This window comes from Trachypithecus francoisi, unplaced genomic scaffold (genome assembly GCF_009764315.1).
Source record: "Trachypithecus francoisi isolate TF-2019V2 unplaced genomic scaffold, Tfra_2.0 Lachesis_group2, whole genome shotgun sequence".
Classification (NCBI taxonomy): Eukaryota; Metazoa; Chordata; class Mammalia; order Primates; family Cercopithecidae; genus Trachypithecus; species Trachypithecus francoisi.
The window spans coordinates 67,801,242-67,911,339 of NW_022681465.1; the positions used below are offsets into that span (position 1 = coordinate 67,801,242).

The 110,098-nt window shown below is 41.5% G+C and overlaps 3 protein-coding genes and 2 pseudogenes across 6 annotated transcripts; 2 read left to right on the plus strand and 3 right to left on the minus strand.

The window, feature by feature from the left end:
* The first annotated feature begins 10,641 nt into the window (after positions 1-10,641).
* AMACR (alpha-methylacyl-CoA racemase) lies at positions 10,642-37,339 on the plus strand. 3 transcript variants are annotated; one of them, XM_033179301.1, is made up of 6 exons: positions 10,642-11,001; positions 15,970-16,113; positions 17,120-17,280; positions 23,226-23,412; positions 32,584-32,975; positions 35,953-37,339. In XM_033179301.1, the coding sequence occupies exons 1-6, from the start codon at positions 10,755-10,757 to the stop codon at positions 36,055-36,057; spliced, it is 1,236 nt and encodes a 411-aa protein (XP_033035192.1). In that variant the 5' UTR covers positions 10,642-10,754; the 3' UTR covers positions 36,058-37,339. The 3 variants fall into 3 exon arrangements, with proteins under 3 accessions (XP_033035192.1, XP_033035193.1, XP_033035194.1); XM_033179302.1 differs by lacking the exon at positions 35,953-37,339 and having other exon boundaries at positions 23,271-23,412; positions 32,584-33,335; XM_033179303.1 differs by lacking the exons at positions 17,120-17,280; positions 35,953-37,339 and having other exon boundaries at positions 10,643-11,001; positions 32,584-33,335.
* A 1,918-nt stretch (positions 37,340-39,257) lies between these two features.
* On the plus strand, positions 39,258-88,962 carry SLC45A2 (solute carrier family 45 member 2). The gene is made up of 7 exons (XM_033179310.1): positions 39,258-39,743; positions 41,532-41,708; positions 70,563-70,888; positions 80,886-81,029; positions 81,913-82,036; positions 86,216-86,427; positions 88,706-88,962. Exons 1-7 carry the CDS (start codon positions 39,359-39,361, stop codon positions 88,928-88,930), a joined length of 1,593 nt encoding a protein of 530 aa, XP_033035201.1. The 5' UTR covers positions 39,258-39,358; the 3' UTR covers positions 88,931-88,962.
* On the minus strand, positions 44,414-47,641 carry LOC117064999 (annotated as a pseudogene).
* On the minus strand, positions 61,336-63,433 carry LOC117065001 (annotated as a pseudogene).
* Positions 88,963-94,176: 5,214 nt separating the features above from the next.
* On the minus strand, positions 94,177-97,661 carry RXFP3 (relaxin family peptide receptor 3). 2 transcript variants are annotated; one of them, XM_033178593.1, is made up of 2 exons: positions 95,062-97,661; positions 94,177-94,399 (listed from the first exon to the last, which is right to left on the minus strand). In XM_033178593.1, the coding sequence occupies exon 1, from the start codon at positions 97,328-97,330 to the stop codon at positions 95,921-95,923; it is 1,410 nt and encodes a 469-aa protein (XP_033034484.1). In that variant the 5' UTR covers positions 97,331-97,661; the 3' UTR covers positions 94,177-94,399; positions 95,062-95,920. The 2 variants fall into 2 exon arrangements, with proteins under 2 accessions (XP_033034484.1, XP_033034483.1); XM_033178592.1 differs by having other exon boundaries at positions 94,177-94,326; positions 94,923-97,661.
* Positions 97,662-110,098: the final 12,437 nt, after the last annotated feature.

The following is a 110,098-nucleotide window of genomic DNA, read 5'->3' on the forward strand; positions in this document are numbered from 1 at the left end:
TCAAATGCTACTAGGGACAATTTGAAAACATATTTTTAATGGCTACATAATTTATTTAACTTTCCTGTTTGGAAAATATTTTTGCTTTTCTAGTATTTTTTTCTGTTACAAATAATATGTCATGAGCATTCGCTTTAAAAAAAAAATAAACTATGTGTGCTTTATCATTATTTCCTTTAATTTTCTACAAGTGGGATTATTTGATCAAAAAGCCTAGATATTTTTAAAAGCTGTTAGTAATGTCAAATTAAAAAAAAAAAAAACAGCTTAAACTTATGTAAGGAGGGACTTTATTCAATAGGATTATTGCCATAAGGGGAAGGTGACTACGACAATAGGGAGAAGGCTTTGAGATCTATGAGATCTGTAGCTCAGAGGTCAGACACAAATAGGCTTTCTTTTATGGAGAGAAGTAAACAAGAACTGGGTGCAGGAGATGGGACGAGTGACAGGTATGATGGGACATTGACCAGGGAACACTTTTTCCTGAGTTCAGCCAGTTCCCTGGAGGAGGGGCAGTTGACTTTAACATGGTTCCATGTTCCATTGCCCAAAGTGGGCCAAAGTTTAGGTGCCTGGGCAAAGGGGAAAATCCTTACTAAACTTTGGTCAAGTTAAGTTAGTTTGCATTTTGCCCAGATTGAACAGTTCAACAAACACTTTAGCTAATATTTATAAGACAAAAAAGTGGGAATTTAGAGGGTCTGTGCCTGGTCATGTCCTACGTAAACAAGAAAGTTTTAAGTCATAAGAGCAAGCATGATTCCTTGCAGCAAGCCATTTCCCAGAACAAAAGGGAAGGAGGATTTTTAAAGTGCCTTTCCAAGAACACAGGGCTCAGGTAAGGTTCAACATTGCCAATAAATATTGTCAAATTGTCCTCCAAGAAATCTGCACTCCTACTGGCAATATTTGAGAATGCCAGAAATGCTGCAGATAGGTAAGGTTGTGATTCATGAGGATGGGCGACAAAGTGTTCTATGCAATGAAAAATAGTTTGGTAAAAAAGAGGCAAGGAAACTGCAAGCTCTTTGTATGCAACAGCATAGTGTGCAGTCAGCCTGGAATGAATTGCTGATGCAGCGTACATCAGCAATACATTAAAGCAGGTACAGCTAGAAAGGGAGATAGAAGAAATGCCATAGGCTTTCAATGCCAAGGTGTGATCTGTACTTAAATTAGCAGCTAAAGAATCACTGTTAAACTGTGATCAATGTTTTGAGGTAACCAGGGCAAAGTTTTAGGAAAATCAATCTACTGAAAATGGGAGGCTTTGAGGTGCTCACATTTTTTTTTCTTTTAAAAACAAGCATTGATTATGTCAACCTTACAAAAAAAGACACTAGAAAAAAATTAAATATGTTGGGTTTACTTGGTAATAGAAATAAGTATTATAATCTGAATGCATGGAATGGCAAACCACGAGTACCTTTGGTAAGGGAAGGGCAAGGGGAACTTTTGTTAGCAAAAAAAGGTTTACATAAGGTGCTTAGAAACAGAGTTCGTTGGTTCTAGAAGCTGAAAGCCAGAGTTGTTAGCAGTTTATTGATGGAGATGCTGTTAGTGGGCAAGTGTTCTTGAGAACATCTTATCTGAATTATTGCAGTCCAGGAGAATGTCTAGTCATAAACCAAAGGGTTTTTAGAAAGTTCTTGGAAACAGTTCTTATGCCAGACATATAAGCATTAGCATCCTCTTTTTTGGGCTTTACCAGCTCTATTTTGCTGAGTCTGATGAAAGTGATTTCATCCTGGTGTCTGCAACTTTCACGGCTAGCTAATGCTAACCATACATCCCACCCTCTCCCCACCACCCCCGCACCATGTCTTCTCCAAATGTTTATTGGACAGTGCAAGGTAAGGAGGCACAACCCTTGTTTGGATGGTAAGTGCTAATCCAGTGGAATGGACATAGCAACACCATGCTTTGCAGAATGCCTTAAAACTACTCTCTACCCTTATCTCCCCTGCAGCAACCCCACAAAACACACCCACTGTCACTCATCTTGACTCTTTAGTCTCACAGCAATATGGTGGAATAAGAAAGAAGTTTTTCCCCTCTTGGCATAAATGAGTTACTTTGGGCAAGTTACTCAATGTCTGTGCCTGAGTTTCCCCATTTGTAAAATTGGGTTGTCTACTAGCATGTACCTCAAAGAATTGTTAAAAGATAATTAGTTACTGCATGTTTTAATTATTTACTGATACATAATGACCACAAACTAACAGCTTAAAATAGCACACATTCATTATTTTATGGTTTGTGTGGGTCAAGAGTCCAGCCATGGCTCAGCCAGACTCTTAGCTTCAGAAGCTCTCACAGGGCTACCGTCACAGACCAGGGCTGGGTCATCTGAAAGCTCCGTTAGAGAAGGCTCTGCTTCCATGTTCACTAAGATTGCTGGCAAAACTCCATTTGTTGAGGGTGTTGGGCTGAGGGCCTCAGTTCTTTGCTAGCTGTTGTCTGGAAGCCACTCTCAGCTCATTACGATATGGGCTTGTCCAATGAACTGCTAACTTCATCAAAGCTGGAAACTGAGAATACAATGCAGAAAGTCTGCTAGCAAGATAAAAGCCACAACAGCTTAGAACTTAATCATGGAAGTGACATTCCATCACCTTGTGGTATTCTATTGGCTGGAAGCAAGTCACCAGGCCAGCCCAAAGTCAAAGGGAGGGAGTTTCACAAGGGCATGAATTCCAGGAGGAGGGGATCAACTGGGCCATCTTAGAGTCAACCTTAGATTGACCTCCAGCCCTTAACGACCCAAATACTTCCCATGTGCAAAATACAGTCATTTTCTTGCAAGGTCCTCAGAGATCTCATATCATCATCATAGCATCATCTCAAAGTCTAGAATTTCATCCTCTGCATCATGTCCAGATATGGATGAGGCTTTTTGGAAGTAATTCTTCAGTCCAGCTCCTTGAGTACAGTTCGTTTTGATCTGCTAACCTGTGAAACCAAAAAGAAAAGTTATTGGCCCCCCACATCTAATAAAATAGTAGGACAGGAAAATACATATAACAGGTATAAAAGTTTCTATTCACAAAAGAAGGGAATGAGAGTGACAAAGACCAAAGATTCATAGCAATTCTTAAACCCAGTTAGTCAGAAATTATAAGTTCCTTCATTAGCTCTCAAGGCCTATAACACTTCAGCATGTATCTCAGAGAGATTAGTTTAAAAAAACAACCATAAAAAGAAAACATGGGCAGGGCGAGGTGACTCATGCCTGTCATCCCAGCACTTTGGGAGGCTAAGGCAGGTGGATCGCTTGAGTCTAGGAATTTGAAACTGGCTGACTCTATTTAAAAAAAAAAAAAGGAAAAATATGATAACCACAAAAAGAAAAATGATAATCTCAAAAGGAAAAAAAAATCTTAATGTTATGAAGTATCCAGTCAGTGTTTAACAATATCCCAATTGTCTTACAAATATCTTCCTACTGTATGTTTGGTTAAAACAGGATTTCAAACAATATTTGTATATTATATTCGATTGATGTATCTAAGTCTTTTTAAATGTGCAATAATTTCTTGCTTTTTTGTCACTTTTTTATCACTTTTTTATTGACTTTCTAACATTGTGAATTTTGCCAATTATATTCTTTGGTTTATCCTCTATCCTCTATATTTCCTATAAGTAGATAAATAAGATGCTTGTTTAAATTTAGGCCTCAGATTTTTGCAGAAAAACTTCATAGGTGGCTCTGTCCATTGCATCATACAGTGAGGTACACAGTACCTCCTGTAAAGTTGATCAGTGGATTCAGGATGTCAAAGCCAGATTTATACATTATAAAGTTCCCTGATATGGACTGAATCTTTGTATTGCCCCAAAATTCACATATTGAAATCCTAATCCCCAGTGTGATGGTATTTGGTGATGGGAGCTTTGGGAGGTGATGTGGTTTGGCTGTGTCCCCACCCAAATCTCATCTTGAATCGTAGTTCCTGTAATCTGCGTGTGTTGTGAGAGGGACCCAGTGGGAAGTAATTGGATCACAGGGGCAGTTTTTCCCATGCTGTTCTCATGATAGTGAGTGAGTTCTGACAAGATCTGCTAGCTTTTTTCCTTCCTGCTGCCTTGTGAAGAAGATGCCTTGATTCCCTTTCACCTTGGGCCATGATAGTTTCTTGAGGCCTCCCCAGCCATGCTGAACTGTGAGTCAAACCTCTTTCCTTTATAAATTACCCAGTCTCAGGTATTTCTTCATAGCAGTGTGAGAATAGACTAATACAGGAGGTGATGGGTCAGGAGGGTGGGGTTCTCATGAGGGGATTAGTGTCCTCATGGGACATGAGAGAGGGCTTGCCTCTCTCTTTCTCTCCCTCCACTCTCCACCCTGTGAGAACATAATGAGAAGCCACAAAGAGTGCCCTCACCAAGAACTGACACTGCCAGCACTTCGATTTTGGAATTCCCAGGCTCCAGAACTGTTAGAAATCAGTGTCTGTTTAAGTCACCCAGTCTATGGGGATTTGTTACAGTAGCTGAAGAGACTAAGACATTTCCCCCTTTAGCTTTTTGCCTAAGGTTTTCAGTAGCCACTTAGGATTATAGCTTAAATCTGCTATTTCATTTGGGGTTGCAAAATAGTGAAAGTTTTAAAGACAGATAGTCTTTTCATTAGCTATTTGGTTATCCTGAAATACCATTCATATGGAGGGCAAGACAAATATTCAACTTTTACAGTAAAAAGTTGGTGCCCTAACAACCTCCAACAGGGATTAATGAAGGCTTTAAAAACCATTATTGTGAACTCATGAAAGTTCATAATATTTGATGTGTTTTAATCCATCACAGTCATTATTCCAGCTTAACGGCTCCATCTTAATTGTCAGCGGGAGGCCCTTCAAGTTAGTCCCTCTGCCCTTTTGGGTCAGATTTAGGCTGGTGTCGATCCAGCACAGCAGGCAGGAGTTCAGCAGGGCAGGGATGAGTGGAGTCTCCGTGCAGACTATCTATCCTAACCAGACATTCATGCTGCAACCTTGAATGTGACTCTAGCAGCCCAGACTATTCTGTGCCCTGCCAATTGCCTGAATTCTAGCTTTCCCAGCAATTATATAAGCTACTTGGTATCCTTCCAGTGAACTTTTTTTTGTATTTATGCCAAGAATCCTGATAGATCTAAGAGGAAGTAGTAGAAAGGGGAAGCCAGTTAACATAAAATTGAGTGGTAAGGTAGTTCAGAAAAATAAATGCAATATACTATACTTTATCAAACAAAAAACAAAATAATATTTTGACAAAAATACAGTATATAAATAGTACAGTTATGTCTGCAGATAGATATAATGGACTGTAGGACATCAAAATCATGGGAGTGTTTGTCTCTTTTTTTTTTTTTTTTGAAAACTGAGTCTCACTCTGTCACCCAGGCTGGAGTACAGTGGCATGATCTCAGCTCACTGCAACTTCCACCTCCTGGTTTCAAGCAATTCTCCTGCCTCAGCCTCTGGAGTAGATTACAGGGGCCACCATGCCCAGCTAACTTTTGTATTTTTAGTAGAGATGGGGTTCCACCGTGTTGGCCAGGCTGGTCTCAAACTCCTGACATTAAGTGATCCACTCACCTTGGCCATCCACATTACTGGGATTTCAGGCATGAGCCACCGCACCTGGCCGTGTTTATCTCTTGAATGCGATGGTGGGAAGGCAAAGAAATCTAGCTACAGGTGGAAGTTAAAGACTTTAGCTATGGAAGGAGTTAAAAGCAGCTTGCATTATGATGCATTTACCCCTTTACTACAGGGATGCCCTGTAGGAGAAAGAAAAATGCAAGTGAATATCCATATTAACTGGATTTTGTGTAAATAGATGCATGATACTGTCTAGGAGGAAGAGAATTGAAAGACTGAATGCACTTACAAGAGATCCCTGGCCAAAGGATTATTTATGGTAAATAAACCCATAATCTAGGAAGCATGGTTCCATAGCTACAGCAATTATCTGAGTTATAAAATGAAGTCTATTGGGTGACCTGAGACCCTGGCTAGAGACTTCATCTGTAATTGTGGGGCAGAGGGTGTATTTGTTTACTAAGGCTGCCATGACGAAATACCGCAGACTGGTTGGCTTAAACAATAGTTTAATTTATCACAGTTCTGGAGGATAGAAGTGCAAGATCAAGATGTTGGCAGGTTTAGTTTCTTCTGAAGCCTCTCTCCTTGGCTTGAAGACAGCAAGTGTCCTCACTTGATCTCACTGTGTCCTCACATGGTTCCCCTAGATCTGTGTTTTTTTGGTCCTAATCTCCTCTTCTACGGATACCAGGATTGAATATTAGTCATATTGGATAAGGGCTTGCCCATATGATTTCATTTTGGCCCTGTCTCCAAATACAGTCACATTCTGAGGTACTGACAGTTAGGGCTTCAACATATAAATTTTTATTGATTTATTATTAATATATAATATTCGTACATATTTATGGAGTACACGTGATATTTTGATACATGCATACAATGTGTAATGATCAAATCGGGGTTTTTAGGATATTCATCACCCAGAATATTTATGATTGTTTTGTGTTGGAAACATTTCAAATCTTCTCTTCTAGCTTTCTGTTTGTTTGTTTCTGTTTTTTTGTTTTGTTTTGTTTTTTGTTTTTTGTTTTGGAATAGGATCTCACTCTGTCTCCCAAGCTAGAATGCAGTGGTGTGATTATAGCTCGCTGAAGCCTCAAACTCATGGGCCTAAGTGATCCTCAGACCTCAACCTCATGGGTATGTAGATTTACAGGTGTACACCACATCCAGATAATTTTTCAAGTTTTTTTTTTTTTTTTTTTTTTTTTTCCAAGACAGAGTCTTGCTCTGTCTCCCAGGCTGGAGTGCAGTGGTGCGATCTCAGCTCACTGCAACCCCCGCCTTCTCAGTTCAAGTGATTCTCCTGTCTCAGCCTCCCTGGTAGTTGGGATTACAGATGCAAGCCACCATGCTCGGCCAATTTTTGTATTTTCAGTAGAGACGGGGTTTCACCAATTTTTCAAGTTTTTTGTAGAGATGGGGTCTCACTATGTTGCCCAGGATGGTTTTGAACTTCTGGCGTCAAGTGATCCTGCTGCATCAACCCCACAAAGTGCTGGGATCACAAGTGTGAGCCACTGCATCTGGCCACTATTTTGAAATATACGATATACTGTTGTTAACTATAGTCACTCAACTGTGCTATCAAATATTATTATTTAGCTATTATTTATTCCTTCTATCTAACTACATGTTCATACCCAATCTCTCTTCATTTCTGCCCCCTATCATTCTACTCTTTATGAGACCAAATTTTTAGCTCCCACATCTGAGTGAGAACATGTGATACTTTTCTTTCTGTGTCTAATTTATTTCACTTGACATAATGACCTCGAGTTCCATCCATGTTGCTGCAGATGACAGGATTTCATCCTTTTTTTATGACCAAACAGTATTTTATTGTGTATATGTACACATTTTCTTTGTCACTTCATCCAGTAATGGACACTCAAGTTGATTCCATATTTTGGTTATTGTGAACAGTGCTGCAATAAACATGTGGGTACAGGTGTTCCTTTGACATACTAATTTCATTTCTTTTGTGTTGCGGGAAGTCAGGGACCCTGAATGGAGGGACTGGCTGGAGCCGCAGCAGAGGAACATAAATTGTGAAGATTTCGTGGACATTTATTTGTTCCCAAAATTAATACTTTTATAATTTCTTACATCTGTCTTTACTGCAGTCTCTGAATGTAAATTGTGAAGATTTCATGGACATTTATCAGTTCCCAAATAATACTCATAATTTCTTATGCTGTCTTTACTTTAATCTCTTAATCCTGTTATCTTCGTAAGCTGAGAATGTATGTCACCTCAGGACCACTATTGTACAAATTGATTGTAAAACGTCTGTTTGAACAATATGAAATCAGTGCACCTTGAAAAAGAACAGAATAACAGTGATTTTCAGGGAACAAGGGAAGACAACCATAAGGTCTAACTGCCCACGGGGTTGAGCAGAAGAGAGCCATATTTTTCTTCTTGCAGACAGCCTATAAACGGACATACAAGTAGGGAAGATATCGCTGAATTCTTTTCCTAGCAAGGAATATTAATAATTAAGACCCTGGGAAAGGAATGCATTCCTCGGGGGAGGTCTATAAATGGCCATTCTGGGAGTGTTCGTCTTATGCAGTTAAGGACTAATAGGCCCTAGTCTCCTGCAGTACCCTCAGGCTTACTAGGATTAGGAAATTCCAGCCTGGTAAATTTTTATCAGACTGGTTCTCTGCTCTCGAATCCTGTTTTCTGTTAAGATGTTTATCAAGACAATACATGCACAGCCGAACATAGACCCTTATCAGGAGTTTTTGATTTTGCGTTTTGCCTTGTGATCTTTGCTTTGCCCTTTGCCTTGTGATCTTTATTGGCCTCAGAAACACGTGATCTTTGTTCTTCTTTTTTGCCCTTTGAAGCATGTGATCTTTGTGACCTACTCCCTGTTCTTACACCCCCCACCCCTTTTGAAATCCTTAATAAAAACGTGCAGGTTTTGTGGCTCAGGTGGACATCACGGACCTACCGATATGTGATGTCACCTCCGGTAGCCCAGTTGTAAAATTCCTCTCTTTGTACTCTTTCCCTTTATTTTTCAGACTGGCCGACACTTAGGGAAAATAGAAAGAACCTATGCTGAAATATTGGGGGCAGGTTCCCTGATACTTTTGGATATATATCCAGTAGTGGGATGGCTGGATCAGATAGTAGTTCTATGTTTAGTTTCCTCACAAACCTCCATATTGTTTTCCATAATAGCTAAACTAATTTACATTCCCACCAACAGTGTATGTAAGTTCTTCTTCTCTGCATCTTTGCCAGCATTTGTTATTTTTTGTCTTTTCGATAATAGCCGGTCTAACTGAAGTAAGATGATATCTCATTGTGGTTTTGATGTGCATTTCTCTGATGATTAGTGATGTTGAGCATTTTTTCATACACCTGTTGGCCATTTGTATGTCTTTTGAGAAATGTCTGTTCAGATCCTTTGCCCACTTTTTAATGAGATTATTTGATTTTTTGCTGTTGAGTTGCTCGAGTTTCTTGTATATCCTGCATATTAGTCACTTGTTGGATGAATAATTTGCAAAATATTTTCTCCTATTCAGTAAGTTGCTTCTTTATTCTGTTGTTTCCTCTGTTGTGCAGAAACTTTTTGGTTTAACATAGTCCCATTTGTCTATTTTTTGTTTTTGTTGCCTATGCTTTTGAAATCTTAGTCATGAAATCTGTGCCTAGGTCAATGTCCTGAAGTGTTTTATCTGTTTTCTTATAGTAGTTTTACAGTTCTGGGTTGTGTATCTAAGTCTTTTAATCCATTCTGAGTTGATTTTTGTATGTGGTGTGGGATAGGGGTCTGGTTTCATTCTTCTGCATACGGATTTCCAGTTTTTCCAGCACTACTTATTGAATAGAATGTCCTTTCCTTAATGTATGTTCTTGGTGTTTTTGCTGATAATCAGCTGGCTGTAAATACATGTTGGGGTTCTTTATTCTGTTCCATTGGTCTTTGCATCTGTTTTATGCCAATAGTATGCTGTTTTGGTTACTACACCTTGGTAGCATAATATGAATTCCGGTAGTGTGTTGCTTCCTGCTCTGTTCTTTTTGTTCAGTGTTGCTTTGGCTATTGAGGATCTTTTGTGGTTTTATAAAAATTTCAGGGTTTTTTTTCTATTTCTATGAAGAGAAAGCCACAGAGTCCTAAAATAATTCTGAAACTCATCATGACTTTCTTGCCTAAAAGATCTTGATTACAATCGTGCCAAGTTTTGCTTTTGATTTAATCATTTGGTTGAGAAATACATAAACCCACACTCAAGATTAGTGCAGGCATGTCTCTGGCACCTATTTCTGGTTCTATTCAAATTCCTAGAGATGTCAAAAATTATGTTAGGACACCTGACGGGCTGTATCTAGAAGAGAGAAAATGATTTGTAAAAGCAGTGGGGCTATTTGCAATTGCTTTTTTTTTTCCTTAAATATCACGTATTAGGTTGAAAACCTGCAATTGCAGCTTTCTGTAGAAATGGCAGAAGACAAACTAACATTTTAAAAGCGTTCTCATTTAGCTCTGATGAGCACCACACCCCTGATGTTCTTCTGATACTAGAATAATTTTCCTAGTGTAGTCTAAACTTTTAAAAAAAGACACGTAATCCAGAGTTTGTAACTCAAAATGAGTGTATCTACGAGGGATCACAAGCCGTTTCTGGATTAAATTGCCAGCTAGCTAGCTAGCTAAGCAGGGGCGGTGAAAAAGACAATCTGCAGCCTAGGGAAGAAACGCTTTTGCCTCGTTCTTATGTGTTTCTGTTATTTTATTTCCCTAGAGCACGGCAGGACTTGGGGCTCAAATGGTACAACTGCTGGGTATCGCCATGGTGGCAATAAAAGCGTCCAGAGAGGACGGTAACAGGCAGGAGCTCCATAGGTCAGTCCCTGCAATTTAGCACTCAGCAATTTAGGTTGCAGAAAAAGGAAAGCAACCTAACCAATTTGCCACTGGCAGTACCGGGAGACGGGGCGGGAAGCGCGCCAGTGCGCAGACTCCGCGGGCTCACACAGGCGCACAAAAGAGAGGCAGCGGTGGCGCATTTGGGGCGCGGCGCCGGCGCCGGGGCTGGGGGCGGGGCGCCCGGCCTGGGGACAGCTTCCTGTAGGCTGCTGGCCTGGGGCAAAGGGCTGCTCAGTCTCATTCAGGGCGCACTGGGGAGCGCCATGGCACTGCGGGGCATCTCGGTCGTGGAGTTGGCCGGCCTGGCCCCGGGCCCGTTCTGTGCTATGGTCCTGGCGGACTTCGGGGCGCGGGTGGTGCGCGTCGAGCGGCCGGGCTCCCACTACGACATGAGCCGCTTGGGCCGAGGCAAGCGCTCGCTGGTGCTGGACCTGAAGCAGCCGCGGGGAGCAGCCGTGCTGCGGCGTCTGTGCGCGCGGTCGGACGTGCTTCTGGAGCCCTTCCGCAGCGGTGAGCCCGGGCCCCGCGGGCTGCTCTCTGGAAGTTCCCGCGGAGGGGAGAGGGTCTGGCCATTCGATCCAGGCTGCACCCGCCACACCTTTGCCCTGTTGCCGCAAGATCCCTTGTCCGCCTCAGCCTTCTAGATATTTTTGCCTCCTAGGGTATTGTTAGTGATCATTCATCCTAAACTTGATTGTCCAAAACTTGGGTTCTGAGATAGTGCTGTTGCCCGATTTCTCCTTTGGCTATTCTGACTCCTTCTCAAGTTCCTCTTTTTTTTTTTTTTTTTTTCTAAGAAACGTTCTGTATTTGCCTTTCTTAATTAATTGAGGGTCTTGAACCCTGGAAGAATCTAATGAAAGCCATAGGATTCCCCTCCTGGAAAACTGCATATAGGCGGTTATTCGACTACAGTTTTGGAGTACTGTACCCTCAAGCCTTCCACGGACCCAGGCTTGCGCTCCCTGCCTGAAACGCGGGTGTGGTAAGTCGCAGCATCTGCTTCCTGGAGCCCCGTTACCCATTCCCATCATTTTCACCTTTTTGTAGACTTCCCCTTTCAGAACCGCAGACGCTGGCATACACAGGTCCTGGGCATCGCCGTCAAGACTGTCCGCCAGACAGCTTCTACAGATCACAAACTGAGCCTTTCCTTCCTTCTAAAACAGCATCTCTACCTTCTGTATTATTTATTTTAGTGAATGCCTGAATCCAAAACTTGTACTTCATCATGGACTCCAGTCTTCCTTTCACCACATCCAATTTCAATGATTATCGATACAGTCATTTTGTTCTTTAGCCCACTCGGACTATTTCTCTCCATCCCTGCCGCAACTGCCTTGACATACGGGACACCAGGCTTATTTTTTTTTTTTTAATTTATTTTTATTATACTTCAAGTTCTAGGGTACATGTGCATAACGTGCAGGTTTGTTACATATGTATACTTGTGCCATGTTGGTGTGCTGCACCCATCAACTCGTCAGCACCCATCAATTCATCATTTATATCATGTATAACTCCCCAATGCAATCCCTCCCCCCTCCCCATAATAGGCCCCAGTGTGTGATGTTCCCCTTCCCGAGTCCAAGTGATCTCATTGTTCAGTTCCCACCTATGAGTGAGAACATGCGGTGTTTGGTTTTCTGTTCTTGTGATAGTTTACTAAGAATGATGGTTTCCAACTGCATCCATGTCCCTACAAAGGACACAAACTCATCCTTTTTGATGGCTGCATAGTATTCCATGGTGTATATGTGCCACATTTTCTTAATCCAGTCTGTCACAGATGGACATTTGGGTTGATTCCAAGTCTTTGCTATTGTGAATAGTGCCGCAATAAACAGATGTGTGCATGTGTCTTTGTAGTAGAATAATTTATAATCCTTTGGGTATATACCCAGTAGTGGGATGGCTGGGTCATATGGTACATCTAGTTCTAGATCCTTGAGGAATTGCCATACTGTTTTCCATAATGGTTGAACTAGTTTACAATCCCACCAACAGTGTAAAAGTGTTCCTGTTTCTCCACATCCTCTCCAACACCTATTGTTTCCTGATTTTTTAATGATTGCCGTTCTAACTGGTGTGAGATGGTATCTCATTGTGGTTTTGATTTGCATTTCTCTGATGGCCAGTGATGATGAGCATTTTTTCATGTGTCTGTTGGCTGTATGAATGTCTTCTTTTGAGAAATGTCTGTTCATATCCTTTGCCCACTTTTTGATGGGGTTGTTTGTTTTTTTCTTGTATATTTGTTTGAGTTCTTTGTAGATTCTGGATATTAGCCCTTTGTCGGATGAGTAGATTGCAAAAATTTTCTCCCATTCTATAGGTTGCCTGTTCACTCTGATGGTAGTTTCTTTTGCTGTGCAGAAGCTCTTTAGTTTAATTAGATCCCATTTGTCAATTTTTGCTTTTGTTGCCGTTGCTTTTGGTGTTTCAGACGTGAAGTCCTTGCCCATGCCTATGTCCTGAATGGTACTACCTAGATTTTCTTCTAGGGTTTTTATGGTATTAGGTCTCACTTTTTATGGTATTAGGACTCACATTTAAGTCTCTAATCCATCTTGAATTAATCTTCGTATAAGGAGTAAGGAAAGGATCCAGTTTCAGCTTTCTACTTATGGCTAGCCAATTTTCTCAGCACCATTTATTAAATAGGGAATCCTTTCCCCATTTCTTGTTTCTCTCAGGTTTGTCAAAGATCAGATGGCTGTAGATGTGTGGTATTATTTCTGAGGACTCTGTTCTGTTCCATTGGTCTATATCTCTGTTTTGGTACCAGTACCATGCTGTTTTGGTTACTGTAGCCTTGTAGTATAGTTTGAAGTCAGGTAGCGTGACGCCTCCAGCTTTGTCCTTTTGACTTAGGATTGTCTTGGCAATGTGGGGTCTTTTTTGGTTCCATATGAACTTTAAAGCAGTTTTTTCCAATTCTGTGAAGAAACTCATTGGTAGCTTGATGGGGATGGCATTGAATCTATAAATAACCTTGGGCAGTATGGCCATTTTCACGATATTGATTCTTCCTATCCATGAACATGGTATGTTCTTCCATTTGTTTGTGTCCTCTTTTATTTCACTGAGCAGTGGTTTGTAGTTCTCCTTGAAGAGGTCCTTGACATCCCTTGTAAGTTGGATTCCTAGATATTTTATTCTCTTTGAAGCAATTGTGAATGGAAGTTGATTCATGATTTGGCTCTCTGTTTGTCTGTTACTGGTGTATAAGAATGCTTGTGATTTTTGCACATTAATTTTGTATCCTGAGACTTTGTTGAAGTTGCTTATCAGCTTAAGGAGATTCTGGGCTGAGACAATGGGGTTTTCTAAATATACAATCATGTCATCTGCAAACAGGGACAATTTGAGTTCTTCTTTTCCTAACTGAATACCCTTGATTTCTTTCTCTTGCCTGATTGCCCTAGCCAGAACTTCCAACACTATGTTGAATAGGAGTGGTGAGAGAGGGCATCCCTGTCTTGTGCCAGTTTTCAAAGGGAATTTTTCCAGTTTTTGCCCATTCAGTATGATATTGGCTGTGGGTTTGTCATAAATAGCTCTTATTATTTTGAGGTACGTTCCATCAATACCGAATTTATTGAGCGTTTTTAGCATGAAGGGCTGTTGAATTTTGTCAAAAGCCTTTTCTGCATCTATTGAGATAATCATGTGGTTCTTGTCTTTGGTTCCGTTTATATGCTGGATTACGTTTATTGATTTGCGAATGTTGAACCAGCCTTGCATCCCAGGGATGAAGCCCACTTGATCATGGTGGATAAGCTTTTTGATGTGCTGCTGAATCCGGTTTGCCAGTATTTTATTGAGGCTTTTTGCATCGATGTTCATCAGGGATATTGGTCTAAAATTCTCTTTTTTTGTTGTGTCTCTGCCAGGCTTTGGTATCAGGATGATGTTGGCCTCATAAAATGAGTTAGGGAGGATTCCCTCTTTTTCTCTTGATTGGAATAGTTTCAGAAGGAATGGTACCAGCTCCTCCTTGTACCTCTGGTAGAATTCAGCTGTGAATCCATCTGGTCCTGGACTTTTTTTGGTGGGTAGGCTATTGATTGTTGCCTCAATTTCAGAGCCTGCTATTGGTCTATTCAGGGATTCAACTTCTTCCTGGTTTAGTCTTGGGAGAGTGTAAGTGTCCAGGAAATTATCCATTTCTTCTAGATTTTCTAGTTGATTTGCGTAGAGGTGTTTATAGTATTCTCTGATGGTAGTTTGTATTTCTGTGGGGTCGGTGGTGATATCCCCTTTATCATTTTTTATTGCGTCTATTTGATTCCTCTCTCTTTTCTTCTTTATTAGTCTTGCTAGCGGTCTGTCTATTTTGTTGATCTTTTCAAAAAACCAATTCCTGGATTCTTTGATTTTTTGGAGGGTTTTTTGTGTCTCTATCTCCTTCAGTTCTGCTCTGATCTTGTCATTTCTTGCCTTCTGCTAGCTTTTGAATGTGTTTGCTTTTGCCTCCCTAGTTCTTTTAATTGTGATGTTAGAGTGTCAATTTTAGATCTTTCCTGCTTTCTCTTGTGGGCATTTAGTGCTATAAATTTCCCTCTACACACTGCTTTAAATGGGGACACCAGGCTTATTTAAATGCGTTAACTCATTTAACCCTCAGGGTCATATTTGAGGCTTGTAACAATAATGATTTAATAATTACGATTATGTAATAATTTAAGAATGCTCCATTTTAGATGAAGGAGGCTTGTCCAAGGTCTTGTTATTAGGAGGAAGGTTGGCTGGGAATATGGATATAGCCTCTGGGTGAGGAATTGTGACTGGTGTTTATCTAGGTAGATGACTAAAGGTTTTCTGTGATTTATTTTAGCCTTAGGAGAGTAAAGACAGTGAGTTTATTACGTAATTTTGATTACTTTTAATTCCAGGAAACTTCAGGTGCAGGTTACCTGGGATTTGTGCTATAAATATTATACTTGGTAGCTTAAAAACTCTCAGGTCCTGTTGTCACTAACCTCTCTTTCTACAGGTGGGTGCTAAACTTTTTCGTGAAGGTACTAATGCTAGGAAGCTTAGTGCCTGTGGAAACAGATGAGGTGTGAATTCTGCAGGAGGAGCTCGTGAGCTGATAGGGAAGATAAGTGTATGGATGTACAAGCAAGTGCAGCTGAGGTGGGATGTGGTAAACACTGATGCGGTATAGAAAGAGAGAAAAGGGATTTACTAAAGGCATGAGATCCTGCTCTGGGGATTGAATAAATAGGCTTGGATAAACCTAGAGGGAAACAGGGATGTACCAGGAGAAATTACATCCTGGAAAGAAGCCACACATTCCAGAAATGGTGGCTTCACTCTTTGGGGCCTTAACTGCTGTAAAGATGCCATTAGCCCAGAGCAAATGTTATTAATATGACTTGCAATAGTGCTATTTTATGTTTGTCTCAGAGAAGGGATTATCTCCATCCTCAATTCATACTCTCTTAAGAAGATTGTTACTTTTCTCTTAAGGTGTCATGGAGAAACTCCAACTCGGCCCAGAGATTCTGCAGCGGGATAATCCAAAGCTTATTTATGCCAGGCTGACTGGATTTGGCCAGTCAGGAAGCTTCTCCCGGTTAGCTGGCCATGATATCAACTATTTGGCTTTGTCAGGTATGTTGAAAAAAAATTTAGTCTATACTTTTATTCCATCAAGATCTACAGGTATGTTGATTAACAATAATTCTTAAAGATGAAGATTTAAATATTTATCAGAATCAGCAGAGCATGGGTGTTTAAAATGGATTGGTTTGGGGCTTGAAACAATCATTCTCAACCTTCCCTCACTCCACCCCTTAACACGTTCGAAGGATAATACATGCCCGCTACCATCATTTATTTACTACATTTGTTGAGTCAAATCTCAGACAAGCCCCGGCTAGGAATTAAGAGGCTTACTGGGTACTAGGGATGGTTGCTCTGTAGTTTGAAAATGTTGACATAGTTCGATTCTGACAGCTACTTCGCCCCACCCCAAAATCTCTACCCACCATTTTGAGAATCATTGCCTGAGTCATTGTTTCAGACTTCTATGAGAGCTAGAAAAAGCCCACGGTTTTCAGGTCCTAATATCACTTTATTAGCGTTTTTGCCTATGAAAACATGTGAGATAGGCCTGATTCCAGAATTCTAAGAACTGTGTGTTGTTGACTACAGGACGTTTCAGACTTTCTGTGAGTACACATTTAAAAGTTGAGGAAAGAAATGGGTAATAGAATTGGCTTTTCACATCTATTTAAAAATTAAATTCCTTTCTTTTCTTGTGTACAAGTATTTTCTTGCATTTCTTTCTAATAAGAATGAAAGTGCATTTACTGGTTTAAAACCACAAAATAAATAATCATTTTCTTTTCCAAAAGTGAATGAGTAAAAACTTAGCAATATTTGAAAATTTTGGTTGGAAGAGGTTTTAGAAAGGAAAACAGCAAAACAAGGATCCCGTCTTGAGGGAAAGCCTGTTTATAAGTTTACTGACTAAGCTCTTGGAAAAGTGATGTATACTAGCTTTCACTTAGATTGTCTACTGAAGAGATTGATTATTCCTCTAAGATGCTCACATATTTATTTTAAGAAGAGATTAAATTTAAAAGAGACATTAAATTTGTTTTTAATGATGTAGGTGTTCTCTCAAAAATTGGCAGACATGGTGAGAATCCGTATGCCCCACTGAATCTCCTGGCTGATTTTGCTGGTGGTGGTCTTATGTGCGTGTTTGGCATCATGATGGCTCTTTTTGAACGCACACGCTCTGGCAAGGGTCAGGTCATTGATGCAAATATGGTAAGTATTAATTGGGGTAGATGCCTGCCACTTGTCCCTAAGTTTAAGATATGGCTGCTTAAAATCTTTTTTTTTTTTTTTTTTAAGAAGACAAGAGATAAATGACATTTGAAGTTTCAATCCAAGTTACCAAGATATCCTTTTCTTTTTAAAATAGCCTCATGTCCTTTATATATCTGTTAGAATGTCATATTTTGATCATCTATTCTTGGAGTCAGTTCTGTAAACTTTCTGTGACTCATCTGATTCCTATGTTGTTTTAGGTTGGTGCAAAAGTACTTGCAGGTTTTGCCAAATATTTGCCAGCCTAAATATTTCAGCAATTTTCCCCAAGTATCTCTTGTGCTTAGTATATCATTTTCAAGCAGTCATCATTCAAACAAAGTTCAAGAAGTCTCCCTCGGCAGAGAGAGAAAATTCTTAGGGATACTGAGGTGAAATGGACCTCCCTATCTAAACCTTCCTGCTGTGTTTTATAGGGGATGCTCTGATATCATAACGCTTCTGTTTGTTCACTGTCATCCACTGAGTGCTTGCCTCATGTTCTGCTGAGCACATTCCCTGTGTGATTTCTTCTTATTCTCAAAACTGCATTTGTAATACATTGTTATTTTAAAGAGAAGGGAACGGAAGCGTAGCCATTTGCTCAAGATCTCACAGCTAGTGGGTAAGAGAGCGCACTCCAGCACCACCACTGCATGTTTGCATTTTCACAGACATTTGGAGGTAGGATGGAGAATAGATTTGAGGAGACAAGACTGGAGGTAGAGAGACCAATTACTGGGTTGTTGCTGAAGAGATCAGGGCAAGTACTAAAGCAGTTAATAGTAGAGTTGGTTTGCATTGAAGGGACATTTGAGATGTAAAATTGCTGGGAATTGATAGTGGACTGACAGGGAGTGAAAAGGGAGAAGTTAAGGCTGGCTCCCAGGTTTCTGGCTTGGATGACCTGCTAGTGTCCTGAAGGAGGACTGCTGGACACTGTGGTCAGAGCATAGAGTGGCAGCTGACTACCTCCATCCTGGCTCTGCCATTTACTAGCTCTGTGATCTTGGGCAAGTTATTTAACCTCTCTGTGCTGTAGTTTCCTTTGTAAAATGAAGATAATAATGACATCCTCCTCATAGCATTGTTAGATGCTATGAGAATTCAATGAGTTCATCCATTGTTCAGTGTGGGAACAGTGCTTGGCGTACAGTGGGCCCTCTGTTAAAGTTTGTCATTGTGATTATTTTTACTAGAAGAAAAGGAACTCAGTTTTGGTCATTTCAAGTTTGAAGTGCCTTTGAGATATCCAGGTGGGATACTTGAGGTTAGGGACTGGAAACAGATTTCAGAGTCATTTGGGAGCCATATGAGACTATGTGATCCACTAGGAAAGGGGACAGAACACTGGCATTTAAGGAATGCATAGGCAGAGAAGAGAAGCAAGGGCTGAGGACAGCTAAGGAGAAAAGCAGAATGGAGTGTTGTCATGGAAACCAAAGAAAGGAATGGTCAGAGGGCCAAATGTTGGTGGATACATCAAGAGTTTAGAGACTGAGAGTGTCAACTGGATTGGGTACTTGATGATCTTCACAAAATCCGTTTTCTACCAGAAACCCCTCATCTCCAGAGCTTCAGCCTGTGCTTCCTTCCCTTCATGGTGAATCATGACCCGCCCTGTACTGAATGTGTACCTCTGGGACACTGTCATCAGGGCACATCTCACACTTTCCGGTGTGCCCTCTCTGAAGTGTGTACCAGTGGCAGGGGAGTGTGGTTTATCTTTTGTGGGCCAGCTCTTGGCATGGTCATGGCATAGTTGCTGCATGAGATAGCAGCACCGGCTTTATACCAGTACCCACCAAACTCAAGACTGGTACTTTCCACAGGGCTTCTGTGATCCACACAACTTCCTGAGGGAGACGTGCTACTGTCATTGGCATTGAAGACTTGAAGGCTTGGAGAGGTTAACTGCCTTTCTCTAAAGCAGATGACGGGAAAGGGTCCAAAGCACTGCCTGAGGCAGTTGGACCCTAAAGCCACTGCTTTCAACAACTCCCCCTGCTGCCCCATGGGCGTGGTCCCTGGGGTCCAAAAGGAATGAACTAAGAGCAAAAATGGGACCTGGGGAGTGTTAAGGAGAATTTGAGGCTAGATACTTCTCTAGTAATAATTTGAATAATTTACTGAAGAGGTGTAATTGATTATCATCAAATATAAATAAAAAGTTATTGCTGCTTTCAGCAGAATGTAGCTAATCAGAATTATATAATGATTAGAAGATAGTAAGTTTGGCTGGGCATGGTGGCTCACGCCTGTAATCCCAGCACTTTGGGAGGCCGAGGTGGGTGGATCACCTGAGGTCAGGAGTTCGAGACCAGCCTGGCCAACATGGTGAAACCCCATCTCTATTAAAACACAAAAAATTAACTGGGCTTGGTGGTACGTGTCTGTAGTCCCACTATGTAGAGGACTGCGTGCTCGCAAACGAGACGTTCCCGATAAGCCCTGCTCTTGCAGACAAAGCAGGACGGTCCTTCTCTGCAAACAGAAAGGACAAAGGAGCCAGCTGTAAACAGTGAGCTCTGGGAACTGGTCAGTGTTTACTGATCTTGGGAGTCAAGGAAAGGTGAGAGAAGCAACACATGCCCCATGACTTGGTCACATTCCACAAACGGCTGGATACAATAAAGCAGAGTGTGCCGTTCGGCGCGGCCGCCATGTATGTCTTGTCCTGTGTTGTCTTGTGTGTTCATTCCTTTGTTTAGGAAACACGCGGACCCCAACACACTACCTGGAAGGCTGAGGCATGAGAATTGCTTGAACCTGGGAGGCAGAGGTTGCAGTGAGCTGAGATTACATCACTGCACTCCAGCCTGGGTAACAGAGCAAGACCCTGTCTCAAAATAAATAAATAATATAAAGAAGTTAGTAAGGTTTTAGGGTATGTGAAAACGTTGTCATCTTTCTTCTGGGCTCATATTTCCATTAGGGAATAGTAAGTATTTGCTAATTACTTAAGGCTAAAAGAATCAGTAAATCATAGTCACTACTTCATCACTAGGAACCCTTGTAGTACAGGCAATTGTAGAAGCTGATTAGGGGGAGGCAGATGCCTTCTAATGGGCCGAAAGTTTTCACATTGTTTAGCAGCACAATTCCAGACCTGGGCCTGCCTGTGAAGAGCTGCAGTCTGCCTTATTGTAGTGCTGCTTCCTTGGAAACCGTGGTTAAGATAACTCTGGAATATGGAGTGTGTTTTGCTGTATTTACACTCAATCTGGGCTCACATGAGCACACTGTTGTTAAATTAACTGTAGCATAAAGCTGCCCCCTTACATATTTTAAGTTCCACCTAAAGGTTTCTCTTACATAGTGAGCTGTGACCTAACTGGATGTGTAAACAGACGGTAACCTACTTTTGTAATAAGCAGCAAGTCTCAGCCAATCACAGCTGCCGTACTTCAACCAATCCCAGGCAGCCAGCTGTTCAAACCGTGTTCAAACAAGGCAAAGGCCCAGTTGTAACCAGTCTGGCTGTTTCTGTACCTCTCTTCTGTTTTCTGTACATCGCTTTCCGTTTTCTGTCCATAAGTCCTCTCTGGCCACAGGACTGCACTAGTCACTCTGAACCTAGTCTGCTTCCACAGACTGCCCAATTTGTGAGTCATTCTTTGCTCAAACTCTTAAATTAATTTGTCTAAAGTTTTTCTTTTAACAGTATCAAAGGTTGGTGGCAAATTGAGGCTGCGGTTTCCCCGTGTCAGGGGGCTCTCGACTGTGACATGCATGGTGTATGAGTAATGGGGCAAGAGAAGCCGTGTGCCAGGGTAGCCACTGCCAGGCCTTAGGATGAGACGAGGAGGGTTCCTGCTGTATTTCTTGGCCTGTACCCCACTCCGATGCTAAGGATTGGACCAGAGCTTGTTTTTGTCCTGAGTGGGCCCAACTGGACCTGTAACTGTTAACACGTCTATTTTTCAGCAATCTCATTAGGACATTCAACATATAAAAGAGATTAAAGGGGTATTTTATTAGCATAAAACATTTTATGTTTACATACTCAATATTTATATATTATTTTGTCAGACCAGTGAAGCTGTTCTGAACACAAACACTAGAAGTTAGAGTTTATGGGTGATTGTCTCATCACTTTCAGTATTCAGTTTATTACTATATTTCGTTTTGACCGGGAGTCTGAGGCAGGAGAATCACTTGAACCCTGGAGGCAGAGATTGCAGTGAGCTGAGATTGTGCCACTGCACTTCAACCTGGGCAAAAGAGCGACACTCCATTTAAAAAAACAAAACAAAACATATTTTTAAAAACTTGCTTAAAATTTCAGATAGCATTTCATTTATGATGAAGCAGAGCAAAAATGTTTTCTTTCAAGGTCAACTCACTACAGTGTCTAAAAACTTCTCACATTCTTTGGCCTGAACATGAAAGTCAGATAAACAATATGCAGAACTCTCTGTGAAAACTCTCTCTTGCACTGTATGACAAGCTAGCTGGCTCCCAGTTCATCTGTTATTGCCCAACTGATTTGGCATTAGGCTCTGAGAGAAACAAAGCTTGAGCGGAAAGCAGGCACTTGCTTATTGAAGGTGCTAACTTGTTGGTTTTGTATGAGTAAGCACAAATTAAGAGGGGAGGAGAACCATGCAGAACAAAAGTTTTCCTTAATAGTGTTTCAAATACAAGGTAACATTTATGCAAAATTGGAAGGAAAAGCTGTATTTTAAAGTCTAGCAACAAATGTTAATGAGTTGAGGCTCTGATGAGTCAGAATTTGGTATAGGATACATTTAAATATGTGCTTAAATAACATAAACATAAAATATATTTAAAATAGTGCACATATATATGCATATGTGCATATATATGTGTGTGTGTGTGTATAAATGTGGAACTCTAACATCTCTGTAATCCAGCCTCAAAAAAAGGCACTGCCATAGGCCACTTACATGAACTCAGCTATTTGGTGATAATAAGTGTCATAGCCATAAATTCAGTTGTATATGAAGTTTCAAGTTAAAAGGGAAAATGGGATATATCCAAAGATACATTTTGTGGTTGTTTCACAGCCAGTAACTGAGAAATTGCTAGCAGCCGGAACGAGGTCTCCTCTATTGGTAACTTTTGAGACAAGGATGTTTTGAGGGCCTTCTCCCTTGGATGCTGGAGACATTAGACTTATAAAAGACATAAAGATCAGAACATGATCCTCTTCAAATAAATCGGTGCCTCCAGCCTTTGAGTTTGAGCCTTGTGGTAATTGTACTTTATTGTGTAATTGCTTCAGAACTCAGTGGGAAGGTGGCATTCCCAAACCAGTTTGCCTGACTCAGAAAATGCACATACCTGCCATCCGTATTGTTAGTTTATTTTATAACTTTCTAGTGATTACGAAATATAACATATATTAAATACTCAAATACAGTTTTCTTGGGATTGGAATCGAGCTAGAACAAGTCAAGTTTTACTATTATGAGATTTACCTTTAAAATGTGCTATGGTTCTTACATCTGTGTGTGTTTATAGGTGTGGAGATCAGGAGATGCATTTTTGAAAGCTCTTTTAATTTTTAATTTTTTATCTTGGCAGTTTTTAACATTATAAAAAGTAGAGAGAATAGTACAGTGATCTTCCATGGACCCTCACCTAGCTAAAAATCACCAGCATTTTGCCAATCTTATTAGAAATGGAGAACAAAAGTCATTCCTTCTAGGTCTTACAGTATTTTCAGAACTGAATAGTGCAGCCAATTGCTATTCTAATACAAACTGCTCTAACTCACTTTCTGGAAATACCAGAGAAGTTGTATAATTAGGTAGAATCTTCGTATACTCTAAGATAAGAATTTTTATGCAAATATTTTTTTAACTTGAATAGGAGAAATTATTCGTGCTTTGACACTTGAGTTATCTGGATTTGTTTTGTATTCTGTGTTCTCAAAGGTGGAAGGAACAGCTTATTTAAGTTCTTTTCTGTGGAAAACTCAGAAATCAAGTCTGTGGGAAGCACCTCGAGGACAGAACATGTTGGATGGTGGCGCGCCTTTCTATACGACTTACAGGACAGCAGATGGGGAGTTCATGGCTGTTGGAGCAATAGAACCCCAGTTCTACGAGCTGCTGATCAAAGGTAAATAAACTTCATGTGTCTCCCTCAGCTCCCCTTTTGCTGTGGATGTTCTTTGGTTCTATTTTAAAGGCTTTTGGAATCTATGATGTCTTTTATTATATAGCCACTTTCTAATTAACCTAATTCTAGCCGTCAATATCATGTGGGGCATTTTCCATGGCTTTTAAATGGACCAGCAGTCTTACTAGTCTATAAAATAGCTGAGGGCTTTAAAAATAATAACCCCTTTTGTAGGATGTTCGGTGCTTTAATTTCACTCCTTGTGTTGGATCATCTTGCCCCTGTGTGCCCAGATCTTACTCTTCCCTAGAAATGATCTGCTCACATTGGTCGCCTTCCATTCAGGGTTCTACCAGCTGCTATTCCTTGGTAGATGTGCCTTACGGCACTTCAGTGTCAGAAGTCACCAGAGCATGGAAAGATTTTGGCAAATGAGATTCTGTTAGAATATGTTACTATATCACTATGCCTTTGCAGATTACCTGTCTTGCAGATTCTTGCCTTCCTGGCAAGTTGCCATAAATTAGCAAGAAAATTTGGGATCTCTTCTTCTCTAATTAAATAATTGGATGGGGGTCATTTTGTTCCTGAGAAATGTTTGAATTTAAAATTCACTCTGTAAATAATGTAGAATCTAAGAAGTTTCAGAATATACTCTGAAGTGATGTGAAAGCTGATCACAGTGCATTTACCTTTCTACTACAAGTTTCAGGTTTCATTGTTATGTTTGGTAGCTTTTCAGATGCATATATTAAAAGTTATTTGCATATAGCTGGAATGATTTTTTTTAATTTTTCAAATTTTTGATGTGTTCTCATCTGATGGAATAATTGTGTTTGCAAGCAACTGAAAGCATTTTATGATCAAACATACTAACTTCACCTATTCGAATATAGTTGGAAAAACTATAGAAGAACAGAATGGTTTATCTAGATCAAAAAGGGTACCTCTCTGTCCAGAAATTAAAAAGCTTGCCTTTCGTCACTGCTCCAAATAAATTGGAAGCTCTGGCTGTTCATGATGCTCTGGCGGAGCTCTATGGAGCCATGAACACTACCACTTGCAGTCTGACGAAGATAGCAAATGATACTCATTTTCTGAGTTCTGGTCCTTGGCCAGGTCTGGGAGAACTGACCTTGCTGAAAATGCAACAGGAAGCAGTATCGTGCCAGGCAAGGTAAACCCTACTCAGTGTGAAGCGATGACCATCCTTGCAGCCCAGGTCATGGGGTATTGTGTGGCTGTAACCGTTGGAGGTAGCAATGGCCATATTGAGTTGGATATTTTCAAGCCAATGATGATTAAAAACTTAGTGTTACACTCAGGCTGCTGGGGGATGCTTCAGTTTCCTTCACAGAAAATTGCATAGAGGGAATCCAGACCAATACAGAAAGGATCAAGAAGCTAATGAAGAAGTCGCTAATGTTGGTGACAGCTCTCAACCCTCATATAGAGTATGACAAAGCAACAGAGATTGCTAAGACAACACCCCGAAATGGATCGACCTTAAAGGAAACTGCCGTTGAACTTGGCTGTCTCACAGCAGAGCAGTTGAATGAATGGGTAAAACCTAAGGACATGCTGGGTCCAAAGTGACTTAAATAAGTTTTAATGAAAATAAATGTGTAAAATTTTAAAACAGTACTGGACATTTTAAATAATTCAATATGACAACCTCCCAGGACTCCTCAGGACCTTAGTCCTGGACTTGTTATTGTTGCTGTTTGTTTAATGATTTTCTTAAATTAAATATGTATTCTTTGGCATGTGTAGCCACTGAAGTCAACTGAGTTAGCTTCAGCTAATGATTGGACAGAAATGTCCTTAAATGCCTTTTTTGTTTGCTTGTTTGTTTTAATCTAGGGGACAGGATCTCGCTTTGTTGCCCAGGCTGGAGTGCAGTGGTGTGATCATAGCCAACTGCAGCCTTGAACTCCGGGGTGCAAGCGATTCTCCTGCTTCAGTCTCCCAAGTAGCTGGGACTACAGGCACACACGACCACACCTGGCTAATTTTTTATTATTTGTAGAAACAGAATCTTGCTATTTTGCTCAGGCTGATCTTGAACTCCTGATCTCAAGCAATCCTCCTGCCTCAGCCTCCCAAAGTACTGGGATTTCAGGCATGAGCCACTGTGGCCCTTAAATGCCTTGAACCAATAAATCTCCCATCTTTTTATGAAGCGCTACATGCCTTAACTTCTTGCTTGTGAAGAGCCTCAAGGTCAGCCAGCGGTGAGAGAGGAGGGCTTTTTCAGATCTCTCGCGGGCATTCGCACTGTCCTGCACGTGTGCGTGTGTGTGGCCTTCTCGGGAGGTGTAAAAAAATTCTCAGGAACATGTTGGAGCTTTTCAAAGCCCCCTATGGATATACCATTCCCCTATTTTTTTCTTTTAAGTTTTTTGGTCAGCATCTCATTAGCTGCAGTAAGTAACGCCACCTAAGACAGCTGCGATAAAATATTGCCTTTTTTTTTTTTTTAATCAGCATTTTAGGGCTAGAGCAAAGTGAGCTCTGAGTTAGATCACAGAAAGACAAGCCCTGAAAATGGAGCCTTTCAGGGACCTGCCCGACAGACTAAATAATGACAGTTCTCTGGGGATGGGATTTTTGGGGGAAGCTCCAAACTTATTTTCCTCCTCTCGGGTCTATTCTCCTGCTGGTTTTCAGAACTGACCAGAGTTGAGGGGAAGTTGCTTTTCAAGGCTACCACAGGGAGAGGGATGACATTGGCACAAGTTCTAACACCACAAAGCTCACTGGTCTTACTGAGATTCAGCTGTTTTTCTTGAATAAATGTGCCTTGGATTGCTGCAGCTTTTAATTTCCAGAATTATGAAAAAGTTAATTCTGACAGTTGTTGTTAGTGTTCTCATTGCTTTAACACAGGTTTTTGAAGGCTCTTATTCTGCCACTCTGGAAGTTAACTCCCTTCCTTGATGTATCCTGTTATTTTAAAACATACGGTAGTCCTCTCTTTGGGGGATGCATTGCAAGACCCCCAGTGGATGCCTGAAACTGCAGTAGTACTGAATCTCATTGCTGTCAATTGGAAGTTGCTTCTATTTATGTCTTCCACCCACAAAGTGAATGCATTTTCCATCTTTATTAAGCACTTACCATGTACTATAGCTGTAACTTTTCAGTTTGAGTTGTGACAGCAAAACTAGCATGAATTTATTTTTCCTTCTCCCCTTCTTCATAATCTCATGAATATAAGATTCATTTTTAGCCATCGATTTTAGCAACCTCAGCTTACGAGTTTTATTCTTCCCTTAAGCTGAGAGCTTTCACCTTTTCACCTAAGGGAAGCACTTGAGGCTTCTCTTTGGCATATCCACATTGCCAGCATCACCTTCACCTACAACCTTTGCGGCCCTTAGGAAGTAAAATAAGGGTTACTTGAACATAAGCACCGCAATACTGCAGTAGTCAACCTGATACCCTAGTTGGCTACTAAGTGACTAATGGGTTGGTAGCCCCACAGTGTGGATAGGATGGACACGATTCATGTCCAGGGCAAGATGGAGCAGGACGTTGCAAGGTTTCATCATGCATCATGCTACTCAGAACAGCATGCAATTTAAATTTATGAATTATTTCTGGAATTTTTCATTCAATATTTTCAGACCACGGTTGACTGTGGGTAACTGAAACCACAGAAAGCCAAACCTCGGATGAAGAAGGACTGCTGTATGTGTGGAGCAGGCTCATGTTTCACATCCACACTTCACCTCAATGAATAAGCCTTTCTGGAAACACTGAAAATGAAACAAGACAACATTTTTCTAGCAGGGTCATTGTACCAATCCCTTAACTCCTGATCACCTTCTCCTGGGTATTCTTCTGCTGAGTTTAAACTTTGTAACTCCCCTGATTTTTTACAGCCCCCTCTTTTTGCATCCATAGCCTTTTATGGTATCCGTAACCCTCATCTCCCTTCAAAGTTTACCTGGGATCCTCAGCTGACAGATGGCTTGTGCTCTAGGAGATAGCATGTTAAATCGCCTTGGACTTTATCTCCGTAGTCCGTGCCAAAATGCCTCAGCATTATCTTTCTTTTATAAGATTTATTTACAAAAATGCTACTTTTACTAATCACATATACATTTCTTCTCTCTCAAGTCCTACTGGACAAACCCCCACATCTGTAATAATTTTTTGAGGACCGAGTGCGATGGCTATGCCTGTAATTCCAGCACTTTCGGAGGCCGAGGCAGGTGGATCGCTTGAGGTCAGGAGTTCAAGATCAGCCTGGGCAACACGGTGAAACCCCGTCTCTACTACAAATACAAAAATTAGCCAGGTATGGTGGCACATGTCTGTAATCCCAGCTGCTCGGGAGGCTGAGGCACAAGAATCACTTGAACCTGGGAGGCGGAGGTTGCAGTGCACTGAGGTCGCATCACTGCCCTCCAGCCTGGGTGACAGAGCAAGACTATGTATCAGAACAACAACAACAACAATAATAATAATTTTTGAGGTAGTACTAATTACATACCTAATTTACTCCCCTTTGTGTTTTAGATCTTTGAGACCATACTTTAGTTTATATCTTCAGTTTCTGAACATAAGTATGCAAAGTCTTTTTAAAGCACATACTCTGCTGCATCCCTGCTATTTTCTAGGGCAAAAAAATCTGAAAACACTGAGAATTTTATGACATTTTTGAGATAGCAAGGTTCTTATAGTACAATCAGGTAAGCAATAGATAATTTTCAAAAGCTGTTTTATCAGGAGATAATTTTCAAAAGCTGGGTAATCTCTGTCACCCAGACTGGAGTGCAGTGGCGTGATCTCGGCTCACTACAACCTCTGCCTCTTGGGTTCAAGTGATTCTCCTGCCTCAGCCTCCTGCGTAGCTGGAATTACAGGTGCCCATCACCATGCCTGGCTAATTTTTGTATTTTTAGTAGAAATGGAGTTTCACCATGTTGACCAGGCTGGTCTCGAACTCCTGACCTCAAGTGATCTGCTCCCCCTTAGCTTCCCATAGTACTGGGATTAGAGGTGTGAGCCACCACTCCTGGCCTTCAAATTATTATTTCTGAAAAATACAAAATAGCAATTGTTGGCAAGGGTGTGAGGAAACGAAACACTTGTGTACTACCAATGAGAATGTAAAGTGGTGTAGCCACTGTCAAAAATAGCATGGCATTTCCTCAGAAAATTTTACATAGAATTGTATGATCTAGCAATTCCACTTCTAAGTATATAACCAAAAGAATTGGAGGCAGTGACTCAAACAGATATTTGTATATCTGTGTTCATAGTGACATTATTCACAATAGCCAAGAGGTAGAAGCAACTCAAGTGTCCATCAACAGATGAATGGGTGAATAAAATGTAATGTTTTTCAGCCTGAAAAAAAAAAACAAGAAAATTCCAACACGTTACAACAGAGATGAATCTTGAAGACATTATGCTGAGTGAAATAAGTCAGTCACCAAAGGGCAAATACTATATGATTCCACTATGTGAAATATCTAAAGTGGTCAAGTTCATAGAGACAGAAAGTAGAATGAATGGTGGTTGCCAGGGGCTGTGGGGAGGTAGGAGCGGGAGTTAATGTTTAATAGGTTCAAAGTTTCTGTTTGAAAAGATGAAGAAATTCAGGAGTTGTGTGGTGCAGATGGACGGTGGTGATGGCTGTAAAGCAGTGTGAGGGTACTTAATGCCCTAGTACTGTGCACCAAAAAATGGCTGAAATGGTAAACTTTATGTATATTTTACCACAATTTTCAAAAATGAAATAAAAATTTAAAATTATATGTTTGCTAGGAAAAAAGCAATACAGATTTTAAAAAGTAAGAAGGGAAAATTTTCCTTTGTTCTTCCACTTTGGGAAAATTTGGGATATGGCCTTCAAGAATTTTTATTGTACATATACAAATGCACAATTATTCTATTCTATTTTATTTTTTGAGACAGGGTCTTACACTGTTGCCTAGGCTTGAGTGCAGTGGCACAAACATGGCTCACTGTAGTCTTGACCTCCTGGGCTTAAGCAGTCCTCCTGCTTCAGCCTCCCGTGTAGCTACACCACAGGCCTGTGCCGCCATGCCTGGCTAACTTTTTGATTTTTTTCTAGAGACAGGGTCTTACTATGTTGCCCAGGTTGGTCTTGAACTCCTGGGCTCAAGTGATCTTCCTGCCTCAGCCTTCCAAAGTGCTGGGATTACAGGCATGAGCCACAATACCCAGCAATTATTTTGTTTCACAATTTATAATTTATATATATATAATTATATAAATTTATAATTTATAGCTTTTATACAACAATATAGTAAAGACGTTCAGTACATGTCAGTACAAAAGATCTTTACCCTTACCTATTTTATATAGCAGCCATATCATATTTTTTATCTGCCTATACTAAAATTTATATAACCAATTCCCTATGCAAGTTCATTTACATTTTTTCCAATTTTTCATTATAAAAATAATGTTTATGGCTGGATTACAGTGGCTCACGCCTGTAATCCCAACACTCTAGGAGGCCGAGGCAGGCGGATCACGAGGTCAGGAGTTTGAGACCAGCCCGGCCAACATAGTGAAACCCCATCTCTACTAAAAAATACAAAAAAATTAGCCAGGCATAGTGACAGGCACCTGTAATCCCAGCTACTTGGGAGGCTGAGGCAGGAGAATCACTTGAACCCGGGAGGCAGAGGTTGCAGTGAGCCGAGATCGTGCCATTGCACTCCAGCCCGGGCAATAGTGTGAGACTCTGTCTTAAATAAATAAATAATAGGGAGGCTGAGGTGGGAGAATGACATGAACATGGGAGGCGGAGCTTCGAGTAAGCTGAGATCGCACCACTGCACTCCAGCCTGGGTGACAGAGTGAGACTCCGTCTCAAAAATAATAATAATAATAAAATAATGTTTACAATTGCCATCCTGGACATATATCATTGAATACTTACAACATGAATTTTGACTGCTTACTATATACTTAATATTATAAAGCAGTAAAGTTTATGGCATGTACTTAAAAGAATAAGCATTTTTTGTAATCGTGTGTGTGTGGGGCGGGGGGGGCGCAGTTTTTTTGAAATCAAAACATGCTTCCCCAAGTTTTAAATGGTATCTGAATCCCTGGGCTAGTTCCTGAAAATCTGTTTGACTTAAAATACCAGAAATTTCATAGTGATTTTACCATAACAACTAGTCACAATCTATAACTGTATTTATACAATTATGGATTCTGAGACTTGGGACTGGATTCCAAGTTCCGTATTGGAGTGTCAGGAGCACAGCAAACAGCTCACCTTAAACCACTGGTGTTCAATCCTGTGACCTTGGTCAGGGTCATGGGCAGGATGGGAGATTGTGGGCTGCGAAGCCATGGTAGACAGTGGGAGATTTGGGGTGTTAGAGGTAGGGTAGGATCTGGGGACTTTTGATTTCTAGTATTTTTCTAGCATACAAACTATGACCTGTGTAATCTCAACTATAAAGTTAAAGAGAGAACATATTGGCTCCAGCTTTACTTAGTGTTATGATTCTGATCACAGTCTGATAAAAAGAGACTGTTTTAAAAGCATGTGAAGATCACTACTTTTTGCTCGCTGCTCATTTTATGTGCCTTTCACTCACAGAGTTCAGGGCAATCAAGAAAGAACATCAAGTGAAAGATATCCTGTAGATTATAGTGATAACCTGAAACTATGGCCTCTTATCCATCCTGGTATTTGAATGGAACTGTTGGTTACAGAAGAAAATGTACTTATATATGCCACAGGAGACCACTTACAAAAATCTGGAACTGTGTTAGTTCTTTTTATTTCCTCATAGTCCTCAAAACCTTAAGAAGAGGCTTCAGTATTTATGTCTTCTTACCTCTATAGGGACTTTACCATCTTCAGAGCAACTTAAAATTGGCCTTGATTGTCAACATGCTGGAGAAGGAAGGGATTCTATAAGTGAAGATTATTCAATTAACTTGGCTAAACTTATACACAGTGTTATGCCTAAAGAAAAGGCCTTTCGTTATCATTTGGCACTTAGCCATGCACTTTTAAAAACCCGCTTATATGAGGGAAGAAAAGGGACATTTGCACCAACTATTGTAAAGTGGCCCTGCTCTTTGGGTATAATTTAATCAGCACTGGAGTTTGGGCATGTCTGCAGGGGTAGGCCCACATAGTCAGTAAAGGAAACACAGATGAGGTCAAGAGCTAGAGAGGCCACCTTTCCTGTTAAGTCCCCAGGTAGCTGCTGTCATGATCTCTGCACTGTGGTCTTGATGGGCACTTCAAGTTCCTTTCATGCCGGAGAGGAAAGTCTGCGTGCCCCACTGTTGACTGGCTGGCTGATAAGTTTCTGTTTTGTTTGTTACAGGAACAATTTGCATGAGTCTTTGGTTACCTTACAAGGTAAGGTAACCTAGTACAAAAACCTAGTAACTTTATCCTAGTACAAAGCCCTTTGGGGCTCTTTTATTTAAAAAATGTATGTATGTATGTATGTATGGATGGATGGATGGATGGATGGACGGATGGATGGATGGATGGATTGGTGGATGGATGATGGATGATGGGGGTCTTGCTGTGTTGCCCAGGCTGGGCCCTGAACTCCTGGGCTCAAGCAATCCTCCAGCCTCAGCCTCTTGAGTAGCTTGCACTATACTCATGCCATCACTCCTGGCCATTCTAGCTCTTTTATTTTAACAAAATAAAGATAAATGAATGTATTTATAAAATTGCAATCCTGAATTAAATAATTTGTCTTCAGGCTTCTTCCTTGGAAACTGAGATGGTCATGTATAAAATTGTTCATATTTTTTATAAAGTTTGAATACATTATAGAGATTAGGAAGTTATTTTAACTCAGTATGACTGGCTAATAACATCCTGGGGAAATTTGTTTTCAAAATCTACTCAGAGGTAGGAAATCAATTTCTGGAAACCAGACCATTGAGAACAGACTACTTGGAGGATGAAATATGAATAATAAAATCTTGGTGGTGACAAGTCTGACTACCTCTGCCCTCTCCAGCCTTTGGCTCCAACCTTAAACTGACTTTACATTTTTTTCTCTTGACTGATTTAGAAGCTCTTATAGAACATTTTATTTTGCATAGTACAGGGGGCTCAGCATTAATTTTTATTGATTATAATAGCTCTGTTCAAAGCATGATAATTTAAGAAATTGTATTTTTCCTCAGGACTTGGACTAAAGTCTGATGAACTTCCCAATCAGATGAGCATGGATGATTGGCCAGAAATGAAGAAGAAGTTTGCAGCTGTATTTGCAAAGAAGACAAAGGCAGAGTGGTGTCAAATCTTTGACGGCACAGATGCCTGTGTGACTCCGGTTCTGACTTTAGAGGAGGTTGTTCATCATGATCACAGCAAGGAACGGGGCTCGTTTATCACCAATGAGGAGCAGAACATGAGCCCCCGCCCTGCACCTCTGCTGTCAAACACCCCAGCCATCCCTTCTTTCAAAAGGGATCCTTTTGTAGGAGAACACACTGAGGAGATACTTGACGAATTTGGATTCAGCCGCGAAGAGATTGATCAGCTTAAGTCAGATAAAATCATTGAAAGTCATAAGGTAAAAGCTAATCTCTAACTTCCAGGCCCACAGCTCAAGTGAATTTGAATACTGCATTTACAGTGTAGAGTAACACATAACATTGTATGCGTGGAAATATGGAGGAACAGTATTGCAGTGTCCTACCACTCTAATCAAGAAAAGAATTACAGACTCTGATTCTACAGTGATGATTGAATTCTAAAAATGGTTATCATTAGGGCTTTTGATTTATAAATACTTTGGGTACTTATACTAAATTGTAGTTATTCTGCCTACCAGTTTGCTTGATATAATCTATTGATATTAAGATTTTTGACTTATATTTTGAATGAGTTAATATAACGTAATTTATGAAATAAAGCTTTCTTTTTCCCTAAAGTGGACTTGTCCTTTTAAGTTTGTACAACGCTTCTAAGAAAACCCTTTAAATACCATTTAAATAGCATTTTGTGAATCTTTGAAATATTTTTGGCTCTACTGTTTACCAAAATGAATGTCCTTAAATAGAGAAGTCTGGCCATTTTAATTTGACAGGAAATCATTCAGTCAGTGTCTTTAAATGGGAATGTTGGCAGATGATCTCCGGGTTTCTGGCAGATAACTCCCACTCCTCTGTCTAACCCTCTCTGCTGGGAGCCAGCCTTCTCTGTGCAGCTGCCTGTTAGCCTCACTGACATGCCTCTTTTTCTCAGATTGTGCCATCATCTGTGTCCTGCCAGGCAAGTCCTTCTCTCTCACCAGTCTCCTGCTTCCATTCCCACCATGCCTATCTCTGCCCTCATAGGTCCTCAGCTTATCCTGACTTCATTGAGGCCACTGCCCAATTGTCCCCCTGCAGAGAGTCCTTTCCTAGCCTCTGTCTAAAATAGCAGCCACCTAATCACTTGCTATCCCCTCTCCCTATGTTGTTTTTCTTTGTACCATATACCACTACTGACATATATGCTTATTAACCCCAGTCTCCCCTCCCACCCCCGCCAGCCCACCAACACGCACTAGAATGGGAGCTTTATGAGGGATTTTGTATGTTTCGTTCACTGTAAAATCCCTAGTTCCTAGAATAGTGCCAAGTGCATAGCAGAAACTTAGTAAATATGTATTAAATGAATACATCTCAAGAGTGAAGTGCTGTCAATTATACTTTAACGGCACTTGAATCCATTCCCTCTGCCTGTCCCCCATTGCACTTTTCATTCAGGCCCCTCTTATCTCTTCCCAAGACTCCAGTTCAGTTGCCCTATCAGCCTTGACCTCTAGCATCATTGCCTTATTATTATTATCATGTTACTCCACTGGATATGTTTTTGATACCACACTGAATTTTCAGTCCTGCAAAAATCTTGTGGTGGTCTTTTTTCCTGCAGAGTAGAATATAAACTCATTTACGTAGCATATCAAACCTTTACTTACAGTAAGACTTCTATCTAGCTGTCCAGGCCCATCCCTGTCCTCCTGTTCCCCAGGACTTACATTGAACTACCTGAAATTCCTAACTATGCTATGGTCTCTCTTGTTTCCATTCCTTTCTATATACTGCACCATTATTTTCCAGGACTATCAAGACCGCTTTGCTCCAGTCTGTTGATCTAGCAAACTCAGACTGGGCTGGAACACAGCCTTCTTTGTGAAACTTCCTGTGCTGCTCAGCCCTAGGGTAGTTTTGTACAGTAATTATGAGTTGTGGAGTCAGAAGGGCCTTGGGTTCAAATCTCACTGTATCATTGTGATGTCTAAGACAATGCCTGTGAAGTGCCTAAACATCCTAGGTGCTCAGCGTTAGCTTGTATTGTTAAGGCCCTGTCTATGTTTCCAGCTCACTTCGTACACATCTGCAAGGATAGTAATTGCCTTTACTATACTTTACAAAATTATTCACTAGGCCATATGTTCCCAGATTAATGGCTCTAGCAGGCAAAATAATTACTTGGAGATACTGTTAAAACAGATTCCTGAGCCCCACCTCCAGAGATTCTACAGCAATGGGTCTAGGATAAGAACCATGAATGTGCATTTCCACCAAGCGTCCAGGTGATTATGATTCTGGTTCGATGACTGCACTTTGAGTAGCACTATCCTAATGGATATGGACCAAATCTTTTTACCTTGGTTGCTTTTATAATAGGTGCTCAAAAAAATAGCTGTTGAATCAACCAGTGAGGGAAAGGATAAAAGCAAGTTGGCAAAAAATCTGTAAATAAACAGGCTAGCTTAGAGCATTGATTTCTGTAATTAGTTGACTTTACACAAAATGTTCAAATGAAGAATTGGTTTTTGTAGGTTGTGAACTTTTAAAGGGTGAATATATAAAAGCAAGGTTAGTAGCTTTTGTTAGTGACCCATACTTTCCTTTTTCTGAAGAGTCTAAGACCCTGTGCAAAAAAAGTTACACCTCTATTTTTCAGTTAACTTTTGACAAGCTGTAGATTTAGAAATAAGTAAAGGGGACAGGTAAGGAGAAAAATAGGAAGTTTTAAGGAGAGTGGAAGAGAAGCAGGCAATTGAAGGTGGCAAATTCTAGTGAAAGAAGAATGATACATTCTTGAAGACATTGATATACATTTATTTACATTCTTGATTCTACAATGTAGGAAATGGTGAAATGCCACAAACTGTAAATGCCACCCTGTTTATCTTATGGGGCTACATTTGGTGATAAATATGGTGATAAATAAAAGTCACATGAAACAGGGTGATAGGCTGCATCCAGGCCTTTAGTCTTGGTGTTCATGATCTCCCTCTAAGCACATTCCGAACTTTAGCAACAATTGCATCACACTATGTAATTTGCAAAATAGTTTCACCTATATTGAATCAGAATGCCTTCAACTGCAAAAAAACAATATCCAAAATAATGAGGAAATGTGTTGGCTCACTACCTAGAGTCCAGAGGGACGGTCAGTTTTAGGGTTCCCTGTGTCCAGTCACTTGGCCCTGTTTCCCTGCGGTTCTCTGGGCTGTCAGCTTTCCATTGTCCATGTGTTTGATTTCTCCTCAGGCTGGTAGCAAGTTCTGGATCTTATACCCACGCACAGCAATATCCAGAAATAAAGATCTCAGGAGTCCCCAGCAAGTCGTCTTGTGTCTCCTTGGACTGACTTAAGTTACAAGCCTTTCTTATACCAATCTTTGAAAAAGAAGACAAGCTAACAATGAGCACCTAGTTTTATGTCTTTACATAAAACCAACCTGCTCCCGGAGCTTCCCTGGATTCAACTTCCTAAAGGCATGTGATGAAGGGGAAGATTCCACAATCTAATCCAGGTGCCATCAGAGTAGAGGAAGTAGAGAATGGATGTTGCGTAGGCCATCAATAAGGTCCATTATGCACAGTATCTCAACTGTCCTTCAGCAATCAATTGTAAGGGGAAGGTGGGGCAAGTTTCTTCATTTTACAGATGAGAAAACAGAGACTCAGAAGGGTTTCTTAGTTCATGTTTCCCTTAGCGCCTCAGTAATTTTTTCATGGTGACTTAGGCCAAATTAAATATCTAACCATTCAATTTATAAATAATTAGGTCCCAACAAATTAAATATTTATGTCCTACCAACTTATTTGCTGCTTAAAAATATAATACACATAAAATATATTTTTCATTTCTGTTTCATTGTTAATCACAACTACTTACTAAGGAGATGTATGCACCTATTGGACAGTGTGCAACTTCTCACCTGGAATGAGATCGGACACTGCTGCCCTCACTTTCTGCTCCACGTTAATGTCCATATAGTACTTGCTTTTCTATCAGACTGACTGGGAAACCCAGTCTCACAAAAATATGAAATTATCAGAAGGATTGTAGTGCAATCTTATGTTGAAGGCATGAACTACCTCATTAGTAGTTCATGTGATGTCTGACAGATGTTGAGTTTCATTGTGTTTATGTGTTCAAATTTTTAAATATTATGAGATACTCTTGTGAGGTCACTCTAATGCCCTGGGTGCCTTGGCCCAGTTTTAGAAATACCAGTTGAAATTATTTGCTCAGGAATATGCAACTAGGAAGAGGCAGAATCAGAGTTTAAGCTTTCATATTCTGGCCTTCAGTCTTGTTCATCAACCATTTTTAGGAACTTTCCCATAAGGCTATGTTTTCCAGCCCAGGCATGGAGGATCACTTGAGGCCAAGAGTTCAAGACCAGCCTGGGGAATATAGCTGGACCTCCATTTCTACAAAATAGAAATTAAAAAATTATCCAGGTATGGAGCTGTGTGCCTGTAGTCCTAGCTGCTTAAGGGTGGGGCAGGAGGATCACTTGAGCCCAGAGTTTGAGGCCACAGTGAATTAGGATTGCGCCACTGCACTCTAGCCCAGGCAACAGAACAAGACCCTGTCTCTAAATAAATAAATAAATAAATAATAAAAAGATTGCTTTCCCTACAACTCAGACTTTTCATTTGAACTCACGGTCCAGCAAGGAAAATATAACCCACTCGAAGTTTTTAAAACAGAGGAAATTTAATATAAAGAATTCCACTGGTGATCAAAGAGCAGAGAAGCCCAGGAGATAGCGAGGCAACCTTGATATGAACAAAACTAGGAAGCCAGGACCACTCCTATGAATGCAGGGGTGATGGGAAAAAGCTGGTGTTACCTGTGTTACCTGGACCCAGAAGCCAAAGTTGCTGCACCCACCTTGGAGACACAGACACTGCCAGTAATACCTCAGGGAGAAGAAAGAAATCTAGGGAAATATCCTGGCTTCTTTCCTTCTCTCTCTCCCCTAGTCTTCCTACCAGTGCCTCCTATTAGCCAAATCTACCTAGAAGCCAGAAAACAAGGGAACCCTGGAAATGTAGCCCCATAAGATAAAGAATACCAAAGGAAATAGATCTGAGCAGATAGGCAGCACAAAATGTAGTGTGTATGTTTTATTCACTCAGTAATTCCTTTAGAAAATATTTATTGAGGATCTACTAGGTGCCACGTATCATGATACTTGCTGGGGATAACATAATGAGCAAAACAGACCTGTTCTCTGCTCTTGAGGAAATCAAACACAAACACAGGATATGCAATAAACTCAGAATTATCTCATTGTAGAATGTATTAAGTACAATGAGGAGAAATATCAGGGCGATCTGACACAGCTAATGATCTGAAGAAGGGTGTGACCTGCCACCATTTTAAATCTAGTTACTTCACTCCTGAGCTATGTGTGTAGAAAACTTGAAGTCAGGAAAAAATAGAATGTCTGTATTTATAAAAAGTTTATAAAAAGATATCAATTTATTTACATTTTGACATAACCTCTACGTAATAAGGCTTTATTACCTCACAGCCATGTGTGTGATCATGTGTAATAGCATGTGTGAGAGAAGCCATGTGTAATCATGTAAAATAACATGTGTGTGAGAGAAGCCATGTGTGATGTGTAATTGTGTGTTCATGAGAAAAACCATGTGTGTGATCATGTAAAAAAAGTGTATGTGAGAAGCCTTGTGTGATGTGTAATAACACGGATGTGAGAGAGAGAAGCTATGTGTTTGATCATGTGTAATAGCATGAGTGTGAGAGAGAAGCCATGTGTGATAATGTGTAATAGCATGTGTGTGTGACAGAAGCCATGTGTCTGATCATGTGTAATAATGTGTGAGAGAAGTCCCATGTGTGATCATGTGCAATAGTGTGTGTGAGAGAGAAGCTGTGTGTGATCGTGTATAATAACGTGTGTACAAGAGCGAGAAGCCATTTGATCATGTGTAATGACGTGTGTGTGAGAAGTCATGTGTGTGATCATGTGTAATAGCATGTGTTTGTGAGAGAAGCCGTACGGATCATGTATAATAGCATGTGTGTGAGAGAGAAGCCGTGTGTGATCATGTGTAATAGCATGTGTGTAAGAGAAAAGCCATGTGTGTGATCGTAATAGCATGTGTGTGTGAGAGAGGCCATGTGTGTGATCATGTGTAATAGCTTCTGAAAGAACTCATGTGTATGACCGTGTGCAATAACATGTGTGAGAGAAACCGTGTTTGTGATTATGTGTAATACCGTCTGAGATAACCATGTGTGTCATCACGTATAATAACGTGTGTGTGAGAGAGAGGGAGAGAAGCCGTGTGTGATCACGTGTAATTGTGTATATGTGTGTGTGTGAGACAGAGAGAGAGAAAGAGAGGGAACAGTACAAAGGAGGATCCCTTTAGAAAAATATTCCAACGTCTTAAGGAGCCAGAGGGCTCATTCACAGCTGCTAATCTCTGTCATGCTTTCCTGCACCACCCCCTCCCTCTCATCATAACTTGTGATCTTAGAGGCAGGAAAGAATTTGAGCCCCTCCCCCAGCCTGACCATCTCTGTTGGTTGCTCGGCCAGGCTCTGCAAACCCAGTTTGAAGCACAGACCCTGGCACCACACAGGAGGTGGTGGGCTCACAGGAAAGTTCCTCTCCCAGTGGCCATGGGTGGCAACAGTGGGCAGGCTGGTGGCCACATCTATAAATCCCTAGCTGATCATGGCCCCTTTGACTCTGTGGAGCCACCTAAAAGACCCACCAGCAGACTCATTATGCACAGCATGGCCATGTTCGGACGAGAGTTCTGCTACGCGGTGGAGGCAGCGTATGTGACCCCAGTCCTGCTCAGCGTGGGTCTGCCCAATAGTCTGTACAGCATTGTGTGGTTCCTCAGCCCCATCCTGGGATTCCTGCTGCAGCCCGTGGTCGGATCGGCCAGCGACCACTGCCGGTCCAGGTGGGGCCGCCGGAGACCCTACATCCTCACCCTGGGAGTCATGATGCTCGTGGGCATGGCTCTGTACCTCAATGGGGACACTGTTGTAGCAGGTAAGTCGGCTGCACAAGGTGCGCAGGCAGGGATATGTGTCCTGGCGTGTACCTCTGCAGGAGGAGAATATTAATTTGTTTGACCTTTCCTAGAAATTTGTTACAATTGATCTCTCCTAGGTTACAATGAACTTCCCCTTTCACAAATTTGGCCCAGAGTCTGTGGCTGGGGAGCCTCTACTTCTAGAAATATCTAAATAAATATCTTTCATTGTTGTGAAGATTTAAAAATAGGATTAAATTTGTATCTATTTTATTAAATCTGTATCTATTTTATCAAATTGAATATTTTTACATATTTATCAATTGAGTTACTTTTTGAGCCCATTATGCTCTATTTAATACTCATCAAATTGACCAGCTGCCAAATAGCTCCATAAATATTTACAATAATTCACCTGTGTATCCAAGTGAGTTAATTCTGTTCATAGTTTTATGTAGAGCATTTTAATAGGCAGAAGGCATAAGCCCATCAGCTCAAGAGGACCTTTCTGGCATTGCGAATTCCAGACAAAATCAAACCTGAGAGTAGGCATTTTTTCTAGCCATTAATCAGCTACCAATTAATCAGTAGTTGATGGTAGTACAATAAAGTAGCATTGCAAAGAGGATCGCTAAAAATAGCACACATTTTTAGACCATTAACTCTCAAGCTAGCAGAATAGATGATTATGAGGCAGGATAATCAATTATCATTTGTACATACTTCAAAGAAAGCATAAATGTACAAATGTAGGCTATTTCCGGGAGAATGAACAAAAAGCTGGCAAGCATTGTTGACTGTAAGGAGGATTACTAAAGGACCGGAGGTGAGAAGCGGCGGGTAGGCTTATTGTTCATTTAATTTTATACTGTAATTTTTAAAACGTGTAGATAATCTATGCTATTCTTAAGTTTAAAAAACAACCTGAAACAAGAGAACAACAATGTATCTTTTATAGGAGATTGGGTAAATGAATTACAGGGTATCCATAGAATGAAAATCCAGCTATTAAAAATTGTGAGGAGCTGAAATTATATGAAGAAAGTTGGTTACTGCGTCAGTGCTGTTCAAAGATGTGGCCTCTGACCCGCCCCTCAGCATCAGCAGGGGCTGTTAGAGATGCAGTTTCTCAGTCCCACTTCAGGCCCACCAATTGAATCAGAGTCTTGGGGATGGGGCCAGAAATTTGTATTTTAACAAGACGTACAAGTGATAGTTCAACATGCCAAACTTTGAGAAGCACTGCATTTGACTACCATTGTACACCTGTGTCTGTGTGTGCAGAAGTGAGTAAAAGGAGGCCTCAAAGCCTGATCTTCAGTGGGGCTGGGATTGGAAGCATCTCCCTCAACTTTTTTTATATAATTGGAATTGTTTGCAATAAGCATGCATGCTTTTTTATTTAAAGAGATATTTTATACACCACAAATTTCACTAATTAAAAGTGTACAATGCAGTGCCTTTTAGTATATTCACAAGATTGTGCAACCATTACCACTCTCTAATTCTAGAACATTTTCATCACCCCAAAAAGAAACCCATTGCCATCAACAGTCACGTCAGCTTTTCTCCTATGCACCAGACCTAGGCAAGTACTAATTTACTTTCTGTCTCCATATATTTGTGTTTTCTGGACTTTCGTTGCATAATTTTTAAACCCTTAAAAAAAAAGGTATTTTTATTTGGGAAAAAAGCAAAATAAAAGCAAGGAAGATGATTTTATGCCAAGAAGTTTAGGTGGAAATTACAAAACACGGATGGTTCTAAAACAGGATTTAGGAAACCAATGTTTATTTTTCTTTTAGCTTTGATTGCTAACCCAAGGAAGAAGCTGGTTTGGGCCATAAGTGTCACCATGATAGGTGTGGTTCTCTTTGATTTTGCTGCTGACTTCATTGATGGGCCCATCAAAGCCTACTTATTTGATGTCTGCTCCCATCAGGACAAGGAGAAGGGTCTCCACTACCATGCCCTCTTCACAGGTAGGGAATATTCCAGAAAGTCTCTCTCCTTCAGCTTCCCAGACAATGAGGCGCTTCCACTAAAGCCATCCAGTGTCTCTACACGTGGAGTTTTTCGAATGAATGGGTCAGTTGATGGGCTGCTCCAATCACGCGGGCCCTGTCTCCCCATGCATTTCTCTGAACAGTCAGCTTGTGACTGGTGCTGCAGTTTCTGCAAAGGAAGTTTACAGAAGAGCTTTCTTAAGAATGCTTTGTGGAGACAATTACAACTGAAATGAAAAGAAGCCTTGTGGATTGCGCGTTTGCATTAGAGCAGTGGATCTCAAGCATCAGCAATGTAGCATCCACATTCCTTAGGAGGTCATTGAAAATACAGTTGCCTGGGCTCCTTCTCCAGTTATTCTGATTCAGTGGGTCTGATGCAGGGCCCAGATATTTGTATTTTATTTAATAAAAATCCCAGATGATTTTGTGGCAGGTGTCCTAAGAACCACATTTAAAAAAACAAAAAGAGAAACAAACCAAGCAAACAAAAAGCTCCATGTCTTAGAGATTTCTTAGTTATATAAAGGGTTGGCATTTCCTCAACCTTGTGGTTTGAAAAAGTTCATGCCAGGAGGAAAATGGGGGCTCTCTTGATCTCTTGGGGCTGTTGCCAGCCTACTTTGGTTACTGTTCGTCAATTGTTTAGAGCAATGCTACTCAGAGCACCAGTTAGTACTGTGCTAGAACTAGGCATTGAAATATAAGGCGACAGGAGGATCCTGGCCCAAGATGATTTTTATATCTAAGAGGGGGACTCTGTCAGCCCACCTTGTTTGATTGTCTTCGTAGCCAATGCATTTATTTATGTTTTGATGTATTCTGTCTTCTTCTATGGCCAGGTAGGTCCATGAAAAGCAAGAGCTCAAGTTTTGCTCACAGTTTCTGTCTCTAGAGCTAAGACTGCTGCCTGCCCATGGAAGCCACTGGAGTCAATATTTGTCTTGAGTAGTTGAAAACATAAAGGAGTGAGGCCATTGGAGCACAGTTGGTAGATCCTCCTCTGTGTAGGGAAGGCAGAGGGACAGGAGTGCAGCCCTGTCTGTCACTGGCCCCTGCCCACTATGTCTCCAGATGTTTAAAGGCACCTAAGACATGGCTAGGGCTTGAGACTTCCCCCACCTCACCTTCGCTCTTTTCTTCCCTTCCCATTGCACTTTCCACCTGTGTCTCCTCACTCAGGTTCTCCCACCCCACTGGCCTCCTTCTGTCTCTGGAGTTGGCCCAGCCCATCATACCTGCCCCAGGGTTTGGCATGAGCTCTTGCCCTGCCTGGGACATCCTTCCCCATATAATCCCATAGTCATGCCTTTATTCCACTCAGATTTCTCATCAGATGTCTCTCACCAGTGAGGTCTTTCTTGGCTACCATACCTGACATACCCTACCTACCATACCACTGCTTTTTCTCCTCATCCTTATTGGGTTTGATTTTTCTTTCTAGTGCTTATCACTGCCAGAGTAACTGACTGGCTATTTTTTTCTCTATCATCTGTCTCTCTCTCTCCTTCTCTTTTTGCTTTCTGGTTGTCTCTCCCATTTAGAACATCAATCCTAGCTGAGCAGACCTCTTGTTTTGTTCTCTGATGAATCTTCCGTTCCTGGAAGTGTCTGCTACATAGTAGGTGCTCAGTAAATACTAAACAAACATTTCTCAAATGCCCCATGTATGCTAACAACCCTGTATTAGGTATTTTCACTTACATTATCTCAGTCGTGAAAACGGCCACGTGGAGGTGGCGTGATTCCCATTTTTCAGATGTGGAAGCTGAGCCTTGGAAGCAGTGGTGTGCTAGAGCTGGCTCATGCTGGCTTGTTGAGAATCAATTGTTAAATTTTAGGAATTCAGTGAACTTGTTGACATCACATTGCTGGCTTGAAACTGGCCGTGATGGGAGTATTAAAACTCTAGAAATTGGCAAAGCTATAAATCATGGCTTTTTTTTCTTGGAGAGCCAGTTGTTAAAGATTTACCCGAAGTCCACCACTTGGAGTAGGGGAGGAGGTTCAGTGATTAAGTCACTTGCCCATGGTCCATAGCCAGAATGTCTCAGAATAGACTCCAACTTCATTTCCCTAACCTGAATCTGACAATTCCTTCTGTTTTATTATAATTTGCTGAAATTGATTACAAAGTCATGGGAGCCTTTCTGGCTTCTGAACTGGATATTAAGAGTTTATTGATCTATAGGACATTGGACAATGTGGCCACCACTTCCCAGATTACAACTGTATTAGATGTGGCTAAAAGACCTATGCTTTGTTGCCTTGATATTAGAAAACAAAACTCTGTGTTAGGGAAACTTTTCCAAGGCCAATACATGATAGTATTGTAAACCAGAATTAAAATTCTAACCCCCAGCTAACTGAAAGATCCTTCCTCTCGGCCAAGGGCATCCTAAAGTAAATCTGAAATCCTAGTTTAGGCCATGATGGGAATGGGTGGTTGGACATGCCTCATTATACTTCTGTCCCATTGGAGTTCAAGCACAGTTGATCAGCATTAACATTAAAGCAGAAACTTTAAAACTGACAAAACGGACTGTTTGTAGCAATTAGGTATCAACATGACAACAACGTGCGCCCTGAAAGAAATAGAAGTATTTTACCCAATGAAGGGGTGGCCTGCCCCTCCACACCTGTGGGCAGAACAAAATGGAGTCTCTTATGGCTACTTCTTTCTATATAGACACAGTAACAGGCTGATCTCTCTTTCTTTTCCCCACATTTCCCCCTTTTCAACAAAACCACCATTGTCATCATGGCTCGTTCTCGATGGTCGCTGTCTCTTTGAAACTCTTGGGTATACCTGCCGACTAACAGCAGACAGAACAGGCACACAAGGATTAATATGAAATTTACAATAGTAGTACTTTAGATGGTCTTAACCGAAGTGACAGGGTTAAGATTTGCGAGGCCATCAGCAACTCCTGCAATTGCCTCAGTTTCTGGTACCAACACAGAGATCACACACTTCACAAAGTAATGAAATATCACAAAGCAAGTGGAGGCAGGATGAGATCACAGGATGGCGTTAAAATTAAAATTAAAATTGCTAATGAAATTTCGGGCATGCATTGTCATTGATAACATCTTATCAGGAAACAGAGTTTGAGAGCAGACAACCTGTCTGACCAAAACTTATTAGGTGGGAATTTCTTCGTCCTAATAAGCCTGGGAGTGCTACAGGAGACCGGGGCTTATTTCGTCCCTTCGGCTTCAACCATAAAAGGCGGCAAGCTTCCAAAGGGGTCGTTTATAGGCCTACCCTCAGAGCACATTCTCTTTCTCAGGGATATTCCTTGCTGAGAAAAAGAATTCAGTGATATTTATCCTATTTGCATGTAAAAAGAGAAGAAATATGGCTCTGTTCCGTCCGGCTCACCGGCGACCAGTTCAAGGTTACCTCCCTTGTTCCCTGAACATCGCTGTTATCCTGTTCTTCTTTCAGGATGCCCAGATTTCATATTGTTCAAACACACATGCTCTACAAACAATTTGTGCAGTTAACGCAATCATCACAGGGTCCTGAGGTGACATATATCCTCCTCAGCTTACAAAGAAGATGATGGGATTAAGAGATTAAAGACAGACATAGGAAATTATAAAAGTATTAATTTGGGAGAACTAATAAATGTCCATGAAATCTTCACATTTTATGTTTTTCTGCCGTAGCTTTAGCCGGTCCCTCCGTTTAAGGTCCCTGACTTCCCGCAACATCCTTTTTCCCTTTCCTTTTATATAAATGTGCCATGGCGATGAAGGCTTGTTCCTTCTCTCGATTTTGAAGCGGGATTCTTTGACTGGTCCAGCACACTAAAAACAAGCCGATTAAACAGAGACACATAATTGCAAAATTTACTGCAGTAGAGTTTCTAATAGACTCAATCCAAGTTGTGGGGTTTAATCCATAAAGATTTTTTGCCACTTGATCTAATGCCTCAGCTCCAGGCATAATATTTAAGTGACTTTGAGAGGCTTCAAAAATTTGTTCTTTTAATTTAGAAATGTCTAAAGTGAGATTATCTTATCTTCCCTGTAGATGGCGTCTAACCATGTCCCAGTGATGTTCAGACTCATTACAAACTTGGGGTGTAATACAAAAATCTGATGTATTCCAGTCACACTGTAACTGGAAACGATGTTCCAAGCTCATGAGTCTATCTCCCATCCAAATGACAGTTTTTCTAAGATCATTAATTTGATTTGCCAATTTCTGATCGATACCAGATTGTGAATTCCACAACCTTGTGGAATTCTTTTGCCAATTGTCAACAAAGTTTACTGTCTGAACAGAAGAGTGCAATGCAACTCCTGCCGCAGAAGCTGTAGCTGTGATTGCAATTAATCCCATAATCACTGCAATTAAAGTAAAAATGAATCTTTTGGATCTATTTAAAACATGTTTTAATACTTCAGTCAAAATATGGATGGGTGGCGAGGCCTCCTATGGCCGGTCCACGTACACAGGAATCCACACGCCTTCTCTTGCTCTCACTAGCAGAATACGGTGCTGCCAATCAAAAGTCAAATCAATGCAAGTAAACAATCTGCAATTTTCACAAGTTATAGTTTGCGAGTCTGGTTTAATAACTATATTTCCTATGACTAACATATAAGGGGGCTTTACACAACTTTGTAAAGGAACTGTTAGACTGGAATTTAGATTGATAGAATAAAATGGCTTACAATCTCTTGTTTCTATAGTTTGATTTCCAGACCAAATTCTAAGGCAGTATGAAGCCACAGTAAGCCTCCATAATTCTGGATGTTCAGGACCAAAAACAGGACTTATTATTTTTGGTCTTGGAGTAGAGATTCCCTTTTCTCCCCATATCCAAGGGTAGAAAGACTGTAATTTTTTGTGCTTATGTTCATCCAATCTTTCTGTTAAGTCACTATCAACAGTTGGACTCACTTGTGCACTGGGACAGAATTGAGTTTGTCCTGTGCAATTGTGGTAGAATTGACCTTGAGGTGCCCAATCTATAACAGTTCCGAATGTATTGTTTCGTAACATCACCGCACTATTGGCCACACATTCTTCCCAAACTAAATCTTTTGATTCTTTGGGAATCTCCTTGGGGCAAGGTTTCCCTTTTGGCCTAAATTTTAATGATCTTTGAAAAGAAAAGTCTTGTAAATAGTTTACCTGTGGTTTGAGTGACATTCCGCTTACCATGTGGTAAGTAAATCTACTGGTGGGACTGACAGTAGGTACTTCTACCAACCAATTTTGGACAGCAGGCATTAAACATCCTGGTGCTCTCCCTAGGCAAATAGGAGGATAACGATACCCAGTGGAAATATTTATCATCATTCCTTCTTCCTCCGGTTTGGCAGGGCAACAATCATCTGTGGGACCAGGTACCCACACGCTATTATTAATATATACTTCAATAGGATTATCCATCCATGTGACTGCCCAAATTAAGGGTGGGAAGGGCACATAAGCCCAGTAGGTATAACTAGCTGCAACTGCTCCTGCAGCCATGGGGAGACTTCCCACCATTGATACAATCATTAAAGCTGCAAGCTGCATTTTTTCTGGGGTTTGTGTCACCTTTGTGCTAGCTAGGCTTTTTCCAGCTAATGGTGTCAGCTTCTTTAACTGTGGCCAGGTTGGCAGCTCCACCTTCTTGGTGCTTGGTGACTTCATCTGTTCTTCTGATATCACCACTTAGTTCATCTTGTGAGTCAATGGTGCTCAATTGCAGTGTTTCCTTCTCCGTGGAGGTGCTTTTCTTTGCATCTCCAATGAGTTCATTGTAGAACTTCAAATGTCTAGTGGGTATCCAAACAGGAAGCTGATTTTCTCCTGGTGAAACACAAGCAAAACCTCTTCCCCAGGTTTTCACCTTCCCTATTTCCCACGTCCTATTTTTGTTGTCTTTCCACCAAATCAGTTTTCCTTCATGTGAACTGTTCTTTTTACCAATAAGATGTTGTTCTGCAGAAGTAGTAGTCTGATTTCTATAAATGCTTAAAAAATTTAAAGTATAGAGTGCTAGATTAAGCTGCATCTGAGGAGTGGTACACTCCTTACTGTCTCCCCCTTCTTTTTGTTTAACTAACTGAGTTTTGAGTATTCTATTAGTTCTTTCAACTATGGCCTGTCCTTGGGAATTATAAGGAATTCCTGTTGTATGTGTAATTTTCTACTGATTTAAGAATTTTTGGAAAGCTTTACTACAGTAACCTGGTCCATTGTCTGTTTTAATTTTTTCTGGATCTCCCATTACAGCAAAACAAGATAATAAATGTTTTTTAACACGGGAAGTACTTTCTCCTGTCTGGCAGGTTGCCTATATGAAACGTGAATAAGTATCAACTGTTACATGAACATATGATAATTTTCCAAATGAAGGTACATGTGTAACATCCATTTGCCATAATGCATTAGGACACAGACCTCTGGGATTAACTCCTGCCTCTTGAGTGGGCAGGTGTGGTACTTGACACTGGCTGCAATGTTGTACAATATCTTTTGCCTGTTTCCATGTGACATTATATTTGTTTTTTAACCCTGCTGCATTTACATGAGTCAAAGCATGAAGTTCTTGTGCTTTTATGAATGCAGAGGATACCAGTAAGTCAGCTTGTTCATTTGCTTTATTTAAAGGTCCTGGTAAATTAGTGTGTGCTCGAATATGAGTAACATAAAATGGGAAATTCCTTTTTCTTACAGTTTGTTGTAATAAATTGAACAGCTGGTTTAACTGGTCATCCATGCTATATTTAATTAGAGCTGTCTCAACATCCCCTGTAGCCTGTACTACATATGCAGAATCTGATACAATATTAGCAGGTTGATTAAAATCTTGTAACACTGTAATGACTGCAACCAGCTCTGCCCTTTGAGCCGATTGATACTGAGTTTTGATTACTCACTCTTTTGGCCCTGTGTAAGCCGCTTTTCCATTGCTGGAACCATCAGTAAATACTGTCAGAGCATTTTCTAAAGGTTCATGTCTGGTAATTTTAGGTAAAATCCAAGTAGTCAATTTTAAAAACTGGAAGATTTTTGGTTTTGGGTAATGATTATCAATAATTCCCACAAAATCAGCAAGACCAATCTGCCATGCACCAGAATTGATAAAGGCTTGTCTAACTTGTTCCTTGGTTAAAGGAACAACTATTTTGTCTGGGTCATTACCACACAATTTTATTATTCGTAATCTTGCCTGACCAATTAATGTAGCTATTTGATCCAAGTACAATGTAAAAGTCTTAATTGTACTGTGAGGAAGGAATGACCACTCCCCAAGATCAGTATTTTGAACAATGATGCCTGTTGGAGAACGTGCAGTAGCAAAAATCAAAAGTTGGAATGCGGCTAAGGGATCTATTCTACTTATTTGCACTGACTGAAATTTTTCTTCCACTAATTTAATTTCTTTTGTTGCTTCTGGGGTTAATATTCTTCTACTATTTAAGTCTGGGTCTCCTCTTAAGATAGAGAACAAATTTGACATGGCTTAAGTAGGAATGCCTAGAGTTGGCCGAATCCAATTAATATCACCTAACAATTTCTGAAAGTCATTTGTTTTTAACATGTCTTTTCTTATTTCTATTTTTTGTGGCTTAATTTTTCTATTTTCTATCTGCATCCCTAAATAATGAAAAGGAGGAGAGGTTTGGATCTTATCAGATGCTATTGTTAGTCCTGCATTGGCAACCTCTGCTTGCAGAAATGTGTAACAGTCAATTAATTTGTCTCTTGTTTCTGCAGCACCTAAAATATCATCAATATAGTGAATGATATAACAATCTGAAAATTTGTCTCTAACTGGTTGAAGGACTTGACCTATGAAAGTTTGACAAATAGTTGGACTATTAAGCATTCCCTGAGGTAGTACTTTCCACTGAAACCTGGTGGCTGGTTCTTTATTATTTATGGCTGGTATAGTAAAGGCAAATTTTTCACAATCTTGCTCTGCCAGAGGAATGGTAAAAAAGCAATCCTTTAGATCAATTATAATTAAAGGCCAGTCTTTTGGGATCATGGCCGGAGAGGGCAATCAGGGTTGGAGAGGCCCCATGGGTTGAATTACGGCATTTATGGCTCTTAAGTCCATTAACATACGCCATTTGCCTGATTTTTTCTGAATTACAAATACAGGAGAATTCCAGGGTGAGAATGAAGGCTCAGTGTGCCCCTTTTCTAATTGTTTCTTTGCTAATAAATGTAAAGCCTCCAGTTTTTGTTTCGGTAGCGGCCACTGACTTACCCATACCGGTTTTTCTGTTTTCCAAGTCAATGGAATGGGTGTAGGAGGCTCTACAGTGGCCGCCCCTAAAAAGGATACCCCATTCCTTTTCTTTCTTGATTTTTCTCAGTGTTAATTGGGACTTTAATGCTATTTTCATTTTTTCCTAATCCCTTTCCTGGTATATATCCCATCTTAGTCATGATTTTTTGACTCGTGGGGCTGTATAATGGAGTAGGCATAATGATTTCCGCACCCCATTGTTGTAACAAATCTCGACCCCATAGATGAACAGGAATTGAAGTAATCATTGGCTGAACAGTACTATCTTGATTATCTGGCCCTAAACAATGTAAAATCATTGTACTTTGATACACTTCTGAAGCTGTGCCTATGCCAACAAGTCTTGTAACAGCCTTTTGTTTAGGCCAATTTTTTGGCCACTGATTTAAAGAAATGACAGAGACATCTGCTCCAGTATCTACCAACCCTTCAAACTATTTTCCTTGAATAATGGCCTTACACACAGGTCTGCTCTCAGAGATCTGACTTGCCCAATATGCAGCCTTTCCTGCCTGATCAGTGTTTCCAAACTCTCCTGTTCTTTTTATCTCTGTTTCCAACTTTAATATAAGGTAGGAGTAATAATTGAGCAATCCTGTCTCCTGGACTGGCACTCCAAGGAATTGAGGAAGTAATAACCAACTGAATTTCGCCTTTATAGTCTGAATCAACCACACCGTATGAATTTGAACTCCCTTTAGATTTAAGCTTCATCTTCCTAAGATTAGTCCTACAGACCCTTCAGGCAATGGGCCGTATATCCCTGTGGGAATTTTTCATGGAGGCTGCCCTGGAAACAGAGAGACTGCTTGTATAGTACATAAATCTACTGCTGCACTGTCACTTGTGGCGGGGGATAATTGCTGTATTGTGATAACTGGCTTATTCCCTGAGACACTTGTGACAGTGGGGGTTGTTGTTCCTGAAAACCCTGAGGAACAAAAGGCTGAATTGGGAATGCCCCAGTTTGTTGCAGGGCCTGAGGCTGGCCCCTCCTCTCATTTCCCTACAGTGGTTGCCCATTTTTATCAAATTTAGAATGGCATTGATTACCCCAATGTTTTCCCTTTTTACATCTTGGACATAGGCCAGGTGGCTCTTTATCTGTTGTGGTAGTAGGTTGAGTAGTTACATTTTGTTTATTTGAGACTAGCCAATTCTTTTTTAGATGACCAATTTGACCACAATTATAACATTTTCCCCCAGATGTTCTAACTTGTCCTCCTAAAGCAACTCCTGTGATTGCTTGAGCCATAAGCATAGCTTTATGCGTAGCTCCTCCAATTCCATCGCAGGCTTTAACGTACTCTGAGATTACATCTGATCCTGCCGGAACCCTTCCTTTTAATGGCTTAATGGCTGGTTGACAATCAGGATTGGCATTTTCATATGCCATCAACTCCACTATGACCTTACGGGTATTCTCATCGGTAATTGACTTTTGAGCAGCATCTTGAAGTCTTGCTACAAAATCAGGGTAGGGCTCTTTAGAGTCTTGTCTTATTGTATTAAAGGAGGGGCAGGTGGTTCCTGGGTCTTGGATTTTCTCCCAGGCCCTAAGGCAGATAGCCCTAATTTGCTCAATGGCTTCATTTGGCGTTATTACTTGTTGGCTAGCAGTGCTCCAATTTTGACCTATTCCTAATAGTTGATCTGCATCTATGTTAATTGGAGGATTGGCAGTCCTATTTCTTCGGACCTGCACTTGTGCCCCATCAATCCACCAAGTCTTAAATTGTAAAAATTGAGAGGGTGAGAGTGATGATTTTGCCAGAATCTCCCAATCATAAGGAATGAGTCTATGTCCATGAGCAATGGAATCTAATAATGTTCTCATGTAAGGAGAGTTGGGTCCATACTGTTTTACTCCCTCTTTCATTTCTTTTAGCATTTTTATAGAAAAGGATTCATATCTGGCTTCAGCTACAGGAGGCTTTCCCTCTTGGGCCCCTTCTCCAGGTGGTCTTGATGCTAATATTACTGGGAATTGCCACGCCTCAATATCTCCTTGTTTTCTTGCCTCATCAACAATTTTATGTAATGCACTACCCTGTGTACTAGGCGGTGCTGTAGGATTAAGTCTCATGGTGGGCGGCTGAGGATATGGCACCCTGCCCTATGGCGTTGGAAATCTTCCTGTCTGTCCATACGGATTTTCTGGGGGCAGTCGATACTGAAGTTCGGCTGGCGGCCAGTATTGATAGGCTACTGGCGTCTGGGTCTTACTTTCTACTGGCTGATATTGTGGATACTGTATTTGGATTGGCGTTGCCATGACAGAGACTCTATCTTTTTCTATTTGATCTTCTTTTGGAGTTTGTACTTGTTTAACCTGCATTTGAGGTTGTAAAGTTACAGGCATCTGAGCTGCTGTAAGAGGAATTGGCCATTGTGGTTTAGACTCTGATGGCTCTGCTAATTCTGGACCTTTTTCTTCTAATTTTAACGTTTCAGGATATATCACCTCCTGTAATTGATTATCGCCAACATTTTGCTTTGACCAAGCCATTACCGGCTCCGCTACACATTTACAGTGTGAACTTTCCCTTCTTTTCCGGGATTCTATCCCTGCCTCTTTTTCACAATCTACTGCACAGCTTTTAGGGACATCAGAAACTGGAACGCTATCTTCTTCTGTTTAAAATGGTTCTAAAGCTACTTTAATAATTACCCAATCATTCCATACTGTAAGTGGGATGATTTTACCTTCCCTACTTGCTTGTTTTAATTCTTTGCCAGTTTTTTCCCAGTCTTTTATCTAAAGTTCCCTGTTCTGGAAACCATGGGCAAAACTGTTCTATTGTTTGAAATAGCGTAATTAGACTTTTGGTAGAGACTTTAACTCCCCCTCTTTTTAAGAGAATTTTAATAAAGCTGCGATAAGAGGCATATTTACTTTTAGTTTGCCCCATTGTTACCCTAGGTTCTTCCGAGCGCACAAGTTTACCACACGGCTGACTGTAGACATACTCGGGAGTCTCTCGTCGACTTGTCCTCAATGACCATGCTCCAGCGTACCTTCACCTTAAAGAAAAGATCCCACTTTGGGCACCAGATGAAGGGGTGGCCTGCCCCTCCACACCTGTGGGCATTTCTCGTTAGGTGGAACGAGAGACTTGAGAAAAGAAATGAGACACAGAGATAAAGTATAGCGAAAGAAAAAGTGGGCCCAGGGGACCGGCGCTCAGCATACAGAGGACCCACGCCGGCACCGGTCTCTGAGTTTCCTTAGTATTTATTGGTAATTATCTTTACCATCTTAAAGAAAAGGAAGTGGCAGGATAATAGGATCATTATAGGGAGAAAGTCAGCAGTAAGACATAAGAATAAAGTTCTCTGTGACATGAATAAGTTTAAGGAAAAGTGCTGTGCCTTGATATGTATATGTAAACATCTTCAAAAACCTTTTTAGTGCATAAAGAGCAACATTGTGCAACCAGCAAGCTGCCTTCAGGCACTTGTTTAACAAAGCACACCCTGCAGAGCCCAAAATCCTTTAAACTTTGAGTCACCACAGCACGTGTCTCTTGCAAGGACAAGGTTGGGGTTAGGGTCACAGATTAACAGCATCTCAAATACAGAACAAAATGGAGTCTCTTATGTCTACTTCTTTCTATATAGACACAGTAACAGGCTGATCTCTCTTTCTTTTCCCCACACCCCAAAGTACATTTCTTTGATATATTTTTTTTTTTTTTTTTTTTTTTTTTTTTTTTTTTTTGAGACGGAGTCTTGCTCTGCCACCCAGACTGGAGTGCAGTGGCCGATCTCAGCTCACTGCAAGCTCCGCCTCCCGGTTTACGCCATTCTCCTGCCTCAGCCTCCCGAGTAGCTGGGACTACAGGCGCCCGCCTCGTCGCCCGGCTAGTTTTTTGTATTTTTAAGTAGAGACGGGGTTTCACCGTATTAGCCAGGATGGTCTCGATCTCCTGACCTCGTGATTCGCCCGTCTCGGCCTCCCAAAGTGCTGGGATTACAGGCTTGAGCCACCGCGCCCGGCCTCTTTGATATATTTTGAAATGGCCCTGAAAAGCTGTCTCTTGTGGGGAAAATCTATCTTCTGTATTCCTCATTCTTCCCTTTCCAGTTATTTTCCTGATTTAGGATAGAATTAACTAAAGTGTCTGGCACCTTTTTAAGTCTGATGAGAAACATTTACAATCTATTCTCTCTGAAGCCTGCAACATGGAGGCTTCATCAGTGTAATAAGAACCTTGGTTTCCACAACCCCTTATTTTAACTCAGACACTCTCTTCTATTGCTTCCAAGTCTATAGCTAAACTCTTTCAAAATTGCCAATCAGGAAATCTTTGACTCTTCCTATGACCTGGGAGTCCCTACTTCGATTTGTCCTACCTTTCCAGACCAAACCAATGTACATCTTACATGTATTGATTGATGTCTGATGTCTCCATAAAATGTATAAAACCAAGCAAGCTGTAGCCCTACTGCCTTGGGCACATGTTTCAGGATCTCCTAGAGCTGCGTCACAGGCCATGGTCTTCATATTTGGCTCAGAATATATCTCTTCAAATATTTTACAGAGTTTGACTCTTTTCATCAACAGTATTTTTATGAGTTTAAGACAATAAACATTTGAGATTTTCTGTTGATATTAGTATACGGTATGGTGCCAGCAAATATCAATAATTTTAATGTTACCTTCATTCAGGCTCTTACTACATCTCATCTGAGCTTTAGTACTGTTGATGGAAAAAAATTAAAATATTTGAAGAAGTTTATTCTGAGCCAAATATGAATGACTATGGCTTGGAACACAACCTCAAGAGGTCCTCAGAACAGTTGCCCAAGCTGGTAGAGTTATAGCTTGGTTTTATATATTGTAGGGAGCTAGAAGTTACAGGCAAAAATATAAATCAATAAACGTAAGGAATACATTGGTTCAGCCCAGAAAGGTGGGGCATCTTGAGGAGAGGGGCTCACAGGTTATAGGTGGAGTCAAAACGTTTTCAATTGGCAATTGATTCAAAGAGTTAAGCTTTGCCTAAAGAGTTGAAGTCAACAGAAAAAAATTCTTGAGTTAAGGAGGATTGTGGAAGCCAAGGTTCTTGTTATGTAGATGAAGCCTCCAGATAGCAAGTTTCAGAGAGAATAGATGGTAAATGTCTCTTTCTGAGTCTTAGACGGTGTCAGGCTCTCAAAAAAAAAAAAAAAAAAAAAAAAACTATTAAGGGAAGGAGGTTCTCTATAGGAAAAAATTTCCCCCACAAAAGATGGCTTTACAGCAGCATTCAAAAATATATCAAATAAATATATTTTGGGTAAAACACATTAATTTTCTTTAGGATTTGTTATCTGTCATGTGATGGTATACCAGAGTCAGGTTGGAATTTGGCATCCTATTACTACAAAGAGTCTGTTTTGTATGGCAGTCTTATGATCTCTGTTTTAATGTTAATGCTGGTTAGTTGTGTCTAAACTCCAAAGGAAGGAGTTATAACAGGGTATGTCCAACACCTCCCTTCCCATCATGGCCTGAACCAGGTTTTCAGGTTTCTTTGGGATCCCTTTGGCCAAGAAGGGGTGTCCACTCAGTCAGTTGGAGGCCTTAGAATTTTATTATTGGTTTGCAGTACTCATCCTTTAACTGTTCTCTAGTCTCCAGTTTCTTCCCACTCCAATTGAGGCAGCTGATAGCTTCCAGATTCATATTTTTAAAAGCCAGCCATGACCAGGACACTTTCCTGCTTGATGAGCTGCAATGGCTCCTTATGTGCCTCCTGGGTAAATAATATTTTCCTAGACAGAGGTTCAAAGCTGCCACAATCTGTTCCCATCCTACTCTCCAAGCTTTACTTCCCATTACTCTTTCCACATTCTCTGTGCTCTGAATACTTTTTCATCATGTTCCAAGGAGCAGCAGGCAGGTCGGTTTTATTCCCTGCATCCCTCACTCCTCTACCACTGCCTGGCATATTGTAGGTGTTCAAAATAAATACCAATGGGACAAATGAAGGAGCCAGCCCTTCCTTCTTCAGGTTCTGGGTCTTTGCTCACACTGAAGGTTTCTTTCCCCTTTTCTACCTGTGGAGATCTGCTTGGAAATGCTCACTCATTTTCTAGGAACAAAGGCCCTCATTCTCTTCTAAATTGCAGGTATACTTAATTTTCAACTTGGTCAGGGACTAGATCCACAAAATAATCAAAGCACAAAAGTTTATTGATCAGATGAACATAAAGGTGCCAGTGAGGTAGATAACTCCATCAGGAAGAGACCATTGAGGCTGCAGTTGATCACACATACATCATGAATTTTCATCTCCTCCTGGGGCCTTTATGATCTCTTTGGGCTGCCATGCCAGAATATCACTGACTGGGTGGCTTAAACAACAGAAATTCATTTTCTCACAGTTCTGGAGTATGGAAATCCAAGATCAAGAGGCTGTCAGGCTTGGTTTCTGGTGAGGCCTCTCTTCCTGGCTGGCAGACAGCCTCCTTCTTGCTTTGTCCTCACATGGCCTTTCTTCTGTGCACCTGCACCCTCACTGTTTCTTCCTATTCTTTTTTTTTCTTTTTTTGTGAGGGAGTCTCGCTCTGTCGCCCAGGCGGGAGTGCAGTGGCCGGATCTCAGCTCACTGCAAGCTCCGCCCCCCGGGGTTACGCCATTCTCCTGCCTCAGCCTCCCGAGTAGCTGGGACTGCAGGCGTCCGCCAGCTCACCCGGCTAGTTTTTTGTAATTTTTTTTTTTTAGTAGAGACGGGGTTTCACCGTATTAGCCAGGATGGTCTCCATCTCCTGACCTCGTGATCCGCCCGTCTCGGCCTCCCAAAGTGCTGGAATTACAGGCTTGAGCCACCGCGCCCGGCCGTTTCTTCCTATTCTTATGTGAACACCAGTCCTATTGGATTTGAATTAGGGCTCCACCCTTACAGTCTCATTTAACCTTAATTACCTCTTTAAAGGCCTTGTCTACAAATACAGTCCCATTGAGGGTTAGGGCATCAACACAGGAATTTGGGGAGTAGAGGGACACAATTGAGCCCATAATTGAGCCCTTTCACTTTTATCCTTGTTGCCACTGAGTCCAGCTCCTGAAGCTTGGATGGGATGTGGAGGGAGCACACGTGCTTTTCTCTCTCTTTCTTCCTCCCCAATCCCTTTTCTTTTCCTTCTTTGCATAATGAAGATATTCTAGAATTTTCAAATAAACAAGAAAAACACAAAAGGTCTTTTTGTGTTCATAAGAGCAGTTATGGAACTGGAGTATTGTGTTCCAATCTAGCTGTTCTCAGGTTCTCATGCAGAATGCTCCTTTTAAGATCTTCCTGCAGGGAGGAGAAGAAAATCTCTCCCACCCCCGTCACCCCTCCAACCTCCACCCCATCCTTGGAGGGAGGGGCAGTTGGTGGCAAAGGGAAATTTGGCTCACACCCTGAGGAAAACATTTTACCACCTCCCACCTTAAATAAACAGCTCAGCTCTAAAGCGCTACTTTCTTATAGTCTCTTTCTTGGCCTTTGCCATTTTCCACCTTCCGTGTTAGTTATTTGAATACATTTCTAATCACACTCATTACACCATAAACTTCTTGAGGGAAGGGGACTATCCAGAGGTAACATACATGTGAATGAGTTAAAGGATAAGGGATGTGTGAATGAGAGACAATGTTATGTGCACTTTAACGATCTTTTGGGGGGACTAGTACTGCCACCCGAAAATCCAGGCTGATTTCCTTCAGCCCTTCCCCGTGTTCTTGCCCCCTTCCCTAGCAGCACTTGGTATATGCTTAAGGAATAGAATGATTAGGAAGGGGTTGGTTGCAAGTCACTAAAGCCAACAAAACAGTGGCTTAAAGACAGAGGCTTATTTTTCTTATGTAACACAAAGTCTGGAAGTAGGTGTCTGCTGGCTTTCAGTCAGCTGTTAGATGTCAGAGCCAACAATTTCATGTTTCCTTGGCAGCTTTATGGATATGTTGCCTCCTGGATGCAAGACAGTTGATGCGAGTCCATAGTTCTTGTTCGTTTAAAGACAGGAGGAGGGGAGAGGAGGGTCAGGGAGAAGGAATGGGGAAGGGGAAAGAGCCTACATTAGCTCTTTAAATGAAGAAAGCAAATCTGCCCTAGAAGCCTTCCCTCCCCCACAGTTCTGCTTGTTTCTCATTAGGCAGAATTGGGTTATGTGAGCATTCAGTGGCCTAAAGAGGTTGAAAAGTGAGGGTTTTGCGGGGAGTTGGTCATATATCTCCCTAAAACACATTGAGGTTCTATTAGCAAGAAGAAAGGAGTAATTACTATTGAATAGTCAAAGCTGGTACCTATCACATAAAATACAAACACAGTTGAATGTTAGCTTAATAAGAATAATTAAAGACCAAGACTATTATAAGAAAATGAATCAGAGCTTTTAAAGTCCCATATATAAGTAAATAATGAAAGGATAATTATATTTTGAAGTGATATACTTCACTTCTCACAGTTTTACCTGATTTGCACATTTGTTCACTCTCTCCCCTGTATTGTAATTTACAATGTATTTATCTACCCCTCCTACAAGATTCATAAACTCCGCGATGAGGGTTTACCTGCAAATTCCCCATGGCTTCTAATTCATTGCCTTGCTGTTAGCAGGCACTTAAATATGTTAATTGTGTAAAAGGAGACCCCAAGGTCACATAACCCTGTTTATAATTCATGGTTTTACATGACACGACAAATTGCACCAATTAGACAAATATGCTCATTTAATTACGTTCCTTCGTCTCAAAACCAGCACTGAAGCCCAAACCTCAGCCAACTGTCTCCAGTGCATGTCTTTGGTCATATGGGAACAGCTGAGGTTGTGTGGATGGCTCAAAGCACCTTCTCTCCGCGACTAGAAAAACAACTTAAAACATCTTCCTCTTGTAGGACAGTGCATGGAGTCTCTCACTTTGTTTAAGGCTGATTCTAAAGTCCCCAACTCAGTGACAGTGACAGTCGACATTATTCGTAATGTCGTAATTTTAGGAGTATCTCTCAGATTACTCCTAAAATACAATATGCTTTGTTTTGTGTGTACAAACCTGCATATATATATATACACATATATATGTATATATATATGCAGATTTATCTCTCCTTTAATGTTTACTCCTGAAATTAGTAGAATTATTCATACTATTTAAAATGTTACTCTTGTCTTTCTTGTAATCTCTCTCTTCCTCCCTGTGTTCAAAGTGTGAATAGTTGAATTCTGGTGAGTTAAACCTGGACTATGTGACCCCACTGTGGTATCCTCACTCTGAATGAAAAACTGCATTAAAAGATGAGTGAAAATAACAAGCAGGGCCTTGTCACTCTGCCCTGTCTTTGCATACACGCCAAACTTTCTGAATTTACATGCCCTTGGCAAATAGATAACTACAGCATTCCGCTTGAAACAAACATTTTCTGGCAAAGGCATGTTCAGTGTCAGGGCCCATTTTGATTTTTCATCAACAGCAAAATATTATTCACCCAAGGAATCCAATCATCCCAGTAAATTGAAATTCTTTTTGTTTGTTTCAGGACTGTAGTTCTGGCCCAGTATTTCCAAATGCTTCATAAATAAGCGTCCAAGGGTTCACTACCAAAATATTTCCCAGCATATTTCTGACATTTTTTGGGATTTTCTAGAGAAAAGATTGTACTGGCTCCTAGGGAGACATTTAATTCCTTTAGCTTCTGTCTTTCATATTTAAAGGCAACTGTACCCTCCTCCATCCCCAGCATATGTGGTAGCCATGGTAGGTCTGTTGGGTCCACCCACATCTTCTTACCACACAGATCCTTCACTGCTGGGTGCCCCTGAGGCTGTGGAATCCAGTGAGCTAACAGAGTGGTTCTCACCAGGGAAGGCTGGAAATTCTTTTGTACCCAGGGAGTCTAACCAAGCATATTTTTGCTGCTCGAACCCAAGACTTTGCTGTTCTTAGCAGTGGGCTTTCTTGCTTGGCGGGAGGCTGGGATCAGGCATGACAGGAAAGGCCAGCCCTGTTCAGCTCCTGTTTCCTCCTATTCACTGCAGAGTAGCCTCAGCATTTCTGAACTTTCGTTCATTCACAGGCTTGCAAATCTCTACACCATGTTAGTTACTAACCGCCTTGCAAGGGTCACAGGCACAGCACAAGGAACCCTCTAAAGGGTTTAATCTAACCTAAAGAGATGAAACACCAAACGTTTATATTCACTTGATTTCCACTATCCCAACTACGGCTGCAAACATTTTATTTGTAATGACTCAGTGAGAAACTTGCCCCACTACATCTTTGGAAAAAGAATGGGTAACTTGTCAGGTATCAACTTCTTTTAACTTTTGTTTTTTAATACTTCAAAGTATGCAGAAAAAATGTGAACATGCAGCAAATGCTCTAAATAGCAAATGATTAAGGGCTAAGAAAAGAGTCTTAAAAATGAAATTGAAACATGGGACTCTTTGACTAAACCTTTTACACAGTGAAAAGGAGCCATTTCATGTGTGAGACTGTTTTGACCTTTTCTCATTTATGAATCATCTCTAGATGAGTGATTTTGTTTCATCAAACAAAACCTTTGAAGTTCCACCCATGGTAGACTTTCACATCTCCTCATTCAGGCAACTTGGAAAGGATGTGGCCAGGGCAGAAACCAAGGATACAGGGATTTCAGCTTGTGGATAATAAGGGTGATTTACGCAATTTAGCGTGATTGAGTCTGCAAATTGCCATCTCTTTTCCATTCAAATGTGATCAACACAACTCTCAAAGTATCTCAAAGTCAGATTAGACAAGCGGGAATCTGGAGGACCTTGTCCTCCCTCTTTCCTCTGCTCGAAAGTGCTTTCCCAGGTACCAATCGGCAACTGACTTTTGGTCTCCTTGCTTTGTTACTCTCAGTACAAACACACACCACCAGCCCTGACTCCCGTCACAGAGGTACCCATCATTACCTGACATTGTATTATCTTTTCATTTATTTATTTTTGTAGATCTGAATCAAACAGATCTTACTCAACTTTTTAGAATGAGGAAAACAAATGATATAAAATAAGTCATAAAAATGCTTTCTTATCCTACTACCGCAAACCATTTTCAATTTCTTATAAAATGCTCACCTAGCAAATATGAAAAGCGTCAACACATTCTTCTTTTGTAACTTCTGCTGCAATAAATGAGATATTAGCAAACATACAAACTTCTTCCATATCAACCGTAAAAGTTGGATTACTGAATTATTATATTAACTTGTATGATGTTACTCATATTTTTATTCATACACTTTTAATGAGATCATTGGCAATACATATATTATTTTCTTTAACTTCATTTTCACAATACGCCAACGTCTGTTATATAGCCATCAAAAAGTAAATTACACAGGTTTATAGTCCAATTTAAGCTCTAGCGTCTTAGAATCAGCCACTTTCTAACCTTTCATGAAGCCTTCCTGTTTTGCAAAACCGTGATCAGCATGAATTGCAAACATACCTGCTTCAGTACAAACATTTCTCAGGTCTCCTCCACTAAAGTCATCTGAAAACTTCACAATTGCTCATAATCAATTTCACCATGCTTTGTAATGGGACTTGCATGGATTTTCAATATTTTCAAACCTTGCTTGTTCGTTTGGCAAATCAATATGTATTTTTTTTTCTATCTAATCTTCCTGGATGCAGCAAAGCAAGATCCAGTGTATTTGGTCTGTTGGTAGCCATGAATATTTTAACTCTATGCAGAGTATCAAATCCATCCATTTGATTCAGTAACTCCATTAAAGTTATCTGAATCTCTTTGTCAGCTGAAGTACCCTTGGAAAACTGACAACCATCAATAGCATCTATTGCATCCATAAAAATGATGCACGGTGGATGGTCCCTGGCATAATTAAACATTTCTCTGATCCAATGAGCACTTTCACCAGTGTACTTGTCTACAATAGGACTAGATACAACCTTTAAGAAATTGCAGTCCTGGCCAGGCATGGTGGCTTACACCTGTAATCCCAACACTGTGGGAGGCCAAGGCAGGTGGACCTGGATACCATGGTGAAACCCCATCTCTACAGAAGATACAAAAATTAGCTGGGAAACTGGGTGTGGTGGCTCACACCTGTAATTCCAGCACTTTGGGAGGCCAAGGTGGGTGGATTACCTGAGGTCAGGAGTTCAAGACCAGCCTGGCCAACGTGGTGAAATTCTGTCTGTACTAAAAATACGAAAATTAGCCAGGCATGGGGGTGCATGCCTGTAATCCCAGCTACTCAGGAGGCTGAGGCAGGAGAATCGCTTGAACGCAGAAGGTGTAGGTTACAGTGAACCAAGATCATGCCACTGCACTCCAGCCTGGGCAACAGATGAGACTCCGTCTCAAAATAAATAAATAGGCCGGGCGCGGTGGCTCAAGCCTGTAATCCCAGCACTTTGGGAGGCCGAGACGGGCGGATCACGAGGTCAGGAGTTCGAGACCATCCTGGCTAACACGGTGAAACCCCGTCTCTACTAAAAAATACAAAAAGCTAGCCGGGCGAGGTGGCAGGCGCCTGTAGTCCCAGCTACTCGGGAGGCAGAGGCAGGAGAATGGCGTAAACCTGGGAGGCGGAGCTTGCAGTGAGCTGAGATCCGGCCACTGCACTCCAGCCTGGGCGACAGAGCGAGACTCCGTCTCAAAATAAATACATAAATAAATACATAAATAAAAATTAATTAATTAATTAAAAATTAGCTGGGTGTGATGGTGCACACCTGTGGTCTGAGCCACTCTGGAGGCTGAGGTGGGAGGATCACTTGAGCCGGGGAGGTGGAGGTTGCAGTGAGCCAAGATTGCAGTAGCGCACTCCAGCCTGGACAATAGAGTGAGACCCTGTCTCCAAAAAAAAAAAGAAAAAAGAAAAGAAAAAAATCGCAGTCCAGTTGGCTAACAATAGCTTGTGTGCCAAGAGTGTTTTTCCTGTTTATGGTGGTCCACATAACAAACAGCCTTTTGAAGGCATTATTCCTACATGCTGGAATAACTGGGTTTGTAAGTGGTAACCCCTCAATTCCCCCATCTATTCTGATAGCCCTCCAATCTCAGAATAAGAAACATCCCAGGATCCTCATGAGACATGTTATAAATCAGTGGCTCCACCTCTCTTGGTAAATATCTCATGATAGTTAGTGTAGTCCTATCCAAAGCAACTCTTGTTCCTGGCTTCAGCTACTTTTGTGAAGCTGTCGACAACAACTCTCAACATGTCTTGGTCCCTCTACAGCTTTAACAATGAATTGTTCTTCGGTTAATTGTTTAAGCACATTGCTCACAATCTGCCCAACACTTTTTAGGGCCTGCAGATCATTTTCAGACTTTTCATAGGGCTTGGTAAATTCTTTGAATTGTTCTCTTAGCTCCTTAAGATGGCCGTCCATCTCCATGCACTCCGGCAGCTTCTTGCAGTAGTCCTGAAACATCTTATCTCTAGGGTCTGCCATGATGAGAAGCGCCATTTCTTTATTGTTTGTTGTCTGTCTCTCTAACCATCATATAAACTCCTCAAGTACAAGAACATTGTGTTTCCTGTTCATTGACCACTATCTTGAATAGTGCTTGAAATATAGAAGGTGCTCAAAAACTATCGGTGGGATGGATATTCAATTTTAACATTCTCATTTTATCAATGATTAAGCTGTGTTGTTGAGAGGTAAAGTGTCTAACCCAAGGTCACACAGCTGGTTAGTGGTAGACTAGGGACAAAATCAACCAACCAACCAACGAACCAACAAGCCAGCCAACCAACCAGCTAACCAAAGATGTGGTTCATGAGTTAGTCTGGATTCCTCTAAAAGTTGAACCCCAGAGGTCTGTATACAGATGGTTTATTTGGGAAGGGATTTTAGAGAGCAAGAGCAAGGAAATGGTGGAGAGGAACAAGACAAACAATAAGCATTACAGAGCTGGCTCTGAGGAGGCTTAGGAAGGGCACCAAAGAACTCTCTATGTAGGGGATGAATGAGGGAAGATTAATCCAGTCTATACTGACTGACTAAGGGTAGTACCATGGGTTTTGTAAGCCCTGAACCCCAGCTGTTTCTGTCTTCCCTCAGGTTAGGCACCGTCTAGATGCATTTGTCCAGTGCAAACCTGGCCAAAGCTGGCTTAGATTTGGTCACTGCAGCAGCTGCTGGAGCAAGGGAGTCAGGTGAGGACCGAGAAGATTTGCAGTGGCTCACAGGGGCTGTCTGACTCAACTGATGACTTCTAGTCCTGAGCTTTTTCATTTTAGCATTTGTGCTCCGTGCTCCCTGGTCACCACTAGGAGGAGTTAAAGCATTTTGCAAAATACTTCACAGTGTGCTGAGCCATTATAACTCAGAACTGGAAATATTAGTTCTGTAGACTTTAAGAAAGCTCAAGACAGCCATAAATGGCTCCAGAACGAGACCAATTAATGCCTGACCTCCTGCACAGCCTTTTCTTCCTGGAGTTCTTACTGCCTCCATGGGGTCTGACCAGGAAATGAGGCACCTATCTTCTCTGCTCTTGGATCCCCCAAGCCTTCCAGGGGAAGGCTCCAACTCTAGCTAGGCCCATCAAGCAGGCAGCAAGACCAACACTGCCTAAGGGATTTACCAATATGTGTGCACCCATCATGAATGATCTGTCTAGCCTGGGAAGCCTGATGCTTAAAGCACATTTTCTAATGAATCTACTCTCTATGCCTTTGCAGCCTAAGGGCTTTTGGAACTCAGAAGCAAGACAAACCATTCTTATTTCTCTGCTCTGCACCGTTACGTCCTGTCCTCAAAGCAATGAGGCATCCTGGCCCAGTTTAAATGTGAAGGAAGGGCCCAGTGAGGGAAAGGGAACCAGGTTTAGAGGTAGGTGGATGGAAACAGTGAACAATATTTTAAACATATTATCTTAGCATCTTTGAAGAGAAAAGTTGCTTTGTAAGCCTAAAGAAATATCAGATCAACTTGTCTGGTCAAGCTCTTGTCTTTGACCAGAGCATATGTATCATTTTTTTTAAATTTTAATTTTAAAACTTTTAATTTTTTTAATTTTAATTGGAAACACAACACATGTATCATTTTGACTGCTTTTCCTGTACTCAGCCTCCAAGAGGGCAGAGGTCATGTCTGTCTTGCTCATTGATGTATCTCAAGTGTCTAGCACAGTTCCTGGTGAAGGTAGGTGCTCCAACAATTTCTATTGATAAACAAATGGGTCAAGGACAACACGCACACATACACACACACACACACATAGAGAGAGAGAGAGAGAGAAGAGAGAGAGAGAGAGAGAGAGAGAGAGAGAAGAGAGAGAGAGAGAGAGAGAGTAGCTGGTACTTATGTTAACTGTCCAGGATTTAGTATGTACCTGCTGGGAATAGGTAGGAAGCATGAACCTAATCTGATACTTTCATTGCTATTTTTTTCAACATGTAGAAAAGAATCAGAATGACTTTCTCATGAACCCCATGGGAAGATGGGAGTTCTTTAGTCTGTCCTCCTTCAGAGGAAAGTAGCAAACAGCACACAACTAGCTCTCATGACTTGAGCTGTGTCAGCCCTGGTGCTGAGCTTGCTAAGCCACACACTGATGCCTGCAGGCAGTTACAGGCAGATGGTAGGTGCAGAGTTTGATTTAGATGGACTCTCTTGGGCCGGTCGCGGTGGCTCAAGCCTGTAATCCCAGCACTTTGGGAGGCCGAGGTGGGTGGATCACGAGGTCAGGAGATCGAGACCATCCTGGCTAACACGGTGAAACCCCGTCTCTACTAAAAAAAAAAAAATACAAAAAACTAGCCGGGCGAGGTGGCGGGCGCCTGTAGTCCCAGCTGCTCTGGAGGCTGAGGCAGGAGCATGGCGTGAACCCGGGAGGCGGAGCTTGCAGTGAGCCGAGATCCGGCCACTGCACTCCAGCCTGGGCGACAGAGCGAGACTCCGTCTCAAAAAATAAAATAAAATAAAATAGATGGACTCTCTTGAGTTTCCTTTCGTCCTTTAGATCCCTCAGTACTGACAGTTTGCCAGTTTCCCATTTTACCTATCATAGTTGTGGACTAAAGAAAATTTTTTTACATATTTCTATATATTTGGACTTCTTCCATGATGTGCCATTGTTCAAGTTGCATCATTAGTTATGAAATATGACATCTGTCTTCTAAAGCCATTTATTCTCCTGAGTTTGACAATACAGCCTGGCTTTGTGAGGAAGGAGCCAGCTGGACGACTTCTGGCCCTTCTTTGTAAAAGCTCATTAGCTAATGTGGCAGCAGATGTCCTCCAAACGCTCTGGCTTATGGCTTGCCCAATAGCCTGGTGATTGATTCCAGGGGCCTCAAAGAGGCTGATTTTGGCAGCAGAGGTAAATACAGTCTGGATGTAGGTGTGGGAGGTGGTAAAATGGTAAAACTATCAGCCTTTATCATAGCGCAGACAATTAGGTTTTGTTGGGGAGATTGTCTTTGAAGATAAAACCCTTGGCTTAAGCAGAAGCAGCAAAAGAAAGGCCTTTAATGAATTCCTACAGCCCTCTACTGGCCCTCATCATATCTGAGGCAGCAGATAGATAAAGTTTAAATATTTTTTTCCATTGTCTTAATATTCTGTTAGGATAATTCCCCAGTGGCCCACTTTGCTTTCCTGGCATGTCCTCTTGTACTATTGTAACTTGCAGCTACAAGTACTTCAAAACAGTAGCTTTGGGACAAATAAGACAGATTTTCCCATATTTTTTTTTTACCCCCTTCCCTAAGATAAGAGAGTGCTAATAATTCTCTAAGTTATAGCATATGTCAAGGTTTTAAATTAACACATTAATAAAGGAACCAATGGGGAAGATATAAGACGAGTTCCCCCAGGTTCTTGCAGGAAATGTGTGTGTGTGTGTGTGTGTGTGTGTGTGTTTGTGCATGTGTGTGACTAGCAAAATAAAAAATGTTAAACTAAATATGAACCTGGTTAACCTTCTACAAGACAATAAGAGTATAACACCTCTGTAATACTTTTGGAATAATTTCCCTATCAGGCTACAAAAACCCTATTCATATCTGCAAACTACCTTAATTTTACAGGCTGCAAATCACTGTGCTTTATCAGTTATGAACTGTGGGTCAAATATCCTGTGACAACAAAGTATCATTTCTCAAGAAAGGAAAGTAGCTGGAAACTGTTGTCACCTGGCCACTCAGAGTGATGCATTAAAGTTTAAGAAGGCTGCTCTAGAGGAATATTTTAAAAATCAAGCAGTTGCAATTTTTACACTTTCCATGTTTGAGATATATTTTACTTTCTTGATACTTGCCACATGCCACAATAGGGTCAGGGGTAAGCCCAGGTCTCAGCCCTCAGAATGATCCACTAGTTCTAATCACTGGGCCTAAAATGACTAAATCTTTTCAGCGAGCTCCAGGCAGGCTGTCTTCAGCCAGTTCAGTGCAGTAGGTATCTTCTCCTCCTTCTAGGGGAGGTTCTGGAATTAGGGTTACTGTAGGAAGTCAGCAGGGAGCTCAGTTTGGGACCTGGTTCTGCCATGGTATGTGCTGGAGCTTGACATGGATTATTTGCATTAATCCTCAATAAATTCAGATGAGGAGAGGCAGCACCACCCTCGTTTCTCAGAGAAGTGCCCAAGAGCATGTGACTAGAAAGCACAAAGATGGGAATGGAAATCAGGCATGATTCCAAATCCCTTCTTCCCTCTGTGTGGTCTTCCATCACAGAACCACTAAAGCTCATAGCTTTCTGATCTAATTCTTCCAATCTCCTTTTACTTCCAAAATTTTTTAATTCATTGATATATTGAACTCTTATAACCTTCATTGCTAATGAAGAGAAATCCTGTCAGATTTACTAATAATCGACATTACCTTGATACCATTAACTAGCACCAATAATTGACTCTTCGAAACTCCTTTGTACTCTGAGTACGCAGCTCTGAGTTCTAGCTTATCATTTATTACCGTTTTGAAAGTAGCTTCTTCCATTATCTGCTTCTCCCACTTGAAACCACCTTCTGGGGAAAAAATGAGAAACTGTCCATCCTGGCTAATACGGTGAAACCCCGTCTCTACTAAAAATACAAAAACTAGCCGGGCGAGGTGGCGGGCGCCTGTAGTCCCAGCTACTCGGGAGGCTGAGGCAGGAGAATGGCGGAAACCCGGGAGGCGGAGCTTGCAGTGAGCTGAGATCCGGCCACTGCACTCCAGTCCGGGCGACAGAGCGAGACTCCGCCTCAAAAAAAAAAAAAAAAAAAAAAAAAAAAAATGAGAAACTGTGTCTTGTTTATGTTTCTATCCCCAGAAGTTAGTAGAGTCATTTACATATATTTAGAGCTCGATACATGTTTATTGAACTAAACTAAACCAGTAGACATGCAACTGCATCAGGAAACTCCCCAATTGTAGGACCCAATTGTCCAAATTAACCTCTAATATAAATCCATCATTATATGCATATCCTTATTTTTTTCCATAAAATAAAACTACCATTCCATTGCACAGTGGAGGATTTATTTCACATATCAATTCTTTCAAATGAGCAGGGGTCTTCTGCTCTACATTCTTCCAACTGAGGCAACCAGTAATGCTCAGCTGAACAAAAATTTGAAAGATAGAGGCATAAGTGATAAGAGAATTGAATGGCAGTATGAAACCCTTGATCTGTTTACAAATGATAGTTTCAAAAAAGGAATGTGTCTGTCATAGGGTTGACTTAAGTCAGGGGTTCTAAACTAAGGGCCACTTTTCAATCTCCTTCCCTCAGAGATATTTGGCAATATCTAGAGACATTTTTGTTGTCATAATGGGTTGAGGAGCAGACTTAATACATTCTTATTGGTTGATTGCCTGGCTTGACGCATGACTTCTGATACCTTCTGCATCTCCACAATTGAATAGTCATTGTCTAATAATAACCAGAGGCACCGCAAATCCCAGAACATTCTTCTGAATCAGTCATAGAGTATGGCTGTTTCAGGACCTTCTTTTTCTCTCAAATTCTGGGCACTTCACCATCATCTGTCAATTTTCTGTTTATGTATATGCTCATCACACATAACTAGATCATAAATTTCTTGCTTCCAGAGACTATATGTCTTACTTCACTGTGCCCCATGGGCCACAATTTCTTATAATTCTGCCTTAAAACACTTCAGCATTCAGGACATGCAAAGGATGCTTTATTTTTGGAATGCAATGATTAGATTGTTGATCCTCCATAAATAGTCTCTATGTTAAATTGAAACTAACCAGAATATGAAGTGACCAAAATCATCTATTCTCTCACTAACTTGAATAAACTAGGTTTCATGGTACTTGGCATTCAGGTTTGTGTTCTTGAGGTCAGGGTAACTCAAGATGTAACTTTAGATGTTTAGGATTAGAGAGGAACTCCTTTAGTTCTATTTTCTTCCTTGATTCCCTAGCTTGTGAAGATATTGTACTTATCTGAGAAATAAAATAGAGACTTCATTCATATACACACAAAAAAAGTCAAAAACAAAAATGAAAGCTGATCTGTTCAGCTAGATAAATCGTGGTTGTTAGGCATGATAGGAGTTTGATGTTTAAAGAATTTTGACAGGAGGATCAGCCCTACATAAGTTTGTGACATATGTAGAGGATATATCCGGCACTCAACTCTTTAATTCCCTTGACATCCTATAGTATGTCCACCGTCCCCTCCCCCACCATGCTATCTTCCCACCTTTATCAGAAGTCACTAACGTCTGCACCAGAAGGAACATCTGAGGAACAGTTACTACTTTGGTGCTGAGTAATTTCTTGACCATACCAGGAACACGTGTATTTTAAAACAGAAACTCAAAAAAGGAATAACTAATAATTGGATTTTAAATATTGGATAATTAGGGTGGGATAGATTCTGAGGAGCCTTTCCTCAGTATCCCTCAAGTGACACTATGTTTAAGCCTGAGAAGATAAAACAAGCACTAAAAAGACCTCAGGTTGGAGTCCTGTGAAATGAGAATAGGAGTTTTAAAAATTCATGTGTAAGCTTTTGTTCTCATTATTTCCTGTTCCCAGCTATCAACTGGGAACAAGTACCTTGAGCTCTAATAGAGGAAGAAAGACAGCTTTTGAGGGTGTTTGGCCTTTGCAAGCTTAAGTCATCCTGGGAAGCTTAATAATAGAGAAACTACAAGTCATTTAATTTTATTGCTGCCATAAATTGGTTTTCTTTGGGGCTTTTTCTGGTGAGAAATTTAAGTTCAAAAGCAGTCTAGAGAATGCACTTTGGAAAGGTCACAGTATCTCTGATGGTAGCAATACTTAGTAAGCCCTTGCTATGTGTGTGGCCCTATCCTGAACACTTTCTATTTTCAAACCATGACCCTACGAGTAGGTTACTCTTCTACTATTACCTCCATGCTCTGGGTGAGGAAGCCCAAGGTCTCAGCAAGTAAATGCTAGAGCCAAAACTTGAATCCACATTCCCTGGCTGCGTGTTTTTCAGCCTCTTGCTGTATTGCTTTTCCAATCATCTCCAGGCTGCCTCTGCTGTCTTCAGGGAATTTTCCCACCGAAGGGGAGTGTCTATGCATGAGGAAAATGAACAATAATTTGCTAAATATGCTAACACAGCTTTTCTTGCTTTCCAGGTTTCGGAGGTGCCCTGGGTTACCTTTCGGGTGCTATAGACTGGGCCCATCTGGAACTGGGAAGACTGCTGGGTACAGAATTCCAGGTCATGTTCTTCTTCTCTGCGTTGGTGCTCACTTTGTGTCTTATTGTTCATCTGTGCAGTATCTCTGAAGCCCCACTTACAGATGTTGCAAAGGGCATTCCCCCACAGCAAACCCCTCAAGACCCTCCATTGTCATCAGATGGAATGTACGAGTATGGTTCTATCGAGAAAGTTAAAAATGGTTATGTAAATCCAGAGCTGGCAATGCAGGGAGCAAAAAACAAAAATCATGCCGAACAGGTAAAGATGCAACATTTTTTTCTTTACATGGGAAAAATATTCTTGCTCTTTGTTCTCTTCTTTTTTAAAAACATTCTTTGTTTTGTGTGTTTGTTTGATGTGAAGAGTTTCATGGAGTCTAACTGAATTCCCAAATCCCCAGTAGCTATCATCTCTTGGAATTAAAATTTTATATGTCAAAGAAAAATGTCTGCATTTTCCTCTGGTCATTCTGTCTCTTACTCCTCTCAGAGCATCCAACCAAGGAAGATGAAGCCAGTTGAGAAAGGTTAGGCCTCAAGGGAAGGCTAAAATTATCCTTAGGCCAGAAGAAATATCCTCTTAGATTAGGATCATAAATTAGAAATTTTTTCCTCTAAATGGTAGCATCCTTGGGTTGGTGTCTGAGTTGGGCATATTGAATTTACCTGTCATGAGTTGACTGGATATTTTAGTTCATTTTCAGTGAACTGCACAGTGAATTCATCAGCTTAAAATCTGACATAAAACTCAACTAACTGCCAGAGAAATGAGACCACGTTCAGATGAAATGATCAGAGAAGAGACTAGAATGAAGCTGAGCAATATAATAGCTAATAATCCCATGGGATTATTTAAATTAAAATAAAAATAAAATTAGAACTTCATTTCTTCAGTTGCTTTAGCTACGTTTCAAATGTTCAAAGGCCCCATAGGCTTATAGCTAAAATATAGGACAGTGCAGATGTAAGACATTCTCATCATTGTAGAAAGTTCTATTGGACAACACAGAGGAAGTAATTGCATTTTCCCTCAAGCTAAAATTGAATGCTAAAACCTCAGGGATATAGAACAAAGGATTCCTTGATTGACAAAAGGTTGTAGAAGACTTAAGTTCAATTCTTGGTTCCTCTAGCTGCTGACCTGTGTTATTCATTCAATGAATCACAAATAACTACTTGCTATAGGGTAACCTAAAGATTAAGAGCGCAGTGCTTAAATTCTGGCTATACCATCTCTGGATTGCATGACTTTGGGCACTTACATTTCTGTTAAATGAGAAAATGATTTAATCTACCTACAAGGGTTTTGTGCAGGTTGCAGGGGCTAATCCATGTAAAGTTACTTATAGTGTTTGCTACCACATAGTAAGCTGTTGGGTTTAGGTCTTGTTATTATGACCCTGACAGAACACTGAGTGCTTTAAACACAAACAGGGAACACAAATCTGGACTCCAACAACTTTCAGATAAGCTCAGTAAATCTCACCTTCCTGTGAGGTCAGCTTCTCTTGTTGGCTTGGCCAGTCTATTTTCTAGGATTGTTAGGATGTTCAACTAAGATAAAGCATGCAAAGACACTTTTTCAAACTTCACATAAGTATATCAACACATTATAATCATTATTCATTTAACAAACAGCTTGGGGTACTGAGTATGTGCAAAGCACTGTACTAGATATTTGGGGACCATAAAACTGACAAATGTCCAGTCTATATGCCCAGGAATTTACAGCCTAACAGGTGGCATAAGTCGTTTGTATCATGACTCATAATCCATGATAGAACATGGTAAATGCTATAGAAACAATGTATCAGTTCAGATCTTTTAAAAAGGCACCAAGATAGGATTTGACATGTAAGAGATTCATTGGAGAAAACAGCATGAAAGATAAAGTGGAGAAAGTAGAAATAGGAAGGGAAAGTCTTCTTATCTTGATGCAAGTCAAATACCTGTGAAAGGAGAAAGGAAAGGAAAGAGGATAGGGTAGGAAGCCTCTCAGATGCAGTGAAGTTCCAAGAAAGCTTCACCCAGGCCAAATGGGAGTCCTCCAGCCAAAGTTGCTCCTTAGAGGAGTCCCAACTCTTGTAGGAACAGGCTAACACTAATACCCCCCGTCTTGCTTAGTCACTATCTGGGAACAGCCAGGAAAAGGGTGACCTTGGCAGGAACAGGTACAGGAACAGAGTTCCTTGGCAGGAACAGGAGCAATGGATCCAGAGAGGCAGCATTTGGAGCTGTCGATCAACTGTGTTTTCTCCAGTAGGTGACCCAAATGGCACATTTCCAAGGTGGCCACAAATGGCATAATAACAACTGCTTTTAGTTTTAAAGAGGGAAGGATTGTGCCTAAATAAATGGAGAAAGGCGTCATGGAGGTGATCACCCCTGAGTTCTACCTTGAATGTTAGTTAGGATTTGAATAGAGATTTTGGGGGAAAAATAATTCTGACAGAAGAGCATCAGCAAAGCCACAGATATAAAAAAAAAAAAAAATTTTAAGAGTGAAGCATATTTGCAGAAAGTATAAGTGGTACTGTAGATCATAGAGTTTGTAACTTTGGAACTAAAGTTAGGAAAGCAAATTGGAGACAGATTTTGGATGCTTTTGAATGCCAGCATAAGAACTAAAATTTTATTAGGTAGATGATGGAGGTCCATCAAAACTAGTGGGGCAGAGGACTCACTGATGTTAGCTTTTTTTTTTTTTTTTGGTTAGTTTTTTGTTTTTGATATTAATCTGGCTGCTGACTACAGGGAATAAAGAGGAGGGTGTATTTGGGTGAACAATAAGATTTCTTGGAATGAGTTGCACTGTGTGCATGGTTCATTCACTTGTACATTATTTTATTTATTCAATAGTTATTAGTTACCCCTGCCAGACCCAATGCTGAGCATCAGAAGACTGTAGTGAACACCAGAGCCCTTGTTCTACCCCATGGAGTTGTCACCTAGCAAAGCGTGCCTATGTGTTATTTTGCTTTCTTAATCAAAGTTTAATTTTTGAGTAATCTTAGATTTACAAAAAAGTTGCAGATAGTAGAGAGAGTTCCTATCTATGCTTTACCAGCTTCTCTCTTATGTTAACGTCATGTACATTTGTTACATTTGTTAAAACTAAGAAGTTAACACTGCTTCAGTACTGTTAGGTAAACAGCAGATTTATTTGAATTTCACCGTTTTTCTACTAATGTCCTTTTTTTAAAAAAAAAAATTTCATAGGTTATTGGGGAACAGGTGGTGGTTGATTACATGAGTAAGTTCTTTAGTGGTGATTTGTGAGATTTTGGTGCACCCATCACCTGAGCAGTACACACTGCACCCAATTTGTAGTCTTTTATCCCTCATCCCCTTTCCACCCTTACTCCCTGAGTCCCCAACATCCATTGTGTCACTCTTATGCCTTTGCATCCTCATAGCTTAGCTCCCACTTATGACTAAGAACATACAATGTTTGGTTTTCCATTCCTGAGTTACTTCACTTAGAATAATATTCTTCAATCTCATCTAGGTCACTGTGAATGCCATTAATTCATTCCTTTTATGGCTGAGTACGATTCCATCATATATATAAAAAATACTTGCGCACTCATGTTTACAGCAGCACAGTTCGCAATTGCAAAAACGTGGAACCAACCTAAATGCCCATCAGTCAAAAAGTGAATAAAAAACTGTGAGAGATATATATGTGTATATATGTGTGTGTGTGTGTGTGGATATATACACATATATATGTATGTCACAAGAATGGCAATAATAAAAAAAAAAGATGTTGACGTGGATGCAGTGAACAGGGGACACTTCTACACTGCTGGTGGGGATGTAAACTTGTACAACCACTATGGAAAACAGTGTGGCGATTCCTTAAAGAACTGAAAGGTATCTTATTGTGGTTTTGATTTGCATTTCTCTGATGGCCATCTCACATCAGTTAGAATGGCAATCATTAAAAAGTCAGGAAACAACAGGTGCTGGAGAGGATATGGAGAAATAGAAACACTTGTACACTGTTGGTGGGACTGTAAACTAGTTCAGCCATTGTGGAGGACAGTGTGGCATTTCCTCAAGGATCTAGAACTAGAAATACCATTTGACACTGCCATCCCATCCCATTACTGGTTATATACCCAAAGGATTACAAATCATGCTCTATAAAAACACATGCACACGTATGTTTATTGCGGCACTATCCACAATAGCAAAGACTTGGAACAACCCAAATGCCCATCAGTGATAGCCTGGATAAAGAAAATGTGGCACATATACACCATGAATACTATGCAGTCATAAAAAAGGATGAGTTCATGTACTTCGCAGGGACATGGATGAAGCTGGAAACCATCATTCTCAGCAAACTATCGCAAGAACAGAAAACCAAACACCGCATGTTCTCACCTGGGAATTGAACAATGAGAACACTTGGACACAGGAAGGGGAACATCACACACCAGGGCCTGTTGTGGGGTGGGGGGAGGGGGGAGGGATAGCATTAGGAGATATACCTAATGTAAATGTCGAGTTAATGGGTGCAGCACACCAGCATGGCACACATATACATATGTAACAAACCTGCACGTTGTGAACATGTACCCTAGAACTTAAAGTACAATAAAAAAAGAAAAAATAAAAGAACTGAAAGTAGAACTACCATTTGATCCAGCTATCCCATTCCTGGGTAATATCCTTTTTCTGATCCAATCTAGGATACCACATTACATTTAGCTAAGTGGTTTACAAAACTAAAAACTGTACTTTATTTTAATGGTATTTTAAGGATTTTTTTTTTTTTTTGCTACTTATAGTCAGTAGAAAATCTCATTTTTTTGTATTCAGTTATGTATATGAATAAAAGCAATACATCTTAGCTCTTAATTATAAAATTCTGTAAGTAGTTCTTCCTTGAGATCAAGTGCTTCCTCCAGTATTGTTTACTCTGTTCATTTGCTTAACATTTTTCCAAAATAAATGCAAAAGTAAACTTCAACACTGCTTATGTTTGAATTGGCAACATGGTTGAGTATGATCTGCTGAAAGAAGGCCTCATTCTATCAATGTGACTGCCTTGGAGTTGAGTTGCCACAGCACATCAACCTGCCTCTCCCCATGCCACTTGATAGGAGAATGCAGTTGAAGAGAGTAATCTATTCATCTGACTCCAACAGTAGCTCCTATTTTAGGATGAGTGCAGTGTTTTCCATAACTATAAGAGTGCAAGGAGGAACTATGAGGTCATTGGAATAAAGCCTTCATTTTGCCTCGATCACACAAGTAGATAAAATATGAGATTTTAGGTCTCCTAATGCCTGGATGCAACCCTCTTTCCCGACACCAGGCTGCCTGGTGGATAATACCTATACTCGTTGCCCTTCCTTCACCAACAAACCAGAACTCTAAGATTCCTAGTTGGATTGGAGCCCTTTGTGCATTTATGCAGGACAGCCAAAGAATCATGGAATATCTATATGATAAAATTCATGCAGTCATTAAAAATGTATGTTTCTGAAGATTTAATAAAAATATATCAGGTAAAATATACATTACATACACAAAACAATCTTTATTTTGGGAGAAAACAAAGCTGCAGACATAGAGGAAAAATGGAAAGGAAATATACCAAAAATGGAAAGTCTGGATGATAGGCTCACAGGAAGCTTTAATTTTCTATTTTTAAATTCTGCAATACATCCAAAATTTCTATAATAGATAAAAAATAAGGAAAAAAGTAATCAAATAATGTGAAAGCAAAAATTTTAAAATAATGTGGTGGTTTGGGGAACAAGATGGGGTTTTACTAAAGGTAAGTATATACTTGATAACAGATAACACCTTGATAGATTATCTGCCTCTTTGATGTCCCCTTAGATAGACTGGGACTCCCCCTCCAAGAGTTGCATAGGCAAGAGTTGTCTCATCCACTCAGAGGCTGCTGTGAGGATCAAATGAAATCAACTGAGTGGAAGCCTTTTGAAAGGCATGGAACTCCCACACGAATACAAAAATAAATACAACAGATACAATGAACTTTCTAGTAGGGGCCACATAAAAAATTTTGTAGGCTCTGAATGATTTCGTTATTTGGTTTAAAAAACAAATTGAGACCAGTGCAGTGGCTCATTCCTATAGTCCCAGCAACTCATGAGGCCAAAGTGGGAGGATCCATTGAGCCCAAGTGTTTGATGCTGCAGTGAGCTGTGATCATGCTGCTGCACACTTGTTGGAGCAACAGAGTGAGACCCCACCTCTAAAAATATAAATAAGCAAATAAAATAAGACAAAAAGATAAAGTAAGAACATAGCACAGAGTAATACATCTTACTCTCAAAGCCATGGATTTGCACTTCTCTTCCACATGTGTGCCCTGGGAGGTCTCCAGTTAAGCAAAAGAAGTCTGCACGTTTCCAGGGTCAGGGCCAAGGCTGCAGGGCTGTTATTGTTGCCAAAGACATTGCTTTCCAAAATAAGGGTGGCTGTGTAATTTAAGAACAAATTTTTCTTTTTTAATGGCAAGAGGGCTGAATTATTTCATGAGTTTAAACCAGATCTCATAAAATCTATCTCCAATTCCTCCATGCCATCAGTTGCTCCCTTTAACATTTAAATAGTCTCCTTTTGAGGGCACGTTTGTGAAGTTTTCTTTCTCCCTGATAGACTCTGTACCTTTTTCGCTTGTAAATTCATCACCACCCAGTCTACAGCTGACAGTGGTGCAAAATAAATGCAGTAAAACAACTCCCAAGGTTTCAGAACAATTAAAAGGGTTTACAAGGGAATTGATGAGTCAGGAATAATATGCCAGCTGAGTTTTTATTCTGAGTTACAATATACAAAGGGGCTTTGAATATTTACACTCCCAGCTTTTACAGAAATACTAGGCACATTTTGAAAGCTCATGTTTGTTTTTAGAAGAAAGGACAAATTAGGCTAACAATGAAAGCAGGCTGAAAATTATGTATAAGTCAGAAGCATATATTAATATTTAGAATGAGGCTGAATACTTGGCCAGATTCACTTTCTCAGTTTTGCATTTTTGGAAAGAGAGGAAGGAAAGTGAAGACAAACCATTTAGTTGGAGGCATGAAAACTAGGCTGTTGTTTCTTGGGCTATGTTGTCAGCTGCTTCTTTCTGTGGTTGAGGAAAAAGTAGTAATTCTGAACTTCATTTCTGTTATAATCATTTATTTTTACAGGTACCATATTCTACTTGCAGAAAAACAGTTATTTTCCTTCAATCCAGGGAAATGCCTCTAGTGTTTAACACTTATTATCAGAAAATGACTATAGTTATGGTCAGTGGGCTAGATACTGCAAGATTGATGAATTTGAAAAAATCAACTTACACAACAAAACTAAAATGGGTGAATATAATTTTCCACAATAAAGAAGTAAAATGCATGATTGTATAAGGTTAAGTATAAAAAATATGCTGTTACAGTTAAAATAGAAAATCTCAGTAGACTGTCTTATAAACTAGCCAGTACTCAATGTTATGATTCAGAATAAATAAAAATATGACAAGAAAGACCCATTACCAAATCTCGTCTGATGTTTATGGTCTCAGGGTCTTCAGGGAAGCTAATCACTTAATATTCCCAAGGTTTCTTTCTTCTCTTTTATGACAAGATGCTAAAGGCTATTATCATTCTTGGTATTTCAAAACAATTGCATCAATAGTTTAAAGTTTCTCATTCTCTTAATGTTTCTGAAACCAAAAAAACTATAGCTTCTGGTTTCAACCTAATTTAAATCTAAATTAAATAATCACAGGCCTATATATTCAGTTTTTTACATATATGTGTGTGGGATGGGCCTTCCTAAAGTCAATGGAAAAATCGAATGAAAAGACAAAACTTAAAAAGAATAAACTTTATTTCTTAATATAAGCTCCATTGAGTTCATTGCTTTCTTTTGTAAGCAATGATACCGGGCATTTAGCCCATCCCTAAAGAACTGGGGATCCTGGAGATTTAGCCATGTCAATGCAGTCTTTTTTACATTATTAACTGAAAAACCATGGGTGCACTTCATAGATTTTTTAAGATTATGAAACAGAAGTCAGAAGGAGCTAAATCAGGACTGTAGGGTTGATGCCTAAAGACATTCCATTAAAACTATCACAATATTGCCCTTGTTTGATGAGAGGAATGAGCAGGAGCATTGTTATGGTGGACAAAGACTTTCTGGTGAAGCTTTTATGGATGTTTTTCTGCTAAAACTTTGGCTAACTTTCTCAAGACACTCTCATAGTAAGTAGATATTATCAATCTTTGGCCTTCCAGAAAGTCAACATGCAAAATGCCCAAGCATCCCCAAAAAACTGTTGTCATAGTCTTTTCTCTTGACCTATCTGCTTTTGCTTTGACTGGACCATTTCTACCTCTCAGTAGCCATTGCTTTGATTGTGCTTTATTTTCAGGATCATACTGGTAAAGCCATGTTTCATCTCCTGTTACAACTTTTTGAAGAAATGTTTCAGGATCTTGATCCTACATGTTTAAAATTTTTCTTGAAAGCTCTGCTCTTGTCTGAAGTTGATCTGGGCACAATACTTTTGGTACCCATTGAGTAGAAAGTTTGCTGAACCTTAACTTTTCAGTCACAATTATGTAAACTGAACCAACTGAGATGTCTATGGTGTTGACTTTTTTTTCTGCCACTAATTGTCAGTCCTTTTCAATTAGGGCATAAACAATATTAACTTTTTTATTTGCAAATTGATGTGGATGGTCTGCCCCTGAGGACTTCATCTTTAACACCACCTGGTTCCTTCCTAAAATGAGTTATCCATTTGTAAACTGCTGATTTCTTTGGGACATTGTCTTCATAAACTTTAAAAAAGAAATCTGTGATTTCACCATTCTTCCACCAAAGCTTCGCCATAAGTGATGTTTATTCTAGCTTCAATTCTAGTAGAATTCACGTGGCTCTGTTAGGGGCCCTTTTCAAACTGATGTCTTACCCTTCTTGGTGCCTCAAACTAAATCTTCTTCAGACATACTATAGCAAGTTAGTATGAGTTTATTTTGCTTCAAAAATTTTTTTGAAATCCGCACATAATTTTTTCATAGTATGCATTTTCCATTAACATATTGAAGACCCCTCATATGTGTGCGTGTGTGTGTGTATAAATATATATATTTGAGTTCTACATTGTTCTTACTTCTAACTCAATTTGGGCTCATTAACATGTTTCTGCTATCATTAGAATCCAGAGAAATAACCTGGGAGGAGACAGCTGGCTAAGAACAGGGAGCTGACTGGCTCTCTGCATTAATGCTCCAATAAATAAAAAATTTTCACAAACTTAGCTGCTTAAAACAACATCAGTTTATTATCTCACAGTTCCATAGATCAGAAGCCTGGGTGAGCTGCACTAGGTTTTCTGCACAGGGTCTTACAAGTGTGAAGTCAAAGTGTTAACAGAGCTGTATTCTCATCTGGAAGCTCAGTGGGAAAAGACTGCCCCTAAGCACATTCAGGATGTTGGCAGAATGCAGTTCCCTGTGATTTTAGGACTGAGGTCCCCGCTTTCTTGTGGACTGTTGGCCTGGAGTTGTTCTCAGACCCTAAATGTCACTCTCAGGTCTTTTTCATGTGGCTTCCTTCACCTTCAAAGTATGCATTTCTTGTGCTTTGAGTTACTCTGACTTTCCCTTCTACTACCAACTGGAGAAAATTCTGTACTTTTCAAGGCTCATGGGATTTGGTTAGGATCACCCAGGTAATCTCCCTTTCAATTAACTTAAGGTCAGCTGACTAGTTACCTTAATTATTAATATATCTGCAAAATCCCTTTGCCATGTAACAGCACATAATCACAGAGATGACATTAGGGGAACATGATCATGACAGACATCTTGGATATGCCTACTGTGCTCTCATAGTTAAGAGACCCAAGAATTATAATCATCTAAGAGCTGGCTTATGACTGTGAGCTTTGTCCTTGTGCAACAGTTCTGTCATTCAGAGATAGGATGCTCAATGTCTCCTACACCTTGGCCTGAAGTTAGCATCATTCCCATTCCCTTTGCCCTTGGGTCCAAAGCCTCATTCTGGGCCTGAAACTGCTAAGCCATCACTCATGGTTAACAGAATACCTCCTGTGAGTCTGCTCCAGGGAAACCTAGTTCCATGTCCAGGAAAAGTGACACTTCATGTGATGGCTGACTGACAAATCCATAATATGGCTGTGTGCTCTGGCTCCCTTAGCTGGCTGAGTTTCTGCAGCGAAGGTCACACCTCTGTTTCATGTTTTATTTCAGACTTGCAGGGAAATGACATTAAAGTCACTGCTGAGAGCACTGGTGAGCATGCCTCCTCACTACCGCTACCTTTGCATCAGCCACCTCATTGGATGGACGGCCTTCCTGTCCAACATGCTCTTCTTCACAGATTTCATGGGCCAGGTAATGAACGTGTCTGTACACACACTCACTGTTACACATCATTTACTCTATTAATACCTGTTGAGGTTCTTCTGGGCTATCCTCTAAGATTGACACAGTGAGAATGTAGGAAAGAGTACCATCAAGAAGCTGGCTTACAGACAGGTCTAGAAACATGCCATTACACCCTGGACAACTAGAGGACACTACAGAGCCTGCTAGTATCTAATCAAATGCAACCAATAGGGCAAACTGATGTGAGCCGTACCAATCATGGCAGGGCTCAGGCTGGGCATGGTGGATCATGCCTGTAATCTCAGTACTTTCGGAGGCCAAGGTGGAAGAATCATTTGAGGCCAGGAGTTCAAGCATGCAGTGACCTACGATTGTGCCACTGTACTCCATTGTGAGTGACAGAGCAAGACCCTGTCTCTTAAAAAATACAATATAATAATAAATACAAATAAAAAAGTGCAGTATGGTCTGGGCCTTGAAGGGTTAGTAGGAGTTAGAGGAGTATGAGAGAGGGAGAAAACATTCCAAGCAGGAACAGGAATGGCCCATGTGGAGTTGAGTCAGAAGCCGATTGACTGTAGCAGAAGATGAGTGGTGGGATTGCCTAAGTAAGGTGGGACCAGCTGTGAGATGGAAGGAGGAATGTTAAGGATGCGAGAGAGTGTTGTTGAGACCTGATGCAGCAAGCATTAGATTTCTGATAGGTCCTTGAATGAAGATGTGATAGGATGGAAGGGGCGACTTGGTCATGACAGCATCAGCTCTGTACTCTAGAAAGGGTCCTTCAGGCAGGGACCTTTGCTCCCCAGGGGTGGAGAAGCAAAGTGCATGAGAATGGGTTCTTACTACATTGCATTTGTACCTCAACAGCCTCCAACCTCTCTTTCAGATTGTGTACAGTGGGGATCCCTATAGTGCACACAACTCCACAGAGTTTCTCATCTACGAAAGAGGAGTCGAAGTTGGATGTTGGGGCTTGTGCATCAACTCTGTGTCTTCCTCACTTTATTCTTGTAAGTCTCTCTCTCTCCTAAGGATGTCTTCTAAAAGTTTCTGGTCTAGCACAACTTGGATTTGATATGTTTATGTGTATTCTCTGCTGTTTAAAATACCAGATTCTTAATAAATCTATGGACATTAGGAGAAACTATTACCTTAGAAAGGACCATAGGAAGCATCCTTTTATCATCATGAATTCTAGGTGTCATTTTCCTCACTGATTACTTTGCACTTGGAATCAGTGGGTTCCTGATCAAGTTTCTCTGGAAAATAAAAGGGAATCTTTACAAGATGAAGTGTTGGATGGATGAGTCCCAGCAAGTTCATGTTCTACTGGAGCAAGATCGTTGGTGGCATTTCATAGACAGGCGTATCAGATTTGTAGATGACACAGAAGAGAAGCGGTGTTAACATAACAGGTGACAAAGTCAGCATGCAAAATGACCTTAGCTTAGATGTGTAGCTGGGTAGGTTATAGGAGCACCACACCAGGATTGGGGACATCTGGCTTTCCTTCCCAGGTGCCAGCTTTTCTGAGCCTCTTAACCTCCACTCACCTAAGTTGCAGCTATAAAGACACTGGACAAAGGGATTTCTGCTACTGTCTTTACATAAGTCCAAGTGGCTGGGCTACAACTCCAGGGCATCTCACAGGCTGCATTGTACTTGTTACTGTGTGTGGATATCTCCAAGTTGTGTATATATTGAATTAAGTGAAAAGTCTGGCCTGAAAAACGTATGCAGTTCTCCTAATTATAAAGAGCTCTTCTTCTGCAAGATTGTAAGAATAACTGACCCCCAACTCAGGGCTTTGGGCCTTGGACAGGTCCTGGGGACAGCAGGGATATGGCCTGGGTGAAGGAAGTGAGAAAAGATGGGGAGAATCCCTGTTACCATTGTCAGGGGGACTCACTCTGTCACCGTCAGCCTGCTGCTTGTGGGGAGAAAGGGTGGATGTATGTGAGGGCCCCTTCCCCTTCCCTTTACTCAGCCATAGCACAGCAGGAAACCTGCCTCAAGATCTCTTAAACAGTGAGCACAATTGGGAAAAGGGGACCTCATATAAACATGCAAGAAGTTGATGAGCCCAATAATCACATAACCACAACATTCATTATGTTAAAATTTATGATACCCAAATAGTAGTGCTTAAAGCTTACATTTATTTAGCAAACTCTTTTCTTCCTCTTGGAGTATGCAAACTAAGAAAAATTCTAGGAGGAAGATTTCAAGCACTTAAAATAGAATAAGAGAATGCTAGACTAAAAGGGTTTGGTAAATTATCCATCTTAAGTCCTTCATGATTTCAAGGGCTGAGGGGACTATTTACTACTACCCTCATTCTTTTTTTTTTTTTTTTTTTTTGTCTGTTTTTCTTCTTTTTTAAAGACAAAGTCTTACTCTGCTACCTGGGCTGGAGTGCATGGTGTGATCATGGCTCACTGCAGCCTCAACCTTCTGGGCTTAAGCAAGTCCCAGCCCTCTGAGTACCCAGGACCACAAGCACATGCCACTGTGCCTGGTTTATTAATTTAATTTTTTTTTTTTTTTGGAGAGACAAAGTCTCCCTACATTGCCCAGGCTAGTCTCAATATCCTGGACTTAAGTGATCCTCTGCCTCAGCCTCCCAAAGTGCTGGGATTACAGGCATGAGGCACTATATCCAGCCCTACCTTCATCTTTGTAAGGAAAAAAAAATGTGTCAATCTAAACTTCTTTTTCCTCAAGGAACCCCTACTAGATAACATTCCATCAGTCTTGTCTACATAAATTTTATGGCGTTTGAAACTTTAAAGCATGTTATTTTTAGGTCACTTCTAGTTAAAAGCCTTTCTAGTTATAAAAGAAATTATTAGTTGAATAGTTTTCCAAAGTTGATTTAATGTATAAATCTACTGGATCCCTACCATTGTAAATTCAAATCAGCATTTTATTTATAAAATACTAGCCAACTCTGCTCAAGGATTTTAGGGGCTCTCCATGCCCATAGGATAAAGTCAAATTCCTGAGCTTTTCACAGTTTGACCTAGTTCATACTTTGCCCTCTTTCACTCCCATGTCAATTAACTACCGTCAATGACCCACTGTGCAGACTTTCTCATTTCTGTGTATTTGCACTGCTTTTAGTTTCTTCTACCTGAACTGCTCTTTCTACTTCCCCAACTAGACAACTTCTAATAATGGTTTTATACCCAACTAAATATTACTTCCTCGGTGAAATCATCCAAGTTTTCTTCTCCCTGCACCTCAACCCACTCTAAGCAGAATCAATCCTTTCCTCTCCTTCCAGAGCTCATGATATTACCCTCTATTTTGGACTCATCAGTAACATCAGGAGCAGATTCAGAGTTTCTATCCATGTGGAGGTTGGCAGGACAATCTGGCTGCTAAGGTGGAGAAAGATGATAGGGACTTGTTTCCAAGCTCCTTTTGTAGACAGCAGGTACACGTATACCAATTAGAATACCAACACTAGGTACTAAGGCATGGCCAATTGTTCATACCATAACATACTAGTCATAGCTGGTGCTTAAATCTATAATTTCCCCCCAGTCCTGAAGAGAGGCATTGTGTGATGATATGACTACCACTGGGTATCAGACCCATCAGAGGGCAATGCAAGCTTGGTCGTGAAGTTCATTGAATTATCTTTGTGAATAAAGTATTCTTTGCCAGATTTCAGTCTTTGTATTGAAGTTACTTATGTTTCTAAATACCTCTTTATCCTACTTTGCCTTCTCCTCTGCTGGCATACACACTTGGATAAGAGCATTTCCCTAATGGGTGTTGATGGTATCTTTTAGGTATTGAGACACCTTAGATTACATTTTCTATATAAATATAATTATTAAGCAAGCAGAAACTTATCTAGCTTTATTCTCATTTTTTTTTTATTCTCAACCTTAACAACAGTCCTCCAGGCATGGTATAAGTTTAATAGAGGAAGCAATGTTGCCCACTTGTCATTTTCAGAGCTTTGTCTTCAATCAATGTGAGACAGTGTTTAGTTTCATAATTGATTCGAATGTACTAGAAACAAGGTTGCTTGTCTACAGATGTAAGTCCAATAATTATATGAATAGATATAGAAAGTTTCATTCTTGAATAGCCACATTTCAAGTATCTGTTATTTATCCCCTGATTCTTGTGTTCCAGGAGAATGGGGCAGGGGAGAGATGAGGAATGTGTGGATTAAAAACAACCGATTAAGAAAGGAAGAGAAAAACAATTTAGGGATTTTTTCTTGCCATTGTGGAAAACCTTGTAAAATGTTTTAAAGCAGAATTTTTCATTTTTAAAAATTAGCTCTACCACTATACTGATGCAAGCAAGCCAAGCTGACCCGCTAGAAGAGAAACCCAATTAAGAGTCAACTGTCTCCAGCTCAGCCTGTTGCAGTAGCAACAGCCACATTAATTGGATGTTTTCTACATGCTAGGCATTAGGCTGGGTGATTTCATGGACACTTCATCTCACTTGATCCTGCCAACAACTCCAAAAGATGGTTTTACTATTCCCAGTTTTCAGATGAGGAAGCTGGGATTTTGAGAAGTCAAGGAACTTGCTTACCAAGAGTTAGGGAGCCAGCGAGGAGGAGATGCTGGGTGCTGTGGGAGCCCATTACCAGCCTGGGAAGGACTGGCAAGTCAGGGAAAGTGTCTTCAGGTAATTGCACATCATTTAGCTCCTTCTCAGGTGTACAGACTCCATTCAGGTGGGGACTTAGATCATTCTGTATATTTTGGTTGTTTCAGTTTTCCCCAACCTGACGTTGGGTAATAGGACCAAGATAGGCCTGTGTTATTATTTTGGTCCTATGGGGCTACAGCCCAACGGATTCAGAATAACCCACACTTTTCTTGCAGCCCCAGGTTCCCATAGTTAGGTCAGCTTTTCCACCACCTTTCTCACTTCTTTTTGCTATCCAGCTGTCTGCTAAACAGTGCCAGACTCTTCTTTTAGAAAAAAAATCAGCCTAGCAAGGCAATTTCAAGCTGTCCTTTATGCAAAGGTCTTTAAAATGGTTCCAAAAGCCAGCTGTTTTCAACCCACAGATAAGAGGATTCTTTTGTTCCTGGCTCAGTATCAAAGGACGTCTAAAAAAATGAATCTTCAGAATAAAGGATTGTCTGAAATTGTTAAATGTTGTGAGGCACTGCCAGCTGTAATTTCTCCCTCTCTTCTTCCCACAGACTTTCAGAAATTTTTGGTATCTTGCATTGGATTAAAGGGTCTTTACTTCACGGGATATTTGCTGTTTGGCCTGGGGACAGGATTTATTGGGCTCTTCCCCAATGTCTACTCCACCCTGGTCCTGTGCAGCCTGTTTGGTGTAATGTCCAGCACCCTGTACACCGTGCCCTTTAACCTCATTACTGAGTACCACCGCGAGGAAGAAAAGGAGGTGTGCTGTCATTGAACCTCTGCCTTGGGTAACATCCAGACTCATCTGAAGGCTGGGGAGGATTTAGTAGCAATGTGTAGAGCGGAGCTGGAAAATAAGGGTTCTTGAAACGGCAGCAGTCAAATGCCCAACCAACTGCAATCACGATCTGGAACAGGCATGCCAAAGCCCAGGGCAGCCCAGCTCTCCTGTCCTTACTCTCAACCCCTGCTCACTTAGGGAGCTGTAGGGCAAGGAGTGTTACTCCCACTTTTCTGATTAGAAAAAGAAGGCTTGGTGAGGCGGAGAAACCAGTCCACAATTACACAGAGACAAAAAAGGGGGACCCAGGTCTTCTATAACCACTTCATAGGTCTCCCTGGTGCACCTGCAGCATTTCTGGATACCCACAATAAGGGTCTCCCTACCTGCAGAGGTGCATGGTGGAATTTCTCGGCATTATTTGTTGAGGGTAGGAAAGTCCTAGGCAATGGAGTCCAGATTTTAGTAAGTCAGACCCTATGTGCAAGAAGGAAAGCTGGAATCATGGGTGGTAATCCCCACTTTGCTGCCCTGAGCGGGACCTGCGCCGTTTAAACCTTGGAACTCAACTAGTGAACAAGCACCTAAGCAATGCCTATAACAGAGTTGGTATTTCCACTCTAAAATTACCACCTCTTCTTATCAAAATTGCAACTTTCTTCCCATGAAAATAGGCTTACAGTTCCTTAACTGAAGCAATGATATAAAAGCTACAGAGATAACTCCAAGTTTAATCCAGCTCAGCATGAAACTGCAAAAACACTGAACACATAAACATGAGACTATAATTCTGACCATGTTTTTCATCATTTGATCTGGCAGCAGGGCAGAGCCACACCAGGAGTAAAAACATTTTAAAAAAAGAGTTGTGGCTTTCCTCATCCCCTGGCAAACATTGTCACCAAGGATTTAGTGCATGACAGGGATGTTGCTGCTAATGGGATAGTTATCATAAAAAACTGTCCCTCCAAGGAGAGTATTACATGGTACTAGGGGAAGAAAACCTATGCTTCAAGCTCAGAGAAACCTGGATTCAAATCCTGCCTCTTTCACTTGGAAGCTGTGTTACACTGGGGATGTTATTTATTTGTTTATTAGGTAGCACTTAGAATTTTTAAGTGAGATAATATATTCACAATGATATACAAAAGTGCACACTGCGTGCTCCCTTTACCATTTACTATCTCCCTCAAACCCCAACATGTTACCACTCTTACTAGGTTTTTTGTTAATCTTTCCAGCATTTTAAAATAAAAACCAAGCAAATATAAATCTGTTTTCTTATTTTCCTTTCTTATTCGAAGGATAATATGAGTTTTTCAGCATAATGCTTTTTTTTTGCCTAATAGTGTAGGAAATCATCATTTAACCTCGCAGACCCTCAGTTTCCTCATGAGGCAAATGGAAAGAATGTTATTTACCTTAGAGAAAAGTAAGCAAGATAGTGGATGTGCTTAGCATGGTGCCCCCTAGCACCTGACAAAGACTCAAAGTATGATAGCTAGTATTTTAATTGTTACCATGGGGGGAATGATAATAACATGTGCATCTAGGGAGGTGTTGAGATCGAAATAAAGTAACAAATAAAAAAAACCCAGGCCCAGCACATAAGAGATATGCCACAAATGACAAAGTTATCAACCAGTTCAGACCAAATATCAAATATTAACCAAACATTATATTAATCAAGTAGCAACCATATTTTAGAAGATTGAAATGCCTTTTAAAGTTGCTTCTCTTAAGGACATCAACAATTCAACATCCTTCTTAAAATCTTTGAATTTTTAACACTAAGAAAGGAAAAGAATGAGATATTTATTGTGTCCACTACATTGTATTGATTATGGCCCACCACTTGTTTTTGTACAGTCTGTGAGCTAAGAATTCCTTTTGATTGTTTAAATGATTGAAAAAACGTTCCAAAGAAGCTTAATATCTTGTAACAAGTGAAAATTACTTGAAATCAAATGCTAATACCCATGAGTATTCAGTTCAGTTCCACATCACCAATTCATGAAAATTCCACAAAATCAAATGCTAATAATGTCCATCAATCTATATTGGAAAGGCAGCTCAGCTCCACATTGCCCCTGCTTTTGCACTACAAGAGCAGAGTTGAGTAGTTACGACCAGGGCTGTATAATCCACAAAGCCAAAGGTATTTACTACCTGGTTGGTCACAGAAAACTTTTGCCGACTTGTGCCCTAAATGACAGTTCTTTGTAGGTCAAATGGTGTTTCTGTGCTTCCTTTGCAGAGGCAGCAGGCTCCAGGAGGGGATCCAGACAACAGCGTGAGAGGGAAGGGCATGGACTGCGCCACCCTCACCTGCATGGTGCAGCTGGCTCAGATCTTAGTTGGAGGTGGCCTGGGCTTTCTGGTCAACACAGCCGGGAGCGTCGTCATCGTGGTGATCACAGCATCTGCGATGGCACTGATAGGCTGTTGCTTTGTGGCTCTCTTTGTTAGATACGTGGATTAGGTCAATAAAGAGACAATGACCCTAACCTCAGACACAGAGAAGCACATGGCAGGGAGTTAACATTTTCTGCAGCTCTGAATCTTAGGGTCTGCCCATTGGACGCCCAGTATTGTGATTTCAGCCATAGAATCTGCCCACCTCTCACTTTAAACCAATCCTCTGCACAACAGTCCCCATATATCAGGCAACGTTTGTCTGGACTATGCCTCCATGCATTGGCGGCAACGGGTAAGTGTGGGTGGTAGCGCCTACACATGCCTTTCTCATTGCATCTCAGTGCAGGGGTAGGGGAGAGGCAGGAGCTGCTTTTCACAGGGCATTGCAGGTCTTTCTGAGACCTGAGAAGCAGACAAATTCCACATATGATGCTTGGATGTGTTCTATGAAGTGATTTGATTTTTTTTTTAGCCAAGGGTCCATATATTTTGGGGAGTCATATATTTCATCAAATTCACAGATATTCAAAATATTGTTAGTGATTTATTCTCTGATATTAATTTATTCATATTTAATTTGCTCATAATTAATTCCTATTACTTTATGATACCCCTGACAAGTCTGCTCAAACATCTTATGCTGGAGGATTCATCACTTTAAAGTAGTTCATTTCATTGACACAGTAAAAATATTTCTCTCTAGTCTGCACCCTTGATTTGTCTTCTGGATTTTATATAAAAGTCTTTCAAAAAACAGCTCCCTGTTTCTCCTATGATCTTCTCTTCTCCAAGCTAAGCAGTTTTTCTCTAGTCATACCCCTTCAACCGCTTTCCCCATGATGAGGTTTTTAGCAGCCTTGAGAGACAGCATGGTTTAATAAAAATCATGTTTTAGAATCAGCTGATTTTGAATCCTGGCTTTGCCACTCAGCAGCAAACTATGTAATCTCCCCAAGGCACACTTGCTCATCTATACATTTGGGATAAGAATTGCTATCTCAGAAAGTTGTGATGATTAATAATACATAACATTGGTTGGTTCAGGCATGGTGGCTCATACCTGTAATCCTAGCACTTTAGGAGATCGAGGCAGGGGGATCCCTTGAGGCCAGGAGTTTGAGACCAGCCTGAGAAACATAGGGAGACCCTCTCTCTACAAAAAATATTTTAAAACTTAGCTGGGCATGGTGATGCATGTCTATAGTCCCAACTTTTGGGGAAGGTGAGGTGGGAGAATTGCTTGAGCCTGGGTGATCGAGGCTGTAGTGAGCTGTGACTGTGTCACTGCACTCCACTCTGGGAGACAAAGTGAGTCTTGATCTCAAAACAAACAGACAAACAAACATCAAAACACAGACCATGACATTTATGGAGTCTTTACCACTATTCTAAATGTTTTAACATTAACACAGCAATTGTGGGAGTGGGTGCTGTTACCGCTCTCCATTTTTTAGATAAAGAAATGGAGGCAGAAAGATATAACGTATCTGAAACCACATAATTATTAAGTGACAGAGCTGGACTTTGAACCCTGCCACTTTGGTTCTGCTGCTTCCTGTATGGACAGCGCTTAGCCTGGTGTCTGGAACTTGATCGGAGCTAGTGATTGTCACTAGTGTTAAAAGCTCATTGTCCTGTTCCCCAGTCTTAAGTATTTGCCTACACAACCCTGGATGTACCTGACCAGTGCAGAATACAGATCTGCCCACATGTTTTTATAAGTTAGAAGAATTGTGTGGTTCCTCTTCCTACTTGATCTAGGGTCTGGTAGAGTAGTCATTGCCTCGGCTCAACTTGTAACTGACCAAAATCTTTGGTGCTGGAAGGGAATTTGGAGAAGGGAAATGAGCTGTTTTTGAGAAATGGGAAGTTTGGGACTTGGTGTGTTGTTTCTGTGCGTCCCGTGCCTAGGAGAATGAGTAGATTCAGTAGCATGGCCAGGCCCCTGCAGTGTCAGCTCATTTGTAGCCGTCCTGAGAACAGTAGGCCTGCTCTGGTTGTTTTTTTGCTGGGCTTTGGGTCTTCCTTCACACAGCTTCTCACAGGGAAAATTTGGGAGTGAATGTACTAATATAATACAGGAGGACCTGATTGGAAAGCAGAAAATGAGAAGGGAGCAAGGCTTGGAGGGCGATAAGTAAAAGAGCATGCTCAAGCCGGAGAAGACAGCCTAGTTGGGTCTGGAAAGCACCAGCGATCTGGAGAGAATGGGACAGACACTCTGCAGGAGCCTGGATAAGGAGCCCTTCTCATTTTCTGCTTCCCAGTCAGGTCCTCCTGTATTATATTAGTACATTTACTGCCCCTGCAGGGTCCAGGGCAAGAGCAAGAATGGAGACATGTGATCCACAGCCCATCCCTCTTCGCTGCTCCCCCCACTCTTCTCTCTACCTAGGCAGTATACAGTCCTTGTGTGCATACTGGCATCAGCACATCCACAGTCTCCCACCTGCCGCCACCCTCTACTGCTCCTGCAAATGGCAACCCTTAGCCACCTAAGGGTGGGCAGACTCAGTGGCATGGAATTCCCTCTGGAGGATAGACTCAAGAAAGAACCCATGGATTCCTTGTAAATAGACTCAGGGCCATTTGGACAAGAAATTTCAAGGTCTCAGATACCCAAGCATAATCAAGCAGGTGGGAGGACTGGCAGGGCACAAACTGCAGAAGGCCCTGTGGGTTCCTTGCCATGTGGGGAGGTGAAGGGGCAGAGCAGGGTCCTTTAATGATGAAACCCAGACCAGGGGCCCTGGCGGCCCAGGTCTAACAACAGTATCTACCGAAGTCAGCCAGCCTAGGAGCACAGAGCCATTTGTTGTCATTCTGTGCTGCAGCCTCCTTCTCCTTCCCAGCCTCCCCAAGGGTCTCAAAAGGCAGTGGCATCCCTGATATGTCACACGCACTCTCTTCCTCCTTCTGCTACTTGGGCTTCCACTTTGTTGCTGCAATTCTACCAATGCCTCCTTTGTGTTTAAAGAACCCACTCTCTGCAGCTACCTGGTTCTTATACCTGTGACTGAGGCAGTGCTAGTGGTGTGGAGCAAGGCATCTGAAACACCCCTGTGAATCTGGCCACTTCTAGTGTATATGTTGGGAGAACAATGGAGGGCAGGGGTTTATGCTAAAGTGGCCACCTCTTCCTGCCCGCTGCTCAACTTCGTCACCTGCAGGACATGCGGCTTCCTTATCCAGGCTCCTGCAGTGTGTCTGTCCCATTCTCTCCAGATCACTGGTGCTTTCCAGACCCAACTAGGCTGTCTTCTCTGGCTTGAGCATGCTCTTTTACTTATCACCTTCCAAGCCTTGCTCCCTTCTCATTTTCTGCTTCCCAATCAAGTCCTCCTGTATTATATTAGTACATTCATTCCCAAATGAAATAATCTCATTCCTTTTACAGAATATGTACAAAACTACTACTTCTCTACTCCACCCTCCCATCCCCCCGCCATCATCCATCCTGGAGAAATAAGTTCATGACTCACTTAGGCCATCAGGGAAAACACCTGCTCCCAACCCCACAGTGTTGGATGAGGATAGGTAAACGCTCAGGGAACCTCATGGCACATAGCTCTTAGCATTAGGAAAGAATCAGCGACAAACCACCTCTCTTACTTCCCCTACCTGTACTTGGCCTCTGCAAGGTTTAGAAATGGAATCCTCTCCGAGGTTCAGTGTTTATTTCCTGCCCATTTCTCCAAAAACTGTTCTGATGTGTGAAGATTTGGAATGAATAGATGGACCAGCTGGAAAGGTGATCCATAGCTGAGGGCCATCTTATTGAACCCCCAAGAAGTCAAATGTAGTCATCCCTAACCAACCACAGGGCATACATGCACGCGCGCGCACACACACACACACACACACAAATATGCAAATACTCATTGAACTCAGCTCCCTTGAGGTTTGAATGAATAAATATAATCCAATTTTCAAAGCCTTTAACCACATTTGGGGATCTAAGTATTTGTTCTCACTATACCAATGACATATTCTTTCTGGCAAAAGAAATTTCCTTTCCCCAGACAAATAAAACTAGTACAAGGACGCATACTCTCAACAGAAATCCTGGGAAATACTGTAAGAGAAAGAGAATCCCTACTACTTTGTTTCCTGCTTCTGACGTTCCCAATCAAGCATCTGACATTCCAACATTAAGGCTTTTAGTCACCACATTTTATTAGCTTTGAATATCCTCTTTGCCTCCGAACCCACCACTGCCATTCTGCCTAAACTATGACTATATATCTAGACCTATCTCAAATATTATTTTGATCAGAAAGTCTGATCTCCCAGCAGGATCAACCTTTCCTTCCTTTGTCTTTCTTTCTTTCAACCTTACTTTGACATTCAGCTCATCATTCCCTGTCTTATCTTGCTTGTGCTCATGACTGTCTGTCCTTTTACATGTGGAAGTCAGAAACATGTCTGGTTCATGCATATCACCTCAGCACCCTGCACAGGGGCTGGCACATAACAGCCACTCGAAAAGTAATTGTTGATTACAATTGATCTGACCATTTCCTTGGTGACCCCTTTGTCCTTATGGTAGATCAAAGTCATAATCTATGATCCCTCCTGCCATGTTCTCAGAAGCCCGGTGCTTGGGATTTGGACAAAGTGACCCTTTTTATAGAGGTTATTTTTTTTCCATTCCTCCAGCTCCTTCTCTTCTGTTTTTCTGGTGCCCTTAGTGGCAGATGCACATACTTCAACACCCTTTCCTAAGAATTCTGAGCTACCCACACATTATTCTATTGTTAAAATTGAAATGGTAATTTGCTTTGATAAGAATCTCTCATCAAGAGTCTATTATCCGTGTTATAGATGGGTCTCCTACCATGCAAATGTTAGTTTTTTCCCGTGTTTACTTTTTCATGTATTTTGTATTTTGGGGACTTTTGTGGAGCTTACATTTCAGTCTTTGTTAGCCCAATTGCTATTCAATGTCTATATCAATAAATGTTCTTCCCAAAGGGTGAAGAAGAAAACGGACTACTTCAAAACAAACACACCATTCAGTTTTCTAAATGAGCTGACTTCACAAGACTGCTCAGGATCCAGACTGGCACCTACTGCTTTTGTGAGAAGGCATGAGTGTTTAGTCATTTCAGTGTGTTTTGCAATCACAAAAAGCGGATCAGGGAAGGTGGCAGTTGTAGATCTCACATTTTGAGCCCTGAATCTCAGATACTGCAGAAAAACTTTTCACATTACTAAACAATTCTACTGTTCAAGAGGCTCTTTAAACAGACCTGGTTTTATGAATGGCTATTTATTATATTAAAACAACCACCCCAGTGGGTGCCTGCATCATTGGTTTCTTGACCCCAAACCAGGTTGCCAAAGAGAGTAGCAGTACCTTTATCAAAGCCAGCAGATGGGTAGGTAGACTGATGTTTGATCCCAGTTCTCAGAAGAGCCTCAAGAAAGGATTTTGTGAGGGTTTAACATCTTAAGCTCCTGTGGTCAGAACAGAGTCGACATGAGAAATGTGAGGCAATCTTCAAAGACAGCTCCATAAACTGTCTGGAGGCTGGGAAAAGAATTTGTCATGCATGCTCAATATGTAAAGCACTCTTTAGAATAAATGAAAATTGGTGATGGTAATGTCGGATGGGAATTCCTATTTCCTACCTTCTCTTGTCAATAATATAAGCAATAAAGAAGCCTACATCTGAAATTCTGGTGATACTCTCAGAACAGTTTCTCCAGTACTCTGCTTCCTTTAGAACATAGTACCTGAACCTACTATTTTCTTTTCTACCCCACACCTCCATTTGAGAGATACGACCCAACTTCTAGGAATTTGGTTTCCAAGATTCCCCTTCCCCTGCCCCCCGCCCCAACACATTTCTGAGGCATTTCTTGCTCTTCTATCTAAGCGTGCCAGAAAAAAAAAAAAAAAAAAAAAAAAACTGAACCATCCCTCTACTCGCTGGTCCAGGGTCTCAATCAAAGGAACAGCTTGATTCCCAAAGCGTGGGAAAGGAGGAAATGCAGAAGTGCCCCCACTCTTCCCAGTAGAACTCTTCAAGATGCCTCTGGGCCCAGCTCACCGGCAGCACGCAGACCAGAGTGCCTACAGGCACCCAGCCTGCTCTCAGAAGAACTGGAGCGCCCGGGCTTCCTCCTCGCAACGCTCCAGCACTCCACTTCCAATTGTGCTACCAAGTGAGCATATGAGCCCCCTTTTACCTTTTGGGGCAGCAACCTGAAGAAATTTCCTTAACCAGCCCTTCTAATTACACTGCGTCCGCTCCCTCCCTCAGTGACGCCACTCCCCAGAGAATCGCTCTCCCAAGCTGGGGACAGGTGTTATCCCCCTGCTAACGTCTGAGCGCCAGGGCTGTGCAGCTAGGTCCGGCTCAGCGTGTTCCCGCTGGCCCAGTCCGGAATGATAATCATCATAGTGACTCCATGGGAGGTGGCTTTCCTTTGCCGTTTCTCCTGGGGACGGATCAGGATGGTGAGTTCTCTTTCTTAACTCCAAAAACGTTTCTTGCCTCCCAGCTCTAGATTCCTGGGGCAGCCCCGCAGCAAGTAGGTCCTTGGTGCTGCTGCAGTCTCCTTAGCTAAGGCGCAAAGGAGAGTTTGTGGCGGCGGCTGCACTCTCCGCAGAAGTCGCAGGAATAAACGGGCACAATTGTCTGCGCGTCATTTGGCTAAGCCCCGCTCCCTGTGCCAATTTCTTTACATTTTTGCTGCTTCTCTCCGCTTCTGGGCGCCTTCACACTGCCCAGCGTGGGAAGAGTAAGGAGAGGCTGTGGGTGCGAAGCGGAGGTTGGCGGTATGGCCCGTGGGGCTCATCTCTGCCCCTTTGCCAGCTTCCTCTCTCCACCTGGTTTCGAAGCATCCCCTCTCCAGAGAAGGTCCTCCGGCCTATCCACAGGCTCCTCCTCCATGCTCTATCCATCCTCCTCCCACCTACTTCTTAAATGCTCCTCCTCCCCCCACCCTCGACTCTGCCCCAAACCCTCCTTAATCCATTCGCCTCCTTCACCGCCCAGGGAAGGCCACCTTGCCCCGACGGCGTGCCCTGGGCCTGAGGCCCGCGTCAGTAGGCAGAGCTGCTGGGCAGCAGGTCGTAGCGCCCCCCGCTGTAGACCACGACGCCAGGTGGGTAGTAGAGCAGGTCCGGCTCCGTGGCCGCGCGGAGCGGCGCCAGGGCCTGCAGCCCCTGATCCTCGGGCTCCGGCTTGGTAGTGGCGGTGAAGGGGCGCATGCTGGTGAGCGAAGGAGACGCGATGCGCCACAGCAGGCTCTTGAGCGCCTTGCGGAACTCGCGGCGCACGAGGCAGTAGAGGATGGGGTTGAGGCAGCTGTTAGAGTGCGCCAGGCACACGCTCACAGGGAACGCGTATACCTGGCACAGGAAATACTCCTGGCTGAAGGGCACTGCATTGAACTTGATGAGGATGCTCCAGGTGGTGAGCGCCTGGTTGGGCAGCCAACACAAGAAGAAGGACAAGACAACGATGGTCACTGATTTGGTCACCTTCGACAGTCTCCGGGCGCTGGCTCCGACCGGGCCTCCTCTGGCTACCGCATCCCCTCCTTCGGGCCCTGCCACGCGGCGGTCGGAGATGAAGCGCACCAGCAGCAGGTAGCACAAGCTAATGATGCCCAGCGGCAGCACGAAGCCCAACAGCACCTTCTGCAAGTGGTAGAGGCCCAGCCAGAACTGCCTGTCGCGGCCCAGCAACTTGTCCGGGAAGCGCACCAGGCACAGCTCCTCGCCCATCACCTTGACAGTGGTGGAGAAAATGGCATTGGGCAGCGAGGACAGGGCTGCCAAAGCCCAGATGCACACACACAGCGCCTTGGCCGAGAAGCAGCAGCTGTCCCCCAGGCTCCGGCCGCAGCAGTCGCTCTGGTCGTGTCTTCGCGTCCGGTGGCTCTTCAGAGCCGAGGCCACCGAGTGGTAGCGTGTCACACTCATGGCAGTGAGGAAGAAGACGCTGGCGTACATGTTCATGGAAGTTACCATGGACACGATCTTACACATGACCTTGCCGAAGGGCCATTTGAAGTCAAGAGCGTTCTCCACCGCCCAGAAGGGCAGGGTGAGCACAAACTGAAAGTCCGTCAGTGCCAGGTTGGTGACGAAAAGGTTGATAGAGGACTTGCGCCAGCCCTGCATGTTCTTCATCAGGTAGAGCACCAGCAGGTTGCCCGCCAACCCCAGGGCGCACACCACCCAGTACACCACGCTGATAAGAATCCGCACCCGGGACTCGGTGTCCACGCTCTCTGCCCCGCTGCTGCCCGGAGGATGTCCTGGCGGCGCGCCGTCCGGCAACTCCAGCCCCAGCTCCCACCACAAGTCCGGAAGCTGCAGCGACGCGTTACCACTCCTGTTGGCCGCCTCCAGAAGGTCCGGGACCAGACTGAAGAGTTCTGCTAGCTTGTCCCCGCCTGCTGCCTTATTCATGGTGGCTATCGCGGCTGCATCGGCCATCTGCATGCGCAGGTACCTCTAGGTCACGTTCTAGGGACGGTTTACCCCGGTTTTGTTCCCAGGCTAGCCTGCGGGACGTGCGTGGGAGCTTTCAAAGTAGCTGCTGAAGAGAGAGCCCAGGAACTGGGTACTAAGCGCGTCCTGGCGCGCAGCGAACCGCCCTGGACGCAGGAGTTGAGCTCAGTGGCTGCTTTGGAGCAGAGTTGAGGAGCGCAGCCCATAAGGGAAGCACTCGGCGTCGAAGGGTTGTCAGGCCAAGCTTGGAGTCCCTAGGTCCTTATGTACAACGCAGACTTCCCCTCTCCGTGTCCCGCGGTCACTGGGGCATTGGCGCATAACTCCCACAGTCGCTCAATTTTGCGATTTGGGGCCGCTCGCTCCCTTTCAAATACCTTTGTCGGTTTCCTCTGGGACTGCTTGGATGAGGTTTCCGTCCTTGGAGAGAAAGAGATCGTAGAGTTCCATCCATCTCGCTCTGTTGCCTGGAGATCAGTGGGTGTCTGCGTCTTTCCGCGGTTGTCAACTCCGGGTGGGTTGCCAGCGGTGCTCACCAGTTACAGTGGCACTTGCACGGCGGAGGCGGCGGGCCCCAAGGAGCATGCGTAATCCTGGGGCGCCGCGAGGGGCGCTTTCCGAGGTGCTGAATCCAGCCGCGCCCGCGCCGCGAGGGACAGCTGAGTGGCAGGCAAAGCCCACCCGCCAGCTCCCGTTTTCCTCCCCAAAGTTTCAGCAGGAGCAGTCTTAAGCCTTTATTTTGCACCCGCAGGAGAAAGTCGACTTTGACGTGAGTTTCCTCTTTCTTATTCCCAAACATTATGATTAGAAGTTTTTTTTTTCTTTCTTCCTCACTCCCACTTTATCACTGGAATTATTCCATTTGGTGAGAAATCGTTCCAAAAATATGAGCTATCCTGCTTACTTTCCTTCTTTAAAGTAATAACAGTGGCCTCTTTTCATGCTCAAATGAGATGATGGGTACTTATTGGATACACAAAGGACAGCTCTACCTCCCCTCTTTAATTAGTTGACCACTTACGCAGTGCCTGTGTTAGTCAGGATTTTCAAAGGGTCTTCACATGGCAGAAGTCTGGGTTCAAGGGTTGCCCCTACTTTAATGTATTCTGAGAGGTGATACAAAAACAGAGCAAATAACTGATGTGCCTACTTCACAGAAATTAAATGCCCTAGGCCCAAAGGGCTTCAACAAATTGTCTGATCACATACAGCCCACAGTCTCTTTACCTAGATGCAAATAGAATAGAGGATACCACCAGGCTGATCGTGAACTACCAGCTCTTCTATATCCAGTACTGTTAGCATCAGGATTCTTTTTCAGACATTTTTCAGACCAATGGAAGCACATTCTAAGGACTCTTCCAAGGGAATGAGTGGAAACCGCTTGAATTACTTCTCAAACTGCAGTCTACATAAATGCTAGGTCAATCGCTCTGGTGTAAATTACACTTTTAAGGATTTACTTTAAAATTTTGAAATGTTTTCCCTCGGTCCGGGACTAAACTGAAACCAAAGTGTCTTAAGCATAATTGTCCTCACTCCTGGAGTACTACAGAACTCCCAGCTTTACTTAAGGAGATAAAGAGGATGAAACCTTCAAGCCGAGGAGATAAGAAACAGAAAAAGAAAGAAAAGAAAGAAAGAAGAAAGAAAGAAAGAAAGAAAGAAGAAAGAAGAAGAAAGAAAAGAAAGGAAAGAAAGGAAAGGAAGGAAGGAAGGAGGAAGGAAGGAAGGAAGGAAAAGGAAGGAAGGAAGGAAGAAAGAGGAAGAAAAGAAAGAAAAGAAAGAAAGAAAGAAAGAAAGAAAGAAAGAAAGAAAGAAAGAAAGAAAGAAAGAAAGAAAGAAAGAAAGAAAGAAAGAGAAAGAAAGAATCTTGATTCCAAAGGACTTTTAGCCCTGTAAAGAGCGCACACCTTGCTACGGATGCTGCACTGCTCTGCCTGCCCACTAGAGGGAGTCAGGGCTTTAGTAAAAACCTAGCCAAATGCAAACCATCTCCTTTGATCACTTCTTAATCTGGAAATGACCCCTTCCCTGAGGATTCCTCCCAAAGCACAAGTTATTTCTATGGATGACTGTTACCCTGATTTTAGTAGCCTCACTTTCACACTCAGTTTTGACTTTATTTTTAACTAGTTATTTCTCCATAAAATTTATCTCTCTCTTCATCTCTGTCTCTATTTCTCTTTTCTAATATTTCAAGGGGCTATTGAAACACAAGAAAAGCTGGGGCATACCCTGAAAGTCTCTGCTGTTAAGTTTTTGGTATGTTCACACCAATGACCTCCATCCCACACATACGCAGCTTCTCAGTGCTTCTAGACACATCCAGGAATATATCTACTTGATCCGCTCCAAATCACATGTACATATTCACACTTTGTGAAAAAATTATAGGGGCCTGATTCAATTCATCTCACATTCACTGGCCACTTACTCTTGCCAGGCACTGAGATAGGCTGAAAGTCATAAATCCTCTATTTTGATCCCCTCTGGGATTCTTAATCTAGATGAGTGTGCAATCTACAAGTGTCTAAGACTGTATTTTTTTTGTTTAGTTTTGTGCATGACTAAGTTATCTAGAATGTAATGATTCATGCCAGATGAGTGGACAATAATTTTAGCTCTTTTATTATTTCCCTTTTATATTTTTTAAGGAGTGGGTAGGTAATAAATAGTTATACTTTTATGGGATATTCCAGTTTTAGGTGTTTTGGGAGGGAGTTTTCTATGTTGGTATTTAAAGAAACCATAAAGGAGGAAGGGTGCAGAGCTTATTATGTTATATATGTGGTCTGTTTCTCTGTCCTTCTTCTTACCAAAATTGAAACCAGGCTGTGATGGGGGCCTGGAGGAAAATCAGCAGCAAGAAATTGTCTCTCATTCACAGTGGAAGAGTATGGGAACTTGAAACCTTTTTCTGGGTTTCTTTTGTGTTCCTGAAGCCATGTGGGCCATGGGAAGCCATGAGGATAGCATAAAATCATACTGTAGCATGTAACCACTGGGAGCCCATGAGAAGGGAAGAAATCACCTGCTTTGGTCTAGCATTTTGCAAAGGAGGCTTGAAGAAATGAAGGAGTTTACCAAGGATCTCACCACTAGGAAGGAGCCATACCAGGTCTAAAACATGGTCTTGACTCTTATGTGATGTCTCTTGATCCATGCTCCATTTCCCAATTTGGATCTAAGTCTTCCACATTTTTGTTTTTCGACAAAGGGGTGGGTGGTAGGCTGAATAATGCCTCCCCCACCACACACACACAAATATGTCCACATCCCATTTCCCAAGCCCTTGGGTGTTACTTTATACAGCCAAAGGAACTTTGCAGCCACTAGAAGCTAAACTAATCAAAAAGATGGATTCTCTCCTAAAGCCTCAAGAAGAAACCAGCTCTTCTGACATCTTGGCTTTACTCTAGTGAAACTGTTTTTGAACCTCTGATCTCCAGAACTGTAAGAGAATAAATGTGCCTTCTTTTAAGCCACGACATTTATGGTCATGTGTTATAATAGCAATGGAAACTAGCACAGGGTGGGCACACAAGTCTGGCTTCAACATGACCTAATGGGAAATGGAGCAATTCTGATTTGAACATGTTGGTTAATCTTAACACCAACTTTGTGCTAGATACTGTGTCATGTACTAGAGATTTAGTGGTAAATACTATCTATCAGAAATCATGTTCTAACAGATGAGAGACACATATTAAAAATTTGAATTCTGGGTTGGGCACACTGCCTCACGTCTGTAATTTCAGCACTTTGGGGTGTTGAGGCAGGCAGATCATTTAAGGTCAGGAGTTCAAGACCAGACTAGTCAACATGGTGAAACCCTGTCTCTACTAAAAATACAAAACTTGGCTGTGTGTGGTGGCGCATGCCTGTGGTCCAAGCTACTCTGGATGATGAGCAAGGAGACTTGCTTGAGCCCAGGAGGTGGGGTTGCAGTGAGCTGAGATCACACCTCTGGACTCCAGCCTGGGCAACAGAGCAAGACTCCATTTCAAAAAATAAAAAAAAATTCAAAAAAATTGTATGATTATAATTACTATAAGAAGGAAAACAGAGTAAAATAGAAAGTTATAAAACCATGTGCAAGCAACTAACTTTCAACTATTTACAAGCATATTTATCCAATTATAAGATTCACGTCTTTTCAAATTAAAGATTTTTAAGATCAATATGGATTTCCAATTGCTATATGTATATATTTATATTTATACATATATATTTAATTAATAATATTTTTTTCTCTAGAAAGCTGTAAACAAAAGGTTAAATGGGGGTGGGGTGGGTGTAAGGAAAGGGGAAGAAAGAGGACTCGGGGCAGAAGGAACAGCCTGAGTGAAGGCACTGGGCAGGAAGGAGCACGATGGTTTTGTAGGACAGAAAGAAGCTGAAGTGCCTACAGCACAGGGAGACAAAGTAAATAGTACTAGATAGTCTGGTGACATGGGCAGGTGTCAAAAAATTTCCAACCGCAGAAATTTGATCTATGACTTTGGAGTAATGGAGGACATTGGAAAATTTTAAGCAGGGGAGCAATGCAATCAGTTTTGCATCAAACCATCACTCTAGATGTAGCGTGATGAGTAGACTGGAAGGGGCAGAGCTGATATAAATCAAGACAATTAGGAAGCTATAGCAATAGTTCAGGAGAGAGATGATTGTACTTCAGTCTACAGGGATGCGGGACAGAGTAAGATTTAAATAGGCATTTAAGAGACTGACTTGACAGTACTTGGAGGTGGACTACATACAAAGAAAGGGTGAAGGTAAGGAGAAATTAAAAGCTTTCAAGTTTTTACCCTGAGCATGTGGGTAGGTAGAAACGCAGAGCAAGTGAGGTGGGGGAAGATGACACATTCAGACTGGACATATGAGACTGTGAATGCCCCAATCAAATTCAGATGTCAAAAAGACAGTTGAATATGTGAATCAGTGACTCAGAGAAGATAAAAATATGTGGGTCCGCAGCATATAGATTATAATTGAAACCTTAACATTGATGAGACTGTCTAGAGAAAAAGTGTAGAGTGAGAAGAAATCTCTTGTTAAACCTAGGTGAACTCTGAGACTGGACTGTCTGGCAGAGGGTGGAAAGCCTGTTGATGATCATTGCTACATGTATATTTAATGACTATTCTCACTGTTTCTGACAATGAGAATTAGAGCTAGAAAGGAGGAAAACTAGGAGCCTGTGACATGTGAACCCTGAAATCCAAGACAGGTCTCTGTTAATTTAGAATGTTTATTTTGCCAGGGTTGAGGACACCAGCCCATGACACAGCCTCAGGAAGTCCTGATGACATGTGCCCAAGGTAGTGGGGGCATAGCTTGGTTATATACATTTTAGGGAGACTTGAGACATCAATCAATATATGTAAGAAGTACATTGGTTCATTCTGGAAAGGCGAGACAACTTGAAGCAAAGGCAGGAAGATTCGAAGTGGGGAGGGAGCTTCCAGGTCACAGACAGGTGATACACGAAGGGTTGCATTCTTTTGAGTTTCTGATTAGCCTTTCCAAAGGAGGTAAATCAGGTATGCATCTATCTCAGTGAGCAGAGGGGTGACTTCGAATAGAAAGGGAGGCAGATTTGCTCAAGCAGTTTCCAGCTTGAGTTTTCCTTAGTGCCTTTGGGGGCCCAAGGTACTTTCCTTTCACACATAGAAGCCAAGAAATAAAAGAAATGTAGGGTAAAAAAAGCAGGGGCTGTATCTAATGCTGTGTCTAATGTGAGGCCAAGGAAGGCAAGAAAGGAGAAATGTTCATTGGATTTATGGACGTGGAGATCATTGAAAACCTTGGGGCACTATTTCAGGAGGCAGACACTGGGAGAGGAGATACCAATGAAACTCAAAAGCTATTCTCATTGATTTCTAGCAACCAAAGAAACTAAGTTAACAGGAGAGACAAAAGTTTGTCTCAGTTCAACTGGCAAGTCAGTGACAGAATTAGAAAGGGATACAGAGATATTGACTAACATTTCACCCTTTGGTTTATTAACTGACTCTTTAATTGAGTCAACTGACTCTAATTGAGTCCATTAACTGCCTAACAAATCAAAGAGTTTGAGCCTTTGGGGTCCTCAAGCAGGACAGCTAACCTAAGCAGTCAGTTTAGTCTAAATTAAAATTTCTCAACCTTGAAACTATTGACATTTTAGGCCATATAATTCATTGTTATGTGGGAAGGCCTCTATTGTACGCATTTCTGGCCTCTACTTGTTAGATACCAGTAGCAATCCCAGATTTTGTCTTGTCAGACAATCAAAACTGTCTCCAAACATTGCCGAACATACCCTGGAGGCAAATAGCTCTTCCTTCCCCAAGGTTGCAAACCACTGGGCTAAACATGGGCCATTCGTTAGAAAGGGAAATGGCAGGAGACTGTGAAAGAATCTTTTGTTAACCCATTCTCACTTCTAGGAAAACAATTCAAGGGACCTCCCCTTTAGGTGGGAGTTGGAAGTGTGTACACAGAACAGCATGTTATATTTTTTATGCTACATACACACCCCTCTGAGCATTGGTGCAATGCATCCTTTTAACTAGAAATCCCCATCCTTTCTCTAGATGCTCTTCAGTTAAGCTAAAGCAGAGCTTGCTAATTTCTTTTAAACAGATGAGCAAACCTCCCTTGGGAAACTTCAGAGGCTCTGGCTCATACAGTATGGCCAAGACTTCCCTGACATTGCCTGGATGGAAGAGAAGTTCAGGAAAACCAGACCTTGGCACATTGGAGGTTCTGATGTCCACCCTCAGTGGAACGGTTTAGTCCTGTGGCTGCTGGATGCCGCCTCCATCACCGTTGTTCTAAGGAAGGCTCTGGCGCACTCAGGGGTCTGTCCACAGCCTGAGAACATTGTGCTGCTGGTCCTCCCGAGCCCATTCTGCAAGTCAAGGAAAATACAAACAGACACGCGTTGTACCTTTGGAACTTTGTTTTCAAAGGTTCTCCCAACTAAGATGTCTTCCAACTAAGATGCAGGTTAGACTTCTCCAACAGGCATTCTAATTTAATAGGGACTTTGAATATTGAAAAGAGAAGCCCAGGGATAGGGCATTCTTATTTGGAAGTAAGAAATCTGGGGTCTGACACCAAGTAACCAGATAACGATACCCCAGTCAAATGGCAGTGTAGAAGGCCAAGTCTCACCAAACACAGGCCTCCATACTGAGAAGGGGATACTGAAGCCCGACAGGTGATATCTCTTCATTGTTGGACTGTGAGGGTCATGTGCTCTGGAGGTACCTCAGGCCATGAATACGAACCAACATGAGACCCAAGCTAAAACTGATACTGCCTTTGAAAAATTATAACTGAGGAAATTATGACAGTGAAAGAGATCAGACCTAGCTGACCCCATCTTGCTTCTAACTTTTAAGCTGTTCTTGCTCATTCCTGGGCATAGGCTGAACTAGCTTCTGGAAGGCATTCAGTTTATGATTTGACTCTGAAACAAAATTGATAACAGCGTTTTCCCGGAAAAAAAAAAAAACAAAAAAAAACTCTTCTTGCCTTGGGACCAATCTGCCTTCGTAGGAGTAACAACTTAGCTACAAGAGTAGAAATTATGGTTTAAGGGTTATGCAGCTTCTGGTTGCAAGAGTCTGAATCTCCCCAAATTGCTAATGGGGATAACATCACTATTGTAAAACTTAAGATCACTGCTTGAAATATTTTGCAGACCCTGTACTTGATGGATAAGCTGACACCACTCAGACTTAATCTGGCTCAACCAGTTCTGCAATCCCACCCAGGAACAGAAGACAGCAAGCAAATCTCACTTTCACCCCCACTATGATTCTATCTCCAACCTAACCAATCAGCACACCCCACTTCCTGAGCCCCTACCCACCAAATTATTTTTTAAAACTCTGATCCCTGAATGCTCAGGGAGACTGATTTGAATAATAACAAAACTCTGGGTCTGCTGCAGAGCTGGCTCTGCGTGAATGACTCTTTCTGCATTGCAATTTCCCTTTCTTGATAAATTGGCTCTGTCTAGGCGGTAGGCAAGATGAACACTTTGGGTGGTTACAGCACCCCAGGAGAACCTGTTCCCAAGTGTGACCCTTGGAGACTGCTGCTGGAATGCTAACACACATTGAATGTACTTGATTTTTTGAATCTGTTCTTGACAATGAACCACAGATCATGTGCAAGAATTTATACTATTGCTTAACTAAGTCTGTGTTATGGAACCAAAAAAATCCTTTTTCCTTTTTTTGAGATGGAGTCTTCCTCTGTTGCTCAGACTGAAGTGCAGAGGTGTGATCTTGGCTCACTATAACCTCAGCCTCCCGGGTTCAAGTGATTCTCCTGCCTCAGCCTCCCGAGTAGCTGGGACTACAGGTGTGTGCCACCACGCCTGGCTAATTTTTTGTATTTTTAGTAGAGACAGGGTTTCACCCTGTTAGCCAGGATGGTCTTAATCTCCTGACCTCGTGATTCGCCCACCTCGCCCTCCCAAAGTGCTGGAATTACAGGCAAGAGCCACTGTGCCCACGTGCCCAGCCTAAAAAATCCCTTTTCAAATGACTTCCTTTCCAAAAACACTTAAAGATATTTTAGATCACTTATCTTAAAAGTATGGGCCATGGTTTACTCAAACAGGATCTAAAAATTTCAAGGAGTGAGGCATCACAGTCGTGGTCAAATACCATGTCAGTGTACTGTTAAAATATTACCAAAATCTTACTGTATAAATTTCTACTGAAAAATTAGGCTGGTGGATAATTTGATGGTATTGTTCAGGAGGATCTACTTTGTGGAAAAATAAAAAGAGAAGATTTCTTTCTCCATAGTTTTGTTTTGTTTTGTTTTATTTTATTTTATGTTATTTTTGAGACAGAGTCTTACTCTGTCGTCCAGGCTGGAGTGCAGTGGCGTGATCTCGGCTCACTGCAACTTCTGCTCCCGGGTTCAAGTGATTCTCCTGCCTGAGTCTCCCAAGTAGCTGGGATTACAGGCGCCTGTCACTATGCCCCGCTAATTTTTGTAGTTTTAGTAGAGACGGGATTTCACCATGTTGGCTAGGCTGGTCTTGAAATCCTGACCTAGAGATCCACCCGCCTCGGCTTCCCAAAGTGCTGGGATTACAGGCGTGAGCCATTGCGCCTAGCCCACGATAGTCTGGGTTTAAATCAGCCACCACTTGCTTCCCTATCCTCACTCATTAATCTGATTGTCAAGTTTTATCACTGTGGATGCACACATGTCAATCTCTGTTTTCCCAGCTTGGTGCCTTTGCTAAAAATGTTCCTGTGAATGTTTTCTTTTTTCCCTCATTTTAATGTGTTTCAATCTGACCTGTACTTTAAGGTAAAATGTTACCTTCTTTGGGAAGCCTTTCCTAATTTCTTAAGAAACAGGTAGGCTGGGGGCAGTGGCTCACGCCTGTAATCCCAGCATTTTGGGAGGCCAAGGCGGGTGTATCACTCGAAGTCAGTCAGGAGTTAGAGACCAGTCTGGCCAAATGGTGAAACCCCATCTCTACTAAAAATACAAACACTAGCTGGGTGTGGTGGCGGGCACCTGTAATCCCAGCTACTTGGGAGGCTGAGGCAGGAAGAATTGCCTGAACCCAGGAGGTGAAGGTTGCAGTGAGCCAAGATCACACCATTGCACTCCAGCCTGGGCAACAGAGAGCGACTCCATCTCAAAAAAAAAAGAAAAGAAAAGAAAAGAAAGAAACAGGCATGATTTTTTTCCCCCTCTCAATCTTAGAACATTCTATTAGCATGTTTCTTAAGGCAGACGTCCCTATGTAAGGAGTGCTGTGTCTCTTTCAGTATATTTCTCATCTCATTTCAAAGGGTGTCATCCTCTTGTGGACAAGCCATGTATCATCATCGTGGTTGCTTGCTCTTAGTGCTGTGCCCAAATCTTTCACATGTGTGAGCACAGAACAGGCTTGTTGATTGGAGTTTACATTCAGGTGGTATACTTTTTTTTTTTTTTTTTTTTTTTTGTTTTCTATATTCATTTTATTAATTCATCCTCCACCAAGTTTTCTACAGAAGCCTGAAATTCTTCTCAGGGTAGTCAATACATTGATAGTTTGTCAGTTTTTATGAAGACATCCCTCTCAGAGCTTGTGCTGTTCCCCAGTTGGGATTGATGCGTCTCTAGGTCTGGGGGGACTCCCTGTCACCATCATATGGGAATCTCTGTGACTCTACCCTGTGTAGATTCTTCTGTGCCCTACTTTTCTTTTTTTTTTTTTTTTTATTATACTTTAAGTTCTAGGGTACATGTGCATGACGTTTATATCATGTATAACTCCCCAATGCAATCCCTCCCTCCTCCCCCTCCCCATGATAGGCCCCAGTGTGTGATGTTCCCCTTCCCGAGTCCAAGTGATCTCATTGTTCAGTTCCCACCTATGAGTGAGAACATGCGGTGTTTGGTTTTCTCTTCTTGTGATAGTTTGCTAAGAATGATGGTTTCCAGCTGCATCCATGTCCCTACAAAGGACGCAAACTCATCCTTTTTGATGGCTGCATAGTATTCCATGGTGTATATGTGCCACATTTTCTTAATCCAGTCTGTCACAGATGGACATTTGGGTTGATTCCAAGTCTTTGCTATGTGAATAGTGCCGCCGCAAACAAACGTGTGCATGTGTCTTTGTAGTAGAGTAATTTATAATCCTTTGGGTATATACCCAGTAGTGGGATGGCTGGGTCATATGGTACATCTAGTTCTAGATCCTTGAGGAATCGCCATACTGTTTTCCATAATGGTTGAACTAGTTTACAATCCCACCAACAGTGTAAAAGTGTCCTATTTCTCCACATCCTCTCCAACACCTGTTGTTTCCTGACTTCTTAATGATTGCCATTCTAACTGGTGTGAGATGGTATCTCATTGTGGTTTTGATTTGCATTTCTCTGATGGCCAGTGATGATGAGCATTTTTTCATGTGTCTGTTGGCTGTATGGATGTCTTCTTTTGAGAAATGTCTGTTCATATCCTTTCCCCACTTTTTGATGGGGTTGTTTGTTTTTTCTTGTATATTGTTTGAGTTCTTGGTAGATTCTGGATATTAGCCCTTTGTCAGATGAGTAGGTTGCAAAAATTTTTTCCCATTCTGTAGGTTGCCTGTTCACTCTGATGGTAGTTTCTTTGGCTGTGCAAAGCTCTTTAGTTTAATTAGATCCCATGTGTCAATTTTTGCTTTTGCTGCCGTTGCTTTTGGTGTTTTAGACATGAAGTCCTTGCCCATGCCTATGTCCTGAATGGTACTACCTAGATTTTCTTCTAGGGTTTTTATGGTATTAGGTCTACATTTAAGTCTCTAATCCATCTTGAATTAATTTTCGTATAAGGGGTAAGGAAAGGATCCAGTTTCAGCTTTCTACTTATGGCTAGCCAATTTTCCCAGCACCATTGATTAAATAGGGAATCCTTTCCCCATTTCTTGTTTCTCTCAGGTTTGTCAAAGATCAGATGGCTGTAGATGTGTGGTATTATTTCTGAGGACTCTGTTCTGTTCCATTGGTCTATATCTCTGTTGTGGTACCAGTACCATGCTGTTTTGGTTACTGTAGCCTTGTAGTATAGTTTGAAGTCAGGTAGCGTGACGCCTCCAGCTTTGTCCTTTTGACTTAGGATTGTCTTGGCAATGCGGGCTCTTTTTTGGTTCCATATGAACTTAAAGCCGTTTTTCCAATTCTGTGAAGAAAGTCATTGGTAGCTTGATGGGGATGGCATTGAATCTATAAATCACTTGGGCAGTATGGCCATTTTCACGATATTGATTCTTCCTATCCATGAGCATGGTATGTTCTTCCATTTGTTTGTGTCCTCTTTGATTTCACTGAGCAGTGGTTTGTAGTTCTCCTTGAAGAGGTCCTTTACATCCCTTGTAAGCTGGATTCCTAGGTATTTGATTCTCTTTGAAGCAATTGTGAATGGAAGTTGATTCTGATTTGGCTCTCTGCTTGTCTGTTACTGGTGTATAGAATGCTTGTGATTTTTGCACATTAATTTTGTATCCTGAGACTTTGCTGAAGTTGCTTATCAGCTTAAGAGATTTTGGGCTGAGACAATGGGGTTTTCTAAATATACAATCATGTCATCTGCAAACAGGGACAATTTGACTTCTTCTTTTCCTAACTGGATACCTTGATTTCTTTCTCTTGCCTGATTGCCCTAGCCAGAACTTCCAACACTATGTTGAATAGGAGTGGTGAGAGAGGGCATCCCTGTCTTGTGCCAGTTTTCAAAGGGAATTTTTCCAGTTTTTGCCCATTCAGTATGATATTAGCTGTGGGTTTGTCATAAATAGCTCTTATTATTTTGAGGTACGTTCCATCAATACCAAATTTATTGAGCGTTTTTAGCATAAAGGGCTGTTGAATTTTGTCAAAAGCCTTTTCTGCATCTATTGAGATAATCATGTGGTTCTTGTCTTTGGTTCTGTTTATATGCTGGATTACGTTATTGATTTGCGAATGTTGAACCAGCCTTGCATCCCAGGGATGAAGCCCACTTGATCATGGTGGATAAGCTTTTTGATGTGCTGCTGAATCCGGTTTGCCAGTATTTTATTGAGGATTTTTGCATCGATGTTCATCAGGGATTGGTCTAAAATTCTCTCTTTTGTTGTGTCTCTGCCAGGCTTTGGTATCAGGATGATGTTGGCCTCATAAAAAGTTAGGGAGGATTCCCTCTTTTTCTATTGATTGAAATAGTTTCAGAAGGAATGGTAGCAGCTCCACCTTGTACCTCTGGTAGAATTCA

What these genes read in the sequence shown, in the direction of transcription:
- AMACR (XM_033179301.1), top strand. Translation starts at nt 10,755, where the DNA reads ATGGCACTGCGGGGCATCTCGGTCGTGGAGTTGGCCGGCCTGGCCCCG. An exon ending in TCTGGAGCCCTTCCGCAGCG is followed by an intron (nt 11,002 to 15,969) that starts GTGAGCCCGGGC and finishes TTTTCTCTTAAG; the next exon opens with GTGTCATGGAGAAACTCCAA. An exon ending in CAACTATTTGGCTTTGTCAG is followed by an intron (nt 16,114 to 17,119) that starts GTATGTTGAAAA and finishes TTAATGATGTAG; the next exon opens with GTGTTCTCTCAAAAATTGGC.
- RXFP3 (XM_033178593.1), bottom strand. Translation starts at nt 97,330, where the DNA reads ATGCAGATGGCCGATGCAGCCGCGATAGCCACCATGAATAAGGCAGCA.
- SLC45A2 (XM_033179310.1), top strand. Translation starts at nt 39,359, where the DNA reads ATGGGTGGCAACAGTGGGCAGGCTGGTGGCCACATCTATAAATCCCTA. An exon ending in TGGGGACACTGTTGTAGCAG is followed by an intron (nt 39,744 to 41,531) that starts GTAAGTCGGCTG and finishes TTTTTCTTTTAG; the next exon opens with CTTTGATTGCTAACCCAAGG. An exon ending in ACAAAAATCATGCCGAACAG is followed by an intron (nt 70,889 to 80,885) that starts GTAAAGATGCAA and finishes GTTTTATTTCAG; the next exon opens with ACTTGCAGGGAAATGACATT.